Here is a 121896-nt window from a genome sequence, read left to right on the forward strand (position 1 = left end):
GTGGGGCTCTTCAGGAGCACAAGATCCACCCAGAGCTCGGAGCAGAGGCTGGCGACAGCAAAGGGGCAAAACAGCTTTTGAATGGTTCCTTCACAAAACTGTCCCTGTGCCCCTGGAGCCGTTCCCTTTCTAGGAAGAGACTCGGCCTCCCCTCGGAGCCGGGAGCTGGCTGGGCAGGGGGGCTGCTGGACTCACACCCTGTGTGCAGCACCAGTTCTGGCCACCTTCCTGGGGTTAAACCCACAGAGCGAGGTCAGTCCTGGGCACGCTCAGCCCAGGCTGATGCACAGCAGCTCTCTGAGCTGCCCTGGTGCTCGTTTGTGGCTCTGGGGGCAGCGCTCGGGTCCTGTGGCGGCAGAGGAGCTCCAGCACCACTCCGGTCCCTCCTTTAAGCCAGTTCTTACCCCGTGGGCCACTGAAAATGACCGGATTCTGGGAAAAGATGATCACCATGCATCTCCACAGGAACATAATCTTTCAGCTCATCCTTGGGGGAATTTTTTGTCCCTGTTTGTATGTAATTAGAAACTGAAAATACAGGCAGAAGGCTTGTTGTACACAAATTGATGTGCTCGGCTGCAGAAACACATTTGAGTAGAACAAAAGGGACTGAAAAGACTGAAAACCATTCACCTTGTATGCAGTAAGAGCAGAATGTTCTCAATGAGAGGGAGAACCAACCAAACCAAACCAGTGGGAAAGAATCCAACTGTTCCAACCTACACTACTGGGCGCTTTGGAATTTAACAATCTGGAAAGTGCCTTCTAGATTTAACCTATGGAACCTGATCTCTGTTGCTCTAATTTTTCCAATTTACTCGATTTTCCTCCTCCTGTAATACCAGGATAATATTTTTTCCCTGTTTTTATTTCTTTGAGTTAATTCTGAGTATTTTTCCATGGTTATTTAATATTTGCTATTCAGACTGTGACAGTTCTGCCTGTAGTTGAAAGAACTCATGTTGTGTTGCCAAAAGCAGCAAGAGAAGCCAGGCTGCTTGTGTTAATATTTGCATTTGAAAGTGCAAAACTGAATTTTCTCTACTACCAGACACTTATCTCCTGGTAAAAGTGCTGGAGAAAAACATTTGCTGGGTAGAGGGGAAGATGCAAAAAATACTTATGGAAAATACCACTTATTGAATGATACTTTCAAAATACAGAGTCCTTGGAAATGTCAGCGATCTGTGGAGCAGCAGCAGAAGTTATGTTATGGTTCTATCCCCTAGAACAGTTTCCTATTTGCCTTTAATGCCACATTCAGCTCTTAGGAAGGAAAACCCCAACTCCATAATGGCTTTGGAGACTCTGGGCCACTTCAGGTCTGTTGGGTTTGGCTTTTGTTTCCAACCTTTCCAAGGGATGATGAGATTTGATGTTTTCGCCGCCTGTCTTTGGTCTGAGTGTGGCAGAAGAGGTCCTTCAACACAAATATTGTCTGTCAGTCCCTCGCTGGCACTCCGGGATGTGACCGCAGCAACCATTTGCTCCGAGTGCAGAATTCCCACTCAGTTCCTGACCAGAGGATAGAGCTGCAGAGAGCGAGGGTGGTTTGTGCACGGCCAGTCCCCCGGGCTGCGTCGTACCGCTGCTGTGGAAGCCTGTGCAGATCAGGCCTGGGGCACTGGACAGTGTGGCGATGTCTTTCTAAGCTGCTCCAGGGAACCTTTTCCCTTCCCCTCGCTGCGTGCAGAGGATGAGCCCACCCTGGGGCCAGCACGGCCCGTCCCACGCAGGGCAGCGGGGCCGCGGGCAGCGGGAGCAGCACCGCTGGGGCTTTGGGGCACGTTGTCCCTGCTGGTGTAATAAATGAATTGGTTTCAGGGTGTTGGTTATTTCTGTTTAAATGAGATATAAAAGAGGGGAGTTGAGGGTGAAATAGATGGACATTTTAGTTGAAGGGAAGCTGTGAGACAGGTGTATTGCTGGAATGCAACCACTGGATAGGGATATAACAAGGACCCAACGGGTTTAATAGAAGGAACTTTCTAGTCCATTGCTTTGTAGGGTACAAGGGATGAGGACGATGCCCTGGACTGGGATTGGAGAACGAGCCAAGCAATGAAGCGGAATTGTTTGGAAATGATTGGTGAGGAATGCACGGAGGTACAGACCGACCAGCGAACAGGGAAGGCACCGATCAGCACGAGGATTGAGAAATGCACCAGTCCGGTGGCACCAGAGACTCTAAAAGCCACCAGGTGCTCTGCACCGCGTCCTCCTGCGGGCCTTGGGCTCCAAGGGAGCGCCCAGTGGGTCTCACTGTCTTGTTGGTGGATTGTTTTATTCTGGCTTGTCGCGCGGAGCCTGGGCTTATCCTGGGTTCCCGCTCTCAGCAGTTAATAAACAAACGAGTTGACTTTTCCTTTCAAAAGTCTCAGCGTCGCTGTGTAACGCGGGGTTAAAGCTCCAGGGAGCCGGGCGGGCCGGGGCGGGCCGGGGCCGGGGCCGGCAGATGGCGCTCCGGAACGCGCGGCCGCGGCCCAGGGCCCGAGCTGCCCGGGCTCTGCCCGGCACGGCCTCTGAGGAGCCCTGGGGAGCGCGGGCTGTGCGTGGATCCCACCATCCCTGAAAGCACTGCACAGGGGCTCTGCGGAGCCCTGGGTGCTTTGGAGCGGGGGAGGGGATGTGAGGGGAGTTGGCTGGTCCAGCCACTGCGCTGAGGGACTCCGGCACTGTGTCCCCCTGCCCTGGCACCCACAGGGCTGGGGCTGGAGTGGCTTTTCCAGCAATGGGAAAGAAGCCCAGAATGTGTTTGTGCCAGGGTCTGCAGTGACTGAAGGGCAGCGTGCAGTGGAGGCCTGGGCAGGGGCTGGGTTAGTGCTGCTGTGTCCGTGCTTGGCATCGCCGCCCGCGGGCTCAGCTCCCGCAGCTCTCAGGGTGCCTGGCTCACCCCGGCTGTGCCTGTGGCACTGCAGCGTTCCCTCGCCCACCTCCAGCCCTTCAGCTCCTCAGCGGCCTCTCTACCTCGTCTCACCATTGGCAAAGGGGTTCTCTTGGCCTGCTCAGGGCCAAGATGTCCTTCTGAGGCTGGCCAGTGTCACCTGCTGCTGTGGATGCTCCTCATGCTCTGGGCCGGTTTCTGGGGATCTCTCCGCAGGGAGGGATCTGCCATAAACAAGAGCCCAGGGAACTGGGCAGTGTCTGGTATAGAGAACACCAGATCCTTCCCCATCTATCTCCAAATCCATCATAATTTGCCCCAAGTGTTTCTAATTGGGACTGGTAACATAATTATTGTTGCATGATTTGCTGAAATCCATGCTCTTTTTTTAAAATGTCATTTATTTGACAAATGCTTCTTTGCACACTGTCACAATAACGAGAAGAAGAGACTTGCAGGGTGAAACTGTGCTCTGAGCAGCATTGATTTAGTGATTAGTGTCATGTTCATCTTGGATTTTGTAATTCAGACTCATTAACCTGAAAATGTTCTTGCAATTTTCTTCTCCTAGACTGGTTTGAAAGTACAAAAGCAGCCTCTATTCATTTCAAGGAATCCAAGAGCATCTGTCTCTTGTGAGGCACTGAACAAGGAGGGGGCAGGCTGAGAGTCACAAAATGGTACTTAAAGCATTAATTTTATCATTTGTTCCGAATCTTGATTAAAATAGTATTTACCTGCTTTGCTTCAGCAGTTTGAACAATCAGACTAAATCACTGTGTTAGAAGAACCCCAAACCCTTTAGCTCTCTCCGCACTGCCTGCTTGTTGCAGTTGGTGACTGGTGGGGTCCCCACTGGGATCTTGCTGCACTTAGCGGCTGTCCCAGTCCCACTGACTGGAAGGAAACTGGTTTGTGTTTTACAGGACTGTGGAGAAGTAATTGCAGCTCATCTTGCTCTCCTATCCCAAACCCCCCTTTTGGGGCCAGGTTATAAGGCTGTCTGTCCAAGCAGTAACCCAGAATATTCCAGAATGTGAAATGTGTTCCTTTCATGTGTCAGTTGTAAGCAAAGCAGCAATTTGGCTCCCTGAACCCTCTCGTTCCCTAGATGAGCCCTGGCATCGGTCGTGCAGCTCCTTGGTTTTGCATTGAGCAGCTGTGAACGTTTTTCCTGATGGAACAGTTTCCTACAAATGAAATCTTTAATTTGTGTATGCAGATCCCTTTTAATATAATCAGGCTCTTTATTCAAGAGAGCAGATCTGATGAAACATCCCATTTCAGCAAGGGCAGTTTAGGCCAGACATCAGGAAAACCTTGCTAATGATTAAAATGGTGAGGCATGGCCTGGGCTGCCAGGAGAGCTTAAGGAAACTCCATCATGGGAAGTCTTTAAGAATAATTTTGGCAGCTATTATCAGGAATGATTTAACTATAATTGATCTTGACTTGGAGCAAGAGAATGGACTGGATGACTTCTTCTTTCTTGTTTTGCATGATTTCCAAGAAATTCTAAGAAAAAAAAGAATTGAATTTAGATGGTTCAGTATTACCAAATGTTCCTTCCCCTCTTTCTAGAGGAATTTTTTACTAAATTTCAACTGAGCATGCAAATAGTTGAACACAATTTGTAATTTCTCACATGTCAAGGTCTGAACCTCTTGGGGATGTAGCTCCACCTCTCTAAATACTTAAATATTTAAATATATTTCCTTCTCCTGTTGCTTGGTGAGTTTGTTGTGTTGCAAAGAGTGGCCTTGAGCTGGTGTTTCCCCAGAGAAGCCAAACCTGGGGATGGGGTTGGAAGGAAGAGCTGCAGCCACTGTGCAGAGCCAGGCTGCGCCAAACCTTTTAGTTCCACAAATAAGAATTAGAACAGAGAGGGCTTTAAGCAAATACTGTTCAAGTTGAGTTAAAGGAAGAGCTGAGCATTCAGAAAATGACTCAGTGAGCAGCGGGGAGGGGGCTCTGCCTTGAGCTGTTGTCTGAGGGCTGGCTTATTAACTCCTCGAGTGAAGTGACTAACAGCAAAACTGATGCACAATGCTGATAATGTGCTTGACTTTAAAAACCTCCATGAAATGTGTAATTTGCTCATTTTCTAATTTAAAAAAGCAATTATATTAGTCACTCTTTACATTTGCTTCTCCAGACTCTATGGAGATATAGAGATGTATATATATATATATGTGTGTGACACTTTATGTGTTCAGAATGAGCATTTCAGCCTTGTGCATAAAGATGCCTCTGACAGAAGATGTTCCACAGTGTTGGGGCTGCTTGCTGTGTGTCTGACTGCAGGATGGGCAGAGGAGAGACAGCAAGCTGAAAATAGCTCCTTCACACCTGAAGTTCACATGCACAGGCACTGTGAGTGTTCAAACCTCAAATCACAACAATTGCTGTGTGCCATCTCTCAAACCGATTTGTAATTCCTTTCAGACATTTTACTTCATTCAAGTTGAAATTTTGCTTTTCAGAGGCAGTGACAGAAATCTGCAGCACTGACAGCAGATACCGCAGTTCATATTCCCTGATAGAGGTGGGCCAAAGCTGGAGTTACTTTCCAAATCCCCCTGACTTTGCAAGTTGGAATTAGAATATTTAGGCAAACCACACAAGTGATTTTGGCTTCAGGATGTGCAAAACTTGCCTGGTGATCTTTAGCCAAATAAAACCACGCTGGGTTTTATTTCATGGCATCTTTTCCAGGCGAGGGTGCTTTTCAGAAAATGAAATCCATTGACCCAGGCCAGGCCAAGCAAAGAGGGAAGAGTGTGTAAACGTTATAAGCATGTAACATTGAAAGCATTTTGCTCCATCCCTCTACAGTTTCACTGAATCCAGCAGGACTGTCACTGGGGGGGAGTTCTGCTCCTGGCTTGGGAAAGGCGATCACTCTGGGTAATTCTGCTCCCTTGCACTACATGGTTTTCAGAATTAAGCTTCAGCCACTCCTTATCTTTTCAGCTGCAAAAAACTTCAACATGTTGGAAAAGTTTTATGTCCCTTTATGGTTTTTTTTCAGACCGAACCGTGACATTCCAGTGTCCCTTTCCCCGTTTCTCAGGGTAGAATGAGCAGGGAGTGACCCCGGAGCTGAGGACGTGTCAGTGCCCTGCCTCTCCTGAGATGGAGCTCTTTGGGCTCTGGCATCCCAGCACAGCTCAGGCACTCAGATATGGGAAGAGAAATTATGAAAGCAGATGTGAGGGGGATTGAAACCACTTCTCCTGATTCACACTGTTAATGGATTTCTCAGTCCTGGTATTTCAGCACTGTGTATTTCCCTCCTGGAATCCATCGTGCTCCATGTGTGTGACATCCCAGCTCCCAGCTGTGGAAATGATTGTGTGATCACTGAACCCTGTGGCTTTGGGTGAGAAATGGGCCACAGGAACAAAGAAACTGTTAATGGACAGGTTTCTGTTCTCATTTACTTATTAGTGGAGAGGGAAAGGAATGAAACCCTACAGAATCATGGACTAACCTCAGTTGAGAGGCACCTCCAGAGGGCCCTGGTCCATCCTGCTCAGTGGGATCCGCTCATGCAGGGTTTTGCCCAAAGCAAGTCCTGCTCTGCAGGGTCTGTGAGCCTCCACCAGCTCCTTGGGACACGGTGGCTGCAGGGGACAGAAGGCAGGCCATGGAGAAGTGCTGAGCTATTCCTCCCCCATCTCCTGGGCTTGGAACTGCCCAGGCAGTCAGTGTCCTGCAGGAATTCTCTCTTATATGGCTTAGCTTGGCTGAAAACTTCACGAGCCTGAGCGGAGTTTGGGTTTGTGATCATATCCAAAATGGGAGATGTTTTGCCGGGGGGTTGCTATGAAAATTGCTCCCAGCTCCATTGACTGGCTGTGCTGCCTCTGCAGCATCAATTCTATCCCTGGCTGACACCTTTGATTTTGGAAGTTGTCTCCATTTTCCAGAGAAAAGTATGTACATCAGCTATTTTAGGATAGCATATATTTAATCTCCTGCAAGAAATGGAGCAAGTCACTTGTTCCTTATTTCCAGAGCCATTACATTTCTCTTAATGACAGCTCCAAGGAACAGAAGTCCTTATCTTGTCTAATGTCTTCATGTGGGTGCTCCAAAGGCACCAAACCCCTTCTGTACCACCATGGGGTCAATCCTGTGCAGCACCGCCCAGGTAAGGCAGCTCCTCCCTCGTCTTGGCAAAAGGGAATGTTCAAAAGGAGCCAGGCTGTGAATGGTTCTTGTATCTGCTTGGGAGCTAATTTAAAATGCTACAGGCTCTTCATCATCTTCTCTGGTCATTCTTTTCTTTTATGCTTAGCTGAGGATAAGCTGTGGTCTTTGCACCATGTAAAGTGTGTTTGGACTCTCTGCTGGAGTGAAAAATGAGCTGTATCTGTGCCAGTACCGAAGAGAGAGGGAGAAATCTGGGACAGCCACAGGGGCTGCCAACGGAAACAACCCGTGGAAGATCTGACTGGTTTAATTGAAAACACAGAAAGCAGAGGCACACACTGAGAGCTGCTCGTGATGGAAAAGTGTCCAAAAGTCAGAGCACCTTCAGAGGGGCTGAAGGACACGGCCTGGGGGATTCTCTGGAATCCAGACTTGCTCCATTCACGCGTAACAGGAGAGCTGGGCTGAGGAAATCATGGAAGGGACCTGTAGTGCCAGGAGTTGGAGGGGATCACACACGCAGCCCCCCAGCTCCCATGGGCTGGTTTGCTTTGCCTTTGCTCCCTCTCCTGCTGTGCCTGGCACCAGAGCGAGGTGAATCCTCAAACATGGGCACGCGGAAAAGTCACCCGACAATGGGACATTGTTGTTTGGGAGTTTTGATAGCAAATCTTTTCTTCTCACTGGCACCAGCAGCTAAAGGATGGGAAAACACCAAGGAATGTTGTGCCATCCCTAAGGAAGTGGCATCACCTCTTTGGAACCATACTCTCATGGCGAGACACAGGAGGGGACACCAACACAGTGGAATGAGAAGGTGTTGGATAAACACCTCTGTGTTGCTAAATCCAGCGCAATTGGCAGAGTGGAAAGTGCTGATAAAATAGATTTCTCTTTCTGATACTTTTATTTCCAAGCTGAAGGGCTGCTAGAAAGGTCAGCACATTTCTGTGCCTTCAAAATCTGGATGTGTAGGACAAAGACGAAATTTGGGGGTGTGAGGGAGCCACATCACTGGGCACCATTTGTGGTGTGGGCAGGGAACCCCCTGGCTGGACCTGAGGAAAAGCAAGCAGAATAACCATGGCTCCAAACTCTCACAGAGAAAGAGGGGGAGGTTTCTTTTTTCTCTGACTCCTTTTCTTTCTCTCTCCATGCCTCACACACACACACACGGGGACAGGTGGTCCTGCAAGGAACGTGAAGTTGGACTCAGTGATCCTTATGGGTCCCTTTCAACACAAGATATTCCATTATTGTACTTTCTGCCTGATTTCTAGTTTACTCTAAGCACATCTGATTGAGTAGAAGCACCCAAAATACAGAAAGCTGCCATTTCCCTGCCTGGTGTTTGCCAGCCCCAGGCGGGACAGGCTCCCTGGGCCTGGGCTGTCCCACGTTGTCTCTGCTGTGAGAAGCAGCTGCCAGGGGAAACGCCTGCAGAGTGTTCTCTCTGGTTACCCACAACACAGAGCTGGAGGATGAAACACTTGAGGAACAATTCATGACATCAGAGTCACAGGAAACATGCACCAGGGCTTTTCATACCAGCAAATATTCACACTGAGCATTCACCTGCCTTTGCCCTTTCGGTTGTGTCACCCCCTGCTCCTCCCACTGCCTCCTGAGCATCAGTTTGTCCCTCTCCTGCCTCAGCCTTCCCTCCAGGGCTTCCCCCATTTCCTCCCTTCCCCGCAGAGCCAGGGCTGTTGGCTCCTTCAGGATCCTGCTTGGGATCCAATGCAATGGATTGCCAAACATTCGTGACACCTGAGGCTCAAATGACTTTGCCCTTATGGACAGAGCAAATTGCAGAATTGGAGGAAATCCATGATTATTCAGTTGGTGCACTTAGAATCCATCAGAGCCAGGTGCTGCTGTGCCCCTGCCTTGAGTCTGTCACAGGTGGGAGGTGCCAGATCCATGTCTGAAGGTGCTGCAGGGAGCAGCTCCCCCTCACCTCCCTGGGCAGCTCAGTGTTGACCTGTGCAATCTCTGAGTTACAGATGATCCCTGTTCCCGTTCCCAAATCCCAGGTACCACACCAGCACTATTAATCAGCATTTTTCTGTGCGCTCTGAGGGGAGAAGTTGAATGCTTTGATCAAAACAGTTTTGTAAACTGTGCTGCTGAAGTTGTTCACCTCTCACCTGCCAAATACTTTTAATGTTGGGCCAGGAGCCCTGCCAGGCCCTAGGATGTTGCAGTGGGGATCCTGCAACACGCATATATCAAACCAGGAGTCCCGTGGAAAGGAAATATATATATACGGACAGATTCTTGATAGCTGTTTCAGAGAGATGTTTATTTCTCCAGCCGCATGGCCGGAGCTCTGCCCAGGAACTGTTCCAGTCACGGGACCAAGGGTCCTTCTCCCGCGCAGGGAACACAAACCAACCAATGGGAACGAGGCTGAGCAGGGACAGGGAACCCCGTGTCTGTGCCCTCAGGGCCCCTCTCCCAGGGCTACACGGCAGGGGAGGGACCCCAACACTAGGACATCGTGTGAGATTTATGCCCAAATATCAGCCCTTGTTTGCAGTGGCTGGACACCGTTCTCTGGGATTTCTGTCACTGAAATGTAATGCAAGGCACAAAAAAAATTCTTTCTTGCCAAGAAATGATTCTGAAATTTCAGAGGAACAAAAGCTAATGGTCTGTCTTGTAATTTCCTCCCCTCTAAAAAGCTACAACTTATATGAACAATTTACATCAAAAGGAGTAAAGCATCACACACAAACTCTTACAAAAGACCCAGAACACACAGATTTCGGACCTGAGTAAATTTTTGCTAATTTTGTTCACGTAACTTCTCCTGTTGCTGCCCTGCAGCTGTACCAAAGTGGTGGTGTTGAGGCTGGAGCAGGTGTCCTGCTCAGAGAATCAATTAGATCTCAGACTTTATTAAAGTATCAGACTTTAATTGTTGCTTTGTTGAGAGCCATGGGAGGGTTTCAAGGTTGGTCTGATCTTCAAGTGAAGAATTTTGGCCCAGTAATGAAAGTTAAGTAGGAGAAAAGGCTGGCTGTGAAATAGGGATAATCTACACAGGAAGTGGGGTCTGACCCTGTTTGGCTCCTGCCTCAGACAATTATTTCTAGAGACAGATGAGTGCAGTGCCCAGCCCTCAGCACAGGAGTGAAATCACTTCATGGAAAAGTGCTGAAAGTCAGCCTTGGAGCAAGAATTGCCTGGATTATTCTGCTCTGGCCTCCAGCAGGATTCAGGACAGTGATGTGGCTGCTCATTCCCGATCGCTGCCCGTGCACAAAAGGTGTTTGTCCAAGAAAGCACATGGAACAGTCGTGGCCACTGTTCCATCCTCAGGGAACTGCTGGAATTTACACAGAAAGGTCAAATTAATAACATCAACATCTCCCAGTCTCTACTTTTACTCAATTAAAAGAAATCAGATACTAATTAGCGTTCTTAATTGGGTTTATCAATCTCAAATGAGCCCAATGGAAACCAATAAAATCCAAGCTCAGGCCTTCATTATCAGAATGAGAATCTGTTTATTTTTCCTACAAAATAAAGCAGCTCCTCAGAATTTCCATCTGCCTTTGCTGGAAGGAAGAGCTGTCTGTGAATCCCCTGTGATGGTTTTGGGCACCTTTAGGTGTTGCTTCCTCCAGAATCTGAACTGCACTTTTGGCCCCTTTTGGGGTTTGCTTTCCCATCCTATTTTATTAACAAATACATTTTTCATATCTTTGCTGAAAATGACTTCACAAGTTACTTCCTTGTCATTTTTAACATTGTACAATATTTGTTTTTCAGGAAAAGCTGCTCTGCGTGTCCAGACAGTGTTCAGGATTCTTAAATAGATGTTTTACTCCCAAATAAATGCTTCTGTCTGTTCTTGTGTGGCATAGCATGATCTGTGCAATTACAGTGCTTCCATGACAGAGCTTTCGTTGTGTAACTATTGATCTTTAGTCATTGCAAATGTCTTTTTTGACAGCAAAGCCAAACACTGAGCCAGCTGTGTGCAGTGTCCTAAACGCCTCTGGCCACTCGTGCTCAGGTGTGTTTTGGGGCAGCTGGAAAAACACCTCAGTGGTTCCTTTAGGAGACAAAGGTCTGATTAAGCCATTTGTTACTGGGTTTTGCAATTCTACAATGAGAGAAACTATAATTGCAAATGGGTTTGGAATGATGTGCAGCTGCATGGCTTGGTTTGGTTCAAAAAGTGCCATAAAAACTGCTGAGCAAAGGAAAGCTGTGCTCTGTGCATGGGAAATTTGCTCTCTGTGAGCACTGAGCTGTCACCTCTGCAGCATTTTGGGCCAGGCAGTCCATGGATCACATTCCCCTCCATGGCAGCAGCTCTCTGTGCCCCTTCCCAAGCCCCCAGACTGAGGGTGGGAGGGCAGAGATCCCCCCAGTCTCCGTGGCGGCTCAGGGGTGGTGTGGGCTGAAGAGTTGGGAAGAACACACAGATGTCCAGAGGAGGAAAACAACTGAACCCTGAGCACCCTCTCAGTGAACATCAGATGCCAGAGCTCTGGGGGCTCAGCATGGCCAGAAGGTAAAGCCGAGGTCCTCACTGCTCTCCGTGGAAAACCTGGAGCTGCTGGAAGCGAGCCCTGCGGACTCAGCGGTGTGCCATGGGCACCCCACCCAGGCAAACACACAGAAAAGCCCTGGGCCAGGGCTCTGTGACAGCCTGTGTCCAGGACAGCCGGGCGGGCACAGATCACAGGGGTGATGGCCTGGGCTCTCTCACCAGCAGAGCTGTGCTAGCAGGAGCAGGACTTTTTGGAAATATGGAAGGAGAAATTCACTTGTATTTTCATTGGAATCCTCTAAGTGTCTTTGACAACCATGGCCATAATGTTGTTTGCACAAGCAGAGGTACCAATATACGAGGTATGGAAACATTGCCACAGAATAAACACAGAGCTGGGCTGAGCTGGGATCCTCTCGAGTATCGATGGGATGTTGCCATTCTCCTGACATATGGTAATGTTTTCTCCCAATAATCTCCTGCAGAAGGAGTTCTGGGCCAACCACTCATACATTCAAATTCCATAAAATATATAGCAGAGTTTATAAAGTTATTAGAACAGAAATGGGTTTGGAGCTCTCATTTCATTGTACAATATGCGGCTTCAGCAAAAGAAATCTGTAAACAGATATTTTAGCTGAATACAAAACTCTCTTTAATATTTACTCTGACAATCTTAATGGTGGACCTCAGCCAACGTGTTTATGCAGCTTCATGCCTGAAGGTTTCTCCTTCAGCTTTACAGCTGAATGTTTTCCTGTGTGATGGACGATTATTTCAAACTGTTGCTCGCCCCAGTCCTCAAATCCAAGACAGTTTTTGTTGCAAGCTGTAATTTCGGTAGAGGCAGATTCCACATGGATTTCATGTCAGTGTTTGTACATGAGGAGCAGAGCTCGGAGGTTCCCTCTGCAAAAGTAACAGAAGAACAGAATCAGGTCCTTCAGGGTTCAGTTACAGAGTAATAAATAACATGGATGTGCATCCTCTAAATAATTATGTTTGCTAAAATAACCAAACTGAAACACTATACCAGAAACTTTATGGCAGTTAAAATTCAACATTAAATTGCTTTTTACAGTTGTTGCCTGGACACCCAGCACTGGGATCAAGCCTGGGTAAAAGTCAAATGAAAACAGCTTTGTTTGGCTCTGAGTACTTGTTACTGTCTCCCAAATCCAAGGGATGCTTCAGGAGAGAGACACAAACAATTCACCAGTAACTGGCTCGTCAATGCAGAGCTAATCAATGCAATTAGCTGAGCTTGATTGAGTGATTAGTCTCGGCTTTGAGCAGACCACTGTCACACGCTGTGTTTGCAACCCTCTGCCATCAGCAAAGTCGTAACACCCACAGCTCTTGCCCATCCTTTGATGCCAGTATTGAATTACCTCCTCTTCCATCTGCACAAGCCAGGTGGATATAAAAAGATGTGATAAGTGTGCAAAGAAATAAGTTTTTAAAGGTAATTTAAACAGAGTACCCTGTGAAAGGCCTAAGGAAATGCTACTGAGCAGTGGGGAGCAGTGGTGTGATAATGGAATAGAGGCAAAATTATGGAAATTGCTGTTCATTGAGCATTTATTCTGAATATAACCCAGCACTCTCCCCATCTGCAGGAGGTGTAAAGCAGAGTTCAGAGTGGCTGGGGCACCTGCACTGCTCCAGTTGCTTTAGTGACTGATGGTGAATTTATACTGAGGCTGGAATTTCAGAAGGGGCTCTCTTCCATTTGCTTGTTTACATTTAGTGTAAGTCTAAATAGAGAAGCAATCAAATGATGAGACTAACACAAATTTTGGTGCACTTTTACTCATTGCCACTGTATGACCTTTTAATTTTTCTGTGCCTCCAGCACCTGAAAAATCCGGTGATTGTATTAATGGGGTTTCTTCTCCTTTCAGAACATCATTCTCTGAACTCCTTCTTCTCAGCTTCCTCCCAGTTCTCCAGCCTTTGGTGCTTGGGAGCCTTTGACTGCTTGTGCTCAGTGATAAGAAAGGTGACATGAGTGCCAGGAAGGGCATGGCCTGTGAAGGATGACCCTCAGGGAAGTCACACATCCCTCTGTGCAGAGCCTGCAGAAATCAGAAGGAAATAAAGAACCCCAATTATATCACATATTCTCAGCTCAGCAGCTAAAATGCCAGTAGCTGCAATTTGACTGTAAACATCAAACTGCTCTACATGGAGGTTTTGCCTCCGTCCCATTGTAGATCAGCTGTAATTCTGAGCATTTGGACTTGACAAATGAGCGGCTCAGTTGAGCCGAGGCATGGGGCAGAGGTGGTCCTGGTGCCTGGGCTGGCTGAGGGTGGAGGCACAGAGCTGAGGACTTGGGAAAAGTGTCAGGAAAATGGGACTCCAGGGGTTTCTTCCCTGGCAGGACTGAATACAGTTTATGTTCAGTAAATATCTTCATGTGTTTTATTCCAACCTCTCTAACCAAACCTAAACTAAATCAATATGACCTTGCCCAAGAACATGTATTTTGGTTTGGTTCCTAATTTTAACTTCTAGATAAAACTGAAGAGATTTGGCTTTTACCATCACTCCTCATTCTGAGCTGGCATCTGACCTCCATGAATGAGAGCAGCCTGGCTGCTCTCCAGGAGATCACGGATCTGGGCCAAGCTGAAACATCTGATTATTATTATGTGGCCTTATTGACATACTGGTTAGAGAGTCCATGAACTGAATTGGAAGAGACAGTTTTAATATCCTCTGCAAGAGAATTTTCCAGGAACAGAGGTGTGTGTTTAGGTCCAGTGTGGGCTCTGTACATCATCCTACAGGAGGATCCCAGAGCCCTCCTGCCAGGCGAAGCTGAGGGCGGCAGGGTGGGAAGCCCTTGCTGAGGAGAGGTGCTCCATTACACAGGGCATAACCTTGGAGGAGATGTGGGCTCCTCCCAGGGCTGACAAGGGCAGAACAGCTCCCCTGACCACCACCCCACAGCTCCTACCTGCTTGCCCGCCTGTGTCCCACCTCTGTTCCTCGGGACGGGGCTGGAGGCACCAGCAGCCTGTGTGCAATATGAAACACAGCTCATGGTTCCAGACATCTGAGCTGGAAATGTATTAACTTACGATATTCTGGCTTTCATAAGTCCAAGGGTTTCTGATGTTTTGGGACTGTTGTCATCGTGATTTATTTTCTGGGCTTGAAAGGCTTGAACTTGGATATCCATCTTTAGGTTTGTGCCTGTCTGCTCAGTACTTCCCTGAGTTGCTCTGGTATTTTATCTTCCTAGAAGATTACTCTGCTGGAGTAAATGTAAGGATGGCAAAAGCCTCTGGAGGCAGTTTGGGCTGGTTTATTTAGAAAGAAAAATGTGGTAGATTTTCAAAAATGCTGCCGTGGGACAGAAGGGAACAGTCTCTCTTTTGGAAATCTCTTGCTCAAGTGATCTGAAGGATGTGATCAATACCCTGTTCCCATGGCGTCCTGCTCCCACTGGAATCTGCACTGCTGACAGTCTGGGATGTGGGAAATCCGGCACTCAAACTGAACTGGTTTTTAAGAGTGTGAAGAGATCCATGCACTCCCATCTGATTTAATCTGGAAACAAGGCCAGCACTGCCGGGAGCGGTGACGCAGCGAGGTGGGCACGGCCCCGCTGTCCCTGCGTGGTTCTGCTCCCCTCGCCCCCTGCCCCACACTGGGGGACGGTCTGCAGCTGGACAGGTCCCTCTCCAGCCTCACTGAGCCCCAGCTCAGCCTGCTTGTGGCAGAGAGAAGGTTCTGGAAGCGCTGGGCCATGGGGGCTGACCCAGCACGGATGGGCTGCGGCTGCCGTCACTCGCAGGGCAAGTTTTAAATACCGAGCTTAGGGCCTGGTTTGAATTTTCTGCAACTGTCAGATTTGTTTTAATCCCCATCTTCTTTGACCAATGAAGACTGCAGAAAAAAATTTATTTCCTTGTCTTTTTTTCTCCCATCTGTTTGATGCTGCTCCAGTACCAAGTGATTCAGACAGCTCAGGCTGAGAAAGGGAAAGAGCCAGATCTCCCTTGTCTTTGCAAAAGCATTTCGGGGTCAGTTCTTCAGCTTTGCAAAAATGCAGCTCAGGAACATTCCTGGGTTTCTCGTGCCAGGAGAGCTTTGTGGCAGTCACTTCAGAGAGCTGAGGGAACTTTGCTCTGAGATAAATCACCACCACCACTTTGACAGCAAATATCCATCTTCAGCCCAGAGCACTTAATGGCCATGAGCTAATCTTCATCATAAATACCCGTTCCAATTTTGCTTCAAACAGGTGGAATGTCAAATGGTGAGTGTTGGCCAGCTGAAATTAGTTTGATCTTGATCAGAACTACAGTGGGAGCTCTGGCTCTGAGGGCAAACACAAAGATTAAGTGTCACTTGCAGAAAAATGATGGATTTGCTGTGGGGGAAGAAAGAAACTGAACTCCTCATTTCCAAGACCCCTCATTGGAATTACTCCAAGTAGACTTTGCCTGCTCTGTGCTCAAAGCACACAGGTTTCCTGAGCATTTGAGGCAGAGATGTGAATTCTAGACAGATGATTCTTCTCCTGACAGAGAGGGACTTGCAGCTCCAGGGAGGGAGATTGGGTGCCCCAGCTCCTCATCCCCAGCCCTTGGTGTCGGCGTTGGCTCTGTGGGCACAGGCCTGGCAGGGACTGTCCGGCACTGCCAGGGTGGTCAGTCCCCACCAACACCCACCTCTGCTCACCACCCCAACAGAAGGGAGACAGAATTCCTGCCCGCCTGCCCCTCAGCCAGTCCCTTGGCTCCTGCCTCCGTTTCCCAGCAGCAGGAGGAGGTTGGGGCAGTTTCGTACAGGTCCGATTCCAGCGCTGCAGGGAGCAGAGGATTCCCCTGCCCACGGTGCTCACGGTGGATCACTGGAGTCTCCAGGGCTCTGCTGGGCACAGGCAGCTCTGCCATGGGCTGTGGGAGCCAGGACGTGGGGACAGCACTGCTGCTGCTCCGGAGACACAAATTCCCAGTGCCCAGCCCTCCATTTCCCTGCCTGCCTGAGTCACGAGTGTGTCACGCAGCTGGTGAGGTGCTGCGACTCCTCCAGCTCAGCCTCAGCTTTTTGCCATTAGATTTTTTTTATATCCTTTCCTCCAGTTTCCCTGTGAACTCCTCCAGAATTAACCGTCTCTGTGTTTCCTAGCCTTTTACCAACTATTAGAATGGCTTTTTTTGATTACTAAAAAAGACTTCCGAGCTTCCCAAACAGCATCACGCACTAAAAGCATAAAGGAAGGTGCAGGCTGTGCTAGGGGGACTTCACAGGCTGATTTTTTTGTACCAATGAATGGCTTTGAATCGAGCTGTAATTGAGCAGTGACTAATACTGAGTGCAAAGATTTCTTCTCTTATTTAGATCTTGTGCATCACTTTTATAATAATGCTGAATAATATCACCAGTACTGTATTGTGGCTTCTCCAAGGATTTCAATTTGTTTATTAAAATTGCTGCACCAATCCGTACGGGCTCTTAGGAAGGCAGAATGGTTTGGGAGATACAGGATTCAAATCAGGATTAAGTAATGTACGGGAGAGCCGGCGGGACAGAGGGACAGCGGGACAGAGGGACAGCGAGACAGCGGGACAGCGGGATGCTGCCCGAACAGGCAGCTGTGCCCGTCCCGTGCCTGCTGTGCCCAGGAGTGCACCCCCAGCACCCCGGGCGAGTCCCCCGGGCCCCCGAGAACGGAAGGGGAGCAGGGAAGGGGACAAAGCCATTCCCCAGGCACGGGCCACTGGCACCCGCTCCGTGCATCACAGCGAGGGTGGGAGGGCAGGGAGGGCAGTGGGCGCTGCTGCTCAGGCTCAGACCTTCGGAGACCTCCCCCAGCAGAGCGAGGGGGCTCTCGGTTCTTGCAGATGTGTTGTTTATAAATACGTGCTGTACTTAGGAGAGTGCCGTTCAATTTACCAATAACGCTGGATTTATTTTTCGCAGTTGTCTCCAGTCGCTAAGTCAGAACGCTGCAGCCGATTGGCTGCCTGCGATGGTTTCTCAGGAAACTGGCAATTAAGGAGCAGGAAAAACGTCTGTGAGTCACAGATACTTACAAACAAGCTGAGGGGATTGATTGGGCTGCAGCAGGAGCCACCGACAGTGCCAGGTCCCCGTCCCCAGCGCTGGCAGCGCCAGGGCAGGGCTCAGGGAATGGCAGCACCGCTGGCTCCACGGCGTGGCTGCTCCACCGGTGCCATTTTGGGGTTAATCAGCTGCATTTGGGTCCGTCCGCAGCCCCGGGGCAGTGACTGTCACCAGCAGCAGCGCTCCCTGTGCCCTGCGGGGCCCGCCTGTGTCCTGCCCCGGCGGCTGCAGGCTGGGAGCAGCTGGCTCCTGCTGCTCCGCACTCGAGCGAGGGAAGAGACGGCCGTGTGCGGTGCCTTGGCCGCTGTGCTGTGTTTCTGTGAGCAGACAGGGCTCCCTTCGCCCCAGCCCCTGCCGTGGGCTCGGGCAGCCTGCGGGATGAGCGGCGCTGGCCGGAGCTGGGCCGGGCCCTCGGTGCTCCCCGGCCACTGGCACACCGGGTGCAGGAACCCTGGGGAAGGGAGGTGTCCTGAGGAAACCTCGTCTCAACCTCGTCTCCCTCCTCTCCCCCAAGCCCTTGGAGCCCTCGTGGCTCCGCAGTCAGAACTTTGTTTCTCGGGGATGGTCTGAGATCGCTCGGTGCTCGCGCAGCCCCAGCTCTGAAAGCCGTGCCCGTGGTGCCACCCCAGCACAGGGCTGGCCACGAGAGCCCTCCTCTCAGCCATCGCAGAGACCAGCCCTTGCTCCAGCCACGCTTTCTCCTCCTCCCACCCGTGCTCCTGCTCTAGTGAGCCCGAGCAAAGCCAGGGGCCTTGCAGAGTCACCCAAACTCACAAGCAAACCAGAAAGGAGAGAGAAAAGATAAATGCAAGACCTGTGCAGAGCCTGCAAGGGGCAGGGGTCCATCCTGGGCAGCCCCACCCATGGGGGTGGCCATCAGCACCTGTCGGAGGTGGCCATTGGCACCCACTGGCTGGGTAGGACCTTTGGCACACATTGGGGGTGGCCACCAGGCCCATCAGGGTGGCCACCGGCACCTCCTGGTGCTGTGCTGGGCCGGTGGGACCCTGCGTGCAGTGAGGCACTGGGGAGGGTGAGACAGGAAACAGCAACGGCTTCTCAACAGCTCTTCTTCTATTTATTCCGTATCCATTGGAAAAGCAATTCTGTCTTGAAATAATTCCCCTGCTGTCATATGGGGAGTTGATGATAGAACCAGAAATAGCTTCCCCCACTGGTAATGCCTCGTGGTGTGCTGCTCTGAGCGGTGCTACAGACACGGACCTGCTCTCTTTTCTCGTCTTTTATCCCCCAGTTCAACAGAAATATTAATAAATTTCAGAAAATTTCTTCTTTTTATTCTGAACTTGTCTCTCGGTGCCGCACAAAACTTAACTCCTGTCAGCGCTCCCATTATCGGGTTCGTACATTCTGCCATGCATTAGTCTGGAATATAAAAATCTTATTTCATATTAAAGCTAACCTAGAATTTTGATTTAATAAATTGGATCATGCTCAAGGAAATCAGAGTGAAATATCAGCTTGTTAAGTTTCATATCACCAGCTCTCTGATAGGTATAATACGGTAATTTCTGGTGAATAAATTATAAAAAGTTTTATGTGCTGTGTCTAATCTCAATTTCCATCAGATAGAAATTACCACCTACCTCCCAAAGGATGGAATTTTTCTTATTATTCTTCTGTACAACAGCAAAATTAATTATGCTGTTTGGGGTGGGAGTTTATGAAAAAGACACAGAGGGTGGTTCTTAGGGAATTATCTTATTAATGTTACTTCAGCCGTCCAAATAAACACGGGGGACTCACTTGAGGGGGAGGCAGAGTCATCAAATGCTTTGATTCAGTGGATCAGCTCTGTCCCACTTCAAAGTCTCATCTTCGTTATTGGCACCAGCTCTCAGCTTGATCAGTTTTTTAAATGCCCTCCTCTGCTCAGCACTTTGGCGATATTTTCCTGAGTGGGTTGTTTTTTCCACTGGCCCTTGTTGATCTGCATCATTATTCCACATCTTAATGGCACTCTAATCTTCCTCCTAATTACATGTAATGAGTATTTTGGAGTTGACAGAAGTACATCAAGACATAATAATAAAGAAAATTACTAAATTGAGTCTTCCAATTACATTCTATTAGCTCAGATGGTTGGCATCTAGAAGAAATAAAAATAGGCATTATTAAAATCCTTCAATTTTCCCTTGGTATTTTATCCCGACCCCACATGGTGCTTCCACAGTCACATCAACAACAAGTTCTCTGTCCGAGCCAAAGCTTTGCAGAGTCGGAGCAGAGCAGTGCAAGGTCTTGGCTGTGCTGGAGAGGCCAGAACACAACTGGCTGCCCTGGGAGCAGCTTCATCCCTCAGTGGGAAGCCCCGGATCCATTAAATACCCCATAATGTGTGAAGGTGCTGTAAATGGTGACCCTCGGCACAGGAGGAGTGAGGGCACTCAGTCCTTCTTAGGATAAGCACCAATTTTTTTCCTGTTGGTTATTGAAGGAAGCAAATTTTGTTCATTCTCTGAAGGGTGGAGGCTTTGCTCTTGTTTTGTTACCACATATTGTATTATTTATGGCCTCTTTCCATAGTGCTGATTTTAGTATAAATATAGGAAAGGTCTTAATTATCACAGCTCTTCCATCCACTAAGTCCTTCCAAGTTTTCCCACCTGGAGAAGCAGCCATGAGTCAGTGCAGGGTGAGCACTCCAGTATTGACCACTGGGAACTAGACAAACTCTGCAGGATCTTCATCCCATATCCTTGATCTGATGTCAAGCCCAAGCCACACCATTTGCACCCAGACTCTCTCAGGGCCAGCAGTGTGTGTTGAAGCTCCTCTGGCTTTGGAATCTAAAGGCAAACATGGTTCCTAGGGTTCGTATCACCCACAGGGTTACCTTGTCCTCACCTCTTTCACAGCCTTTTGCTTCTCTTCATGTGCCTCCCACTACAGAGGGGTTGAAATGTTGGAAAAGCCCCTCCCAACAGAGAGAGAACAGCTAGAGAAGAAGATTTAAATATTTGATCATGTCCATAGGTCTCTTTGTGTCTTCAAGACAGTCTGAGAGGCTCGTTCCTTCCTTGCCAGGGGAAAGTCCTGCAGCACTGCTTCTCCTGCTCCCCCCCTCAGACTGGCCTCAGCTACGGTTTGGAATGGATTTGTTAAACTCAGAATTAAACACAAGCCAGGATGCAGCTCTCTCCTGTACAGAAAACCACACAGACATGATGAGCTCTGACCCCCTCAGCTGCCTCCACTGCTCCCACCAGGAGCTGGCAGATGAGCAGCTGAGCCCACATTGTTTTCCAGCTGTTTGCTTGCTCTTCCCCACAAAGAGCCATATACTGTGCCTCCATCACTCAGGAGTACCATCCGTGACATTAAGACTCATCCCAGCAACCTTCAGATGTCTGGAAAGTCATTTCCCACACACAAGGCTGAAGGAACATGTTGGATTGGAGGTGCTCCCTCGTGGAGTGCCATTTGGAAGCAGGAGTGTGATCAGACTGAGGGATTGCCCATTAACTGCTTGAGTGGTGGAAATGAAACCTGTGAATAGCTCGGCTGTTCCTGCTGGAGAAACGGCCCCGCTGCACCTCAACCCAGCTGATCTTTCCTAAAGACAATTATAGGATGCAAATATTTATAAATCACCCTTTTGTTTTATGCCCGTTAATGTGTTAAACACAACCTCTGTGTTTCCAGTAAGGCCTGAACAAACTCTGCCCCTTCTCCATCGTTCCTGAGCAGGACACGGAGAAAGGATGGTGCTGCCAGGGCCTTGGCTGTGTCCTGGGCTGGCTGGGGCAGCACATCCCCACATCCCCACATCCCCACATCCCCACGTCCCCATCCTGCTCAGGCCCTGGGATAGGGGCTGCAGTCCCCTGCCTTTCAGAGGAGAAGAATGACATCCTCCTAAAAGTTTCTGTGATGCACACTGGGAATATAGAACTGACAAAAAAAGAAAAAAGGTCCCTTCAAAGCTGCAGGTGTTTAAATGCAATGAAATCAAAGTATATTGACAGTTTCCAGTGTCACCAGTGCCATCCTCCCCCTCCCTCTGCCCACCCAGCACTAACACAGCCCCCCAGCCCCTTTTTGCTGCAGTTTCAGGCACCTCTCACCCTGGACTGTGGTGCAGCCTTACGGGATGAGGTGGCTTTGCCTCTCCCACCTCTGCAGGGCAGAAACAGTGAAATGTCACCATTTGTAGTGATTGTCAGGGAAATGGGAGTTGGGTGTGGAACCCAGACCTGCACTGGGAGTGTGTGAATCTTCTGCTGCTGCAGAAACCCACGGCCCCAGCTGAGAGACCCCAAACCCATCTCGTGGCCTTTGGCAATGACTGTCCCCTTCCTTTTCCTCCCCCAGCCCAGGGAATCGCCAGCTCCCAGCGCCTTGGGGCAGGCAGCCAGGCCAGGGCTGGGGCTCAGCACTGCCTCAGACTTGGAGCTGGCCACATCAGACATGCTGTGATTTACACATCCTGTCCGAAGTAATGGTTCCAGCAGAAGAAAAGCACCGATTGAAATTGCTGCTGTCACTTCTGCTTCCTGTTTATGAGGCAGGATTGGGTTACACAGATGTCAGCGGTGGCACCGCGAACGCCGCATCTGCACTGGCTCCAGGTACGGAGAAAATAAGGGAACATGAGCTCTCAAATCACATTTTGGTGCCAATATCTTCCTTAGCAATAAGGGAAAGAAGAAAAACAATTTCAGGAAAAGGCAGTATATAAGGCACGGTCGCTCCTGAAGCAGAACAATTATTGCTGCTATAAAGGAACCTGTGGTGCATCATCTGCTCCTTAACAACTCCTGTGAGAGAGGAGGGTTATCGAGGGACTCGGGGGGCGAATCTCTAACCCCAATCTTTAATAAAGAGCTGGAAAGAAATCAGGAAATTATACACTTGTAGGGCTGATCTCAATGGTAAATGCAAGTCTACAGAAATTAATAAAGGATGAGGTCACCCAACAGCTGGAGGAGTTTGCATTGGTTTGAAAAAAATACTCCAGATGGCTTTTCTAATTTATTTTTTAAAGGAATAAGGCCTTACCTGACAAATCTGTAAGAATGTTCTCAGCAGCGGAGAGCGGAAGCAAGGTGAGATGGGCGCTGCCAGCACCTGGATGCAAACACAGCTCAATATTCCTGCAGGCAAAGGGCAAAGGGCTGAGGGGCATCCCCACGGGACGGGCACAGCTCAGAGCCACAGTGTGGGGGTGCCCTCCTCGAGCCCTGCCATGGAGACTTAACCAGCCAGGGGCCAGTTACACAGCCCTGCTATGGTGATCATAAGAAAAAACCTTCAACTGTACTTTTGGGGAGAAAACCCTCATTCCTCTCCCCATCCCTGCCCTGCTCCTTGTGGCAGCCAGCCCAGGCTGTGGTGGGCATGGCAGAGGGGACCCCACATCCCTCTGCAGAGCTGGCTGGTGTGCCAGAGGCTCATTCTGTTGGACACTTGGGGGAGGTTCATGCAAGGCCAGGGAACATGAGAGTGCTGCATATACATTGGTGAGGAATTCCTGGCTGGCTGTCAGCGAGGGCTGCAGTGGAACCCAGCTGCGCTGGGGGTTTCACAGCCTGTCCTGCATCGCTGGATCCCGACCCAGCACGAGCTCGCCTTTGAGGCTGGAGCCAACTGGTCTGTGCTGCTTTCCACCGGGGCTCGGCCTGGAGCGAGCAGCCAGCCCGGATTACAGAGCATGGCCTGGCTCCAGGAGGCACAAACGGAGAGAAAACATTGCTGGAGCTGAGCTCAACGCTCTGGCCGGGTTTGAGTAGCAGTGAGACCCCGAGTGGGTGTGGGCTGCTCCAGGGGCTCCTGATCAGCCCTGAGGTGGTGTTTGGGGCACATTAGAGGGGCACAGGGATGGGCTGGTGTTTGGGATCAGGAATGGAGGGCTTGAGAGAGACAGGAGGCTGCCTGGGACCTGCCTGGAACCCTCAAAGTCACGGCTTGATTCTGAAAATGGAGAGGAGAGAAATTGCTTAAATAGAAGGTGCCTGACCACATGGCTCCATTCCCTGTGATATCCAACGGGATGTTTAACAAGGAAGGAGAACTCTCAGCATGTGCAGGAACTGATCTGCCCCATGGGAGAAGCCACACTGAGAGGAGAACTTTGCCCTGGGGACGTGGGTCTGAACAGGGACATTTCCAGCTGGGAAATGGTTTGTCAGCAAGGTGCACCTCTGTTCTCCAACCTGACACTGACCATGTTGAGCCTGGGGATGGCCAACTTGTGAGATTCTATCAGGAATTTCATGGCAGTGTTTTCCTTAGCCGACAAGACTTTCCTCAGCTCTAGTGCCAAGACTCATACAATACAGGAATTTATTTTGGTTTTACTACAATGTTTCATTTTAACCTATTACTTCAGCCCTTAAATTGCAGTAAAACCCCTGTGACTGGGAAATGCAGCAGAGAAGAACCTGCGGAAAGTTTTCCCAGCTGGGTGGTCTGTCCGTCAGCCCCCGTCAGCCCTGCAGCTCTGGCCTGTAGCTCCCACATTTTCCACAGAGAACTTCTGGTGAACTTTTAGCACTGAGCTAATCCTGAGCTGGTGTGGGCAAGCTCTGGGGATGAGAATGAGGTTTTACAAACCAGGGATTCTCTCACAGCACTCTGCTGACCTTTCCCTGCTGGAGGACTATATGACTGTTCAGGGGACAAAAAGTGGGTCAACCTCAGCCTCCTTCTTGCTCAGCTATTGAACAAGATGTGGTAAATAAATAAACATTTCAGCATTCAGTGAACAAGATGTTTCTGTGCTATCGTACCAGCCCTGTGGTAACTGCAGAGGCTGTAATTAGTCAGCAGGAACCGCTGGAAACCAGCATCTGACCCTCGGTGTGCAGGCCCTGACACGCTTCTGCCCACCCAACTCTGCTGCTTTCTGAAAAAATGTGTTGTTTTTCAGCTGGTTTCTAATGCTTTATTAACTTCTTCATCACTCTGATGTTTGGGGAATGGACTTTATCTTCTGGTTTTGCTCAGCTGTTTGTCTGACTCTCTGGGTTCGTTCTGAGCCACCAGCCCCATGCACTGACAGATTTCCCAGGCCCTGTACACTAACACATTTACTAATCTATTTACTAATTTATTCCTTAACACATTTACTAATCTATTTACTAATTTATTAACTACATATTACTAAATATTCAGACTGATTAGCTGGGAACTCCTTCTGTTGGGCTCTTTCTCAGTTCCAGAGTACTCAAGCTGCACATGGGGAACAACCCGAGCTGGGAACCACCAGCCCAGGACCCACCCAGGCCTGGGACACCTTCGGGTCTCCTTGTCACCCTTCCTGGACAAGATTTCAGACTGTGTCCCTGTTATGTTTTGTAGTCAAAACCATAATTTTGGTCTTTCTTTTGGTCTTTTGCTCCTAATGCCTCATAATCAGGATACATGGGGGGGAAAAAGGAGAAAACCTCAACATTTGACCAGTCCCAGAGATTTCAAATCAGGACAACTTTGAAGCTTGTACAAAGAAACTTATTTAAGATTTTTATCATTTTCCTTTCCATTACAAAGCTGACACACAGGTGCATATCGAAGTCCACCCTCTGTCATCTTTCATGTCTTGGCCCATTTTTGATTTGCCTTTTATTTTTACCCTTGCTGTTACTCTTCCTCTCCTTTATAAAACAGTGACAATTCAAACCACCTTTTTTCTTTAACTCGTTGCCAGGTCACTAAATCACAATACACACTTTTTAAAGTTAGGCTGCAATGTGCACGGCCATAAACGGCCAATAAATAAATTTGTTGGCATCTAAAGGTGTCCTCTCCCAACAGACTTTCTTACAGTCATTTCCTAATTTTACTGCTGACTGACTTAACAAAGTCGTTCTTTCTGTCCTTAAGAGAAAAAAGAAGAAATACTGAAGAATCATTTATTTCCAGTGGCTTCATCTATTTCTGCTAAATCAGTAGCAGGTCACGTTAGCTCAGGAAGAGCTCTCTTCATCCTTCCAGTCAAAATGAACCTGTGCTATGAAAAGCAGCATCGTTACCGTGTGATTTGGGAATGCTGTTAAAAATAAACAGGGATGGGGAGAGGCTGGGCCGGAGATGTGGCTCATCCCCCTTCGTGTGGCTGCAAATGCCTTTTTATCCACCATTCTCGAGGAGATGGAACAAGTCAGGAATTATTGCAGTAATGTCCCTGTCACTCTGAATAAAACATGAACAAAATTAGTTACTCTTCCCTCAGATTGAAGCAATTATTTCATGTCTCCTTGCACGAGGCCATGTGTAACCGATTGCCAGGCGCTGCAGACAGGGCCGTAAAGGATGGAGAAACAACAGCTCGGACTAATTGGAATTATGGTCGACTTCATTCGTTCCATTTATTTATTTATTTGTGTGTGTGCAGGGAGGGGAGGGAAGTTTCCCCCAGTATGCAGAATACTTAAAGGGAAAAGAGCCGTGGCAAGTCTGCCGGTGAGCTTGGCTGGTTTAATTAAGCTTTCCACACGAAGCCGTTCCATTCCCCAGCTTATCACCTCATTAACACCTCCTCAGTGCCGTATCTGTCCTCCCCACCCTGTAACACCACGCTGGCACCGCCACGCTTGTCCCCACACCCGCTGAGGTGGGGCACACGGGTCAGCACTGATGCTTCCAGCCTGGCACCCGCTGGGCTGTTCACAGGGAAAACCTGTTCCTGGGGAAATTGAAGCTCCTGCACTCTTTATCCATCTGCATCTAATTATTCCTAGGCATAAGGAGGCAGCTCTGAGAATATTTAGGTAGCTCAGGCTGAAAATCCTGGGTGCCTTGGTGCAGACCAATGCCCAAACAGGGTTTGGCAGAGTCTGGTGGGATCCAGTTCCCAGGGGAGCTCAGGAGAGAGGGCAAATGGCTGAGGAGCTTGTGGGAAACGTCTCTAACCCAGCAGGTTCCTCCAGCCTGTTTGGGTTCTGACCAAGTGGTGTTTTCAGCCCAAACTCTGTCTGTAGCCCCCAGCCCGTGGCATGTGGGATCCACGAGGGCCACTCTGGGCTCTGCCCGTGCTTTTGCCTTGGGGCCCATCACGGTGGGATCTGGGATGTCTGGGAATCAATCCCCATAGTCTGAAAACACAAAAGTGGTACTTGGCAGCACTGGGGGTGTGCAGAGGTTGAATGTTTGCAGGGTGTTTTGGAAATGCTGTAGCCTTCTCACTATAGATAGGTACCAAACCCACCAAGGCCGTTGGGAGTGGAGCACAGGCTCATTTCAGGACACTGTGGGTTAATGTTGTGGTTTTTCTGCCCTACTTTTTTTTTTTCTTAAGATGTGTGCTGAAAATGTGTAACTCAGGGCGCTGGAAAGAATCCTGTGAGTTGCAGTGAATAAATGCAGAGCAGGGAGTATAAAATATATGTGTTTTTTAATATTTATTCGTAGATTAAAAAGTCAATATGGTGGCTGAGATGAATGCTAAAAACTTTAATTAAAACCAAAACAACAATGCTCTCTTTCAGTTGCCGTAGCAGCAGAGAAAATGTAGGTAAACATCCTTCTTCTGAAAAATGATCTTGTTCCTAGCAAAGCCCACCACCTCCCTTTCCCAACAGGAATGTGTCATCCTGCTGAAGTGAACCATGAAATGACACCGTGCAAAGTCCTCGGAAGTCAACGTGAGTCTTTTTGCTGATCTTGCTGGATGCTGGAGCAGGAGGTGGAAAATTATCTCATTTCTTTAATTAGTTGGGAGAAAATTAATCATCTTCTGATGCATGAAATGTTTAATGCTGATTTCCCCTCTCCTGGGCAGTCTGTGCCAGGGTCTGGGGAGCCGTGGCTCCTGTAAGGCCACGCTGGGCTCAGCCTTTGCTGGGGGCCGAGGGTTGGGACCCGACCTCTGCCTGCAAAGACCAGAATTTTAATCCTCACCATGTTCCACGAGCCAGGGGAACCAGAGAACACTGAATCCTTCTTACAAAAAACACATTTCACCAAATCCTAACACCATTAATATTAATAACGTTGCAAAATGAGAAGCACTGAGCATCGTCTGCTCCTCTGAGTTCCATTGCTGGGGGCTTCTCCCACCCTGGCACTGCCCGTGCCCATCTCACACCACAGCACAGGGATCAGGTGCTGGAGTGAGGGGAGGGAGGGAGGGATGGAGGGATGGAGAGAGGGATGGATGGATGGATGGAGGATGGAGGGATGGGTGGATGGATGGATGGATGGATGGATGGAGGATGGAGGGATGGGTGGATGGATGGATGGATGGAGGATGGAGGGATGGGTGGATGGATGGAGGGAGGGAGAGAGGGATGGATGGAGGGAGGGAGGGATGGATGGATGGATGGATGGAGGGAGGGATGGATGGATGGATGGATGGATGGATGGAGGGAGGGATGGATGGGTGGATGGGTGGATGGAGGGATGGATGGAGGGGTGGGTAGATGGATGGATGGACGGACGGACGGATGAATGGAGGGATGGATGGATGGGTGGGTGGATGGAGGGATGGAGGGATGGATGGATGGATGGATGGAGGGGTGGGTGGGTGGATGGATGGATGGATGGACGGATGGATGGACGGACGGATGGATGGATGGACGGACGGATGGATGGAGGGATGGATGGATGGAGGGATGGATGGATGGATGGACGGATGGATGGATGGGTGGGTGGATGGACGGATGGATGGATGGGTGGGTGGATGGAGGGATGGAGGGATGGATGGAGAGATGGGTGGGTGGATGGATGGATGGACGGATGGATGGATGGACGGACGGATGGATGGACGGACGGATGGATGGATGGACGGACGGAGGGATGGATGGGTGGGTGGATGGATGGATGGATGGATGGATGGACGGATGGATGGACGGACGGATGCATGGATGGATGGAGGGATGGATGGATGGATGGGTGGGTGGGTGGATGGATGGGTGAGTGGATGGATGGAGGGATGGATGCATGGATGGATGGATGCAGGGATGGATGGATGGTGGATGGATGGATGGACGGATGGACGGATGGATGGATGGATGGACGGACGGATGCATGGATGGATGGAGGGATGGATGGATGCATGGGTGGGTGGGTGGATGGATGGGTGAGTGGATGGATGGAGGGATGGATGCAGGGATGGATGGATGCAGGGATGGATGGATGGTGGATGGATGCATGGATGCAGGGATGGATGGATGGAGGGATGGATGCATGGATGCATGGATGCAGAGATGGAGAGATGGAGCTCTCTGCAGAGCTGACACCCAGCCCAGCAGTTGCTTCTGGCTGCCCCTCTCCCAAATGTCCCCACCCTGGACACTTCCAGGGATGGGGATCCACAGCTTCTCTGGGCAGCCTGTGCCAGTATCCAAAACAGGAACTCCACTAAAACTTCTACCAGCCTGTCTGGTGTCTTCAGGCACAGTGAGCCCTCCCCAGCCGTGAGGGTGCAGAGTGTAACTCACACCTGGATTTAAAGATGCTTTATTAGCTGTGGGGGAGACCTGAGCTCCTGGATGTCAGAATTAGAAACCATTACTGCAGAGTTTGACAAAAATCAACTCAACCTTGACTGTTCATAAACATGGCCTGACATTTCCCTCGCTGCCTGTACACAGTGGGCAGGTTTTTAAAGAGTCCAACCCTATATAAAGGCTCACTGTTATGAAAAATAATTTACATTGGTTCCTTTCCCAAATACATCAATTACAACCTCAATAAGAGCACACGGTGTTTGCATTTCCACTTCCCACCACGTGTTCCTGTGAGAGTGCACTGGAATAGCTGGAGCACTTTATTCCATCCATAGCCCTTGGTATTCCCAGGTCCACTGGGCCATCCGTATGGAAAAATCAGAGTTTCAAAATCAGTTTTCCTTTCCAAGAGGAGAAAATACAAATAAAATAGTCACTCTAATGCCAATGTCACCCAGGATGTTGGAAACCAGAATAAAATAACAGAGTCACAGAATGATTTGGGTGGGGAAGGACCTTAAAGCCCATCCAGTGCCACCCCTCCCATGGCAGGGACACCTTCCACTGTCCCAGGCTGCTCCAGCCCCAATGTCCAGCCTGACCTTGGGCACTGCCAGGGATCCAGGGGCAGCCACAGCTGCTCTGGGTAACATAATGTAATGTCATATCATATCATATCATATCATATCATATCATATCATATCATATCAATAAAATAAAATAATTAGGCTGTGTTACATATAAGCAGGTGAAATATCTATTTGCTCATTTTACTTTCAAGTCATGAAGAAACAAGCACTTCATTTACTTTCTTCATTTACTTGTCAGTTCTATTCATTATAGATGCACATTTTCTAAGTTAAGTATCCAGATTTCATGTCTATATTATAATTAGGACTGGAAAAACGTAATGGGTACAGGTATCATTTAGCATTCCTATTCAAATTATTCCTATTTTCAGACAGCTGTTCAGGAGGGGCATTTCCAGGAGGATCCAAGTTGCTGCATTTTCCTGCATCCCTTTTAATAATGATAAAAGATCTTTGGCCTTCTGCCTTCCGTGGGCAACAGAAACCTGGCTGGCTAAAGCAAAAACCCCCTTAGGGCTCAGGTTTGTGTCCTGCTCTGTGAGAAACCCAGAATGGTTTGGGTGGGAAGGGACAGTAAAGGTCATTTAGTCCATCCTCTCCCATGGGCAGGGACACCTTCCACTATCCCAGGCTGCTCCAAGCCCCGTCCAACCTGGCCTCGAGCTCTTCCAGGGATGGGGCAGCCACAGCTGCTCTGGGCACAGTACAGGGCACAGCCCAGCCCAGGCATGGGCAGCTGCGTGGATCCAGCCCCAGATTTCAGGACCTCAGGACTCACAGGGAGCAAGGAGCAGCTTCTCCCTGGGTGGTTCCTTCCTTTAGAAATCACGAGCCGGTGAGGTGATGTTCAGGTGAGTGAGGTGGTGTTCAGGTGAGTGAGGTGGTGTTCAGAGGAGCGAGGTGGTGTTCAGAGGAGTGAGGTGGTGTTCAGGTGAGTGAGGTGATGTTCAGAGGAGTGAGGTGGTGTTCAGAGGAGTGAGGTGGTGTTCAGGTGAGTGAGGTGATGTTCAGAGGAGTGAGGTGGTGTTCAGGTGAGTGAGGTGGTGTTCAGGGGAGTGTTTGGGTGTTCAGGTGAGTGAGGTGGTGTTCAGAGGAGCGAGGTGGTGTTCAGAGGAGTGAGGTGATGTTCAGAGGAGTGAGGTGGTGTTCAGAGGAGTGAGGTGGTGTTCAGGGGAGTGAGGTGGTGTTCAGGGGAGTGAGGTGGTGTTCAGGTGAGTGAGGTGATGTTCAGAGGAGTGAGGTGGTGTTCAGAGGAGTGAGGTGGTGTTCAGAGGAGTGAGGTGGTGTTCAGAGGAGCGAGGTGGTGTTCAGGTGAGTGAGGTGGTGTTCAGAGGAGCGAGGTGGTGTTCAGAGGAGTGAGGTGATGTTCAGAGGAGTGAGGTGGTGTTCAGGTGAGTGAGGTGATGTTCAGAGGAGCGAGGTGGTGTTCAGGTGAGTGAGGTGGTGTTCAGAGGAGTGAGGTGGTGTTCAGAGGAGTGAGGTGGTGTTCAGGTGAGTGAGGTGGTGTTCAGGGGAGTGAGGTGGTGTTCAGGTGAGTGAGGTGGTGTTCAGAGGAGTGAGGTGATGTTCAGAGGAGTGAGGTGGTGTTCAGAGGAGTGAGGTGGTGTTCAGGTGAGTGAGGTGGTGTTCAGAGGAGCGAGGTGGTGTTCAGGTGAGTGAGGTGGTGTTCAGAGGAGTGAGGTGATGTTCAGAGGAGTGAGGTGGTGTTCAGAGGAGTGAGGTGGTGTTCAGGTGAGTGAGGTGATGTTCAGGTGAGTGAGGTGATGTTCAGAGGAGTGAGGTGATGTTCAGGTGAGTGAGGTGGTGTTCAGAGGAGTGAGGTGATGTTCAGAGGAGTGAGGTGGTGTTCAGAGGAGCGAGGTGGTGTTCAGAGGAGTGAGGTGGTGTTCAGGTGAGTGAGGTGGTGTTCAGGTGAGTGAGGTGGTGTTCAGAGGAGTGAGGTGGTGTTCAGGTGAGTGAGGTGATGTTCAGAGGAGTGAGGTGGTGTTCAGGTGAGTGAGGTGGTGTTCAGGTGAGTGAGGTGATGTTCAGAGGAGTGAGGTGGTGTTCAGGTGAGTGAGGTGGTGTTCAGGTGAGTGAGGTGGTGTTCAGAGGAGTGAGGTGGTGTTCAGGTGAGCGAGGTGGTGTTCAGGTGAGTGAGGTGGTGTTCAGAGGAGTGAGGTGGTGTTCAGGTGAGTGTTTGGGTGAAGCAGCTTTGCTGATGTTGTTCCGTGGGCTGTCTGAGGAATTGGTTGTACAGCCAGATGTAATGGTTGTATTTGAAGGGAAATGAAAACATTCCTGATCCAGCTCCTGGCTGAAGGATAACTGTGGGGGAGCTGTGTGTGGCACAATGGCCGAGTTTGCTGTCCCTCCTTGCCGAGCAAGCAGCAGCTTTGCTTTGTACTAAGGTCTTGCATGCAGCTCAATTACCACAAATGGTGCTGATAAGGAAGAAGAAATATCAAAGGAAAAACAGGATAACAGCCCTAAAATTATGTAAATAACTGATTGAGGACTGTGGTAAAGACAAACTCTTTCCATTTGGATATATTGAGTATTTTATTGTATTTGCAGAATCGCAGCCTCTCCTGGGGCTTTTCTAACGCTGTGGTTTGTATGTGCTACTCTCAAGCCTAACCAGCTGTCTGCATGCCAGGGACATTTTTTTTCCCTTTATAAATGACAAGATTTTGATTTCACACCACAGTTATATCAATATTCCAGTCTCCTGAGAGCCTCTCAATGCGATGACAATCGCAATATTAGTTCAGGCTGTTAATCCCAGGGCTCCTGTATTTCAGCATCTCCCCAATCTCATCAGAATGACATTCTTTCAAGAATATATTGTTGTGTTTATCTTCATATGTATCCCATAAATAATGCTGATGAGCATCCAAGCAATAGTCAGGAGAAGCTTCCAGGGGAGTGTGGGGAGCTGTACCTGGTACATTTGGCATCCTGCATCCATTCAGGACAGGCTGTTTCAGGCCACCCCTGCTCTGTTTCTTCATGTAGATTTCTTTTACTTTTTTTTTTTTTCCCCAATTGACATTAGAAGTAAATTCTGATTATAAAAACTTCTTTGCCTAGAAGAAAAAAGTCCCCAGTGCAAGTACAGGTAGCTGCTCCACCGCCAGAGCACATGGGAATTTAATTCCTCTCTGTGAGCAATGCAAGGTAACTGTCCTAGGAAGGGAAAGCAGCTGTAAGGCAGATGTGAAGGTAATCATGGAGTGACCACAGGCCTGGACAGGTCAGCTGATGGAAATTAAGCCTTAAACTTGGGTGGGAAAGGTCTGCAGATGTGGTGGGATGCAGAGGGTGGTGGTGCGCCTCTGTGGAGTGCAGGGTAGGACAGTGGAGAAAAAAGGCTCTGGGATGAATTCAAATACAGGAATGACTTATGGGCAGGGAATTGGAGAGCTGGAGGAAACAGCTGGTTAGGAAAACAAGGTAAAATCTGTGTGTACTTAGCAGGAGAAAGCTCAGCCCCTTGAGTAACTCACGTTTGCTGTAAGAGGGCGTGAGGAGGGGCCCCAGCCCTGCAGGGTCAAACAGCTGTGCAGGGTGGGCACCCAGGCTCTGGGGGAAATCCCCACCCAAAGCCTCCCCGCTCTGCACCCGGGGCTGGGTTAAATGAGAGGAGCAGAGGGGGCGTGGGTGGTCATGGGGACAGGACCCCCCTGCTCTCTCCTCCTGCTGCTAAAACTGGCAAAACCAGGGGCTGAACATGCTGAAACGACAGCAAGAACGTGCCAGGAGGCTGAGAGAAGCCTCTTGTTTAAAATTCTTTGGTTTTGTACACCTGAGACCACTCTGGCACAACCTCCATCGGCTGCACACCTCGGAGAGGGTGGAGAACAAACCTGGGCTTTCACTGACAAATGCCCAAACCCCATTTCCCAGGAGCAAATGCCTTTCTAATGTGTTTTCCCAATGTTTCTCTTTCAGATTTGCAAGATGGGAAGGAAATAAACCTACAGCGAGCACCAGCCCAAGTGTTGTGCTGAGAGCTGCTCCTCTCCAGGTGGAAACCGAGGAGCTGGAACGGGACCCAGCGCAGGTAAGAGACCTTGAAAGGAAAAGTGTTTGTGCGTGAGGGAATCGCTTTGGGGTAATTCCTGTGTAATGCCACTGCTTTGGGCAAGTCTAACACAACACAAAGCTGAGCTGTTGTTGGAGCTCCTGTGGGCTGGAGCAGGCTGCAGGTGCCTGAACATCCCGAGGGAGCCCCAGGCTCGGCTGCAAACAAGAGTCCAGAGGTGACTTTGCCTCCCTTAAGGGCCTCACAGAGAGGAATTGCCTGGTGCTCTTTGCAGTCTCCAAAGGCAGCTTGAGGGGAAAATCCTCACTGTGCTGCAGCCCCTCAGGTGGGAATGGTTTGGATACCTCCCTGAGAATTCCTGGGCAAAGCAAAACCATGCCTCTGGTGTTAGAAAACGTGGGAGTTACTTTGGTGCTGTGCTTGCTGTGGTTTGGGGTTTCTTCCAAAAGAAGTGGTTTCTGTGAATACGTTGTATAAATTTGAGTCTGCTCGAGGTGAATCTGTGCTGGGTGAGGCTGAGCCATGGAGAGGCTGAGCCCAAGGCTTTCCAGCCTGGAGAAGTGTTTGTGTGTTTCTTTCTCACACAAATGGCTGTGATTTTATCATTAGCCAGATAAAGAGGTGTTGCCTGAAGCTCTATGAATAATCTCACCTACCTTGCAGTGTCTCCTCTTCTGTTATTTAATGAGCCTGATTTTTTTTATGCTTCAGGCAGAGTATAGATCTGGCTGTAACTTTTGGAATCCTGTGTGTAACTCCAGGAATAACACTGCTGACTGTTACGAGATGGTGCTGTGCTACGATTCCTCTGTGCTTCTGGGAATTTCACCTCAACCTCATGAATTAGGCAATAATTGAGGGAGAGCAGAGTAGGTATTGCAGCATGCTGGCAAATCAGAACCGACACAATTGTCAGTTCATGCTGTCTTCATTTTCTGGCTTCAAATAACTTACTTGTTGTTATTTAGCAGAAGTGAGGGAATGTCCCCAGGAGGAGCGGGGTGGGCAGGAGCTGCTACGTGCCCTCTGTGCAGCTTGGGGTCCTCCCAACCCCGGTGGTGGTTCTTGGCTGAGTCACTCCAGGTGTGCTCCTTTCTCTTTCCCACTGGTCATTCAGCGGGCTCTGTCCCCTCCCCAGCCCTGCAGCCATGGCTGAAGTCACGCTCTGGCTGCTCCTTTCTCACCCACAGCTCTCTCACACCTTTGCTCATCTCCTCCTGCTCCCCTGCAGTGACCCAGGGAAGCACAAAGCCACTCTCCCGGACAGAACATGCCTCCAAGGACTTCATTATGTCTTTTCCAGAGCAGGAGTGTTCCCTGAAGTGTCTGCTCTTAGTGCTGGTAATGGTCTTGCAGAGCTGAAAACTACTTTATTTTATATATATATATATATTTATGCTTAAAGAAGACAGAATAACTTCTCCCATGCTACTGCCTGGGTCTGGTAACTCAAAATATTAACCATGCTTGGGGCAAGTGGACATGGGGGCCCTGGCAGGCAGGCATTCCCTCTCCTGGGCAGGAATTGCACTGTATTTGGTAAACAGGCTCTGGATGCATGGGCCTGAGCCCATGCGTAGGAAGTGACTCCCATTCCTTGTCTTTGCACAGAATAAAAATTGCAGCCTCCTGCTCAGACTGGAGTCTCCAACACAGAACTTCATCTCCTTCGTTTAGAAAAAGGGATTGTTGTCTCACCAGAATGGTGGTGCCTTTTGTCTGTAGAAAACCCCACAGAAATACTTGCAAAGCTCTTCAGAAATTCTGCAAGTGGTCCAGAGCTTGCTTTGTCAAAGAATTTAAACATGTAGTCTTGACATGTAAATATTTCCAGAAATATTTCCTGAATAAATAAGATTCCCTCCAGGATGACCTCACCCCTTGGCAGCAGGGAGGGTTGTACTGTACATCTTCCAGAAGGATTCATCTGCCGTGCTGCGCCGTGGAGCCCCTGGAGCTCCTGCCAGGAGCTTGGCATCTCTGCTGGGATGGGGCACGGGAGTCTGGAGTGTGTCACCCCTGTCGAGCTCACAGCTCTCGGCTCTAGAGTCTCTTTTTCTCTCCTAATCCCATCCTCCTTGCAGGTCTGCAGCACCTCTGATCCCCACCATGTATAGTCAAATGTGGGGAGGCAGAACCGAGCATCGCTGGGCTTTATGTGCCATAAATCATTGGGGGTTTATGGTTTCTATAACTCCTCTTGCATTCCAGATAACCAAGGCTGGAAGTTGGTTTGCCTCCAGTTTCTGGGGGCTCTGCAGAGTTGCTCCCACTGATCTGACCTTCCAAACCTCATGTGGGCTTTTCTCCATGGTATTTTTTGAGTTTTCCTTCAGGGTGAGCATCTGTCCCTGCAGCCTGTGCCAGCTCCCACCATGTGTGCTCACAGATCCCTGAGGGACAGGGAAAGCGTTTCCCCCTCCAAACCTGAGGGGGACGGGCCCTCAGGGGGGATGTGGGGACGCAGCAGATGCTAAATAAATAAATGTTCCCCACAGGCCTCTCTTGCTGCTTAGAGCTATTTCCCACTTCTGTGTCTGGGAATTTCCCCTGCCCCTTCCTTCTGGCCAGTCCATTTCCTCCCCATACTTTCATTTCCTCACACCCTGGTGCGTCGTTACCTGTGTGGCTCCACCTCACCTCGCTCCCCTATCACGATGTCTGGGACCTGCAGCCAATTTCTTGCTGTGCTGAGCAAAGCACAAACTACTCCTGCCAATTAAATTTTTATCCAATGATCTTCACTTACCCTTCAATTGCCCAGAGAGCTGCAAAGTCTCAGTTCCCCCTCCTGTGAGACGGTTGGTGAGGGAGCTTTGAGGGGAGTGGCTCTGCCTCCATAAAACACTGGTTTTTCTCTCTGCTTGTCTAAAGTAACAAAAGTGATAAAAAACTCAACTCCTTTCTTCAAGTTCATGGAGAACATAAAGAGTTTCCCAAAGGGTATCTCTTCAGAAAGGGGGATTTTAAAAACAGTTTCATTTCTTAGCCAATTTGTTGCTCAGCCCTCACTGTGTTATCAAAATACTGTATTTTCAGAAGTGAGTAGGGCTGGCTGGAGCACAAGAATGTCATTTTCTGGAAAACTCTAAGACTGAAATTTGTTTGCGATGTACTTTCAATACAACCAAGTGCTTTTTTTTTTTTTGGGGGGGAGGAAGGAAAATATGAAAACCGTGACTCCTGGCCGGGTACAGTGATCCCAAATAACAGCAGTTTGTGCTGATCTGCCTCGGCCTCCGAGCTGCTGCTGGTGCTGTGTGAGGGCTGCTCGTTCTTCGCCATGGGAAGCCCCAGCCCATGGCCAGGGTGCCTCTGTCGTGTCACAGGGACTGGGTGCAGTTCCACACAGACCCCCTTGGGCAGCTGCTGGTGGAGCCCCTGCAGGGGGGGTGGCACCGTCCGGGCTGGGAGGGGACCCTACCAAGCTCTGAGCACAGTCTGTTCATCCTCAGTGACTACACACATGGACTTAATCATATTTCAGTCCATCCACACGTGAATATTTACTGGAATATATCTTGCTGATCCCTGAAACACTGCCTGGTGCTCCTGCAGAACACGAGCCCTGCTGTCTCCAGCCCCTCCAAGGACAGGGCTGTGACGTTTGTTTTCCACCTATGGCTCTGTAGTTCTTTCCCCTCTTGGCTAATTATTGCAGTTCTTTTTAAATGATGCATTTGGTAGTGTACCAATTGGTATTGGATTTTAAAAAGTTTTTATGCTTGTCTTAGCTGGAAATATGTTCTGGCCTGGCTTGTAATTCCCTCTGCAGCCTTGTTGGAGTCAGGTAATATACCTCAAATATGAAGTCAATAAAATTGTACTGTAAGTCACTGCAGATTTAAAGATTTTTTTTTTTTTAATGAAAAAGAATCCCAGGCAGCCAGAAATAAATTCAAAAAATTCCAAGCCCTAATTAAGGAAATCATTTAACAATATCTTGGGATTTAAAAATACGCCAAGGGCTTTGCCTGCACAGGGCTGTGATGGGCAGGGACCTGAGCACAGCCCCATGAGGGCTCTGGCCCCTCGTCCCCCTGGAGTGTGAGCGGCAGCGAGGGCAGTGCTGGAGCAGCTCTGGGCAGTGCCCATCGGTGCAGCGGATTTTGCTGCCAGCGGCAGCGCAGCCGGGGAATGTCCAGCGCTGTGCCCGGGGGCTGTCGCGGCTGGAGCCGCGCTCCGGGCTCCCCGCGGCCTCGGGGACCCTGTGCAGGTGTCACAAAATTTGTAGCTAAATCGCAGAAGTGCTGGAGGCAGAACCACGAGTGTGCTCGGATTGCAGCCGGGCTTCCTGCGATGATGAAAGTTCCCGTTTGAGCGCTCCTGTTCTCCCCCCGAGCTGCCAGCAAAGGGCTGCAGCGGACCCGAGCCCCGCGGTGACCTCGGGGAGCTCCTCAGCCCGGACAGGGCAGCGGCTGCGGATGGGCCAGGGCTGGGCTTTAGGGCTGGGATCCTTCCTGCTCCGTGGAAGGATGTTGGGAGAGAAACACAGCGGAGCTTTCTGTGCCCCGGGGCGGGAGAGGGCCCAGGGAGCGCCGGGAGCGAGCTCAGAGCTCGCCCTCGCATCCAAGGGGATTTCTTCATTTCTTTCCCCAAAATACAGCATGATCCTCAGAGGCTCGGGGAGCAGCTGGGACAGGTTCCCGGTGGGGATCCCACCTGAGCACGTCCTGGGTGGGATGTGGGATGACCCCTCGGGCACAAAGTGAGGATTCCAGCCCATCCAGCCAAGGGCAGCTCCCGCTCGTGGCTGGGCTCAGGTGACCGTGGCTCAGTGACATCTCTAGGGCTCCGCTGCTCTCAGGTTTTACCTCCATCCTTGGCTTGTGCCAGTTTTTCCTGTGGCTCCTGGCTGCAGAATCCTCTTGGATGCAGGTACAGAGAGCAAATTCCCCAGCCCAGAGGCTGCAGCTCCTCCGGGAATACCTCAGCCATTGGCCTCTCGGGTTTAGGGGACTGGAAACAAACCCAGCTCGGGGAGTCCGTGCTTCAGCCACCACCTTTGTGCTGGGGAGGAAACCAGGAGTGTTTCGGGGCTCTGACCCTTCCAAGGGCTTTCCCTCTGGGAATGTATGGCAGGTAACGCCACGGGAGGGTTGTTTGCACTCACATCCAAGTGTGGTTATTCACACAGCCAAAAAACAAATACAGATCTAGACCAGTGTGCACAGATTTGTTTTGTTTTGGGGTTTTTTTCCGTGGCCTTTTTTTGGCTGCTTCTCCCAGCTCAGGGGAAGCGTGAGCTGTGCTGGCACCTGGAAACAGCATTCCTCTAGGGATGCACCTTCCTGAAAAGCCATGGTGGGACACTTTAGAAATGATATTTTTGTTTAATGATTAATTCCACCTAATCCAGAGTTCCACTCACCTCAGGCACAGGTAAAGCCTTCCTAAGGAATGTAAGACATGGCTGTGGTTGGAAACATCTGTTGTATTATGTTTAACCTGAAAGTATTTCTTTTTGGATATAATTTGAAATAATGTATTTTGCTTTAGAGATAACTTGGAAAGAATAATTCCAATAGAAGGATCTGTGGTAACCAGTTCATCCTAGCATCAGGCTTGTTTCTTCAGAGCTCATAACACTGATGGAGTCAAAGCTTATTCAGTCTCATAAAGCAAATGAGTGATTCACAGGCTCCATCTCTGCACAGCGACTCTATTTATATGATACCAGAAATTATATAAATACTGTGTTAATCATACATCTGCATTCGCTTTGATGGCAAGGCAATTATTTCTCCCTAGCACAGTCCCATTCAGCTCCAGAGATTAATTATTCCAGAAACAAACGTTAAAATACACTTTAAATGGTCAACACCACATTGCCTGTGCTGTCCCTCTCACCCCCACCCAGGGACAGGGGTGTCCCTGCAGCCGGCACTGCCAGGGGGTGGCAGCTCCACATTCTGGCGCTGCAGCGGGGTCAGGCCATGGGGGATCTCATGAAATAATATTTATTTAGAGCAGGAAGGACCCGGGGTGGATTTATGTCATGGAAGGACGCTGTCACCCTCTGCAGAGCGTTGCTGGGAGCGGGTACCGGCGGGGAGACCTGAGGGCGGGATGGGCTGTGGGGTCCTGGGGCTCTGCTGTCACCCCCTGAGCTGCTCTGGGCACAGCTCAGCAGAGGGACAGAGCTGGTGAGTGCCCTTGGCACAGGGAGGGAGCCAGGGCTCCCCAGCTGGGCTCGGGGCCATCCCCACTAGAGCCTCTCAGTGCTGTGGAGCCACTGCTCCTGTGTGCACGAACATCCAGGGCTGGCACAGAGCAGCCCAGGCTTGGCTCGGGGCCTGGCTGAGCCTGGGGCTGAGCCCCAGAGGTGCTGGGGACACGCACAGACCCGGGGATGGGGGTTGTACCATTCCTTCCAGACCTGTGCCAACTGCTGAGGCACCAGAAGCTGACCCGGGGAGTTCTGCCAGCCTGGGGGAGAGCAGGGTCCAACACTGAGCTCACACAGCCCAGGGCTGGAGCCTGGGCAGGGCAAGGGGCAGCCAGGGCCACACCTGGCTGTATCTGCCCTGGAGGCACCAACCTCTGCGACAGGGGAGGGATGGCATCGGGACAGGGATGGCATCGGGACAGGGATGGCATCCCACAGATGCTCCCCCTCAGGATGCCCAGTGTTGGGAGGACCAGCACAAGGAGCCACCAGCCTGTCTGCAGTCAGTTGTTCTCGGCAACTTTAGAGAGAAGAAAAAAAAAATCATACCCTTTCGTTTGTATTTTTCTGTTCCAAGGCTGATGCACAAAATGTTCTCCAGGTTATTTGTGAGGTATTTTTGTCACCATCGTGTGTGAGAGGCAGCAGGAAATGCGGAGAGCATCGTTCCTGTGGTGCCCCCACCCCGGGCAGAGGCAGGACCTGGTCCCTGGGCAGTGACAGCTCCTGTGCATGGCTCTGGCTGGGGCTGAGGGGACCCCAGGATGTCCTTCCCCCTCAGTTCTCCCTGTCTCAGCCCTTTGGTTTCTGCTCTCTAGGGGTTTTGGGGGTTTATTTTTTGGTTGTTTTTTTTTCTAAAGTAGGATTGCAAAAAGGAAAATGAAACCACGTATTTGTGCAGGCTCAGGCAACAAAGTGAGGATTGGTGAGTGGCCTCCAGCACTGATTTTGTTAAAACATCAAAATTACTCTGAACCGAGCACTAAGTTTGCAACATGGAGTCAGGTTTCATTTTAAAATATCTTTTTCAATATCCAAGAATTGCTGTTAGTCTAGGGCCAGTGGCAGATGTTATTTAAAAACACTTGGGTTTGTTTTCTAAAGACAAATTATAGATGCTCAAGGTTTAAAAGCTGTTTTCTCTGAGACAATGCACAGAAATACTAAAGACACGTTCTGGACCAGTATCCTGATTCCTGTAAGTGCAATTTCATAATTACAAGCTAATCTGTAAGTGCAAAAGAAACAAAACACGAAACAGATTCAGCTGTAGCAGCTGAAGGAGACCACGGGGATGGAAGGAAGCACAGAATGCTGTGACTATTAAAAAGTGGAGTGAGGTCTCCAAGAGCTCATGAGGAACCCTGGGGTGGTGCTGCTGCTCTGAGCCCACGGAGGCTCCTCTTCCCCAGGGCTACACGGGGGCAGGTGGTGTCTCTTTGCAGACGCTGCTCTCCTGCAGCTCCCAGCCCACCCTCGGGGTGGGAATCCCTGGCAGACCCTGGGGAACGCTGGGCACTGAGGGCTGGGCAGCAGCTGGACACAACTGCCCCCGTGGGAATTGAGGGGTGCTGAGGCTCCTCCCCGGGGGCTTCAGCTCACCTCAGGTGGTGCTGCAAGCAAAGCCACCTGGCAGCTGTGGACAACTTCCTTGGCTTAACCCCTATGGATGGACTTCCGAGTTTTTGACTTTTTTCAGTGGTTTCTAGACGTGCCCAAGGGAATATTTATGGAGTGGGGTTCACAGCCTCCCCCAAAAGAGCAGTGATCTTCTGCTGGGAGAGCATCCCTCAGAGCCAGGGCACTGCCTCTCCCATGGATGCCCAGGGCTGTGCAGTCGAGCCCCTCTCCCAACAGCAACTTTCTCCCAGGGGTGGACATATACATGGGCAAAGAGTTAATTCTCCTCTGTTCCGGTTTACATGTCATCTGGAACCCCAAACACTGATTTAATGCCCCATTTTCCATCCAGGCAAGGTTCTCATTGCAGTTTGGTCTGGCAAAGCCCTGTACCCCAAGCACCTGAGCACTGAAGCTCTCACTGTGATGCCACTGCTGTGCTGATGTCCCAGCTGCTGTCACTTCCATCCTGAAGCTGCCTCCTGAGCACTGACACCTGTCCCCACCACGTTTACTCTTCTCACTGCCCAGCAAGGCTGTTTCCAGCCCAGAGCATCCCAGGGTGTGCTCCTGCCTCCCCTCGTGCTGCAGGCAGGTCCCAGTGCTGAGCTGCCTGCACAGCTCCATCACCCCGACACGCAGGCTCTTTTTTCCCTAAAGATGAAAAGAGCAGCTTCTTTAGAAGTTTCTTACTAAATGCATAATCTTGTTGAGCAAAACCATCTTGCTTTTAACTCGTTAGGCCTTTCATCACGCTCTTGTTCATGCTTTATCTACAAAGTGCTTTAACTTCTGCAGAATTCCGTGGGTGTCGAGGGCTTTCTCAGGCTTTTGTCTTGGGGAGATTAGAATGGGAATTATTGCAAAGACAAAGCAAATGTCCCAGTGCCAGGCAGGTTCCTCAGGCGTTTGTGGCCTCAGACTTTGCTGTGTTACCTTCTCATAGTAAATGGGTCGGGGCAGTCCCCAAAACCCAGGGTACAGATGGGGCCCCTCCTGTGCTGGACACTGGGCACAGAGGAGGATTGAGAGTTTCAGGCCTGTGTTTTATTGTAAACTGAAATCTAGGACCTGGAAAATTGTGGATACCAAGCTGTTAGGATTGCTCCTAGCACCCCAATGCCCCATCAGGGAGCACCCCTTCCTCAGGTGAGGGGAAGCTTCATTGTGCTGCTGTCCCTCGGGCTGTCTGCTTTCCAGAACTAATTGCACAGCAATTAAACGTGCCCTGTGGATGAGATGTTTCAGTTGCAGTTCTGTCTCTTCTCGTTCACCGTGCTGGGCTCTCGCCCATTGCCAGACCATCACTGGGATTCATCCCAACTCCATTTCTTGGAAAAGATCTCTGCAGGAGTGGGAGCCGTGCACCAGGCCAGGCTCAGGCTCCCCATCACGGGTGATTTACTGACAACATCCTGGTTTTGCAAAGAGGAATTTCAATTATTGTAGCTCCTTAAAGGAAAAACAGAGCTGACACCTAGATCAAATATCCAGATTCTATCAAATATTAAGGTTGTGCAGGTACTAGTTTAAATTACCTAATCTTTATTTCTTTTTTAGATTTTACCCAGCACTAATTAATATCTCCCTAAACCCTTGGAATTCATATAATTTCATATCTATTTGACCCAAGCAAGAGCCTTTAAAAATATTCTCCTACTCTTAGAGTTCTTAGGGGAAAAAAGAAAAAAAAAAAAAGAAGAAAAACAATCTACCAAAGGAAGACTGCCAGTAGATTACTTCTGCAGCCAGAGACCATCTTGCTCTTAAAATACATCAAAAGCCCCTCTCAGTGAATTGTGTGCATTCTGTCCCCACAGATCAGCAGTGACCTCAGAGGGTCTCTGGAAGAGAAGCCCTTTATGTTTGAATGGGTGTCCTGACATGTGATGAAGAGATTGCCATGGCAAATCTGCATTTTTTGCTGTAATCAGAGAAAATAAGTGAATAAACCACATAAGTCTGAGTCACAGTTACTGCTGCTCAAGGCTGTAGTAACCCCTCGCTCCCAATGTGTGGCCAGAGCTTTTCTGATTTAGAAAAATAATAGATTGTTAAATTCAAATAAAGCCATTTAAATCCAGTTGTGCTCCCTTTGCCTTGCAGGTTTAGAAATGTTCAATTACTGCACAAAAGAGCCCAACCCCAGGAAGCTGCTCCTGCAGCTCGCCAGCACACACGGAGCAGCAGCCCCGACAGGCGCTCGGCGCTGAGCGCTGCTGTCCCAGGGAGGAGCGATCCCCGCTCCGGGTGCGAGCAGCCGCGCAGCGCTTTGCGCTTGGCCCTGCTCTCTGATTATCTACACAGAAACCTGCTCAGAGAACTCCACCTCCGCAGCACAGCGCTGGTTTGCAGCAATTTGCCCTCTCTGGGCTGAGCCCCTGCAGAGCTGCTGAAAATTGGTTAACCCTTGGAACCCTGGGGCACCTGGTGGAGAGAATCCTCATCGTTTTATCTAAAATGTTGGGGTTTTGTTTCGTTCAAATGGTCCAGTCACAGGAAATGTTACATTTTCAATGTGCTCTGTAAATGGAAGTGAATTTCTGATTCTGCCACCAGGCTGTGACTGTTGCTGTGTGACTCTGGGTTAGCAAAGTCCCAAGTCACTGAGGGGAGGAAAATGATTCCATGATTGTCTTACCAGCAGAGGAACCTGAGACCTGCCTCCACAAGGAGATAAAACAGGATCAGGCCTTAAATCAGTAGATTTTTCAGTCTATAACTGGAAAGTGAGGAGAGCTTTGATGAATAAAACACGCCAAGAAAATACTTTTTTTTTTTTTTAATTTTTTTTTTTTTAATTTATTTTGTGGAAATTTTTGACTTCTTCTAAACCCCAACATTTCGGGTGGGGATGCATACCCTTGTGACCAGCCCCTTTCAGGGACATTTTTTGTACCTAACTGGGGGGAAATAGGAACTGCCTGAAGGAGAGGCAGGATGCCTGCGGGGTGGGGAGGCCCCGGTGGGGTCTGGCCCCTCCAGGAAGGTGCTGGGTACCTGCGGCCACCCGAGGGTGCAAAGGTCTGAGTGTGCCGCGGCCTTCCCCGTCCTCCTTCCCCAAGCAGTTTACACATTTTCCCAAAGGTCACTCAGGCAATTAAGTTAATAGCCCCCAGAGCCCTCGGCAGCTGTTTAAACGCCGCGCATGCAGAGCGCAGCCCTGCTCCTCCCATCCCCTTCCCCTGCCCTCCCCTGTTAACTCTTTGCTCTGCTCCGTGAGTTCTCCGCCTGCCAAGAAGGCACACGGTAGGATTTTGGGGTGTTCCTGTGCAGGGCAAGGAGCTGGACTTCGAGGGTTGTTTGGGGCCCTTCCAGCTCAGGATATTCCACGACTCCGTGATTGCAGGTGCTGCACAGCGGGAGAAGGCGCCGCTGTTCACCCCTGAGCTCAGAGCTCTGCAGCCTTGAATTCTGGCTGTCCCGTCCATCCTGGGGCTGCTGGGTGTCCCTGGTTTCCCTTTGCACCGGGATCCTGCAGGATCCAGCTGCGGGATTCCCAGCTTTACCCATCCCCTGTGTGGAAGTGCAGAGTGCTGCCCACAGCCGGGACAGGGACCAAGGGATGGGGGGATGTGGGCAGGGGCCGGGCGAGGTCTGCCTGGTCAGAGGAGGAGTCTGACCCCATTCAGGAGCTCGTCAGGTGGGAACTGGGAATGCCTCAGCTGGTACAAACATTCCCCAGTTAACAGGCAAAATGTCAACCCAGCAGAATTATTGGAAAGACTCTTGGTAGTGGCAGATTGTTTCTGGAAGCGGAGAAGTGGCTGTGTAATGGGAACGGCAGGTTTTCCTGGAATTCTGGATGTTGTACAAAAACAGCTCTTTTCAGACCCAGCAGACAGAAGCAGAATAAAATAGGGGTTTTGAGTGGAAAACTGCCAATTATTCCAGATTGTTGTGATAGTTTAGTGATTCACACAAGACTTTAGTAGACTGTTAGTGAGAACTCCTTCTCCAAATGCTCTTCAGGCTACAGAGCCTGTTTGGGAATAATACACATTTCGAAATAAGTCTTCCAAGCAGGTTTTCTGCTTCCTGAGGACTTCCAGTGTATCAGCAGGCTGGGCAGGGGGTTCCAGCCACCAGGGCCACCAGCTCCTGGGTAAACCCAGGGGACAGGACAACGTCCCTGACAGATGGGTTTGTGGACAACCCAGGTGTGCTACTCACACCCAAGGCAGGGTGGGAGGAGTTTTACCTGCAGCTCTGTCGTTAAATGAAGGTAGTAGGAAAAAAAGAAGCACTACATTGACTCATTTTTACCTTACCTAAACTTCTCACTGAAGTATGCGAGCGATAGAATGTGCATGTGGCATCAATTCTGTTATAAATGCCAAAAAAATTTCTGTGCAGTTTATAGAAACCACGACAGATCTTTAAAACAAATGATTTTGGGGTTTTTTTCTTTACAATTTTGCAGTGTTGGCAGTTTAAGTAGTCTGAAAATTGAATCCATCCATCTGGCACTGGGAAAACAAACAACATATTTGTCTTCTGTTCTCTCTTCACTCAAAGCTTGAAGATGCTAAACACAACCAAGTCAATGTGACATGGGAGGGGAAGGGAGGGCTGAAATCACTTACCCCTCAGGCTATTAGCTTGAACAGGTTCTAAGGAGAAGATTTGACTCATTTACCAAAATCCCTCCTTGAAACCGAGAAATTTCAAAAATCATAGAACACCTGAGAAGTGCAGTGTGTGTAAAATCCCAGGAACTGATCCAACGGTGCAGGGGTCGGACCTGTCCCCTCGAATGCAGGGCTGTGTTCCTTGGCACGGAGCCACGGGCACACACGGACCCACCCTCTGGTTTCATGGAGGCTTTTCCAAGCAAGGCTGAGCAGCAGCAGTGCTGCTCCCAGGTGATTATTTGGGACACAATAACCTGGAACTGCTGGCTGGGGTGTCCGTGGATGCTTCACAGCGATGCTCTCACCCTCAGCACTCACCACTCTCCTCCACCACGGCTCCTCAGCCATTTCAGGGGCTGATGGAGAGGTTTTACCATCACTTTTTTCTCCTTTTGGATGTGGGAGGAATGACAGGAGGAGTGATGGTGTCTCACCAGTGAGTCCAACTGGTCCCTCCATGAGTCGTGCTTACCAGGAAAATGCAACAAGCCACAGATTCTCCTCTTCCATTGCAGAATGAAACAGTTCCAGAAGTTCAGTTCCCCCTGAAGTGACAGCTCCCAGATTCCCTCAGGGCTTTGAGCACTTGGCTGTCCCTGCTCCTACAGGTGATTTCTTTAATTTTTCTGTTCTGGGCCCAACAGTTTAAGTCCATCAGGAAAGCTTTGGCTGTGGAGAGCAGGTCCTGGGGCCGTGTGTGCCCTGAGCCTGTGAGCTGGAAACCTCATGGACTGGGCTGGAGATGTAGCATCCTCTCAGAGTGAAGGATAACCCTGATTCTGCTTCCCTCTAGGACGGTATTCTGGCCTTCCACGGAAAGGATCACGTCATCCAGACACTGATTACATTCTGAGGAAAGCAGGCGGAAACTGAGGTTGTCAATTTTTATACCTGGGTTCAGGTCAGTCAGGAATGGATCACTGGGCACTTGCTAAATAAGAGACTGCAAAGAGTTAATCTTTATCAGAAAAGCATAAGCACACTTAAGCACACATAATAGCCACATTATTTCCATTAAACTCCCTCCTCCCATCTATAACCTTGGTCACATAATCAGGAATGAAAATCATTATCTATTTCATTCACATCTGTTAGTAATTTTTTTGAAACCTCCTTTTAATCTGATTAGAACTTCTCCTCTAAACCAAACAAATTCTAAACTCAAGGCTAAAATATCAGGTTAGCTTAGCAATACACATAATATTTTCATTTTCTCTTCCTAATTGAATTTGTACATTGATCCATGTTACTGTTCTCCTGACCATTGTTATGAGCTGTTTCCCAAATGCCAAGAGTGTGTGGTGCACTGGGAAGACACAGACAGCACTTTGCTCTTCCAGTTAATGTGTCCCTGTCCCTGCCCAGGCCTGTGTCTGCTCCAGCCCTTCCTCCCCGCTCAGCTCTAATGAGGATTTTTCTCTATAACTTACTGGGAATGTTGTGTCAAATGTGAACTCTTGAGGACTGGCCTGGGTGAGTGCCACAAATGGATACCCCTGGATCCCTGGCAGTGCCCAAGGCTGGGTTGGACAGGGCTTGGAGCAGCCTGGGACAGTGGAAGGTGTCCCTGCCATGGCAGGGGTGGCACTGGGTGGGCTTTAAGGTCCCTTCCAACCCAAACCATCCTGGGATTCTGGGATTCTAATTTTGAGGGAACATCCTGCCTGGCAGTGGCAATACAGACAGGAAGATAAGGCAATTTAAAGCATTTCCTTCACCTCCTCCTGAGTGTCCCCATCATTTTCCACGGCCTCCAGCCCAGCAGAGCAGCAGGACACGGTCCAGAAGGAGCAGGCACGGGGGCCGCGCATCCCCTCTGCAGAGCGGAGGTTTCCTGTTTTCTCTGTCAGTTATTTAGAGAGCTCTCTCAATAAAAACAGCCACCAGTCCCTCGGGGAGAGGCTTGGGCGAGCCCGGCAGCCCCGGGAGGGCCGGGTCAGAGCCGGGCCGGAGCCGGGCCGGGCGCTCCCCGTGCCCGGGGCTCAGCGGACGGACAAAAATAACCTGTGGAGTTTCACTTTCGCTCTGCTGAGGAGAGCGGATGCTGTCAGGCAGTTTCGATTTGCAGAAATCCCTCAATAAAGCAGCTCCAAAGTCCCGTGTGAGCTGATGCAGCACTTTAGGAGGGGCTGGCCCGGAGGAGCCCGCAGCCCCCGAGCCCCCCCAGCTCCGGGAGCAGCGATGGAATTGGCTCTCATCCGGCCTCCCGTTCTCCTGCCTCTATCTCAGCCCTTCGGGGGCTATAGGCATAGCAGAGTTTTGGCAAGGAGACCACGCTGTAAAGCTTTTATTTGCCTTTTGCAGTTGTTTCAGGTCCTGTTCCTTGTTAAGGAGTAATGGAAGAAGTCAAACACTGACCCTTCGTGTAAGCACAAAAGAGCCTTTTGGGGCACTATAACAACCTCCGAGGACTCCTGTAGTCTGTATAAAAGTTACTGTTCATAATCTGTTTTTTCCTTCCTCTCCGATGATGACTTATTCTAAATTAGTATTTATTGTTCTATTAGTAAATGTTTCTCAGTCCCATCCGTTCATTGGGAGCATCCTCTTACACTGCTCATTTAAGGTGCAGAGTTGGATCAAAATCATCTTTACTGGCCCTCCCAGCCCAAACCTGGGAATCCCAGTCTGGGATTCTCTAATTCTCCAAACATTTCCTTCAGCCTTCCCAAAAAGAAATGCACACTGTGAGCACTCGGAACACCCTGAGGAGGCTGTGCCTGAGGTTGCAGGTCCATGGCAGGGATGCTAACCCACCACAAACCCCCAGGTGATGTCAGGCCCTCTCTTGCAGACAAATGATGCAGCAAGGCTCAACATTTGACTGCTCACAGCAGCCAGGGAGCTGCAGCACGTGAGAAACTTTTGTAGTAATTCCTAGCGAGTGCTGAGCCTCGAGTTCTCTTCATCTCTGCTAAGTCCTATAAATCATCACACCTGCAGGACTTCTGCCATCACGTAGCCCCTTCAGCTGTGGCAGCAGAGGTGTGGTTGGCTCCTACCTGCAAATTAACGAGGAGTTCCACACCATACCTGAAAAACCAGAGAAGACTTGTTTCACAGGAGAAACATTTTGTTTTTTAGGAAGTTTTGCATTGATACAGGAGAGTCCAAACCTGCAGCTTCATTAGTGCCTCTAAGCCAATTAACCTCGCTCATGTTCTCCTGGGGAGAAGTTTGTAAACTGAGGAGTTTGAATCCTGCAAGCGAGTTTGTGCTTGGGGAAAAGCCCCGATTCCTCCTCACTGCTGCAGCTGAGGGTTCTGCCACTGTCTGCAGGGTGAGTCAGGCTCCTGTTCTTCTCTGCAGGAGTCTGTGATTTTCTTGTACTGACACCCGCAGCAGAACTGGGTCCGTCATCTGTCTTTGCCGGGGTTTTAATGAAAGGTCAGGCTTGTTCTCTGCTTTCTTGTCCCTTCAAGACAGCTTTCATGTCAGACAAATTGAGCTGCCAGAGAAAGTGAGAGGATCCTTTAAAGGGTCAAAAAGTGGTTAAAATGTGGAAGCAAAAGGTAGCAAGAAATAGATCATTTCACAGCTAAGTGGAGTCCCGCAGAGATCTCTGCCATTCCAAATACTCATAAATGACTTGGAAAAGGAGAGGAGGTGGCAGGAAGTGACAAAGTCGGCTGCTGAAAATAAATTATTCAAAGCAATAAACCCAAAATCTGACTGTAAAGAGCTGCAGAAGTACCTGACCAGTGTCTGACCTGGGAGTGAGCAGGTGACCGAATGCCAGGCTGGATTTACTGCCAGAAGATAATAATGCACACAAGGAAAAGCAAGAAAAACGTATGCATGTGTGCCACGACAAGCTGTAAATTAGGTATTACCACTGGACATACGGAGTTCTACTGAAACAAACTCCCTGCTGGCTGTCAGAAAAATCAACTGGAATGTTCAGAATGATGAGGGAAGGGAGAGGGAAGAGCTTTGTGTGACCATGTCTCATGTATTGTGTGTGCTTCTGGTCACCCCTCTCAGCAAGTATATCCTAAATTAAAAGGTGTAGAAAGATCAAGAAATAGGGCAAAACAACAGCTTTGGAGAGCACACATTCCTACTTGATGCCTTGGTGCTGGGACAGGGACGAGGTTCCTGTCGCTGTGCACCTGCCTCTGGGGGCTCTGTGACACGTGCTGTGACATGGGACACGTCCGTGCCACTGCTCCCACACCCTGCGGGGACCCTGGAGCCAGCCCCAGCAGGGCCATCCCGCCTGGGCACAGGCTGCAGGGGAAAACAGGAGCTGCAGGGGAAAACAGGAGCTACAGGGGGCTGGGTCCAGGCTATTTCTGAACAAAAAGTGGGAGAGGCCCTGCTCTTTGAAATATTTAAGTGAGGCTGTTTCTGACAGAGCTGCTGCTTATTTACACTGAAGTGTTTCAGAACCGCTCACAAGTCTGGGTTTCAATGCTCGTGGCAATGCAGAAACTCTCAGGTGGCACAATAACCACCTGTTCTGGAGAGCTTTGTGTTACCAGATTGTTTAGGCTGTCTCTAAACTCATCTTTAAATAAGATGAGACAATATGATTTTCTTTTTATTTGTTTTCTCTTTTCAGCACCAATTTCTGTGATGTCAGTCTGATGCCAAGCACAATCCCACAGAGGAAATACCTTGGTAAGTCTTCTGGTTTTTTATTAGATCTCCCAACTAAATCACAGAAGAAGCCTGTTTAAAACTGCGGTCCTTTAAAAGTTACATCCATGTAAATACTGGTACAACAAAACACAGGGAGTAAATAGGATGGAGCCCAAAGCATAAGGACAATTAAGCACTTTTTCCTTAAGAAATTAAAAGATCAAGACCTTGCATCAAATTAATTCCTACTGTATTCTCTTCTTGTCTCCAGAAAAAGCATTTTAATTTTTATGTCCCAGCTCCTTACCTAACTCCCTTTGAATCCTCCCATTTTGGGTATAGGATATTTAGGAAAAGGTTTAAAAATTCTTTCTTCATATGGAGCTCATACTGCAAGTCCAAGAATTCTTCCCCTTGGCTCCTGGGATTGCCTCAGGCTCTAAATTTAGTATCCATCCAGGGCACTAAACATGGCAGAGTTTGGAATTATGGTTTCAATTGAAGAGGTACCAAAGCTGTTGCTGTAAAGGCAAATGTTTTAAAAGGTATGTGGCATTTCATAAAACATGCTTTTAGTGGTAACATTTTGTTTTGTTCATACCTTTACTTACATATTTTACTCCTGAGTCCGAGCTGAAAACTCTCCCAGTGTCACAGCTGAATTTGTTTCATTAGTGATCCCAGCTGCACATAACTCTGCTTTATTGCTGACAAGCCCTGGATTTATAGAATGTGGTTTGAAATCACCAACATGGGGAAGCAGGACTTGCTTTAGAACAAAATAGGTGTCAGCCTCCTGTGTGGTGCTCCTGCAATGGATCTGCCATGTTGGAGGCACATGGGGATGCAATTGCAGATTCCCTGGGAGCACACAGCTGTGCCCACTCTGGTTCCCAGCACGCTGGTACAGCTGCCTTGGCAGTGAGAGTTAATGTCTCCCTTTGCAGCAGCAGCACCACCACAACATTCCAAAACAAACAAAGGAGCTCCGAACACTGTTCGCCATCCTTTCCCCTTGCCCGGCTCCTTACACACGGCAATCCATGGAGCTCTCCCAGGAACTGGTGAGCCAGGTCAGGCCTTCCCTGATTCCCCTGTCCAGGTAACTTCTGCCTGTCCCAAAGGACAGCTGGGCCAAGATGACCCCAGGAGCTCCCAGGCTGCCATCAGGTCTCTGTGACACAGGGAGCCCCTACAACCCTCCTGCCCATGAAGGGGCTGCATTGGCAATGCCACAGAGTCCAGACTCCACTAAAATCTGTGTGCCACTGGCTACTGGATTTCAGCAGGCATTGTGCTGCAGGAAAAAATACGGCTGCAATCAAAGGTGGTTCTCTTCTTGCAGGCATCCTGTAATTAGCTCAAGTTTTCTTTTTTTCATAGAGAGGTCTTGATGCATAAACCAAAAGTTTCCTCTTCCTTGCATGTTGTTGCCAGATGTTTCAGCAAAGCTTCAAAACAACAAAGCTGTTTGTGTACTGGCACGACTTCAACCCATGACTGTCACAAAGTGCTCCTCCTCCTCATCAATTAACCCAATTAATTCCTCTCCCCTTCCCCCGTCCATTTCTGACCACTGCACTTCACTGTCTGTCTGTCCCAGCACCTTAGAGTTTCAGCCCTTTGCCACAGATCCCACAGGAATGGGATGAGCTTCAAGGTCCCTTCCAACCCAGGCCATTCCATGATCCTTTAGGGGGAAGGAACAAAGGGATTCAAGATGAAGCAGATCAGTACAAGTACAGAGGAAGGAGCTAGGACAGAGAACAGCACAGTGGAAGAACTCCCGAGGGGTTCATGTAGAAGTGAAGGACCTGGTGGGAAATCAAAGCACAAAATAGACCACAACAGACAAGGGCTGCCATGGGAAATACAGGCAAAAACACGGTAAAAACAGAAAAAATACCAGGAATTATTAATGTGAGGAGGAGGTGGGAGGGCATGGCACAGCCCCTCTGTGCCCCTGTCTGTGTCTGACCACAGCTAATGGCAAAAGCATGCTTGGAGTGAGCTCAGACCCAGGAGCCTCCCCTGGCAAACACGTGGAGGATGCTGTGATGTCCTGCTGGTAAAGCAGCAGCTCCTGAGCTGTGGGAGCCACAGCTGGGGAACATCCTTATCCCATTCTGGCTTCCCTGCAAAACTATTGACAGGCTGCAGGCACTGGCTGAGGGACTTTGATGTATATTCAAGAATTAAACAGAATTACTCTCAAGCTGATAGGAAACAAAACTGAGCTCCTTACAAGGCAACCAAGATCTTAAAAGATTTGGCCTTGGGAAGAGCATCAGACACTGGGCATGTCACTGCCCTTTTGGGAGAGACAGCGGATTGCAGAGGGAGGAGCAGTTCTTCCTACAAAACTCTGCTTTACGTGAGCTGGCTGTGGCACAACTACAGACCTGGCATTTCACAGGAAAAGGCAACACAGGCAACACAGCCCTTACTTCTGGAAGTGCTTCCAAGATGGCTTAAGGACTTTATGAGTAGTTATGTGTGGACAGCCTTTATTCCGTAAGTGCACGCTCTGATCTTTCCCCGTGTGACTCCACACCGAGATGCTTCCTGTGCCCCACGTTCTGCACGCTCCCGTCACAGTCAGATGTGACAGGATCTGCTTATCTCCAGGTGCCCCCATTGTCCGTGCTGACCCCAGGCAGATTTATGTCGGCATCTGGCAGCCACAGGAGTTCCCTTCGGTGCTTCAGATGTTCTTTCTGACCTTTGGAATGCTGTGCACAAAGCTCAAAGTGGCTCCTGCTTCCATGAATTTCCCGATCTCCTCTATGAGAGCCATAATTATGTTTTAATGATTTAATAACATTCTCCACTTCTATATTTTAATGTCTAGTGTTTGTTAAGATCAAGGCTCATTATCTCTGCAGTATTATTACATTGTGGCACAGGAATGTGCAGCCATTTATAGATTTTGGAAATCTGTAGTATGACAATTGGCACTACTCTCCCTGTGGCTCCCCAGAGTTCCTGGGGCGCTGGGCTCCCACCAGACCTGCACTTACTTGAAAAAAAAATCACAGTTTTTTTAAAGCCTAACTTATGTCATGCATTTTTATGAACTAGCAAAGATGCATTGCATTTAACTCTGACCATCATGACATAGCTCGTTTTGTTATGGGTACACGTTAATGTTGTAAAACAGCCAGAACACGCAGCTTATCAAGTTGTGCATTACATTTATTTTTACAGTGTAGGAGTGTCCTAGGGAACACTTCTGTGTGAAGGAGAGTGAGGGGAGGTTTGTTGGGTTGTTCAGCCCCAGAGGACAACTGTGTGAGAAAGGTTTGTGTAGCACCAGGGGAGCCTCAGGCACAGGAGCATCCCTCAGTCACTGCCCCACGGGACGCTCTGGGCTCCTCCCGGCTGAGGAGCACCTGGAGAAGTGAGAATCAGTAACATTCTTTTCCCAGTTTTATAGAGAGAAGCAGAAAACATCTGACATTTTTTATAATAATCCAAAATTGGGTCCTTTTGGATTAAAGATGATATTAAGATACAGAATTATTCATTAGAGAAGGAGGGTCCTACCCATTACTGCACAAAAGCAGCTGTAATTAAGCATCTGAACGGGTATTTATAAACAGATGTTCTCATCTAAATGTCTTAGAAATAAACAGCTTTGTTATTCCAGTTTCCCCAAACTACAGAAGGAGCTACAGCTCTCCTCCACAGGCTGATGTTCTCCCACATGTACCCTAATATTTGAGTTCCCCAAACTGCAGGGGTAGGAGGGGTCCCCAAATGCAAGAAAGTTTCTGCAGCAGAACATTCACAGAGCAATAGTGTAAATTTTCCAGATGTAGTCCCAGGAACACTTTAGGATTTCATGCTTTCAGAGACATCGTTGCCTTTATTGAACAACCAGGAACTCTGCAACACCCCTGCACTGGTGACAGAGGTTTCACACTCTGACTTCTGCTATTCCGGTTGCCTCGCATGGGAAGAAGCATTTCCTGAGAGCTGTAAATCCATTGCATCATTCAAAACGCACCACAAGAGAGTTTTGAAGGCTGCTTTAAACACATATTTCAAAAATGGGGAAGTGCTACAATTTTTAGAACCATTTTTCGTAACTTGTGGGGGAAAAATAATGTTAAGCTAACATGGTGTGCATGTGCTTTGCATTTTAAAAGTAAAAGTTTCCAAAAGTCAATGTGGCCTGTAAAAACATGACTTGGGGGGAAAAAAAAAAAGGGGAGAAAAAAAAAAAAAAGAGGGCATATAATTGTGCTGTAAAATCTGATCATCTCATCCAACCCCCTGCCAAGGCAGGGTCACCTGGAGCAGGTGACACAGGAACGTGTCCAGGTGGGTTTGGGATGTCTCCAGAGGCAAACTCCATGCCCTCCTTGGGCAGCTGTTCCACCCTCCATGGAAGGAAGTTCTTCCTCATGTAGAGGTGAAACTCCTTGTGTTTGAGTTTATTGCTCCTCGTCCTGTCACTGGCACCGCTGAACAGAGCTGGCACCGTCCTCTGACAGCCCCTGGAGATGTTTGTATGGATTGGTGGGATCCCCTCTCAGACTTCTCCGGACTAACCCAGCCCAGCTCCCACAGTATCTCCTCCATCAGAAAGATGCTCCAGACCCCTCAACATCTTCGTGGCCTCCGCTGGACCCTCTGCAGTAGCTCCTTGTGTCTCGTGTAGAGCGGAGCCCAGAGCCGGACACGGGCTCCAGCCGTGCCCCGCAGGGCCGAGCGGGAGCATCGCCCCTTGCCCGGCCCTGCCCGCTCGGGGCCGGCTGCACTTTCCCGTCTCGGCCAACAGGTCGCACCGTTCCCCCTCGGCTGGGGCTGCCCCCGGAGCCGGGCGGCGGCGGGGCCAGAGCCGGGCTGGCCACGGCACAGCAGAACCGAGCCGAGCCGGGGCGCGGAGCAGCAGCGGCCGCGGCCACCCCTCGCCGAGCCCGCTGTCTCCACTCCCTCTCCACGTCGGGGAGGCGGAGGGAGGGAGGGAGAGAGGGAGGGGAAGGGGAGGAGGCGGCCGCTGCCGTCCTCCATTTTGTGGTGGGGGCAGAACCGCCGAGCGCGGCGCTGCCCGGCGGAGGGACGGGGCGGGGAGCGCGGGGGGGCGAGGTCCGCGGCGGCAATTAGCGCTAATTAACGGAGGGGGCGCCGCGGTGGCGGGCAGGGACGGGGCAGGGTCTGGGGTCCGCGGGAGGAGCAGCGGCAGCGGCCGGAGCAGCATCAGCGGGGGGAGCGGTGCTGCCGCCGCCGCGGCCCCCGGAGGGGCGGCTGTTGATCCCCCCCAGCCGGCTGCCGCCCCCGCCGCGGGGCGCGATGGCCGTGGGCGGCTGAAGGAGCCCCAGCGCCCTCCCCCGGACGAGGTAAGGGCGGCGAGGGTCCCGCGGGGGGCTGCACTTCCCCCAGGGAACTTGGCGGGGGGGGGTGGGCTGGCGGCGGTGCCCGCAGGAATGCCCGGGGCGGGGGGAGCCGAGCCGAGCCGCCCCCGGAGGAGCCCGGGGCGGGACGGGAGCGGCGGCGGGGCTGCCCCCAGCGGGGCCGCGGGGACCCCCGGCCCGGGCCCCCGGGTGGCCGTGTCCCGGGGGAGCGGGGGGCGCGGGCGGGGAGCGCAGCCGAGCCCCGCGCGGGGCTGGTTTTGCAGAAGTGGGTGTGCCAGGAGACGGCTCAACAGGTCCCGACACATTTCTCTGCAAACTGTACTTTGCGAAGGCGATTTTATTGCAATCCGGCGGTTTTAAGTATTTGTAGCGTTTTCCGCCCTTCGGCAGAGTCTTGCAGCTGATTTTTGACGTTTCCTACGCTGGATGATTCGCTGCCTTGGTTTTTTGGGCGTTGGGGAAATTGTCAAATGAAATAACTACCTTTTCCCTCCCCTTCACGTTAAAAAGGAAAAAGACAGCGCTGGAGGTAGATAGTTGTATTTTTTCCGGTCGCTGTTACGTGTCCACCTTAAGCAGCGCAGCAGCTCGGGGGTGCCCCGCTCCCGTTCGGGGCCGTGGTCCGGGCTGCCCGGGGTGTGCGGGTCCCTGGACGCGGCCCTGGGGCTCCGTTCCCTCGGGCAGCGCAGGCAGGACCCCCCGGGACCCCCGCTCGGCCGCGGAGGGGCCGCTCGAGGAGCGCCGGGGGCTCCTGGCGCTGAGCCGCTCCCGCACGGGACGAGCTCCCCAGGCCGGAGCTCGCCGGGGCCACCTTAAGATTTTACACGTGGGGCCTTTTTGTCGCTCGCAGCCTTAACTTTGCACACAGAAATAGCGGCGGGGCCGGGGCTGCCGAGAGCGGCGGCAGAGCCGCGGTGCGACCGGGGCCGTGGGGCTGGGAGCGGTGCCCCTGTGCCCGGCGGGGAAGGGACCGGCTGGGAGCGCCGGGGCATTGCCCCCCGGCCGGCCCGGACTGCGGCAGTGCGGGCTGGGCGCTGCCGGGGGAGGCCGGACACCGTGTCGGAAGTTTGTCGAAGAATGTACAATGTTTCTCCAAATATTTATGCTCTCCGCTGAAAAAAACACGTAGCAAATTCAAACATCGCAAACTTATGAGGTTTGTTTTCAGTGTTGGGTGTGTTTGGAAGAGCAGCCGTGAGCGGGTAGAGTGTTGGAAGCTAATAAAAATCCTGCTTTATTTTTAGCTAGTTTTTATTTATAAATTTGAGGTATATTTAAAGAATTGTGCGGCGTTTATTGCAAGATGGATGGGTTTCATTTTAAGACTGAACCCGTGTAATAGTGGCAGGCGCTGTGTTTTGTGGTGGGGAGGTCGAGTGGCTCCTGGGGAATGACAAACCACGGAGGTGCCAGCCCTGGGAGCTCCGGACCTGCTCTGGAAGGGGAGAGCTGACTGGCAGATGTGCTCTTCCCCTGTTCAGAGTGTAGTTAAATACCGGGGAAATTTACCTTGCAAAATTTGTAAACCAGGTCCTTTAACAATTCTTACAATTCGTCATTGCGGGGACGGGTGACAAAGCTGGAGAGCGCGTGCAGAGATGTCATGTGCTGTAGCTTGATTCCGAGTTGTGTGCAGGCAGAGTTACCCCTTCATCCACGTTTAGCAAAGCTTTAAAATACGCACTTCCTCCTCACTAGACAGAAAACAAAAACTAAAACCCCCTGAAAACAAGCACAGTGTGTTTGAGAGACGTGGCACGTGTCAGCCCAGAGCGTGGTGTGCCGTGCCTTCGCTCTTAGAGCAGCTGAGCCAGGTTTGCCAGGCGAAGGATTTAGACTCTTTATTTTAACGCTGTTATTAACGTGTCCTTGCTGTGCTGACTTTGACCGCTTCTGATCTTTTTCTAGTTAATGGTAAAGTAATGGATTCCAAAGAATTGCTTAACCCGTCGGATCAAGACGAAACCAGGAAAAATGCGCTCATCAGTACCAAAGGAGGGATCGTGATGGACTTCCATCCACCCTTCAGGGGTGGAGCTACTGTCCAAGCCCCTGTGTCTACTTCTCCTCTCCCTGCATCTTCTCAGTCGGATTCCAGTCAGCAACCTGCTTTGGCTGACTTTCCGAAAGGATTAGGAAACAATGTGCCTCAGCCAGACCTTTCCAAGGCAGTGTCGCTCTCGATGGGACTGTACATGGGTGAAACAGACGCAAAAGTGATGGGAAACGACCTTGGATTTTCGCACCAGGGCCAAATCGGCATCTCTTCTGGAGAAACGGACTTCAGGCTCCTGGAGGAAAGTATTGCGAGCTTGAACAAGTCCTCGAGCCTGGCCGAGGACGCGAAGGGAACCGCGTCTTCTGACGTGCCCCTCGAGCCGGATTTCCCAGGCATGGCTGGGCGCAGCGTCCCTGCGGAGTCAGGAGCTGCAGTCCAAAGCCAGGTGGGCTCGAATGGTGGCAACTTGAAGTTGTTCTCTGAAGACCAAAGCACCCTGGATATCCTCCAGGATTTAGAATTGCCGCCGGTCTCGCCGGGCAAGGAGCCCAACGGGAGCCCATGGCGGCTGGACCCGTTGCTCGATGACGGTGGCTTGCTGTCCCCCATATCCGCAGACGACGCCTTTCTCCTGGAAGGAAGTCTTGGCGAAGACTGCAAGCCTCCTCTTTTATCTGACACTAAACCTAAAATTAATGACCGTGGTGACCTTTTACCCAGTTCCAAAATGCCAATGCCTCAAGTGAAAACAGAAAAGGAAGACTTCATTGAACTCTGTACTCCCGGCATCAAGCAGGAAAGCATGGGCCCACTTTACTGCCAGGCCAACTTTTCCAGGTCGAACCTGCTGGGTACGAAAGTCTCGGCCATCTCCATCCACGGTGTCAGCACCTCTGGGGGACAGGTGTACCACTATGATTTAAATACTGCGTCGCTCTCTCAGCAGCAGGATCAGAAACCAATTTTTAATATCATTCCATCTCTTCCTGCCGGGTCAGAAAATTGGAATAGGTGCCAGGGATCGGGGGACGAGGCATTGGCTCCACTGGGAACGCTCAACCTCTCTGGCAGACCTGCTTTCTCTAATGGCTATTCGAGGTAATTAGTTTTTGTTGCTCTTTATTAAAATGCTACAAGCGTGTTTAGCACAACTCCATGCATGCTGTATGCATGTTGCTTGGTCTTTTTTTGCCTTTTTTTTCCTTTTCCATTTGGTATGTGTGGCTGATCAGACATCACTGGGGAATATTTATCCCACAGTACAAGAGCAGCTTTAAGCAACTACGCAATTACTGGTATTAAAGGGAAGAAAAGTGGAGGGGAGCTGGCATGCTTTAAAAAGTAAATAAATAAAAACAAAACTTCCAAGATACAGCCTAGAGGGAAAATCGAGTATGTGGTAGCAGGATCCATACACAGGCAGTATGGAAGGAAGTATTTAAGTGTATACAAAAGCTCCTTCGTTCCCAGGGGTTAGAGGATCAATCACTGTGGGCTTTTTTTCCTTCCTAGCATTACTTAAATGTTATGCACAAAAATAACTTGGTTGCTGGGTAAATTTCTAGAATTACATTTAAGCTGAACTCGAGTTTTTGCTGTGCTCGGTATCGCATTTACCTTACATGGACAAGAAGGTTCCGAGTGGGAAATACTCAGCAGCTTGTTCAATAACTGCATTTAAAGAGATAAGAATATTTGCAGAGAGATTTAAACATACCTGGAATTTAACTCCTGAGCAGAACGGCAGGAGGGCTGCTGGGAGGGGGCTTTGGGGAGCTCGTTCGTACCTATGGCAGTGCCTTGGCAGTGGTGTTTCCTATGAGTATCCAGGGGTGCAGCTATTCCAGGGAAAGGCTCCTGGAGGAGCAGCGTGGCCGGGGCAGCTGTGCTCGGCTGGGAATGGTTCAGTTCCAGCGGAACACCCAGTTGTGTTTCCCTCAGCTGTTCTGTGTTTAACAACTACTTGCACGAGCAGCGTGGGGCCTCCATGGAGGAGGGGGATTTTGTGGAGTCTGTTAGAAAATGCCTCTGCAAGCCCCTATGCAGAAACACGGTATTTGTAGGCTTTTAATGAAGGATCTGGTTTAGTATTCTGGGTTTTATTGCCCTGCTGACAATTGATCCCCAGGGTGTTCCCTGCCGGTCCTGGGGCTCTCCCTCTACGATATTTGCTCCATTTTCCCATGGTTGGAATGAACTGTGTGAGGATTTCTTTGTTTGAGGAAGACAACTTCTAGCTTGCTTTCATTCTCAATTTCTTTAATAGGTTTTAATTTCTGTTGTGAATGTGATTCTTTTTCTTTGAAGTGTTTAAAGCAATTTGTAATGTAAGAGATCCAGAAAAGAAAATCAAAATCTCTGGATAGATTCCACCTTGATACATGAATATTGAGCGTGTCTTACAATTTATTTTGACAAAGTAGAAATGCTTTGTGCTAATCTTTTGCATAATTAGTCCAATTCCTGTTGTGTTCAGTTTGTTTCATGGGGATTTTTTAGGGAGTTCATTTCCTCTGCTCTCACTGTACCTTTTAAGATAATCATAAACTCTGTGTCAAAGCAAGAAGTGTTTCTGTGTTGGGGAGGAAGGTTTCAGGGGCAGTTTTAATAAGCAGATTCCCCAGACATAATGGAAGTGTCACTTTTGAGGATAATCCTGGGGAGGTGCGGTGCTGCCGTGGCAGTGGTGTTGTGCAGGGCTGTGTAGGCAGAGCCCCACGCACTCACGGGGTTAACACGGAGGTGTCTGCCCGGCTCCGGGGAGTTCCAGGCACCGACGTTGTGTCCTGTGCCTGTGATCCGGAGGGATGGAGAGCTCGTCTGGGGGGTGACCGTGGGCAGAGCTGCTCCTGGAGGGAGCGGGCGAGCAGGGGCAGATGTTGTGGTGCTGTCTGGAGCAGGCTAGGGACGGTGTTGGGGCACGGAGGGCAGGCAGGGCTGGCAGTGCCCGGGACAGCCCAGGGAATGTCCCGGAGCATCCCAGCACCAGCTGCCTCCTCCACTGCCCAGTGTTATCCGCGCTGGGGCTCGAGCGTTGACGTTCTTGTGTCCTGCAAGGTCATCTTACATTTTATTGCTTCCTTTTTGCTGTAACATAATGGATTTTTTTTTTCTTTATGGAATGTGTAAAGAATTTTGAGGTGGCTCCTAGTTGAGCTTTGCATAAAAATACATTATTCACAGCTTTGTGGAAGCTGTTCTTACTTCCCAAGGATTTTTATATACTTAAACTACAAAGTCCAGTTCTAAAAACAGCATTGTTTGGGTTTGCTTTATTATTTTTATTCCATAACATTCAGGCAATTCCATCTTCCTTTTACAGTGTTTGAGATTTTAATGAACCTTGTGTTTTAAGCAGGATTTTTTTTTTCTTCCTGAACATTGCCAGAAATACTTGGTCTAAACTGGGTTAGTTTAAGGTGATGTATTGTGGATTTGTTTGTTTTTCTTGCAGAAGACTTAACAAAATTGGCATTTGTTTTAGAAACAAAGGAAGGACTCACTTGCCAGATTCCCGTGGTCTGGGGTTTTTTTAGGTACTAAATGTGAGAGGTGGAGGCTGAGGTTTTGAGAAGCTTCAGGTTCCAGGAGGAAATACTTTTTTTGTTGGTAGAATTGTCTGCTAATAACATATTAATTGTAGACTGAACGTAGGGGAAGAAAAGCTGCAGTTCAGCCCTGGTGTTCAGGTTGTATTTAATCTGCCTGTTTAATGGCAGGCCTGGAATGTACCTTTGTATCCACTCAGGCTGGAATTGATGTCATGCCATTTTTGAGTGATTTTGCTCCTCCAGCTGCTGGCTTTAATGAGACAAGTGATAATCAGGCCCAAGAAAACCAATCAATTGCAGTGAACTGCGGGAGGGATCCAGAAGTTAACAAGCAGAATGCAAACTTCAGGAATTTGATTAATGGGAATGAATTGGCAATAATCAATAAACTGTTGCCTGTGGAAGAGTCAGTCAGTGCTTGTGCTGAGCTGCAAATCCTCCTGCAGAAACACTGAGCTGCAGCTCCTTGAACTCCAGATCCTGAGCAGCGGGGAGGCTCCGGCCGGCGGGACGGCTTTGTCTGGGATCGCTCCGCGGTCTCCCATCTCAGTGAGTGGAGTGAATGAAGAAGGTGGATAGAATAAAAGGGGGGAAAAAGTAGGCTAACAGGCAGTTTACCTTAGATTGTCTTTAATGGCAGCTGGAAGAGGAGTAAATCGCGCTGCAGTGCTTCACTGAGGAGTTGGAGGGTTTGCTGGCGCCTGTCTCCGATGGGATGTTACTGTGATTTATTACACAAACCCAGGGAAAACTGTTCCATTTCAAGGAAATGGCTTTAGCAACACACACTCGTGGGGCTCTTGCATGGTATATACATTAAATCCTTTGCTCAACTCCTATTGCTCTGACTTCCTGGAGATGTGGCTTGTTGTGGAGGGAGTGAAGGATGCCGAGAAGCAGCCCAGCAATGCAGGGTTTGCTCCTACAGCCAGAAACTGGGCCCCACTGGCAGTGTTACGGCTTCTCTTATTACAGTTGAAATAATTCCTAGTACTTAAGCTTGTGGGGGAAAAGGATTATTAAGGAAGTTTAAGAAAGGGCAAGAGCTGAGAGAAGCCATTAAAGAGGAGGAGAGTCTGGAAGGAGGAAAAGTTTTGCTGGTCAGTTGTGATCCAGAGCCTTGCTTCCAAAAGTTGCCTTTCTATCCTTAACTCTTTAACTGGGATTCTTTTTGGACTCAGGTGCTGTGTGAGAAGGAAGGGGGAAAAAAGGGATTGTTTGCCAGCAGTGGTAAAGGTCAGTTGTCCGTTTGTCTTCCCGCTTTGTTTCCCTCGGCTGCTGGCCAAGGCCGGTGGCTTGGCAGGGCTGGATGCAGTGCTTTAAGTGCTGCCTGACTCAGCAGTGTATAATGTATGGGACATCCGGAATTGGGGCTTTTTTAATAATTCTATTTTGATATAAAACCCAGACGTGTTATTTGGAGTGCTCAGGGTTCCAGTAGTCTGTGTTGTGATTTGTCAGCTTAATGTAATACTGTACTCAGGGGGTTGAGTCTGGAAGTACATGGCAAAAAATCCACTTGTTTTGGCAGAAAGGGATGAATCAGGAATGTCCTGCAGAATGTGCTCTAAGGTGCTCTGGAAAGGTAGCTAGATAAATGAGAGGTCATGTAAGACATAGTCCACTTCTCCCAGTTTTGGCTGATCCTTCCATCGAGCTCACAGCCAAGTAGGTTGTTGTAAGTCCAGCCCAAATTGCTAACTCCTGCAAATTTATTTCTCTCTACAATATTTTCTATTTTAAACCTAATTCTGGCTTATAAAACAATCTTATTTCTGTTGTCCATTCAATTTTTCTTTATTTATCTCCATGGTTAAACCCCTTGTACTCCTCTCCTGCTGGCAGTGAAGGCAAAGCTGTGGTTGAACAAGTCCTATTCATGAATCTTCTCAGAAATGTGAAATACAGGTATTATCCTACTCCTACATTGTATATTTACCATGCTAAAGATTACTTTTACAGTGAGAGCAATTTATCTTGGGGGAAGCAAATTCCCCTTCTTCCTTGGATTATTGCTGCTCCTTCTGGAGATGAACAAGTGGTGCATATTCTGTGTGTATATGTGTAACTGCAAACTGGAATTATTTCTGCACTTTAAAAGGTTCCCAAGTCCTCCTGTCTTCCTGGGTCCAGTTTTATAGCTGCTGCTGGGTGTGGTGGTAGCGTTCCTCCTCCCAAAGCCGTTGCTTTGGGGTAGCATTCATTTTTGGGGTAGTTGAAGCCTGCCCGAGCTGCTGTCCCACCCCGATGTGCCGCTGTAGTGTCGTGTATGCGTTCTGCAAACGGTCCCCACGGCATCAGTCTTGAGGAAGGCAAGATCCCAATAAAATCCTGTTTTCAATCCAAGTTACGAGCAGTGGGAAAAGCTTTGTAGAGCCATAGTTACCATTACTTTGAGTTTATACTAATAAAATAACTGCGAGTGTGTCACCTCTGGTGTAGAGAAGTGAACTTGGAAATGCCTTTGTAAAGCGATCAGCTTGGAACTCAGAAGCACAGAACAAGTGTGTGTGCAACAAGGTGCTTTCTGAGAAGAACACTTCGATGTGCTGAACGCTGTGCACCAGACCCAGGGAGTTTGGGTTAAGCTCTCTTTGATTTCCCAGCCTTTGTCTCCCAGAGTCTCGAGTATACAGATTCTAATCTTATTTACTGAAGAATTAATGTGTGGCACTGTTGCATGTACAGGTTATTGTTCTCATCCCAGGGATTTTCTGGCTGATTTGCTGTAGTATGAGGTCCACTGATAACCATTTGTAACAGCCACTGTAATGTGAGATCCACTGATACCCTTTTATAACACAGCCTTTGCTTAAATAGCCAAGGCCCTCGCAGACCAGGAGTTAATCCTGTTCTCAGTGCTGGGTTCTGGAAATACTGGTCAGATGCTGTCAGTGGAGGGCCTCATCCCCCTGGGACAGGAGTGAACCAGTACAGCTGGAATAGATGACACATGCAAAAAAAGAATAATTTCATCTCATTGTCTTGGCTCTGACTCCAGAGCAGCTCGTTTGGGGTATCTGTGGGGAAAAAACGAAACACAAACTCTACGGTTTTTTTGCCCATATGTGACAAATTGTGACCGTGGCATTGCTGGTCACCTGCAAAGGGATGTCAGCAGAGGGTCACCTGCATGGAGAGAGCTCCATCCATGTGTTGGAGCACTTGGCACCACAGACTGGAGAGGCAGCTGGAAGGCTCTGGACGTGCAGCTCTCGCTGCCTGTGGGCAGGAGAGCCCGCGGGTGCGGGTTGGCCCCGTGTGTCACCAGTCCAGCGCCTGGGTCCGTACTGGGGGGCGAATCGCTGTGTCCCCAGAAGGGCTAGGCTGGGCTGGGCTGGGAGGACAGTTCAGCACAATTACTGTGTCTCTCCTGGGGATTTTCCTCCTTACCTGACCTTCACTCCAGGGAAGGTGTTGTGCCTCTGTCTCCCACGTTCTGGTCTGACTCAGCTCCCACCGACCTCTGCCATGACATTTCCTGAAGGGATTCCATCCCTGGGTGAAGCAGTGTCTCCTTGTGCTCAAGCCATGGCTGTATTGCTTGAAATAGAACTATAAAACACCATGACAAAAGATTTTCCTCCCTCTCCCGTGGCCTGTCCCGCCGGCTGTGTCACCTCCGTGTCCCAGAGGTGTCTGGCAGAAGCAGGAGGAGCAGCTGCAGCTCCTCTGGCTCAGGGAGCCATAAACCTGGAGCTGGGCTTTGGAATGGAGGAGATGGAGATGAGGTCAGGTTTGCTCGCTGCTCGTGTGTGAGGCGAGTTTAGATTCCAGGACATGCTGTTACTTACCCAGGATATCATGTAGAGTTCTATAACCCTGGCGCCTTAAATCGATAATCACCACAATTGTGTGGATTTCTGGAGGAAATTGTGCTCTTCAGAAATCACCTTGACATCGTGTGTGGAGAATGTTTCTGCACCAGCCCACTGCCTTTTTAATATAGCCAGTGCCAACAGGTCACCATTAAACCTCCAGATTCCAGCTGTACCTGTGGAGCTCCCAGTCCTTGCTAAATCTTCCTAGAAAATTACAATCCTGATGTATTTTGGAAATTAATATCCCACAAACTGCTGATACTTTGCTGTGGGGATGCAGTATCATACACAACTTCCCCTTTTTGGTCAAATACCTGAGTTTTTGTAAGATCGTAGAGGCAAAAGTACTGTTGGGGAAGGAATTCTAAAATAATGATCGTGTCTTTCTCGAATTCAGTTCACTGCTACTGTAATTTAGTAATGAAAACGAGTTTCATATTGGATTTTACAGTAATACATTCTTCATACTATTTGTAATATGTTTGTACAGTTACTGTGTGTCAGAAAACAGCTGGAGATCATCAAATTTCTGCACCATGGTCACACAAGATTTAATATGAAACTTGTGAGCAGCAGGGCGCCATTTACTCTTGTGTTGCTTTATTCAGATACTTCTTATTTCTGTTGCTTTTATTTGTGTAACTGAGTTTAAAGTTAGCAAGTATTGCTCAGGATGGGAGTTTTAAAAAAGAAATGAGGGCACAAATGAGTAGTTTGCCTCAAGATACTACTTGGGAAACTCAGAAGTATACTGTAGAGTCAAGGAGGGGCAAATAATGAAGTATCAGTGAAGTCTGTTATCTATTCAAGAAGCAAATAGTGGAAGTGATTTCGCAGCTCCCTGGCTTGGCTTTCTTTTTTCCAGTAAACCTGGGAAGGGTCCTGTCATTATCCTTACCCAGAGGATCTCTTGTGGTACACTTCAGGATGCAGCAGGGACTTCAGTCTTTTCTTATTAGAAACTTTGTGGGCAGGGGTGATCTGAGGGTTTCTGTGTGCGTTTCTGTCTGTGAATGTTTGAATCCGTGTTTCTGCTGGCAGTTCTCATGGAGCAGAGGGGCTGGAAGGCAGATGACCTCTTTGCTCACAAGTGGGCAGTAGCTTGGCTGATGAGAGGGATGTGAAAACAGGACGTCTGGGGTTAGAAATTCCATGAAATTTTTAGAAAATGAGGTTTTGGTCTTGGATGAGAATCCTCCAGCCATTACACGGCTCCTTTCCAGCTGTGTGGATTGGGTATGACAGGGGAGGGCTTCCATGGATCTCCTCCTTCCCAGCTGGACATTTGGGAGGGACAGGGCTGCTTATGGTGTGTGTGCACCTGGCTGTGCTTTGAGCTTCAGCCCCTTGAGAGCTCTCCAAAGCCTGTGTGCTGTCTCCTTGCCTTCCCCTGCCCTCACAGCCTGCTTTGAGAACACGACTGTGAAGTTTGGGGGTTCTCGGGGAGTTTTGTTGCTGAGCTCCAGCAGGTCCTCACCGCCCTGAGCAGGGAGTCTGGAATCTGTGACGGAAAAGAGCAGCTGATGTGGTTTATTTTTGCTGTCACGGCTTGGAGAACCTGCTCCAAGGTGTGGTGGTGTGTAGGGATGTAGTAATAGGGTCTGGAAGGGCTCGGCGTGGCCGGGGAGCTGTGCCAGGGCCGCGCTGCTGGAGCGCGTCCGACGCCGCGGTGCCGCCGGGCTCGTGGGGAGCTGCTCGGGGTGCTGGGGTGGGCAGTGGCACCTGGGGGTGCTGGGGTGGGCAGTGGCACCTGGGGGTGCTGGGCTGAGCTTGCTGCTGTGCCAGCTGCCTCTGCCTCCTCCCCGACACCTCGGCCAGAGGAGAACTGGCGGTGTGGCCGAGGAGGAGGGCGGTGTTCCGATGGATGCGGTGCCAGGAAAGGGTTGGGGGGTCTCCCCCATCACTTAAAAATGAGGGGGGGTGTGAATACAGCTGTAATGTATTAAACTCTACATTTTATTTATGATTTCAGTAGCTTCTCAGTTGGTCAGTTGGTGTAAATTCACAGTAATGTATTTTATGCCAGCACACCTGTCCACAGGCACGCTGTCCATTGCTGTGCACCCATATATTTTTTTCCTCTTGCTTATTTTGTTTTTTTTTTCCCCTAAGCATTTGTTACCTTTCTGAAGCAGTAACTTCCTAAAGCCATCAGCAAAGGTTTTGAATAAACCTCTGCTGAAAACGTGCATGTTCTGCATGCACATGTGTGGATTTGTTGTGCAAGAATGCAGTCCTGGCTGGTTAACTTCAAAAACAAAAACCAAAACTAAATAAAGGACAGAACTTGCAGATTTGATAGTTTCATGTTGATTTCAGTTTGCATGTCGATTGCAGTTTCCTATTACCCGGCTGTTGTTTTCTCTCTTGTATTTTTTTTGTGGTTTACTTTTGCTACTAAGGCCTTCGATGGTTTGTTTTGCTTGTTGAATTTCTGTTAATCTTGTGTTCCGTATGAATTGCTCCCAAATTAATTGTGCTGTCCCCATATGAGGGTTACGTAGATATAATTAGACTTTTTTTTATAAAGGACTCTGCATCTTGGTTCTCCTAAAACATGGAGTAGATTAGAATATAAGCCAATATGAGAAAAAGTCTTATCTGAAAACAGACTTCTAAAACAGCTTTAAAAATCAGAAATCTTAAACTTCGTATCCAGAATAGTTTTTGGATGCTGAAGATCTGTGGAGTTTAATTTCACTTCACACCTTGATTTTCGTAAGATGATACATGTTTATGATGTTTGTTGAAACAATAGCGTACTGGGGGATGTATTGGCTGTTGGTGAGGATTGGCAGTGGTCCAAATGATGGCACTGGAGTTGCCTTTGGGGTTCCCCAGACCTGGCTTTTGTTAAAATGTCACTTCCGAACAGAATCATTTAGGTTGGAAAAGATCTCCCAGCCCATTGAGTCCAAGCTGTGCCCGATCCCCACCTTGTCACCAGCCCAAAGTGCTGAGTGCCATGTCCAAGTTGTTTTCAGTACCTTGCTGGGATTGCCAAACATGAATTAAAATTAGTTTGTAGAGAATGATCTTACATCTTTGCCTTTTGATTAATAAATGATGTAATCCTTTTTGGGGCAAAGGGGAGACTTACAGTGCTTTTGAGGTTATTTGCTTTGACCAAACAATCCTTTAAAAGAAAACTGAAGATTAAATTTATGCTGTTATTTGAAGCAGCACGAAGTGTAGAAGTGATCCTGGATTACAGATAGGCTCTCCCAGCTGGAATAGCACTACTGCTTTAATCCATATTTCAGCAGAGGCTTTTTCTCTGACCTGCTTTGTCCCAGCCCAGCCCAGGCTTTTGAGCGGTCCCTTGGCCACCCTGACTGTGGGGGAAGTTCTCTGGTGTAGGGTGTGAGTCCTGCTCTGGTGTGAGGTCCATTGGTTTCATTTTTGTGCTGCTTTATGAATTCTGTCCTTCCTGGACACGTGTTTCTGCTAAGCCCCACACATCTGCCATTTTCTGAACTGAAAAGGAAGCTTCTCTGACACCTTCTTTTTTTAACAAAACCCATCTAACAAGTTCTGTGTTGAATTAGTTTCCATAGCTGGAGAAGACAAGTCTGTTCTCATGCAGTGCCAGGTGATTTGCAAGTTCTGTGCATGATTTGATAAAAAATTTAGTTCTGAAACTCCCTCATCTAAAATGTAAGTGTTGTAAGAACCTGAGTGCTTGGAATTCTGTATTATGAGTAGCAGAGCATTCCTTTTTCAGCTCTTGTTGAAGGGAGCAGTTAATATTAGGATGCCTGCACTGACAACATCCTGAGTCATCAAGATACTTGACAGCTACTTTCCAACCAGAGCAACTGGTTTGACAAATGAGCTTGGACTTATTTTATCACTTTAAAGATAAATCTTTAAAGATAAATCTTTAAAGACTCTTTTAACGCGTTAAAGGTTGGGACATCTGATATTTTATTAAATAACAATCTGGAGGTTTCTAAGTCCACTTATTTTTGTGCCTCAGCTTGTTCCGTGTTGCAGATCAAAGCCCCAGCTGAGTTGCACGGCATACCAGTGGGGAGGAGGAAGTGACTGGGTTTCTATTCCTGGCTGACCCCAGCCTCGGAACCAAGGAAGAGCTTTAAAGGAAATGCAGCATTCAGCTCTCTGAATCTTTCCAGGTATTCATAAGTGCTACCAGCACTGGCTTCCTGCGTGCAGTGTTTCAAGGTGTGGACATCTTAAAACTGTCCTAATTTCAAAATGAAACAGGGGTAACAAGGGAAACCCTAAACTTTGTGGAAATAGCAAAACTTGAAATTCCAGATTTTATCAAAAACATCCAAAACATCCTGTTTTTACCTGGCAGGCAGCTCTGCAAGCCCAGCCAGGGTGGGAGGTGGTGGGAGGAGGTGGGTGGGAAGGGGTGGCTGGAGCCCAGTGGGGCTGCTGGCACATGGTCTGGGCCCCTTCAGCGTGGGCAGGGAGAGCTCCATGGGATCAGTGCAGAGCCTGTGGTCCCCTGGGTGAGGATAGCTTCGCCCAGCAGACCTGGAGGAGCTGCCAGCCCTCAAAGATGTTGTCTTCAATGAACCAGCCACCGTGACGGGGCACAGGACATCGGGCACTGTGGCTTGGGAGCCCAGCTCTGGCCCTTGGCAGAGGAGTAGGCTGTAAACCTGTAAGGTCACTGAGCACGTGGAGGCTCTTGCGAAAGAGCTTGTCCTTGCTCCTGGAAGGAAAACATCCCTTCATCTTGTGTCCTGGATTTCTCTGAGGTTGTCAGTGAGCTGTGAATCCCATCGACCTGAATAGATTGGAATAGTTTTTTTCTCTTTCTTTTAAGACTTTGACAAGCTTCCTTGCCAGAGGCCTTTTCGAAAGAAAGAACCCACCGACCCCCCCCCCCCCCCCCAGGCTGGAACTGGCAGAGCAGTTCTTTCGTGGGCTGGAGAGCTGGGCAGCCTGGGCAGGATTTGGTGGTGGCTGTCGAGGCCGAGGAGTCGCCTGCTGGTCCCTGCGGGTCAGCGCCGGGGTAGAGAGGGAGTGTGCACACAGGTTTCTGGGTTAGCTGCTACTGAGCTATTTCGGGTGCTGAGTGCCAGGCTGGAAAGCTCTGCGAGCACAGAGCTGTGTGGAGAGGGAGCTCCAGCTGGAAAATGTAAGGCTGTGAGCCTCGGGAATATTATCCATGCATCGCTTGCGCAGGATGGAACTCGGAGCTGGCAGCTGGGACTCGGGAAGGGGTTCTGGGTTGTCACTGATCATCTTGGGACACCCTTAGCTCAGTGTGAGCAGCCCAAAAGGTGGATGGGAGCGTTTGTCACCTGGAAGGATGGAGGAGGACCTGTAGCTGTGCTCGGTGAGCCTTGGCATGCTCCCATCCCAGCACTGCCCCTTCCATACTGCTTGCTCCTGAGTGGGGTTGATGAGCTCCTAACTGGCTACCAGAACACTTCTGTGCATGGGTTTGTCTCCAGTGCTTGAGAAATTGTCCCCAAATGCCACCGAGATAAACAGCCAGAATGGAGGGGGGAGAACGACAAATTCAGGCTGGTTGTGGTGATGTCTTCCTGCATAACATTTTTTCCTTTCCTCATTTTCGTTACTGGGATATTCACGTGTGTGTGAGTTCCCCCCACCCCATGTGGTAAATTCCATCCTTCATTTTGTCTTCAAAATTTCAAGTAAGTCAAGGTGATTATAGGAAACAGGCTCTTCCAGCTGCTGCCTGGGGAAATTCCTAGGGGCTTGAAAGCCATCCTTCACTTCTTTTGTGCTGCAGTCATCATTCCAGAGACACCTAAGAAATTAAAATCTTCTATTATGAAGATGGGTTGCTCTGTCACACATGTTATCATCAGTAATTTGCCTGGCTGTCCCTGTCGTCCCCACACGCTTTGGATTGCTGTACCAGCACTGAGGAATGTTCTTTTCCCTCCTATGCTGCTGCCCCAGATGTGCCACCAAAAGCAGCCAGACCTTAGTTCGGCAAAAATCAGAATTTTTCTCCAGTTTAACTGCAAGGAATTTGTAGTAAATAGAATAAATATCAATTTAATAGAATTAATACAAATTTTTAACTGAACTATAATCTTTCAAAGTATTTTCTACAAACACAGCATATATTGTTCAAGAAAAATGAGAACTTGATCGTGTTCTAGCCATTCCAGTAGTTTATTTTTCTTTTCCAGCTGCCAAGGATAGAACTTGGTACTCTCCTCTCTCTAATCATTCTTTCCCAGGGAAGGTGATTATGTTTGTTGTTCCTGTGTTAACAATGTGCTGTGGTACTTCAGACTCCTTGTTTTGAAAGTGCATTAAATCCGAGTGGTTTCCAAGGTGAGAAATTGGGCTGCTTGGAAGGAGCTGGCTCTGGTTTTGGGTGTTTGGAACAGGTTGTGGTTGGGGTGCGGAGGGGCAGAGCTGCGGGGCAGGTCCGTGGGCTCCCAGGGCCGATCCGAGGGAGCAGATCCCTCCTCAGACGTTCTCGTGTGTGCAGTACATTGTGTTACTGCTGTACATTTCCTAGGATGGTGGTGAATCTCTAACAGTTTTCCCAGAATTGTAGTTTTAGTGAATAAAGCTGTTCTCGATGCTGAAGTGGGGAATGGAGTTGGGAATCCTTTGCGTATTTGTGCCCGGAGGGAGTTTCTAATTCTTTCCAATAGAAAGTCATCGTGCAGATACTGCGGAGCATTAATTGCTTGGTCTTAGCCTCGCACAACATGTGAAAATTAACAGTAATACAAACAAGCTGATGATGAGACACTGCACTGGGAGACATTGTGTTAAAATGAGAATTATTGGCTTCTCCAGCCTGCATTTTGAAGACCTTTTTGTGCCCATAAGTGAGACCAGGCTGGGAGCAGCTGATGGCTCCATCCTCCCTGGCTGCTGCTCTGCTCCAGGGCATGTTGCTTTGCTCTTATTTCTGCAGCTCAGTCAGGCAGGGCTTTCAGATAACGTCAAAAGCAGTATTTTTCCGGTTTAAGTCAGTCTTCGGGCAGTGATGTCCTTGCTGTAAGATGCCACAGTTTGTTCACAGCAGTGGAAGAGCAGAGCTGTGTGACCGCAGAGCAGTTTCTGTGGCTGGAGCAGGTTCTCAAGGAAGTGCTGTTCCCCTGTTCTCACTGCCCTGGACTACCCGAGATGCTCCTTCTCACAGCCCTGTCGCTTGGCCTGAGCACTTGAATTTCTTTGGACTCTTCAGAAGTAGCTGTTCAAACCAAACCTGTTTGTTGCTTTTACTTTCTGTTCATGGAAGAACTGCAGAACATTATTACTTTCCTCTTTCTGCAGGTGCCTCAGTTGTCACCTGCCTTTATTAATGCCTTTGCAGCATCACGCTCACCAAGCTGCTGCTGTTTGGGGAGGGGCTGTGTCTGTTACCATCCTTCATCTCAAAAAGTGTAATCAAATGTTCCATTATAATTTTGTAGCACTCCAGCAGTGACACATTCACCTTTTATTTTGGATCTCTGAGTAGGTGAAGTCTCTACTTTCTTTTTTTATTATCACTGGTACAGTGAAGACGGGATCATAGAATGTCTTGGGTTGGAAAGGACCTCAAAGCTCATCCAGTGCCACCCCCTGCCATGGGCAGGGACACCTCCCACTGTCCCAGGCTGCTCCGAGCCCCATCCAGCCTGGCCTTGGACACTGCCAGGCATGGGGCAGCCACAGCTGCTCTGTGCCATGGCCTCACCCAAAATCCCATCTAACCTTTCCCTCTGTCAGTTTAAAGCTTTCCCCAGGCCCATGCAAAAAAGGAAAGTGCCTTTTCTCTCTTTCTAAGTAACCTTTTGCCAGTCCAAGTTTCAGTTTTCAGGCCAGTCTGGATTGTGCAATTGCCTTTGATAAATAAGCAGTGTCTGGGTTTGCATTTGACAGGACAGGCATGTTGGAATTCACTTGGTGAAGCCTTTTGGCTTCTTCATCCCAGTGATGCTTTTTTCTGTTAAATCACCAGCTGTGATTATATCACTTACTGTATGCAAGTCCATTTTAAGTTTTCTGTTATGAAGCTTGGATTAGAAGGCACAAATAGAATGTCCATATTTGATGTTTAATACTTTCAGAGAAGTAACATGCCAGTTTTATCTCAGGGTAGACATGCAAATGTGAGACAAACATTTTGAGTCACAGATTTGAAGGCTGTTGGTCAGTCCCAGCCTGTGGGACAAGATTAGAGTGTCTGGTTATGAGAGATGGTTGAGGATCGAGTCTTTTTCTTGACAAACCACGGGTGTTGTAACTGTCCATGGAAATGCGGAGGAGATCTCGGCTGCTATCACCTGCCAGCTCCTTATCAGCTCTCCTGCAGCCTGTGCCGCTGTAATCACGGAGCAGGATTAGCACGGGCTGGTGGGCATCATGTGCAGCTGCAAATCCAGCCCAGCAGCACCTGCTGCTCCGGGCGTGAGGGATCAAACACCTTCTCGCTGTCTCCGCACACCCACGGTGCCTTTCAGGCTGCCTAGCACAGGATCCGTGTGCTGGCAGGGGTTCCTGGAACCTGGGGTGGGTTTATGCAGTAAGTTTATGTTTGGCTCAGGCTGCTGGGATGGGAGTGCTGGTGACAGAGCCCGTGCTGTCTATGGAGCTCCCAGGGCTGCTCCTCCCGGAGCAGCCCTCCGGGTGTGCTTGGCAGCAGCCGCTCCCGCAGTGCTCGGGGTCAGCGAGGGGCTCAGGCCCAAAGCTTCATCCTTTATATGACTACAGGGGAGGAGAAGCTGCTTGGAAAAGCCGCTGCTCCCTGTTTGTGAGGGTCAGAGACACTTCCCAAAGCCATGCCGAGGCTTCGGCTCCTACTGGCACATGGCTGGTGAAGCCAGGACCTGGACACCAGGATTGTGACTCCCAAATGTCGTGTGCGGTGAAGGTGCCGTGACAATGTTCTGTGTGCAGTACAGGACTTGGCTTTCAGCTTTTGGAATATTTGCCAGCCCCCATCAGCAGGGCTTTTTCTCTTGAATCACAAGGTTAAGCTTAGTCTTAAATAACTGAGAGCTCTTGGAAGGAAGCAAACATCTATGCTGTGCGTCTGCTTCAGCTTTGCATGAGCTCGGTACTTGTGCTTGCTTGAGGAGCACAGAATCCCGAGAGCTGGACTTTTACATGAGGGGCATGTACATAGCAGCATTATTTCTCTATAATAATACAATTCCTGCTTCTGTCTAAATGCTCTTGGCTGTTTGATAGGTAAGAGTTTTAATTTGATGCTGGATTCTTTAATCATGGTATCTGCTCAGAAGTGAGTGTAGTAGCCATCAGCGGTGAATATTTTTATCGTTGTCTGCTTTGTTCTTCCTTCCTCTCTGAACAGAAAACTTGGTTCTTTTTTGGATTCATGGATGCACTCCGGAGTTATCAGTGGTTAGACAACAAGTAAACACGTACTGTACATGGGCTGCTGGCCAGCTGGCCCTGGCAGCCGGCAGCTCGGGACTTGCTTTCAGCCCCAGAAGAATGCCTGTTTGCTTGGTCATTTCCTTTCCTTTCAAATACAAAAAATAAAACTTTCTTCCCTCCGATTAAATTGCTTTCCTGGCCTAAATATTAAAATCAGGGAAAGAGCTCCTCAGATACTGGGACTCAGGCAATTTGGGAGGATGCTTTTAAGTCTCTGTAGAAGCCCTCAAGAAGCAGTCATGCAGATGCCGGGCTGGGAAGTGACCAGGCTTGGAATTCATCTTTTATTTTTTGCCTTTTCGTTTTGTGGGAGTTTAACACTGATTTTTCTCTCCCTGGCTGAGGCCTGCATTGTTTGTGGCAGCTGTGCCTGTGCTGAGGGAGGTGTTGGGGCACACAGAGCCCTCAAGGCCAGTGTCCTGACCACAGGCTGTGTCTCTGAGGCTGAGTTTCCTCTGCTTGGAAAATCCCCTTTCACAAGGGTGTTTTGTGCATGTTTTGAACTCAGAGATGGGGAAGGTGACTCAGAACATCACCTGAAGCACCCTGGGAAGCACCTGGCCGCAGTACCCCTGGCGTTTTGCGCCACTGTGACCAGTTTTGTTCCAATATTTGAGTGATCAAATTTCTGTACTGTGGAGTTAAAAATGTCTATGCTGTAGGCTGGAGAATAATTAGACTGAATGCGTGCCTGTAATTGATCTTTTTCTGGTTATTATACTAAAGATCTGCCAGGAAACTTGCTTCCTTTCCTGCATCCCTTTCCTTCTCCCATCAAAGCATGCTCACAAACTCCAAAACAAAATCCTTCTGCTGGGACAGCCTCAGCAGATGAACCGAGGCTCGTGGTTGTGGCTCCCTTCTTTGACCAGAGGAGGGTTTTTCCGGGGGCACCAACACAATGTGTGTATTATTCCTGCCAGCTCATGGGTTCTTCAGCCTGGGCTCTGATGGATGGGCAGGTTTGGCAGGGGCTGCCCAGGGAGGTTTGGAGTGCCCATCCCTGGAGGTGTCCAAGGAATTCCTGGACGTGGCACTCAGAGCTCTGGGCTGGGGACAAGGTGGGCATTGGCCACAGCTTGGACTTGATGACCTTGGAGATCTCCAGTTTAAATGATTCAGCGATTTTGATGGCATCCTTTCACCCAGTGTTCCATATACCAAGGAATTATCACTGGATGTTAGAGTAAATCTGCTTTTGCAGTGAGCTTTACAGTAATCGTTTCTTACACAGCAGTCTTAGATATCATCTCTCTTCTTGGCCTCTAGTCTGAGGTCAAAAAGAAATCAGAGGATACCTTGGCAATGGGATTGAAACAGCAGCACAGGTGATCTTGGGGTTAATTTACTTAATCTACAGAACCCTATTTCCAACTTAATTTTATCTCTTCCTCTGATCTGTTGGCTCTGTCCACATAATGCTGTTTTGCAATAGCAGTTGCATTTCTGGCAACTTCTGGGCTGGTTTTCCCTCCTTGGGGTGACAGAGCTGCCTCCGCACACCCGCAGTCGCCCCCGCTCGTGGTACAGTGGTGAGGGGGAAAGTCTGGGTTGGAACATATGGATGTGTCTTGTGAGCTTCTTGAGAGGCTGGAGCAAGTCTAAGGAGAGATCCAACATTCTCTATCTTGGGAAATCAGAATAGCGGAGGTTTTCAGAAGAGTGAAGACTGATGATAGGAGCCACCTTCTTTTCCAGCTGCCTCCAGTAAGTGTCAAGTAAAATGCTTATTTTTATTTCCCACAGCAAGGGTGTGAGGGAGCTTGCCTTTAAAAAGTGTGTGAAAACTTTCTTTTCATATTGTAATTCAGGATTGAATTTAAAGGCTGGTTTTGAAAGCAGTAATACTTAGTGGAAACTGGTTTTGAGTGTTTTGAATGGTTGACTTCATTATTAATTTTCCATTTGAACACTTTAAAGCCTATCAAGTCCGTTTCCCATCTCCACAATCACATTGAGATTACTTGGTGGTTTCTCTGATCTTCTCAAGGCCTTGCTTTCTGTAAATGACAGTCCCTGTGATATTTATAAAACTGTTTTTTACTTGGTGGTGTTATTAAAAAATGTCAAGCAGAAAAAGTCAGTCTGGGAGGAACGAATTTGGTTATTTCTGACTTTGCAGCACTCTCGGGTGGCTCTGACTGGGATAAGGAAGAGGCTGGTACTGCAGCAAGAGAGCAGTAACCATGGGTTTATGCCATGTCTTGGGAGTTTTGGGGGGAAGAAAGTGTATTACTGGCTGCAGTTAAGGCTGTAATGAGTCCTCTGCCAGGCTGCCATGTGCAATCCCTGCAGGGCTGCAGGCATCTGAATACATTACATTCCCATAATACACTGAATATGTGGAAAAGACCTGGCCGTACGTGCGGGGCGTGTGCAGGTGAACACAGCCACAGGTGCTCCCTCAGGGCTGCTCCTTAGATCCCTGCAGCCCAGGAACAGTGGGCTCCATCGTGGAGCTGGGATTTATCACCTGGTGTTAGCATTGAGCCGTGGAATTTGTCCCTTCATCAAAGTCCATGAAATATTTCAAGTTTTTCTTACAAAAAACCACTACCAGATCATGGTTTGAGGCTCAGTCTAATAATGAGATTTAGTTGGTAGTTTCCTTCCAAATACTAAAAATAAAACTCTTTTCCTCCAATTAAATTGCTTTCTTGGCCTAAATATTAAAATTAGGGAAAGAGCTCCTCAGATATTGGAGCTTGGGCAATTTGGAAAGCAGCTTTTGAAGTCTTTGAGAAAAAGTCGTGCAGATCACAGAATCCCAGAATCACTGAGGTTAGAAAAGATTTCCCAAACCAGGGAGTCCAAGCTGTGCCTGATCCCCACCCTGCCCAGAGCCCTGAGTGCCACGTCCAGCCCTTCCTTGGGTGCCTCCAGGGTCGGGCACTCCAAACCTCCCTGGGCAGCCCCTTCCAAACCTGCCCATCCATTATCCCAGGGTGAAGAACCCATGAGCTGGCAGGAATATTGTTTTCTTTTTCTTTTCTTTGTGGAGCAGTTAAGGCCCATTTTCTCTCCATAGCTGAAATCAGAAGTGCTGCTTTGTTCTTTAGCTCTTCTGCACATAGATTTCTCAGCCCAGAACAGATTTTCTGAGAAAAGACAGAGTCTCTCAATTGTCAGCCCTTAAGTGAAGCTGAAGGAGAAGTGCCAGATGCTGCAGGATTCGTGATTAAAGTTGCAAGAATAAGCAATCCAGGGAAACACTTAATCATTGTCTCCTTGGAAAGGCCGACCTGCTTATCTCCAGCACCGGCTCCAACTGAGGTGAGGAGCTGCAGCCCTTTGCCTTGTTCTGGTATTTCCTTATGGATTGATGCAGGGGGAAAAGGGGTTAAGTTGTGATTTTCCCAAGCTTTTTGAAGCACCACAGCTTCCAAAGTACCGAGCAATAGCAGCAATAATGAAGTTGGTGGGTCTGTTCTTGTCATGTTATCAGTTACTGTATTTCTCTCGTGGTGCTTCCTGGGTTTTTCTTCCAGAATCAGGTACAGGTTCCACATACAGAATAGGGGTGAGAGGAAGATCTGTATTACAGGTAGGAGAAGCTGTAGATAATGATGATGTGTTCAGCATCACGAATAAGAAAATACAAAACTTAAGACATTCTTTCCTGTCAATTTGATGATAATTTATATTCAGGCGTTGGTTAATCTCATCTAAATTCAGGTGTGCTGAGGACTCAAATTTAAGAGCATAATTATCCATAGTTCAGTTTTCTCCATGAGGCAGTGGGGAGGAGAAACAGGCTTGGATTATTCTTTGCTGTTCAGTGATTCTCTGTATTGCCAGGTAAGGGTTCATTATCATGATACTTCTAAAATTAGTACTTCTTTTGGTTCCTGAAGTGAGATGAAATTAATTTGGGGGGCAAAACTGACCCTAAATATTTTTTTCAGTATATTATTCTTAGGATGTGTTAGTTATTTTTCATTTTCTGTGGTGGTAATTTATTTGTTGATAGTCTCAGTTATACTTTACAGATTGGTCGTTTGAGACACTGAAACATTACGATTGTGTCCATCTTGCATGATCCATATATTGTCTTAACTTTTAACCTGGTTTGTCTCTCAGACAAATCCTTTATTTAGTTGCCACGAGTAGGTTGGATGGTGGAAACTTGCCCAGGCAAGGTGAAAGGGAAAAGCCCTGTGTGTGGTGGGATGACTCCATAAAAACGGAGGGCTCCTATTCTCCTGGGAAAGCAGTGGGATGACTCCATAAAAACGGAGGGCTCCTATTCTCCTGGGAAAGCAGTGGGATGACTCCATAAAAACGGAGAGCTCCTTCTCTCCCAGGAAGGGCCAGCGCAGCAGATTCCTGTCTGACACCCCGCTGGGTACCGCTGGCAGCCCTTGCATGCAGCCACAAACCTGTGCCAGGTGAATCCCTTTCCAAACATGGCTTTATCTGCAGGTTTAAGCAGGGCCCTCCCCACACAAAAGAGTTAAGTGTGCAGTCAGAGCTGGGTTTGTTCCTGTTGCAAATGTGTTTGTCAGCGTGACCTTTGTTTGATGTTTCTCAGGCAGAACATGTAAGTGACATAAGAGCAGTGAAGACATTGTCAGACAGATTTTAATGTAGCCTGGAAATACAGCGAGGCTTTGGTCATACGTGTATTTATTGCACCTTAAAAATACTCCTGGGGTAGCTGCACCTTGTGGGGGCTGTTCAGAACCTGGGTGGGAGCGCTGTGCTGGGGGAGCCAGGCTGCTCCCAGCCCTGTGCTTTCGGAGCCCTAGTTGAGTTGATGTGTCTGGAGTCTCCCGTGCTGCTTTGCTCTGAACCACTGTTAAAGAGAAGGAAAGATTAACCTCTTTCCTGTGTCCTAAAGATATTTTGTTTTGGTGTTAATTTCTCTAAAGCCCCACGAATCTGAGAGAAGCTTTCCAAGGGTAGCAAAGCTTTTGTCTGAGGGAGCCTCATCCCAGCGTTGGGGTTTGCTGAGCCATTGGATCAGTGTCTCTCAAAGACACAGTAGCAGCTGAAGTTATTGCACTGTTAAAGCAATGCAGAAATGCTTGTTTAAACCAGGATATTGTGTTTTAGATAAAAGCACCTCCATGTGCTTTTCGTTTGAAAACTGAAGGCTTTCTGAATGTCAGCATCTCCAGTTATTTGGAGTTAAAAGCTTGTTCAGCGTGTGTGATTGCAGCTGTATGGGGTCTGCACCCTGGGAGTTTCAGTGCTGCCTTGGTTTGTTTCTCTGGTACTTGCTGCTGAAAAAGCTGATTATAAAGCTGAGACTGAGGTTAAATGAAGGTGTACCCCAGTGAGGTCTTCTCAGTAATGTCTGATTGAAATGGATCTTTTTTTTCTCCTTTGCTTTATGTTAATATTTTTAAAAGGTAGGATTGTTGGATTGACTGATCATCTGATGGGTTGAAGGAACTGCCTGATAAACTTCCATTTTTTTCCCACCCTGTCCTGCATCTAGCTTTGTCAGATTTTTGTCTGATACTCTCTTTTCAGGTTCCCGCAGCTTTGAAACCCTTCCTAGCTGCAGCTCAAAAAGCATTTTTTGGTATTTTTATATTGTTTGATTTCATCAATAATAGGGGAAACTGATGCCATACCTGTTCTCCTGTGTAATTATGCTTATGTAAGGAGATAAGGACTCAATACATAGTCTTAAAAACTGAATTAAACACCTGTTTTCTTCAGGTGCTGAGTAGAGTGAGCTCACCTTCCAACCCCAGCATGCAGTGCGTTCTACCTTTCCCATATTTCAGTAGTAAACATCCAGTAATTTTTCCATAAGGAATACTGCATTCAGCTCTCTTACTGGAACAGTCTTTAGATGACTTCAATATATTATTCTTAGCATGTGTTAGTTACTTTTCATTTTACATCATGCAGCTGTGAATGCAATATATACTCCATTGAGTTAATCTTGAGTAATGACCATAGTTAAAATGTTTGATCTGAGTGACATGTTCTAATTCAGGAAAAGAAAAGAGTTTCCCAGCAAGAAAGTTTTTAATACTTCTCTGAAAGAATGTTGGGATTCCCACTGCTGGACACTTGAATAAGTTCAGCCCCGAAGACAGGGGAGAAGAGGGATCGTGTGGAGGACTCGGGGTCTGTCTGTCCCTGTCGTGGTGGTTGTGTGAGAGAGTAAACAGCCCATTAATGAAGTTTACAGATGGAGTTTTAATTGGGAGGGGTTCCCAGTGCTGCTCAGGAAGAGAAAATACACAAAGAGGCAGAGATGAACAATGTGGCCAGGAAACAGTGCGAGGTTCAGCAAGGAAGGAATAGAGCTTCCTTCAGCTGACAGGGAGGGGAGAGGACAGAGGGAAGTGGGCAAAATAATACGAGAAACCCAGTAGAGAGAAAGAAGGCAGGAGCTAAAAGTATTATGGGGGGGAAAAAAGCAACCCACAAAGAAGCCCAAACCCCCAGGGTGAGAATTGCCTGTAAAGGCTGGGTGTGGGCATCAGGAGGGATGTGGTAAAACATCTTTATAGCCTTGAATATGTGACATGGTTGCCAAGTGGAAATAAAAGCAGGTAATAACCTACTGTATGTGCATGTTATAGCAGAAATTGTATCTGTAATTGCTTAACAGTGTTGACAGAAGTAATTATAGCACTCTACTGGATAATTCAATAAAGTTGACTTAAAAGTGCCATGGAAATTACATACAATATACACATCATACAGGTCTGGGGTGCTACTCCTTGCTTGGCCTTCTGAGAATATGACACAAGTTTCTGTGGCTGATTTTGTGTCAACAAACAAACTTACAATGTGCTTTTCTTCCTGTTCATGCAGGGAAGAGTGGTTTCTTATTTGTTCTTTGTATTCACTGTGTCAGAGGCCAGTTAAAATGAAGTGAAACCATGTTCCAAAGGGTGGTAAAAGTGCTTGTAAGAGTTTGGGAAATGCTTTTTAAACAGGTTTGCTCAGTTTTAAGCTCTGTTATATAGACACCCAGATCTGGATATGAAAGATAAAATGCACCAAAAACTAAATGCAAAACAGAAAAGAAAAGCTTTTGGTAGGGTTTGGGGGGAGGCCTCAGCCTCTCCCTCAGGCCCCTAAACCATCACTGTGCTCGTCCGTAAGCAACTCTCTGATTTTTAAGTCACCAGGAATTTTGAGTTTGCTCCTTATCTTTCCTGCAAGAATTCCTGTTCCCTCTGCAAGATGGTAAAAAAGAATCTTTACCCTTTCAAGTGACGTTAGTGCTCATGACTAAATGGGGAACACAATCCACACGAGCTGGCGCCGCACCTCAGCTCGGGCCCGTGGCGCTGACAACAGCTTGCAGTCGTCATTCTTGTGACTAAGATCTCAAAATCATCACAAGTATTTTTGTCTTCCAGCAAGGTACCCAGGATATGATGTTTTTATTGGGTTTTGTTTGTTTTTCATGCTCTTGGAAGCCGTCACAAAAGCCGATTCCATCCTGGCATGTTTATTGTAGCAGAGCCCAGGCTCCCTTCCCACTGCACTTCTCATTAAAGCCAGCTCAGGCTCCTCCTCGGCTCATTTCTTTAGCTGCTGATGGAAATAAGTGGATGTAACAATGAATTTCCCTTTCAGGGGATCAAAACGTACTGAATACATACCTGGAACTGGAGTGGAAACACAGTGAGTTGAGTAAACAGTTTGAAAACAACAGGAATGAACCTTCAGTACGAATTCCTGTTGGTAAATGCAGATTGTCTGTGTAGCGAGTTCATTTCATATCACATCCCTGTGGAGACAAACCAGTACAGTTTATGGGCATCTCTTCTGCCAAATACAAGTGTGTCTTCAGTACTGAAGCAGTAACTTCTGGGGGTTAAATATTTTGTTTTTTAGCTGTAGGTTGAGCATTGGCAGAAGCAAATGACTAGTGTGCCCATTGACCATCTAAAATTTCAGGAATATGTTAGTTACTGTTAGAAATACAGTTCTCATTCACCAGTTTATTTATTTTGGGGAAAAAGGTTTGCTTCTCCTTCCTACAGATCTTGGGAATATAACAGACATGTTTTAAACCATGAGGTAGATTTTGATTTTTTAGCAGGTTCTGCTGAAAGCAAATGTCACTGAAGGAGAGTATTTTTCTTGCTTACGTGCCTTGTTTAAACTCTGGGCTGCTTTCTTTTTGGTCCACTGGTGTTTTTTGAGCTTCTGGACTCCTGTTCAAAGTTTAAAGAACAATAACCAGTCAAATGTAAAATAATGTCAATTGAACCGACCGATGACTCAACAGTCAACCAAGTCATCCTGGCCCTGCACCAAATGGACCGAGGCCAAAACCTAAAGTTGGCACCAGTCCCCATCCCTCTTCTCCATAGATTTGCACTGAAGCGGAGCCCAGAGTGCAACATGTTGGTTAATATTCCGTAATAAAGTGCTTCACGTGTAAATGCGTGCTTCCCATTGACACAGCCCGTGCTGGGGGAGGACATGTCATGCAGGGCTGCCTCCAGAAGGACGGGGAAACAGGGAATCAGGGTTTGTGCACTGAGGAATTCAGCAGCCTCAGGTGCTCCAGTGTCAGCTCCCCTCTGAACAGAGCTTCCTGGAAGGACTGGAGAAGGAATGAACAAACTGCTTCTCTTGCCCTCTCTTCATCTTTCCCTTCTCCTCTTCTTCTTCCTGCTCAGAGTTAAGGTTTTATTTCTACTCTTTTATTTATGTTTGAGTTACATTACTTTTAGTTTCTTTCTTTATATTTCTTCTGATTTTTGTTGTTGCTGTAAAGCAGGAATTAGCTCTGCAGTGCTGCTAAAAGCACGAACTGGTGAATGAATCCCTGTGTCCACATTGATACAACCCCAGGTCCAGATCACTGTTAGATGTTCCACTGGCAGCAGGAGAGTCTTGATTTTGTTGTGTTTTTTCAGAATAGAAGAAATGAGCTTCCTAATTACAAGTCTAAATTTATTTATAGCTTGATGATGATTTGACTACGGAAGGACTATACTGTAGCTTTGGGGCTTTTCAGCCTGGAGAAGGGAAGGCTCCAAGGGACCTTGAAACCCCTTCCAGTGCCTAAAGGGGCTCCAAAAGAGCTGGAGAGGGACTTTGGACAAGCAGTGACAGGACAAGGGGAATGGCTTCCCACTGCCAGAGGGCCGGGTTAGCTGGGATATTGAGAGTGGGGAGACCCTGGCACAGGTGCCCAGAGAAGCTGTGGCTGCCCCATCCCTGGCAGTGTCCAAGGCCAGGCTGAACAGGGCTTGGAGTGCTCTGGGATGGTGGAAGGCAGGGGGTCTTCAAGATTCCTTCCAATCCAGACCATTGTGGCATTCTATGATTCTACTGCAGTTTAATCTTTTACTGCCTTCCTTTCTGTACCATTAATATTTTTCCATGTATGTTAGAATCAGCTTTCCAGATGTCTCTCTCCTTTCCTAGCAGCATCATTTTGGCAGCCTGCACACCGTCCTGTGATTGACACGAGCACTGGACACAGCTCACGCTGAGGTCATTAATGGTACAAGTCCTGTTTAATATTTTAAGTTCAGTTCCTCTGGTACAACATTAATGTGTGCTGGAATAAGGGGTCAGATCTGATATATGCTGACTGTGTAGGAAGAGCCAAAATGCTGTGGCTGCTCTGAGCTCATAGATCTCTTGTGATCACCGCAGAATGTCTCAGCACAGTTCTACTGCTGTTGAATTCTGAGTGCTGGCCCATGGAACTGGTGTGTTAAAGGGTCAGTGTTAAGACAATGCATTTTTGGGCGGTATCTTGGCTCGTGGTTAGTTTGCAAGGTTCAGAAAACTAAAAAACTGCCTCCAAGACAGTTAAAGCACCTCTGAGGTTCCTGAGATCTGAAACAGAACCCCAGAATCACTGAGGTTGGAAAAGACTTTTAATGTTATCTAGTCCAAGCTGTGCCCCATCCCCACCTTGTCCCCAGCCCAGAGCACTGAGTGCCACATCCAGCCCTTCCTTGGACACCTCCAGGGATGGGCACTCCAAACCTCCCTGGGCAGCCCCTGCCAAGGCCTGAGCACCCTTTCCGTGGGGAAATTCCTGCTGCTGTCCACCCTGAGCCTGCCCTGGCCCAGCCTGAGGCCGTTCCCTCTCCTCCTGTCCCTGTTCCCTGCCAGCAGAGCCCGACCGCCCCGGCTGCCCCCTCCTGTCAGGGACTTGTGCAGAGCCACAAGGTCCCCCCTGAGCCTCCTTTGCTCCAGGCTGAGACATTTCTTGGGATGAACTGAAAATAAAAATAAAAAATCTAATTCTGCTCAGACTTTTGCACTTTATTGTGCAGTGCATTGTTCTTGCAGCTGTCCTGGTCCTGCACCTCCGTCTTTGAGCACCAAGTATGTCCCTGTGCCAGCAGAGTGCGATGTGTCCGTGAGACAGAGTCTGTGAAAGGCAGGTTTGAGATGAACCACAGTCTGTGAATCGTGTAGATCAAATGGCTATTTTGTCATCCAGAAAGGTGTAAACAATTTGTATGGCCCAGGATAATTTGATTCCATGTTTTCATGTAAAGTTTGTATTTAAGTCTAAAGGTACTGGCCTTTGTCTGGCTCTCTTTTTTTGCTGCCTCTTTATTTAAGGAAGCAAGGGTGCACAATGAAATTAAAAAAGCAACACAAAGCTTTGGAAAAATACACTTAAATTGATTCATATAGAAATGAATTCTAACTTTGAAGGTAGGACTATCTGGCTACTTTAATGGAGCACTGTAATAAATACAAAAGTTTAGAACATATAATTTAATTATCGTATTCTGGCCATAAATGCTTTAGGTCTGTAGTACATTTAAAATCCCAAGAACTCTGGCTGAGGTTGCAGCTGCAACATCAATTACCATTTATCCATTCCAAGAAAGCTTTGCCTGTGCCCTTGAAACCTTTGTGTCCTGGAGAGGCTCCAGCGGGAGCGCGCGGCCGCTCCGCTCCGTGCGCGGCTGCTCCGGCGTCGCTCCGAGGGGTGCCAAGATGGGAGCAGGCGCCATCTCACCACAGGACGAGGGCCGGCCTTGGGGCCAGTGCCTCAGGAGCTGCCAGCAGCTCCTCAGTGCTTCCAGAGAGCTCGGAGTCACCTTGGCAGGATGCTCCTCCAAGATTGGGGAAGAGACGTCGTGCAGGCTTGCAGAGGGATGGAAGCGCTGCTGGCCGTGGGGAGCCGGCGCTGTCACACAGTGGGTTTGCTCCGTGTGTCGTGCTGGGAACCTGCACATTCCTGTTCTGTTCCCGTGCTGTTGGTATTTGCCAGCAGTATTTGTTTGACTGTACAAACCCACAAATCCTGCAGCCGGCTTCGGTTGTATGAAAGGATGGTAAAAGGTGTGTTCTGCAGGCGGAGGGCGATTCCAAGGCTTTGCTACTTTGGGTATGTCTCATATTTTAAATTTTTCTCTGAGTTAGAACCCTAGTAGTCCCCTGACAATAGCATTTATGGGGTCAGGAGGAGGGACAGTTCCTGCCCCCCTGACTGCACACCAGAGTTTCTCTGCCATGAGTTTCTGGCTCCGGCAGTGAAGGAAATTTGGCTGTGGCCTTCCGGAGTGACAAGTCCCTCATGGTGGCATTATCTTGGCCGTGTCATAGACATGTTGCACGAAATGAGACCGTTAGTTCAAAATCTGATTTCCTGGCTTATCAGCGGTTTTTTAATACAGTGTTTATCTGGGTGTGTGATAAAGGAAACCGTGTTAATCGTCCTGGTTCTCAGAGCAGCTGGAAACCAGAAATGCTGGGGGCTTTTATTCACAGGCTTTGCTTAAATACTCATAAATATTTTTCATTTGTTACGGCACCGCTGAGGACATGCTTGTCGTCAAGACCAGCACTCCTACCAAAACCATCCAGGTCTCCATTTTAAACAGAAAATAGGAAAGAGGACTGAAAAATAGGTGGGTCTGTAAGAAAGTTATGTGGAGGGAGGATTTGTGGCTTTGTGAGCAGTCAACACCCAGGACACCTTGGCTTGGGGTCTGTCACCGTGTGGTTTGTGCCTCTGGCAGTCGCTCCGTGCCCCCTCTGTGGCACCCAGCCAGCCCAGGGCTGGCTCTATGTCTGCAGAGTTCAGGCAGCCTGGGAGGAAAACCTGGGTTCTTACCAATTTTCAGTCTGTTCAAAATGAAGTGAAAACGTTTCAAGAGACAGAGGAAACCAGTGGTTCAGGTTCTCAGCAAAATGCCTTTCTGGAATTACTTCCAATTGGCAAACATGCTTCTGTGACAAGTCTAGTGTCAACAGCCTTGGATTAAAATTTGTTCCTGCTTGAATTGAAAACTACTTCCCTGCCTAAGAGGATATAAAAATAATTAATAGTTTCTCTAGTTAATGAAGAAATAATTAAACAATTCAAAAAATGTAGTCAGTCGGTATCCACAGCCTAATGTTTACATTGTTCTCATTGCTGGAAGATAAGGAGGAGGCCCAGATGGCAATGACATTGAAAATGGTTTCTTTACTCTTAGTTCGGTGATACCACTTACACCAGTACGTAACTTGCTTTTAGGAGTACGTTCCCAGTAGTTGGTTCAGTTGTGCTGCAGAGCCAGGATGTGTGGTTGGCCGTGTTTTGGTGTCTGGGTGGGTCAGGAGTGAACTCCTGTTCGGACAGAATGTGATGCAGGCTGACCATCCCTTTCGTGCACCGGTGGTAAAAAGAGGTGCGGGCTGTAGGCTGGAAATGATTAGTAATTTTGGTTTCTGAAAGTGTTCCCCTTGTCATTGTCTCACTAGAGTTGTTTTTCATAGGATCAGAGAATCATGCAATGGTTTGGGTTTGAAGCGACCTTAAAGCCCACTCAGTGCCACCCCTGCCATGGGCAGGGATACCTCCCACTGTCCCAGGCTGCTCCAAGCCCCAATGTCCAGCCTGGCCTTGGACACTGCCAGGGATCCAGGGGCAGCCATGGCTGCTCTGGGCACCCTGGGCCAGGGCCTGCCCACCCTCACGGGGAAGAATTTCTCTACAGTATCTAATCTAAACCTACACTTGAAAGTTCAATAGTTTTGTGATTTTCATTTAATAATGAAAAGTAACAGGAGGGTGGTATATTTTTTAAATTATATTTCAGTGTTAGTAGCTTCAGCACATGGCGCTGTGCCCATTCTGTGTGTTGGGGAGGTTTTATGTTCTTCACAGTAAAAAGAAGAGAGACAAGCAAATGTTCTCCTCAGCAGTGCCCACCTGCACTGGGAGGTTATTTCTTCACAGAGTGAATCCCTCCTCCACTGCATCTGCTCCGTGTCCATGGCTGGTGGCAGGGTTAGAGCCCGGTGGTCCCTGTCTGTGTGTCCCTGCTGTCCAGGGCTGTGGCTGTGACTGTGACCATCCCCTGGCAGGACCTCAGACAGGAACCCTCCCCAGAGCCATTACCACACCCGGCTGTGGTGCAGGTGACCCTTGAGCCGGGGTTGAAGTCTCTGGTGAATGATTAACCCCAAAATGGCTTCAGTTAAACAGCTTGATTTCTGCAGAGCTCGTTACCAGGCGGCATCTTCCTTAAGCCTTCCCATTTCACCCCCTTCATTAAAGCTTCCCATTTTGCCCCCATGTGTCCCCTTGACTGGAAACCATAAACACATCTATACAAATAAATAAAATCATATTGTATTTGAATAGTTTCTGAAAAATACTTGGGAATGTACTAAGTTTAGTACCCCATACCAATACCTTGCCTCCCAAAATTAAATTGAATCAAAGTTTTTACAGATTTGGAACCCTGAAAATTGGGAGGTTTTTTCCTCTCTCATCTATGCTGCTTGACTTCTTCTTTTATCTAGATAAGATTCATAGTTTATTAGGGTTCTGCTGAGTTGAAAACAATTTCTGTAAATACTGAAAGATATTCTATTATTATATTATCTCAGAGTGTAATTTCCCTGCCTTACCTCTTCCTTAGGAAGTGGTCATTTGCCTTTTACTGTGTATAACTTTATAGGTGAGAGATTTATATTAAATGTCAGCCTGGTTAGCTGTGGCTCCTGCAGGAGCCCTGCTGCCCTGCAATCCCTCCTGGTGGTGTTTTACAAGCGGGGCTGTCTGGCAGCTCTCCACACGGTTAGTAAATATTGCCCTTATCTGATACAGCCAGGCTGGGAAGATATGCCAGGAGCCCGGATTAGATTGCTGGCTACTGCTTTATTAATCAATGTAATCATTTATTTTTAGTTTTCTAAGTCATATCATCTGTTTTCTTTCTCATATTACATTTTCTAGGGTGCTGGTACAGAAAATGAGCCCTGTTTAAAAATTAACGGTGATTGAAAAGTTTTAGTGGAATATGTTTGGCACTGTCACGGTTTCCCTGACAGCTGATGAATGTTTCCTTAAAAATGCTTTTGTCAGAAATTTGAGAGGTATAAAGAGCTTTATTTTTGTATCTAAATTAGCTGTCTTCAAAACTATACATAGAAAGATGTTTCCATCTTTTTCTGGTTTTAATAATTTTATAGAAGCGAAGTTCTCAAGTTATATATTCCTTATTTAAACTCATAGCTCCCAGCCTGTACTTCAATGTTTAATCTGAGATATTTAGTCTTAGAAAAGGAGCTACTGGGCCTAAACCTTTAGAGAAAATAAGGCATCTTAGAGTAGCTGTTGACCAGACAGTGATTGCTGCTTGTAGAAGGGGTATTGCTTGGTTTTAAGGCAAGTGTTGGGTTTTTTAATTGGTTTTTTTAGCCTATGACACTAAAAGTAGAGAAACAATTTCATTTCTTTTTCCAAATGTATCAGTAATCTGGGGAGAGAAGAAAAAAAAAAAAAACCAAACAAGAAAGTAATATGTGTATCACATGAAAGGAAGCAAAGCTTTGAGGTCAAAATTATTTGTCTGATTAAACAGGAAAGCTGTGAGAGAGCAAAGAACCAAGGATGGCTCTCAAGCCTGAGGTTCTCCTCTCGGCTCTGAGTTCCTTCTGATATCTCCATGGACCAGCAGACCTGCCCAGAGCCAGCACAGCAGAAATAGGTGTGAATCCTCAGCTTCCTTACCCGTGAGGTCTCTGTTCCTGCAGCCCCACAGCTCCAGGCAGTTCCCTGCTCAGAGGGGCCATGCAAAGCCGCTCCATGCTTGCAGTGCTGTTCCTAGAGGTCCGTGCACTTGAGGAAGGCAGGCACGCTGTCAGTTTGTATGGGCATCAGATAGATGGAACTGGCTTGAATTACATTCTACCACAGCTTGGATGCTGAGGGCTGGGTTGTGCAACCAGAGGGGTTTATTAAAGCTCACTGCTCTTTAGAAGAAGGCAAATTAATTGGAAAACCCAGAAAAGCCATGCCATGGCTCATGAGCAGGGCACAGTCCGCCGGTGAGCCCCGCTCCAGCTGACAGACACGCTCGTGGGGCTTGGCAGCCTCGTGGCAGAGTCGTGCAGGAGACGTGCTGCAGCATTCCACAGATATTTTCTGAATGTAGAGGAGCGATGTGACAGATTTGAGTTCTTTTCCAAGTTCTGGAAAGAAGCGTTCTTCCCTTTGGGAAAAAAGGGGCCTTTTTCTTCCCTTTTTCCTCAGATTTGACGCATTCTCCTCCATTCTTGCTGCCAGCCTTTCCTACTGAGGGCTTTGCACCACCCTTGTTCTGGTCTTACTCTCCTCTCTTCTTCCCACTGCCCTTCCAGCATGTTGGAGCTGTTGCTGTGTTCCTGTCTGGTGTTTTCTCTTCTGCTCAGCCCTCTCTGCTCTGAGACACAGCTCAGCTCCTCTCCAGCTCAGACACTGGTTTTATGGGATCTACACATCCCTTAGGTCTTCGCTTGCCTGTGCTGTCTCATTTTTCCCCCCCTAATGCAAGTAATTTTCATTTCTCTCTGCCTTCTGGTTCCATTTTTGTCAAAGTGAGAACTTCATTGACACATTTATTCTGGTTTGACTTTGATCCCTCTGTATTTGAGTGGGAGGATCCTGCTCCTTGTCTTTTGATTGCCTCAATCCCTATAGGAAAGATCAAACACAAAGGCAAAGTCCTTTGAATCACTGGATGGGCCATTTCTCAGGTGCTCTCTGGGGATGGGACATACGGATCTGTGCAAAAGCAGAGCTCCCAGGTGTTGGAATGTTTTAATTTGGGATGGAATTTTAAGGTTTGTGTGAGCGTGTTAGAACTGTGGGTTTTTTTAAATGTGTGACCAAATCTGGTCAGACTTCCTTGAGGAGAGGAAAAGGAATTTTCCATGCAAAAGCCATCCCACATACAAATGTTAAGCCCACATCAGGGAACGTGGATGGTCTGGAGAGTTTCCAAGGAAAGGCACCAAAGTCTTAAATAAAAGTGTCATTTTTCTAGCTTCATCTGGAGAGTGGCTGGAACCCTGGTGAACAGGATTTTCTGTGAAAATCAGTTTCAAGTAAAGCAGACTATACAGAAATCATATTTTAGGAGTTCCAAACTTAGTTGGAAATCACAGAATGGTTGGGTTTGGAAGGGACCTCTGGAGATCATCCAGTTCAACCCCCTGCCAAGGCAGGGTCACCTGGAGCAGGTGACACAGGAACGTGTCCAGGTGGGTTTGGGATGTCTCCAGAGAGGGAGATTCCAGCCCTCCCTGGGCAGCTGTTCCAGTCTCTGACCCTCCATGGAAGGAAGTTCTTCCTCATGTGGAGGTGGATGAACTCCACAAGCCGGGCCTTCCCAGCGGTGTGGGGCAGTGCCATGGTTGGGACTGCAGCTCTGTAAGATCAGCCCCTGAGCTCTGGCCCAGTGCTGCTGGGTCACCCCTGAGGATTAGGAGCAGCTCCAAGGTGATTATGATGGATTGTTTGTTGTTCTAAGAGGGATTTATTTCTTTTCTTAACAAACCAACCATTTGTTTGTGGCTAGGCTGGGTGTTTACGTCCAGATCCTGAAATGAGGAGTATTCCTCTCTTCCCCTAAACTGCTGGGGTGAAATGATCACTTGTTACTGTGAATATTTGTTAGTATATGGCCCAGTTTGCACAGCTTCTTGCATAACAGTATCCCAGTAGAAAACCCAGTGGTGGTGCTGGAAAGGGAGCCCTTGTGCAGACTGCAGGGAATGCGGCAGTAATGGAAACAATATGGAGTAAGAACATGTTTTAAGAGTCAATTTTAAAGGCTGGGATAATTGTGCAAGAAACTTGGCTTCAGAAATGTGTAAGGGAAGGAATCTTGATCCAGCCAAATAGGCCGTGAAGAATCCATGCAGCTTAACTTGGGTTTTACAGAAGTCCCTGTTTAACTGTTTCTGTGCGCTCTGTGTGCAGGTCTGTCCCACAGAGGGTGGGGACAAGCCATTCCTGGCAGGTACCAACCCTGGATTTGCCTCTATTCCACGGATCTCAATTAAAGGCATTTTTCTGCTTTGTTTCAGCCCTGGAATGAGGTCAGATGTAAGCTCTTCTCCATCCACAACCTCAACAAGTACAGGACCACCTCCCAAGCTCTGCCTGGTGTGCTCCGACGAGGCCTCCGGGTGCCACTACGGTGTCCTGACGTGTGGCAGCTGCAAAGTGTTCTTCAAAAGGGCAGTGGAAGGTAGGAGCTGCTTGGATGAGTTTGCTGCTTAAAAATATCAAGTCCCCACACATATCATCCATTTTCAAACCCAGCATCCATGGTTTTGCTAGAATCCTACTGAACATCCCATCCATTAGATCACTGATCTTGCCATGGTAAATCACATTGATAATGGTGCATTATCCAAAGCATGGATTCCATTCACATTGATAAAATGCTCCCATTCACTCTGTGTAAAAGAATTTATTGTTGTCTTGGCTTTTGTCTCTTTCATTTTCTTTCACTGTTGTTTCTGTTTATTTGTCCCATTTTTATACAGATATTTGTCTGCGTGCAATAGATTTGTAAAGTTTGTGATTTTTCAATTTAAGGGTGGTTGGTTTATGTAGAAAACTTACATGAAACTTGGTAAATCTGTTGTGTGTGAGGTTATTGTAGTTTTACAGTTTTTCCTGTAAACAGTGTTGGTTGAATTGCATCCATGTCCCTGGGTGTTATTTGCAGGGACACTGGGTACCAGGGACGTGGGATTGGATCACTGAGATTTCTCTCTGGTTGTGATTAGAGAAAATCATTCTTTAAATCAGAGATGATGGAAAACTAAATGTGAATAAGGACTGTGTGATTTTGGGGTGCATCAGAAGCCATTTTGTAAGGGACTAGGCTGCACCTCAAGATCTGACTCTGCTTCAGGATCAGATGCAGAAAAGCTGGAGCATATTCCCAGTGTTTCTGGGAAGGTGGTGATTCCTCAGGTCTGAAGAACATTGTTCTTAACTCTGGCCCGTGGGGTTTCCTGTCGCGTGCCTTCCTCGTGCAGCCCTCACTGAACCAGGCTCTTTCTGCTGACGTTTGTGCAAGCTGGGGTCACTGCAGGAGAGGGAGGGCTGTTTGACAAAGACAAGCCACCATTCAGTCCTCACAAGCAGCACTTCCCCCATTCCTGGCTCACCGGGTGCCACGGGGAGCTCCGTGGAAGTGCAGAGCCTCTTGGAGGGATTGGGAAAGCCAAGTTCATGTCGTGGTTTCTGCTTGTCATGCAGGGGTGTTGGCTTTGTGGGAGCTGAGGTGTAACAAGGCAGTATGAGCTCAAGTGCAAAGCAAATAATCATCTATACCTTTGGTTAAAACATGGTCACCAGAGATCCCTCAGAAGACAGTTTACATGGCAGCTGGACATGTGCCATAGCCATGGGTTTGCCTGTTCTCAAGCTTAAATAAATCACAAAAGTATTGATACAGGAAGGAATCAGCCCAGTGAGTCCTTTTGGTCAGTGATATGATTTGACGCATCATAAATCAACTGTCGTGATACTGAAAATGTCAGCAGGCTTATGGCAATCAGTTCCTCAATGCTCACCTCTGCTTCCATTTTGATTGTTCCAAAAATAATCCCACTTTTCACAGAATCCCAGAATCATTTAGGTTGGAAAAGACCTCCAAGATCATCAAGTCCAGCCATTGTCCGATGACCACCATGTCAGCTGGGCCATGGCACCATGGATTGAGCACCCTTAATCCTCCTGTTAGATGTCACGGATGTTTTCAGGACTGCTTCCAGGATCTGTTAGTCCCAGTCTTCACTTTAAGGAACAAATAATTTGGTTTTGTCTTTTATAGGCATTTTTCTTATTAGGAACACATGTAAAAAGAACTTATTTCTGCAATATCCTTTTTATTAGTGGCTGCCAGGCACCTGTTAGTGTTCAGATGAAGCTGACTCTGCACACTCGTTATCCAGCCTTTAGCCAAAGCCTTTTTTTCCACCTTTGTCTCCAGGCCTGTGTACTGTGGCAGAAACAGTCACAGAAACTGGAAGTGTCAGTGTCTAGGAAGTCAATATAAAGTGCATTTCTTTCAGCAAAGAGCAGAAGCAGAGGAGAGGAGGAAGGGCAAAGGGGGGACAGCAGCTGTAGGTTTATGTGCAGTTTTTCATGCAGCCAGGCCTTTCTTGAGCAGCCCAGGCTGGCCAGAAATACCTTTTCCTGGTTCTGACTTCATGGTGTTTCAGAGCCCTCGTGATTGCGTTTCTCCAGCCTCAGAGCCAGCCCTGTTCACCTCCCAGCACTTCACCCAATGTACCAGCCTGGGTCTTCACCGCTCCTCCCCACCTCCGCTGCCGCGCCCCGCAGCAGCTCCTCACACCTCCCTCCCCTGCAGATTCCCCAACACCTCTCTCTCCTGCTCGGCTCCAAATTGGCCTTGTTCGTCAGCAGTTTTAATTCCATCCTCCAAAGTCTTTTGTCTGCAGTTCCCAACCTTTTTCTAGGCTGGTGTGCTCAGATGGGCACAGAGATGTCGGTGCCACAGGGCACAGAGCCCCGGCGCCAGCGGGGGCTGCGGGCAGCATGGCGATGGGGATTGGCCAGCCTCTGAAAAATGCCCCTGTGTGCCCCAGATCCCCCTGGAAACACCTCCATTGGCTCCCTCCTGGTTTTTACCAGAGTATTTGTGGAGTATCTTTGGGTTTGAGCGGCAGAGAGAACAGAAGCGCGTTCCTTTGGCTGCGGGCACATCCCTGGGCAGCAGTCGGACATGGAGCACCAACTTCCCTTCATTTTCCCCCAAAATGGTCATGTGACAAGAGGGCTTTGATATAATGTAGTACAAAGAGGTAGTGTAGCTTGGTCCTAGAAGAGACAAGAATAGGTGAGCAGTAAATACAAGAAACCAGACATCCGTGGAGAGGAATCTCGTTTTTAGGAATGAAATGGAGCAGCTCAGGAGAATCCTCAGCTGAAGTGTCTGTACCGATGTGTGAAGCTGTGGTCTCATCAAACAGCTTGGAGGGACATGGAACTGTTGTCTCTGCTCCACTGCAGGGCTGGCAAATGGGCATCAGTTCATGTTTCATGTGTGTTTCCATGTACTAGGATGCTAATGGCAGCCAGAATGGTGAGTCGAGGATCTGCTGTGGGAATTAATTAAACACAAAGCTGGCACAAGAGTCAGGAAGGCTCCTCTTTCCCAAATGGAAGAGGTGGGGGTGTCATTCAGAAAAACATTCCTTGGAATATCAACTTGAGACACTTCACAGGAGAAGTTTGGCCAAAGCCATAGGAATGGACTCTGCATGCCCATAATTTTCACAGCTGACTTGTAAAAAATTCCTTCCCCAAGCTGTTTTCCTGTGAGAAGACTCTTGGACTCGGTTGTTAAAAACTCAGTCTTTAGAAAATATGTTTGTTTCTCACAATATTGTACTGTCAGGACTTTGCAATACAGTGTAAAAGCCGAGGCTGCAGCTTTCTGCCCTCTGGAAAAACATGCTCCTTGATCCTTATCTGGGAGAAGGATCTATTCTTTGGTAATATCTTTCCCTAAATAAGTTACGTTCAGACATTCATTCATATAATTCAGATAATTAAGAATAGATCCTTCTGTTGCCCTGCTCTAAACAGCTAAGAAATACAGTTATTTTAGTTTATGTACTTCAACTTGTCTTGTTTTTAGGGTCAGTTTTGCTCAGAATCTGCAAATCCATAAAAATGTCAGAGAGCGTGGTTTGTCCAAGTCAGGCTGTAAGTCGCATGAAGGTTCCATGGCTTTCCAGCTGATGAAGCTGTGTCTGTGCTCTGTAGAGATGTTTACAAGTGTTTTCTCAGAATGTGTTTGTGCACGTTATTTATGTCCCTTGGCAAACTCTTCAGAAAAATGGGAAACCTGCTGTAGAAGGCAGCTTTGGTAAATGCAGGGGGAAATAGTTTTAAAAATAGAAGTTGCCTGGTGTTAACAGATAGAAAATAGGATTTCTACCTAAATGTATTGGCCTTGAGGTCTGAACATGAGAATTGGGTTTGGATATGTGAAATCAGGTGGATACTGATGTTCTTGCAAGACAGGCAGTGCAGCAGGTAAAGGTTTTATATGGTCCTTGATGTCACTGAAGGAGTGGCTGGCTGGAGTCTCTGCCGTGCTGGGAGCTGACGTTTGTTTGTGTTTGTTTGTGCCCAGGGCAGCACAATTACCTGTGTGCCGGGAGGAACGACTGCATCATCGACAAGATCCGCAGGAAGAACTGCCCCGCGTGCCGCTACCGCAAGTGTCTGCAGGCGGGCATGAACCTGGAAGGTAACACAGGCAGCCCTCAGCTCGTGCCCCAGCCAGGGGAGGCCCTGCTGCTGGGGGCAGCGCTTCGGGCACCACTGGGATCTGTTCAAAGCAAGTGCTGCGTTTTATGAGCGTTGTAGTGAGAGACAGGAGGGTTTGTGCTGCAATTTCTCCTGTCTGTGCTCAGTTGGTGTCTCTGTACGTTCAGTAGAAGTGAGTCACGCACACAAACCAGGGCTGTTTTCCGTTCCTGTCAGCACATACATCTCATGGCTTTTTCATGGAATGTGAGACAGCAGAGCTCTCGGAGAACACCTGGAGGGAGGTGTAACACCTGCGGGAGGGTGTGCTGTCTGAGTGACCTGACACTGAGACCACGGAGGACAGGGATGGGAGTTGGGATTACATCTTCCAGCTGAAGAAAATGGAAGTATTTTTGTTCGTGCTGTGGATACTTCTTAAATAGCTGTCAAAATTTCTCCAGAACTAAAGGTTGGTTAAATTTAACATACCAGCACATAGTTGTTCTCTGCTGAGTCCTGAATGGCTTGTGAGAATCTGAAGGCCACATCAACCAGAGATTTAGCAGCAGTTGTAAAGTGGCATAAAACACTTTTATTAGTGTCAGCTTCATTTTATGTTTGCTGGTTTTCCCTGAGCAGCAGAGATTAACGCAGCACTTGCTAGTGCAGTTATCCTGGTGGTATCTGTATAATCAAAATTGTCAGATAAAATAAAAACTTCAAAGATGTATTTGTCAGCTCCAAGGATGAATGGAATTTCATTTCAGTCGGTGATACTATCCTTGGTGAGATGCAAGTGATGAGTTAAGTTTAAGAGATCAGTGAAGCACAGGCTGGAGGCTGTGTTAGCACATCCTTCCTTCCTCTTCTGCTCCCAGCTCCCTCAGGAGGTCACAGCACCACTTTCCTGGGCTGCAGGGGACTGTACCTGCCCTTCCAGGCACATCCCCTCCTTCAGAGCGGACATTTGCCAGAGGATGGGATGGTGCTGCTCCATTTGTTGAGCTGTTGTCATGATCTGTGCACAGGAGAGAAGGGTACAGCCAGAATCTATAGTAGTGGGTTCTGAAATAAATCCCTAAAGGACATCAGGTGCTCTGTGAGTGTCTCCCAGGAGCTGGATTCAGGTTTTGGACACTCCCAGTGGGCTAGACCTCATCCTTCAGAGGTTAGAGCAGGACAGGCAACTTGCCTGCTTCTGGTGTCCATTGGAGGCAGGTCACTGCCCTGCCAGTGTGGATGGGAGCAAGGACAGGTAACACCAGAGCCTCAAGGCAGCTTAAAGAATGCCAAACCCCACAGGTTTGGTTTTGAGGTGGAAAAGAATGCATTTTGGTTAAGGTTTATTTCTATTTTTTTCTCTTCATAGTTGTTTTCAAAATACACTTGTGATATTCATATATTTATCTGTGTGAAAAATTACTCTCACAGTAAGGAATAGTTCTCTAACAGTAAGGTTTAGCCACTCCCATTGTAAGCTTTTCCCTTCTTGCATCACTTTCAGTAGACACCAGTATTGCAGTGTCAGGCTGTAGGACATGGAATCAGAGAATCATGGAGTGCTTTGGGCTGGGAAGGTCCTCAGAGCTCACCCAGTTCCACCCTCCACTAGCCCAGGTTGCTCCACGCCCTGTCCAGCCTGGCCCTGACACGCTGAGCTGCCTTTCTGCAGCACAGAAATGCAGTGGGATGACGTCAGGTTCTTGTCACTTCTCCACGTGCAGGTTGGAGCCCTTCCCAGGGCAGTTTGTCTGAATTTTGGCACAGAGGATCCTAGAGAACAGTGAGGTTTTGGAGGATGGATTTTGTTATATAAGTAGTTGGAGAAGGTGGGAAGAGGGAAGCTTTTATGGCTGAGAGGGAAAAGGAATCTAGAAACTCAGCAGCACAAAATGGAAGAACCCAGAGTAGTGTGAAAGGGTGAAAAACACCCTGAAAACAAGAGAAAACGGGGTAGATCTGAACAGCTGGAGAATTGGTGTGCAGAAAAGCAAACTGGGAGGCAGCATAAAGTGCAGAAGAGACTAAAATCCAGTTTCTTTTATCTTGTCTATTTTAGGGTCACAGTTCAGGAATGACTGTTGTTTAAAAGATAATGAAATTTGCATGTTTTTTAGACAGTAATTTCTTTTTGAAAAGTCCCCAGCTGCATCCTCAGTGCAAAAACAATGGTTATAGCAAACCAGTGAACGATCAAAAGAGATCCCAGTGTTCAGCCCATCAGTCCTTGGGCCCCTTGCACTCACCTGACTTCCTGCTGGACTTTTTCCAGCAACCTGCCCTGTTTTGGGTATCTCTCAGTTTCTCATAACCTACAGTGGATTTCACTGTTAGATATTGGGTAGAAAACCAACTTATTTTTAAATTAATGAATTCATTCATTCATTCATTCTATTGTGCAATATTTTAATTGGCCTGTTCTTGTCCTGAGTTAAAAGTGGCCCTTTCCAGTCACTTGATAATTTTCTATTAGGTTTTTTTTTTGCCATAAAATTATTAACGTTGGAAAAGACCTCAAGTCCATCAGTCAAACCTTTGGTCCTGCTTATCATCCTTTTCTGGAACTTTCTTTTTTCTACTGCATGTTTTTTTGGGCATAGGGGACTGGAAAAACATCAAACTATCAAGCTTGCAGGTACCAGAGATTTATGCAGCCCAATAATGATATTTTGTACTCCAGCCTTTATTTCCTTGAGTTCTCATTTCCGCTCCCACCGTTAATTGGTGTTCCTTGGCACCCTTTCTCTTTGTGATGTGCTGGAAGAAAAGATTTATTGTTAGGTTTTATGCCTGAAAAAAAATGGTCTCATAATTTTTTTGGCTTTTCATGCCACATTTTACAGTTAAACTTGGCAATTAAGGAGTTTTTTTCTGCAGTCTTCACTTGGAATTTATTTCAGTTTTTTGAGGAATCTTTTGTTCTTTCAAATTCCTCGCCCTGCTTTGCCTGCAGTGGGCTGGTTCTGGTTCCCAGTTTAGAAGGACGGTGCCTGGTGCCCGTGGCTGCCAGGGGGTGGTGGCAGGTGCCTCGCCCACCTGGCTCAGGTGCTTGGGCCATCTGCCACCAGGCAGGGAGGAGGAAGCCTCTGCAGCCTGGTGGATGCCAGACTGCAGGAGGTTGGGGCTTGGGGGGGTTTTGTTTGTTTTGAACAGAAAATCTTGGATGCTTTTCTCTCCGTGCTGAGTTTATCTGTGGGGGTTATCTCCTGTAACGTGCCCTAAGGAGCTGGCTTTAAATTAGTGGTCTTTTTATTATTTGAAAATTAATTGCAAAGAAATGCATTATTTCAACCTTCTTTGTTTTTTTGGTGAGGTACAACTATACATCTAAGTCAGGACTGGTAACAGCCTAATAAAAATTCTTGCATAATAATTTGTCTTATCAGATCTGTTTATTTTGATTATCATTTTATCAGGCTTTCTGGGCTGGAAATACTCCATCCAGGTGTCTGCAGGAAGCTGAAGGCATGTGCTTCTAAATTTAAGTCAAAGCAGTTCATTCGCTCTTCAGAACACGGATAATGGGGCAAAAAATGCCAGAATATGAAAGGATTTTGAAGCAGCTGTTTCAAAATTGAGACAAGAATAAAAAGAAGCTCTTTGCTCCAAGGGAACAACTGTTGGTATTCCCTCATTGCAGGCTTGGCACATGTGGCCAGTCTACAAAACTTTGGGAAAACACAATTTATACAAGGTCTGTAGAGGATTCCTTGTCTTTGGCAGTTGTTTTCCGAAGGCTCTGTGATAGCCAGAGGGAGGAGCGGGTCCAGGAAGGGGTTCTGTGTGCTGGCACTGCGGTGTTGGTGCATTTTGGGTGCTCAGGGATTCTGAACAGGTCAGAAGGAGCTTGGAATGCACAACCACATTACGTGATGCTTTTATGGGCTACGGATTTATCTTGGAAGTTCCAGAGCAGAAATCAATTAATTAACAGAGGCACCCAGGGAAGGAGCTGGGCTCGTTTGGACTCCGTTAAACAGCGAGTTCCGTGTGGCCGCCTGCATCCAGGAGAGCCAGAGCCAAGCAGGAGACTCCATTAGGGGCAAGATGCTAATAAAATTGTTGCTCCAGCTTTTTGTAGTTTACAGTTAACATCTCTGTGTGATGTTTTATTTATTTGGCGAATGAGTTTTATGGTTTAATTACGCAGCAGTGATTTATATGCAAGAGAGCTGGCAAGAGAAAAAGCTCCTCCTGCCCAGCATTTAAAAAAAAAAAAAACCCTGTTTTCCCTGGCTCGAGAGATCCAGTAACTTCTTACCCATTAAATATCTTTTTTTTCCTTTCTTTTGCCTAGTTTCTATGCTTAGTATTTAAAGGAACTTTTAAAGCATGCAGTCCTGCAGATATTTCTAATGGTGGGATTGGGCCTTGTATTTTAGAGTCAGCCTTGTAAAGGACCTGCAGACATTACTGAACATTTTGAAGCACTGGCGTAAATGTGACTTTTATTAAAATATGAAGTATTATTTTCACTGGAAGTTGACTTGGAATGAGTGCGAAGTTGCTGACTTCACAAACAAATGCCGCAGGTTTCACTGCCCCATCCCAGCTGTGGGGAGAGGAAAGCGGCGTTTCCTCTGCTGTGTTTATCTCTGTGTGGTCATTTCCATGCCCTCACCTGCGGTTTCCCCACCCTTTCCAGCTCGGAAGACAAAGAAGAAGATCAAGGGGCTGCAGCAGGGCGGCGCGGCGGGGGCGCGGGAGGCTCCGGAGGCGGCGGGGAGCAAGAGCATCGTCCCCGCGTCGCTGCCGCAGCTGACGCCCACCCTGGTGTCCCTGCTCGAGGTCATCGAGCCCGAGGTGCTGTACTCGGGCTACGACAGCTCCCTGCCCGACTCCAGCTGGAGGATCCTCTCCACACTCAACATGCTGGGGGGCCGCCAGGTGGTCGCTGCAGTCAAGTGGGCAAAGGCAATCCCAGGTAATGCACAAACACGGGGAAGGCTGCCTGCAGGCTTCCTATTGAACCTGAATCCCTCTTTGTTTTCCCTCAAAGCTGTACAGATGAAGTGTTGGTAATATCGGGGCTTGTTTATGTCTCAGGTACTTCCAAAGCAGAAAAGCAGAAAAAATTGCAGATGTGAACATTTATTTGCTTCAAATTAGGTCATTTTACTTGAACACTTTGACCATTGACTACTAAAATTCCTATTAAAATGGATATTTGTTGTAAAAGTATTACTGAGAGCTATTTGTATTAGCTCTGTCTCCACCTCAGATTCACGGGCTCCCAGGATGGTTTTGGTTGGAAGGGATCCTAAAACCCATCCAGTGCCACCCCTGCCATGGGCAGGGACACCTTCCACTACCCCAGGGTGCTCCCAGTCCTGTCTGGCCTGGCCTTGGGCACTGCCAGGGGTCCAGGGGCAGCCACAGCTGCTCTGGGCAGTAAAGAATTATTTCTTGACTGTTTTTAGCAGTGAGGTTCTCTTGACTTCTGCAGACCAACATCACTGTGCTGGCTCATCTGGGCCTGCGTTCGTGGATGGTTCTTTTCTGACTCCCCCTCACTGTCCAGCTCCAGGGTGGAAGTCAAGGCGTTATTTTCTCTCCAGCTCTGTTCAAACTGACTCTGACCTGGGCAAAGAGGGAGGTTTGCTGCTATTTTGGCTCCCATCTAAAAACACAGTGAGACACGGAAGAAGTGATGTCAGATCTCAGCCTTGGACACAACACATGGCATCTGTGTTGGAGAGGCCAAGGCTAAGGGGAGCTGAAGATGTTTGTTCCTACAAAACAAAGCCCAGCGTTTATCTCCCTCTCACCCCTGTCAGTGCTGTTCACTACCTGTTCTCAAAAACCCTGGCAAAAACACCTCCATGACGCATAGGTTGCCCAAAAATAACATCACAGAACAGGTCTGCCAAAAAAAAAAAAAAAAAGAAAAAAGCCTGATAATGAGATTTATGAGTCATAACTGTGTCTCTTTGAGCAGGGGAAATAAATTAACAGTGGGAAAGAAAGGCTGGAAAACTCCAATGCATCTATGTCCAGCAGAGATGTGACTGGAGAGATTTGTGTGGGGTCTGGTTGACAAGGGTGGGGCAGGTTGGACAGGCTGGACTCTGGTCTTGGGGACTTTCCCAACCTCGGTGATTCTGGGATTCTGTGTCAGGGCTATGTGCACTGGGCAGTTGTGCTGAATTAGCTCAGTCTGCTCTAGGAGAGGTTCACACGCTTCCTTCTGGGACAGGTTTTTGGGAGACCATCTGGTATTCCCAGATCCAGATTTAGATTCCATTTTATAAAACACTTCTGTGTTCATCATCTCTGCTGCACAGTTTTTGTAATTAGCCAAACCCTTCAGGTTAGAGCTTATGCTCTCAATGAAAATGCCAATCTTCTCTTTAATAACTACATTAATAGCAACTATTCTTACAATTTTTATCTCCTTTCTTTTGTTTGCTTAGGTGGTTCCTCATGAGTGTTTAATTTGTATATCCTGCTGCTGGTTGTAGCCCATCAGCCATGCTGACAGCATGCCAGCATTCCTTGCCAAACCCTTTAGTTGGGATTTCAAAATAACCTTTTCCTGGGGAGGGTTTGAGCACAGATTTCAAGGTTTGACCCAGCAAGATTGGAATCACTTTGAAACCCTTTCTTTGTATTTTGGAGGTGGTACCTGGTCATTCCTGGTGCCTCCAAAGCCAGGGGCTGTGTTCAGACCCACCAGGTTTGTTAAACGTTCATCCACTGGCTCTGTCTGTTGGCACAGCTTCAGGAAGCAGCTCTTTAGATGTTATGAGCTCTTTAGATGTCAGATGCTTAATAAAAATAGATAAAATCAACTTGTATTCAGGCTCTAATAATGGCTCCGTATGGCATGATAGTTTCTTGGTAAGTGTAGGCTGGATCTGATAGGAACTGATGCAGCAAATCCAAAGCTGGTGGCATTTTCAGACTCTTTGAGGGACCAATTGTCAGGTTTTACTCATTTCCTCCTTGTTCAGCTGGCTCTGTTCATGCTACACAGGAGATGAGAAGCAGTAAATGCTGGTAACTAATGCAGTACTTGTAGGTTCAGTGTGCAATTGTTGTTGAATAGGCACAAAATCTGATATTAGATCATTTATTGTCTAGCAGACTGGTCTCGTGAAAAGTAGCAAAGCCTGTTATTTTTGGAGGGCAGCCCAGTGCATTACAGTGTGTGTGAACTATAATTGTTGCCTGACCATCACTGCCAGATAACCACGCACATATATGCTGTGATTTTTAATATTGCATCCCTTTTACTCCCTGTAGTACCTACACACTGATAACACAGCAGTTGTGCTGCTCATAACCCTGCTCCTTTTCCAAGTCACACAAGTTTTTTGTCCTTTGTTGCTTTTTTGCAGCTGACACCATCCCCCCCCTCAATTTTTATTTCTCCAGGTTTCCGAAATTTGCACCTGGATGACCAAATGACCCTCCTGCAGTACTCCTGGATGTTCCTGATGGCTTTTGCTTTAGGCTGGAGATCCTACAAGCAGTCCAATGGCAACCTGCTGTGCTTTGCTCCAGACCTGATCATTAACGAGTGAGTAGGACCTGCCAGTGCTGGGCTCTGCCTCGGGGGTGAATCACAGGGTGCTGAACCCTCCCAGAGATCCCACACCAGCCTCTCCTTTCCCACTTGTTTTTTAGCAGCAGCTTGCTTGGCATTTTTCGCTAAGTCAAACGGAAGGTAATTGAGATATTAAGTGTATTTATATCCAGAAGTTGTTGTGGGAGGTGTTTGTGCTTTAACATTCCATATTGTGACGGTTCCTGCACCATTCACTAGAATCATTCATTTCATCAGAGCCAACACAGTCAGAGCTAAAAATATGCCTGGGATGGAGAGAAGGGTTTGGCAAATTGCATGATGTTCTGTCTGTTCAGTGTATCAAAGTGGCAGTATGGCCCTACCAGTGCCAGAGTGAAACATTTCTATCTGGTCTGATGAAATTAGGGCTGAAAAGACCAGGTTAAAGATGGAAGAACCTGCCTGATTTATATTTTCTTGTTGAACTTGTTGTCAACTTTCAAGCAAAGTTGAATTTGGTGGAATGTTTGAACATACTTTTTCTTGCACCACACGTTGTTTTCCTTGTATTTTTCCAGATTTGTGCTGTGCAGTAATTCCATGCTGTAGAGGAGGGAAAGAGGGAATTTGGGATTGCTGAGGTGATTGGATCCTATTCATGTCTCTGTTTTCTGGTTTTGATATGGAGGCAATACCATTGGCCTGATTTTGGCACAGTTTAATATCTTTGGTTTTATTTCACTTCAAAATCCTATCTCCCAAATATTTTCTGTTTTAAAAAAATATAATAGTTGTTACATTTTCTGTGGATCAGCCATTTCTATATTTCATGTTTATTTATTCCCTTGCCTTTTTTTTTTTTTTTCCATTGTAAATGTTTATCCAGGCTTTTGTAAACTGTAATCATTGCCTTACAATAATCATTTTTTAAAAAGGCTGAGGAGGAGATGGCAGGTGATGGCCCATTTGTGTACTTGTGTTTATTAAAGTGCTTAGAATGTGTCCCTGGAGCAGAATGGTCTCTGCGTGGTGGAATTGTGGTAATTGATGTTGTCACTAAGCGCAGTAACAGCTGATTTGCTGTAAGTCAGAGGTCTCCTGCTGTTCTATCAGTGGGTCAGAACCACAGAGCTTCACTGCTAGGTGTTGGTACTCTTGAAAACCCCCAGAAATGCAAGGGTAATGCTGTTACAGCAAACAGTAATTCCCAAATTCCTTCCAGCTACGGTTTGGTAAATCGTAGATCAGAGTGACATTTGTTTTCAATGAAACACGGAGCTGACTGAGAGAACTGCAGTTCCTTCTCCAGTGGGCTGCAGGTTCTCTAAAACTCTCTGGTCATAACTTCTTATGTGCCATCCCTCAATAAAACAGAGCCACCTCGGGGTAAAACCTGACAAACACCGAGTGAGCCGTGAGAGCTCTGCACAGGCAGAGCTGGGGGGCAGCTGGGCCAAAAATACACTTGGGTTTGGGTGATGAGATGTGTCCACGTGGGATAGCTGAGGTGAGAGCTGGGGAGTGGTGCTGAGCTGGGGCTGCACAGCTGCTGCCAGTGGGGCAGGGGCAAAACCCACACCCGAGCGCAGAGCCACTGCCTTGGCCACAGAGAAGGGCAGCTGCTTCTGGTTTAATTCTCTTTGGGTTTTATATGGGGTTTAGAAAACTATTGGTTTAGTTTCTGAGCTTTCAAGACTTACCCTCATGTTTGGTACAGTTCAGTGTCTTCAGCTTCAGGAAGGGAGACTCCATCTTTGAGGCGTCTCCAAGACTTGGTGGTTCCATTGGGCATAACTGCAGTTATTGATTGATTTCTTCATGGGATTAACTAGACTTTCTTTAGCTTCATGTATCTGCTCAAGCATCTGAGCAACATCATTTATCCTTGTGCCAGCCCTGTCCAGTGTGTTCCTGTGTAGTTACTGTTACCTACATGGAGTAGCAACATCCAGTAGCTCACAGTGTGTGGTGGAGGAGAAGATTAAATTCTCTTCTTAAATCTGGAACTGGCAGATTAGTAATTTGCTCAGTCTTCTCCTAAAAATTGAATATTTATTGAATATTGCACTTTTATGTCTGTACTCCTGTAATTTATTTATTTTTTATGGAGGTATGTCTATACTAGCTGGCAATTTTATATATATTATACGTGTTTTTATACAGACACACATGAAACTTGAATCAAGCTGTTGAAAAGTTTGGCAGCTGAATAAATCTTAGGCTTTAGGCCATTATTTAGTACTTGGAAAGGGTTTAAACCTGTGATTTTTCAGTATTGTATAACTGTTTCCCCAGTCTGTGATTCAAAACATGCCCTGCTGGAACTGGCACTGGTTCTGTCTCAGCTTTCGTCCTCTGGGTATGTCACAGTGTGCCCGAAATTACAGTGAGCACAGTGACAGTGCACAGTTGTGTTCATCGAGCAGCAGATGCCATTTAATTGCTGTCCAGCTTGAGACAGAAGTTCTTGCAAGTCCTGGGCATCAGGATTTTGACTCTGGTTCCATGCTTGTCACTGTAGCTCCTTGCTGGGGAGATGTGAGGTCACTCATTTGTCCTTCTGATCTCATGTGCCATGCAGGGTAGCTGTACTGGTGGGTTTCAATAGGAAGACAACAAGTGATGTCAGTTTTATAAGCAATGTTTTGTCAATTGCCTTGTTCCTTGAATTTTTTCCCCAACATTCTTTTGTAACTCCTTGTGTGGAGTCGGTGTCATCTGGTTTTCAGAACAGCAGCATCTTGTTTACTGGGGTTTGGTGTTGTACAGCTCTGCAGAAGGAGTGACTCAGAGCAGTGTGAGAGCCCTGCCGTGCTTGCCTCAGCCACGTGCACGTCCCTGTGCTCCGGGCCTGGGCTGAGGCACGGGGGGCGGATTTTGGGGGACAAGGACGAGGTCAGGGAGCCCAGCCTGGTTCTGTGGTGGTTCCAGCTGAGAAGGCAGCTGTGTGGTGTCCTCACCAAGCACTGTGTCTGTTCCAATGAGGTGAGTGTAGCACCCTTGAAGTGTTACGCTGGTTTGCGTGTGGGCAAGTGAATCCGTGGGGTTGGTGAGTGCCCTGTGCAGGGAGGGGAGCTGGGATCCTGAGCAAGCCGAGCCCTGAGCCCTGCCCTTGTCCTGGTCTGTCTCCGTGACCCCGCGGGCATGTCCCCAGGACAGCTCCCTGTGCCAGCTGAGATCATCTGATGTGCCCTGGCCAGGATGGGACTGGCTGGGAGCTCTTGCCAGCGCGTGTGGCAGCGCTGGGACGAGGCGGTGAATCAGCCTCCCGTGCTGTGACACCGGGCACGGGGCAGAGCCGCCCTGTGCCCAGACCTCGCTGAACACAGGGGCTGTGGCTGCTGTAGTTTAGGAACTACAGCTTGTGTAGCCTTGGCACTGCCCAAAATCTCTGTGTCTTCCGCTGGATCCTCAACCTCGTGGATGGAGTTGCATTCCCAGCAGGCAGAAACAAACCACAGGCTGACCCCTTTCATAATGTTTATTTTAACCTTCCGCCCAGAAATGGGCACAGTTTTATGTGAGGAAAACTGCTGAGTCCTGGAAGAGAATGGCTTTAAATTACTCAATTTGAAGTGAGATGCCCTTTGATACGGCCCAGAGGGGCCAGGACAGCATTTGCCACCCGGCCAAGTGGTGCCTTTGTGTCAAGTGCCCTGAGAAACATCCCACAGCCAGCATTGCACTCACTCCTGTTTCACACAGCGCTACTTCCTGTGCACTTTGTGTTCCTGCTGGTGCTCCCTGATGCTGGAATCCCGAGGTAAAGCCAGGGTGTCTGGGTTGCTGTGAGTGCCCACACACTGTGTCCGTAGAATTGGGCTGTGCCACACATGCTCCAGTTCCACATGGAAGGAATTGTCCAACAGCTGTGTTTGCAAATGCTGGGGTTTTACACTTGTGCTTGGTCTGCTTTAATACAGTTTCAATAGTTGGTATTTCTGTCTTCCAAAAGCCATCAGAATTCCCCGTGGTGAAAGGGCTGTTCCTTGTTTCCACTCCGGGTTTCCCAGAATGATCATGAGGGTACCTTGTATAATCCTCCCTGAGGGCTAAGGAAAGGAGAATGTGAAAGTGATCAGCTTTGGAGGGATTGTAGTTTCATAACCAAATCTTACTCGTAACTCCCACAGGGATCCCATTTTGTGTCTGTGTAGATTATAATGCTGCATAGGTGACACCAAGGAAAGGTGCCACATCATTAACAAAAAATGAAGTGCTGGCGTCACTGCAGAGAGATTGTGTACTCATTGCATGGGGTTATTTTGCTTGTCTTTTTCTCTACAAAAGAAAACCCATGGAAAAGCATAAATCTGTCTTACACTCTTCAGAATTAGTCTGTTCTTCATTTCCCACTCAAAACTAATTCACAGTAACCAGCTGTATGAGCACACATAAGCAGGATTGCTGTGTCAGATGAGGTATTAAATAAAAGGAGTTCCTGTCTTGATGCAAGGCTTCACTGAAATAGGAAAAAGAAGAATATGTAAAAACATAATGTTTGTTATTCTGATTCCAAGATTTGCCTTTTGTTGTCAACATGACCTTCCATTTATGGTTAGAAACATGTTTATTACAGTACAAAGATAATGAAGTTTAATTGCAGTGCTGGTCATTGCTTCAGGAAAATAGGCACAAGTATAAAGTCACTTAGAAAACTGAGAAGTTACAGGAAGATACTGGTAAATATATAAATCTGCATTAAATTAGGTGCACTTCTCGAAAGTGTTGAAAGAATGAGAGAAATCCCAGTTTTAATGTGGCACTCCATCAGGTTTCCTTAGGAAGATGAGATACTCTGGGACCGCCAGGCTCAGGGAACTCAGACTGAACTTGATTTCTGTGTCACGTTGGTGCTGACAGCTGCTGATAGCAGAGCTTGCTGCTGAGTCCTTGGTGCAGACAGGCTCCCTTTGTAAAGGCACTGGGACTCAGGACGTCACCGTGCTCGTCCCACGCTCGGGGCCAGTGTTCATCTGTGTCACCGAGGCAGTCACCTCAGGGGCTCACTGGGAAACGAGTGTCCTTTGCTGTGCGGTGGCTCACGTACAGCTCCTCATCTGCAGCGTGGAAAAACAGATCCAGAACATGCAGCTAGCCAGACATTTCACTGATTCCTGTGCTTTTATTCCTCAGGCAGAGGATGAATCTCCCATGTATGTATGAACAATGCAAACACATGCTCATGGTGGCCCGAGAGCTCTCCCGGCTCCAAGTCTCCTACGAGGAGTATCTCTGCATGAAGACGTTGCTTCTCCTCTCTACAAGTAGGTGAACAGCTCAGTACCAAGCTTTTTGCATTTGCGTGTACAGAAGTATGTGGTGGATTTGCAATAGATATTGTGAGATAGATTTATACAATATGCTACGTGCTGGTTCTTATCTTTAGGTAGGATATGCTGCAGTTAAGTCACAGCTTAGTAAATTCTGTCTGTACTGCATGAAAGTTCAAAGTGCAGAGTCAGAAATAGTCCTTTTAGAATATACAGAAATAAACTAACCTGAGACAACATAACTAATATAAGTGATTATGTGTAAGCACCTTTTACAGTGTTATTTTTCCCCTCTGTTGATATCACTGGTATCCAGTGACTTTGTTCTCCCTGTGCTTCGTGGGGCTGGAGCTCCCTGAGGATCAGGGCTCAGCCCAGGCTTGACTGCAATGCAGGGATTCACTCAGCAAAGAGACTGTGAGTGTGAGTGTGTGCTGGGGCGGGTGTGAGCCGGGCATCTCGTGCCGGGACAGCCTCTGTGTCCTGGGAAATCTCATCCCTTCCCATCCCACGGTCACAGGATCCCGAGGGAGCTGCCTCAGGCAGGGACTGACGTGTTCCTACTCCTGCCTGGCACGAGGGGTCTGGTTCAGAGCAGTGACAGAGGTGCCAGCATGTTTGAAAGGTAGCAAGAGCAGCAGAGCAAGTGAAGATTTGTCAGTGTACCTCGATACTTCTGCATCATCCTTGTCAGGTGGTTTGGCTTGGAAGGGACCTGAAATGTGATGAAAAGTAAATATTACTACGTTTATTACACTGAGGGTGTAAACATTCCTTATCTTTAATGTTTCCAGTAATAGCATTGATTCGTATACAGAAATGAGAATTTGTTCACCTTGGGCTTTTTCCGGATAGGAGCAGGAGGAATGGGAGCCCCAGCACTGCTCACGTGTCAGGGCAGGGGGTGATGGCTGTGGGCAGGGCGGTGGGAGGGTGCCATGGCCAGTTCCCCCAGTGCCCGGTGCCCCACCAGCCTGGCCGTGCCCAGCACTGCCTCGCTGCCAAGCCCAGAACTGGGACAAGGGCTCTTTTCAGAGGGAACTTTCCGACTCTCACGGCCGTGGGCTTTGTAGGAACTTAAAACTTCCCTGAAAGTGCAGATTTCAAACAGTTCCTGTTTGATTCTGAAATTTCTCCCAAAAATTCCTCAAGTGTTTCGGGTGTGGTTTAGGGCAACTTTCCTTACAGGAGCTGGAAATTTCCATGGTGAAATTTCCGTGGCAGAAGTGGTGAGGAGGCAGCACTGGCAGAATTCAGCCCCTCCAGCAGCGGGGCTGGGCAGGAGCTGGCAGTGCCCAGAGAGGCCTCTCCGCTCGATTTCCAGTGGGAGACAATTTATCTTCATTTCATTAAGGACATACATTGTGTGAGTGGTACATCATGGAACTTCTGCAATGGAATGGCTGAAATTTCTATAGCTCTTTAATCCACGACTTGACAATTTGAGTTTGTTGATTGTGTTTCTGCGTTAAGTTTTCCAAGAGAAGAGGAGGAGGAGTAAAACAGGAATCCCACACAGGTCTAGACTTGTAGCTCACACACAGACGTAGCTCAGAGACCTTTTCCATGTGAAGTATTGAAACAGTTGACAAGTTTCATCTCCTGTGTAGGCAAAGCAGGCAAGAGACTTCATTCCAGAGCCTCTCAGAGGCTGACAGTGTGGGGAAGGTTGGGTTTCCTAAGGAAGGGAATGTGCTTTAATGGCCTCTGTCCTCTTCTCGTGCTTTCGGTCACCTTTGTCTCAGCTCTTTCTCTTCTCTGTCTTCAGCTCTTTCACTTCCCTGAGGTGATCAGAGGCTTCAAAGGAGGCACCTTACGGACCTCTGGAGTCCCCGTGCTCCATTTGTCCAGGGTGGTCCTTGGCCTTTGGAAGAACCATCCCCATAGGAGGATGTAGGCACAGGGACTGCAGCTGGATTTGAATCCCCAGGCCTCGGGTTCCTGTCCCCAGCTCCTCCTCTGGCCAGCACTGTCTCAGTGTCCCATCCCTGTCCCAGACTGTCCATGCCCAGATTCCCCATGGCTCGGGCAGTCCGTTTGTTGTCCAGCCTATCCCTGCCCTGCCTGGTCCCGTTACGTGATCCATGTCAGGAGGCTCAGAACCAGATGATCTTCCAAGATCCTTTGCAAGCCAAGCCTTCCTGTGATCCTGCCCTTGCTCTTCCCTGGGCACACAGCATTTTTATGGAACCTTCCTAATACCACATTTCCCAGGACCTGGAGAATACAGGAGCCCCTGGTGGTTCTGCATCAAGGTGCTTCCAGGGCTGCGTGTTGTTGCCTCCATGGTCCAGTTCCTTTCCCACTGTTTTTTGGTGGGATACCTTTGGAGGTTTGTTTTTTTTTATTTTGCAGCAGGCCTGAGCTTTGTGTTCAGCTGGTCCCTGTCGCATCCTGCTCTCTCCTTGTCTCTCTGCTGTCATTTCAGTCGATCCAAGTCCTTTTTCTTTTGCTCATTTTCATAGAATGGTTTGGGTTGGAAGTGAATGGTTTGGGTTGGAAGGGACCTTAAAGCTCATCTCATTCCAACCTAAACACTTCCCAGGATGGGGCAGCCACAGCTTCTCTGGACAGCCTGTGCCAGGACTTCCCCACCCTCACACAGAAGAATTCCATATTTTAACCTGCATTTCCCCTCTTGCTCCTTGTCCTGTCACCACAGCTCCTGATGAAGATTCCCTCTCCACGTAAGCAATGTAAGAGAACTGAAATAATGACGTGTTTCAGTTTTAGTGTTTTAAAGGCTGGTGTCCATGTTGCAGTTCCCAAGGAAGGCCTGAAGAGCCAGTCCCTGTTTGAGGAGATCCGCATGACGTACATCAAGGAGCTGGGCAAGGCCATCGTCAAGAGGGAAGGGAACTCCAGCCAGAACTGGCAGCGATTTTATCAACTGACTAAACTGCTGGACTCTATGCATGATGTAAGTCCTGACAGGAATGCTGCAGGCATTCCAGAGAAATACGTTTGGGGCGGGGACAGTGGTCTCCTCCAGCTCTTTTTATTTAAAGGGACAAATATCAGGGAGGAGGAGGAGGAGGTCGTGCTCCTCTGCTGTCTCACTAAAGGCAAATTGACAGCCTTGAACATGCTCGTCTCAGGCTGCCTCTGCAGTGCAATCCACAGCAATTAATTGTATAATTAAGCTCATTTTCAGTCTCTTCAGTTTTTAAAAATTCTATGGCTTTAAAAAGGAGGGACTCAGGAACTGTAACTGATTTTGCAGTAGAAGCAGAGATGTGACTTTTAAAAGCAGTGTTATCTCAGAGCCCAGTGAGTACAGAATTTATGGAATAGTTTGAAATTCCATTAAAACAATGCCTCAGCACTATGTGTAGTGTTAGCAGTGATCTAATTTTGAAGGAATTTCCAATTCAGACTGTCTCCTTTGGCAGTTTAATTACTCATGTAGCACAAAGCAGTGTTTAAGACAAGGGTAACTTTGAGACCTCAGAATTACTGGGTTTTTTCTTGTTACTGTACCAAGCACCTGGAAGGATCTCATTTAGCTTATCCATGTGTGTGTTATTTATCTGCTGGAGTGGGAATTGGTACCAAATCTCCTCAGTGTTTGTAAAGCCTTGCACAATCTTTGTTTGGTTTATACCAGAGTGCCATGGACAATAATTATTAATGAACTAAATGAGGATTCCTGTGCACGTCTTGCCTGAGCCCCATCCTGTGGGCAGGAGTTGGGGAGGAGGAAGGTGAATGTTCTCTGAACGTCTTCGTGTGCAAGTAATTCTTTGTCTTGTCACTCGTAGGTGGTTGAAAATCTTCTGAGCTTTTGCTTCCAGACATTTTTGGATAAATCCATGAGTATTGAGTTCCCAGAAATGCTGGCAGAAATCATCAGCAATCAGATACCAAAATATTCCAATGGAAATATCAAGAAGCTCTTGTTTCATCAGAAGTGACTGCCTTAACACAAAGGGTTGCCTTAAGAAACCATCACACGATAGCTTTGTTTTGTAAAGAGAAAACCTACAGACCTTGTTCCTTTTGTCCTCGCAGGTGTTTCTTTTGTAATTATGCACTACATGTGGTTTACAGAGGGCCAAGAGTTAGGCTGGAGAAGCAGTGGAGATTTCTCACGTTTGGGAAAGAACTGGGGAGAAAGGAAAGGAAAAGAAATCGGTTTTGGCAGAAATTTTCTCTCTCCCCTCGTGCACCATCCCTGGATGTATCGAACCACCAGTGACAAGCTCTGAGGCTGTTACGAACATTCTGCTAATTAATTAATTAATTGCTGCAGTTGGCCGGAGACAATTTTTTAGGCTTTTTTTTTTTTTTAATTTAGTAAAGTGTTTTGGATTTTTTTTTTTTTAAAGTTAAGGTAGTATTTTGGTTTATGCATGTAACCTGAAGAAAGTTTACAAGTGTATATCAGAAAAGGGAAGTTGTGCCTTTTATAGCTATTACTGTCTGGTTTTAGCAATTTCCTTTAACTTTATATACCGTGAACTCGGCTTGTTCATTTTTTCTTACATAATTTTTTTGTAATACTTCAAGATGCCTATTGTACAGCTGGTTTTTTAAGGTGGGGCAGCTCGTAGCTTTCCTAAACAACCTCTAGACAGTAAATACTCGAGTAGATTCACGTGAAACTGGGTTGGGCTTTTCTAACCTAACGCTTTCAACTGGCAAAGCAGCCATGAAAATTGGGCTTTTTCTAAGGGCCAGGGTGGGTGGGAGAGCACTCTCAAATCTCATTTCAGTAGACCCAGATGAAACAAATCCTTTTGGTACATTGCAAAAGTGTTGGATATGCAGATTCATAGAAAATTAACCCAGTCCTAACTGGATGTAAATGAGCAGGTTATTTTATATATTGAAAAAAAACAAAGAAGCCTGATTTTTGCATATGATGCAACAGCCATAACGCAAAGAGTCACGGGCTGCATTGATGCCAAGAAGATCAGTCCTGACTGCCCATCAGGAAATTTTCAGGAAAATATGCATAGCTTCAGAAAAGTTTACTTCTGTGTGGAGATACTCAGTTTTCTATACACTTAAAGCTGTCATCACACAAGTATTTCTGGAGACCCCACGGACAGGGGAGGACGTGTGAGCGCACCCAGCAGGTGGGTTTGTTCTCCTGTAGGATTCTGGAATCCTCCTCTCTGGGGACTTGTTCACGCAGCTGGGACTGGATCTCCCAGCTCCAAACTCGCCTGGTTAGAGACCCAATTCCACATCTCCACCCTTCACTGACTGCTCCATCCTCTTTCCTGGAGAGCAGGAGAGCTCCGCTACTGAGTTCGTGGTCTTAGAGTTGTCTGTCAAACTTTCTGTCTTTGTAAGGCTGCAGCCCTTCACATTGAATTCCTGGCGTGCCATAAATTCCCATAGGCCTTGTGGATTTCTCCTTGTTGCCATTGATGAGGATATTTTCGACATTTAGAAGCTGTAGTAGCCTTTTCTACGTGCACCTTAACAATTTTCTGTATTTCAAAACTGAAATATTTACTAAGCCACTCTAAAATTTGATTTTTACTCAAAGTGGCCAGATTGTTTGTGTAATAGAAATGAGAAAGATCATCTGAGAAAATACAAAACCTAATATATTTTTATATTTAGTTATAGTTTCAAATATGTATAATCAGTATATTTGCTGATCCAAGAAAAGAAGGGAAGGGCTACTGCAGCTTTAAAAGCAATTTATTAAATGATTGTAAAATAGCTTGTATAGTGTATAATAAGGATGATTTTTAGATGACAGATTGCTTTATCATGATACATGTAATTATATTTTTTGTAGGGGTCACAAATATGCTGAGTGGAACCGTTCCATGTGGTTTGGCCGGAGGCAGCACCGGGGCTGTCGGTGTTGGTATCCAAAGAAGTGCTCTGTTCAGAGGGGAAAACCTGTGCTCCAAGGGTGCTTGTAGGGTTTGCTGGGCTTGTGTTTATCGAATCACTGTGTACAAATTCCCGTTGGCTTTGGGTGGGATACTCCTATCTGTATGGTCGGGAGCCACTCCCGAGGCACGGCTGAGCCAGACCCCACTGCAAAAACTGTCACGGCTCTGACCCAGGGGCTCAGACACAGCCTCACTCCCCCAGCAAAAACAGCTTTGAAATTGGGCAATAATCCACATCCAGGTGCCAGCAATATGTAAATACAGAGTGTGGGGTGTTCACAGCACATTTCTACAGTGAGCAGACCTTGGTTTCCAGCTGAAATAGGAAACTCAATTCTCATCCTTTCTTAAAGCTCTTTTTGAATGTTATAGCTATTAAAAAAGATCCTATATTCAGTACTTTGGAGTAAAATAGCATCTTTAATAAAAGAAAATAATCACTCTCTTCTTTGATCTGTAAGGAATTACATTTTGTAATGGGTAAAGGTCAGGATTTTAATTACAACTTGCAGCCCAAGTCATTGGGAATCCTCCCACGCCCGTTTGCGATACAGATAGGAGTGTGTACTGGTGGGGTTTGGGGTCAGGGGAAACCTGCTCTTACTTTGGAGAATGTTTTATAAACTTGCATCCCCAGAGCCCTTGGTCGGAGCCTGGGGACAGCGTGTGTGGGTCGGGGTGCCGGGATCCCAAATTGTCACTTTTGCCAGCAAAAGCAACTGCAGTGAACTCCAACAGCTGATGGAGTCAGGGGTTGGAACTGGATGAGCTTTAAGATCCCTTCCAACCCAAATTCTGGGGTTGTGTGATCCCCTCGTGAGAGAACCGGTCACATAGGAGGAGAGGCTCTCTGCCCCTTGTGTCTGTTTGCCTGTATATTCATTTTTAGTCTCTGGATTTAAGGAAAAACAAAGGAAACTGTGATGTTAGAGGAAAAATCGTCCTGTACGTGCTGTTCAGTTTAAACTTCACCAGTGAGACTCCGTAGTGCTGTAGCCAGCAGTGAGAAGTCCGTGTCCTGTTATCCGTAGTCCGTGTAGCAGTGGGGAGTCCCTGCACTCTGGATAAAGCAGGGAGAATTCCGGCCTTGGCCCTTCAGTGCCTTATCACAAAGTGCACGGATCCGCCCGGGACGGCGGGGGCAGCTCAGGACTCGCAATGGCCTTAGGGGGACACCGGGACAGGGGGCGCGGGGGCACGAGGGGAGGGCAGGGGAGGGGGGCTGGGGACTGGTGCCAATCGATGCCGAAAAATGACCTCGCCGTTTCCATAGGAAAAGGTAGGAAAGGAGGAAGTGCCTGGATGAACGTGGGCTGTGGGAAACACCCCGCAGCCGAACTTTAGAGAGGGAGGACTTCAGGGACATGACTTAGAGTGAGATTTTATAAAGATTGTATTATTATATCCCTGGAAGAGTTCAAGGCCAGGTTGGATGGGGCTTGGAGCAGCGTGGGATAGTGGAAGGTGTCCCTGCCCGTAGCAGGGGGGAACAGATGAGCTTTAGGGTCCCTTCCAACCCAGTCCAGTCTGGGATTCCATGGTCACAGACCAGTCACGCTCTACCCTTATCCCAGTCTGCAGCCAGGGCTTGCTGAGCCATCGACGTCTCATAGGAACCAAATTTCCCGTGACGGTCGAGGGCCTCTCCATGCGGAGGCCTCGTGTCTGAGGGAAGGCTGTGAGTGTGTGGGAACACCCCACCTCCAACCCCCTGCCCAACAGCAGAGGCAGCGATGGGTCATTATTCTATTTTGTATATTAAACAAAAAGATATATACTGGGGACAAATCCTATATCATAACAGTGTATGGCATTATTAAAAAATCATTATTTTTATCACAGCAATTTTAAACAGCATTAAAAAAAAAAAAAAAAGAAGAAATTAAACCAGTGACTCCTGTTTAAAAATAAAAGTTGTAGTTTTTTATTCATGCTGAATAATTCTGTAGTAACAAGTCTGTAGTTTTCACCTCAGTGAAATGTTGGACTGTAAAAGCTTGTGTGGAATTGTTGAACATTTATTTTTTCATTTAAATTTGCTGTTCTGGTAATACAAAGCCACACATCTGTACAGAAGTTGCAGTAAATGTGAGCCATTTACAGCAATGCCGAATAATGGACAGAAACCATATAATAAAATTCTGCTTTTTTCATTAAATGGCTCCAAAATGCTTTTGTGGAGTTTTTACTGTGGTCCTGGAGAGGGTTGGGTCCGACATGGTAGGGGAAGGACTGGATGAGTTTAAGGGTCGCTGGGTCCCTTCCAACCCAAATCCCTCTTTGATTCCATGATCTTGAATGTGTTTTGTCACTGCAGTGGTTCCCAAGTGTCTGATACTCACCCAAATGTGATAAAAGCTCCCTCCCAAGGTGGTGCCAGCTGCCAAACATGAGTGATAGAGGGAAGTGTACTGAAAAACCTTGGGGCTCCCCAGGTGGGGGCTGGGACAGGAGTCCCAGGCAGGGGACCGGTGGTGGGAACCCAGCCCAGCCCTGTGCAGAGACAGAATTTAACCCAGGAAAAAGGGTCAAGGACTTGGTAAATCAGCAGTGCTGAAGGAGCCTCTCTCTGGCTGTGAAGATGCTGCACTTGGGTTCAGAAAGTCTCAGCTCTGGAACAGAAGATGCTGCCATGAAGCTCCTTCCCTGCCATGTGGCCGTTGGAGTTTTCGACGTTTCCAACCCCTCAGTCCCTGAACAGCACAGCTCAGCCTTCCCCCCGAGCCACAGAGCGAGTCGTGCTGTAATAAAATCTCATTTAACTGCAGCAGAAAAGGCCGAGTTCCCAGCAGGGAATGATTTCTTTGAATTGTTTGCAATTAAAACAAAGCTTACATAAATTTCCCTTCGGTAATTCCCAGGCTGGATGACTGCAGATGGGGGTCAGGGGCAAGACAAGAACGGGATTTACGATAACCGCGTTTATCTGTGCAACAATTATGGAAAGATGCTTTAAGGAGAGCCATCAGACACTGAGATAAATAACTGCTCAGTGGCTCATGGGCTCTGGCCCCATGGTAAGTGCAGCAAGTCCTCAGTGTGGTCACATTCCACCCGAAATCCCCCTTGTCCTATCCCATTTACAGAAGCATTGATAGCAGAAGCATCTGCGGCCCACAAGGCGATTCCTTGCAGGATTTCTGCCACTTCCCTCTGCACCCTCCTGTGCTCCACAGCCCTGGGCATGGGCTGGGACACGGGCTGTAGCTCTCCCTCACCTGCCACCTTGTTTTGCTGCTATTTGCTTTCTTGGGCTCTACCCTCAGCTTCCAAGAAATTTGGAGGAAGCCCAGCATGTGATTGCAATTCGTGGTTTCTGCTGTGTTCACATTATCCCAGTAAAATGATGGCCTTTCAGACTGGTTTGGAAAAGAGGCCATTTTTACAGTTTTGACATTTAAGATTTGAGCTTTTGAGTTCGTGTTTGCCCCTGGGATGGTCCCCAGTGGGCTGGTTTGTCCCTGGCTGCATCCCCTCTGCAGCATGAGCTCATGTCGAGCTCTGGGCACACGGCGCTGTGCTGTGTCAGACACAAATTCTGGGGTTTTACAGACTAAAAGACTCTTTGGCTGTACATTACTGGTTATCCCAAAGGGGCTCCCAGATTTTCTCAGTGCTCTTGCCAGGCTCCTGCCAGGGACCAGCAAGTTTGGTGCATTTCCTTACCAGGGTTACTGATAATTTTAATTATTGGTAAACCTGAAGATACATTATGTAAATATTTTATATATAGAACATGAACATTTCAAAATAAAAAAGTGTAAATATTGAACTTATCACAGTCTGGCTGGAGGAGCAGCACGGAGAGGAACCATCAGAAAGGAGTTCATTGATGTCCAGTGCCTGAGCCCATGGATCAGCTGATAAAATCCAACCTAGAGTAGGGGTGGTGGCAGTAAATACCCTTATCCAATCCATCACAGGCCTGGCACAGCTCCAGAGCATAATTAAGAATATTCTCTGAGGTCACAACAGGGAACCTTAGGTTAAAAAAAATAACAAGTAAGTGGAATCGTTCTAATTATGGGATCTCTTGATATGAGATCAAACCACATAAAAAGGTTGGGGCAAAACTGCCGAGGCAGCACCAAATGTGGGCACTAATTGTGCTGCTAATGAAGGAGGACGGGGTGACACTTCCTGCTGAGAAAAGTGACCTGGTGTGCCCAGGGCCGGGCAGGGGGCACAGGGGTTGTGTCCCCAGGGAGCAGAGCATGGAGGGGAAATCACCTCCAGGGTCTGGACATGGGGAGCTGCATCCCTGAGGAGCTGAGAGGGGAAATGGGGGGACAGGCAGTGACCCAGGTCCCTCCGGGCTCCTGCCTTGGCCCCAGCACTCCCCTATCTGGGCTCCTGCAAGAACAAATCCAAAATTAAAACCCAGCGGTTTTAATTCCTCATTTCTCTCCTACCCTTTCTTTTTTTACCCTTTTTGGCTGGCAGGCAGAATTTCTCCAGCTGGGCTGCAGCCGAGCTGCACGTGTTCCTACCCCAAACAAACACAGGACCGGCCTGCAAGCCTCGAACAGAGCAATTACTAAAAATAATTTTTAAAAATCCACTCAGCCCAACCCAACCCTTGGCAAGTCAAAGGGAACCCGAGGGATGTGGCTCTCACACCCTCCCGTCCCGCAGCCCCTGCCCGGGGCAAGGACAGCTCGGGGGTCCCCCCTGGGGTCCCAGGGGGCTCCTGCTGCCCCTCGGCCACCGCTCGCTGCCCCGGGCTGCTGGATTTGCTGAGCATAATGGGGCTGAAAGAGCTCAAAGCTGTCGGGCTAAATATATCCCCGTTGCTGGGGAAATAAATAATAAACAGCAGCGCGATGGGGACGGCGGGGAGTCATTGGTTCTGCTCGGGGCCGGAGCTGCAGCGCTCCCGGTACCACCCAGGGCAACAAAAACTGAACCAAAACCCAACAGCGGGGACTGAACAAAAACCCAGCCAAACCCAAACTTAGCGAAAAATAAGCAGCAGTAAAACAGAGGCAGAAGCAGCACGTGCAGCTCCCAGACTCGGCAATATTTATGATAGGTAATGGCTGCAGCAAAATTAATGAGCTTTGAAAAGGAACAAACCGTCTCCAGGATCCCTGGGAGTGGGAGAGGGAGGGCAGCTCCATCCCTGTCCTCGGCGTGGGCCCATCCATGGCTCCCCACGGAGGTGGCGGTGGCACCGAGGTGGCACCGTGCTGTCCCCGTGCTGTCCCCGTGCTGTCCCCGTGCTCTCACCGAGGTGTCACCGTGCTGCCAGGCCCGGCTGCAGCTGGCTGAGGTAACTGGCTCAGAACGAGAGCTGGTTTTCCCAAGCTGGCAGCCTTGGGAAAAGCCCCTTGCTGGCTGCCAGGACAGCGGGGACACGGTGCCATCAGCTGGAAATGAGCACTGAACTTTGTGTGATAGTGGAGAGGGGCTTTGGACAAGGGCAAGGACAGGACACAGGGAATGGCTTCCCACTGACCGAGGGCAGGGTTAGATATTGGGAAGGAATTCTTGGCTATGGAGGTGGTAGAGGCCCTGGCACAGGGTGCCCAGAGCAGCTGGGGCTGCCCCTGGATCCCTGGCAGTGTCCGAGGCCAGGCTGGATGGAGCTTGGAGCAGCCTGGGACAGTGGAAGGTGTCCCTGCCCATGCCTGGGGTGGGATGAGATGAGCTTTAAGCCCTTTCCAGCCCCCTGTGCCAGGGAAATGCTCACCCCGGTGGTACCTTCACTGCCAGCCACACTCCAGCCTTTCTGGGGCTCATCCCTGGAGCCTCTCCCATCACCCATCTCTCCTGCTCTGCTCCTCACTCCCAGGTGGCTGTGAATTAAAGCTCTGAGCAATCTGCAGGTATTTAATGAGCTGATTGTCCGGGGTAACAGCTCAGTCCTGGGGCAGGGCAGGCCTGGGGGAGCAGCCAATGGAAGCGACAGGGGTTGTGGGGGGCTCCCAAAGAGATGGGGACACAGCAGGGACACAGAAATCTCCCTGGGGAGATGGGTTTGCTCAAACTCCCCCACACTCCAGCTCCAGACCCCGCTCTGCCATCCCCGCCTAATCCGAGCCAGGCTGGTCTCCGGGGCACCCGGCTGCTGCAGACTTTTTCCCCTTCCTGCCTGCGTCAGTGAGTTTAGAGCCCAGGTGTGATTTTCTAGACCCTTTTGTCTGAGGTTTAGAAGCAGAACAAGGTTCATTAGCAGAAGGGAGGATTTACAATAAGTAATAAGTAGGTGCTACCTCGTGAGCCGTCAGCGTCGTGCTAAATTACCAGCTGAGCCCATCTGCAAACAATCAGCTCCTCACCCAGAGAATAGAGCTTAAAACGGCTATTTCTTTAAAAACCTTTGCTTTTAATCTTTATTTCCCAAAAGCTAAAAATCTGAATTAGCCCAAATGTACAAACTATAATTGCTTTGAGGTTTCTGGTTCGTTAGAATAATTAAGCCACCATGCACTTGCTAACACATCCCTGCATCCTCGGGCTCTGTGCAGGTGACTTCTGCCCTGGGCTACCCCTGACCCATCCCTGTGCTCAGCTGGTGTCCATGAACCAGGGCTGTGCCTCTTCTCCAAGCAGCTGGTGACAGGACAGGAAGAAATGGCCTCAAGCATCCAAGCCAACCCCAATCCAACTGCAAACCAAATCCAACCCAATCCAACCCAACTAATCCAACCACAACCCAGCCCAATCCCAAATCCAGCCACAACCCAACACCAAACCCAGCCCAACCCAACACCAAACCCAGCCCAACCCAACTAATCCAACCGCCACCAAACCCAACCCAGACTCACGGCGCACTTGTGGAGCATCAGCCATCGATGTGAAACAGCAGCGCTGCCCGAGGAGGCTCCTCTGATGTCGGTTCCAACAGACAGCACTGCACCATCTCTTTTTTTTGGTTTAATGCCCACAGTGACCAGCCAGGGCCTGTGGGAGAGGCTCTGCCCATAAGCAGCGTCACCACCCAGCTTTCCTTTCATTTTGATGATGATTTAATATTAAGCATCAAATGCTG

At 48.2% G+C, this 121896-nt stretch overlaps 1 protein-coding gene and 1 long non-coding RNA gene across 3 annotated transcripts; one reads left to right on the forward strand and one right to left on the reverse strand.

Annotated features, from left to right (window-relative positions):
* The first annotated feature begins 55801 nt into the window (after positions 1-55801).
* On the forward strand, positions 55802-117060 carry NR3C1 (nuclear receptor subfamily 3 group C member 1). Of its 2 annotated transcripts, none has more exons than XM_048319638.1 (9): positions 55802-56019; positions 57943-59131; positions 92040-92203; positions 96140-96256; positions 100904-101182; positions 103636-103780; positions 108905-109035; positions 111804-111961; positions 112803-117060. In XM_048319638.1, the coding sequence occupies exons 2-9, from the start codon at positions 57957-57959 to the stop codon at positions 112953-112955; spliced, it is 2322 nt and encodes a 773-aa protein (XP_048175595.1). In that variant the 5' UTR covers positions 55802-56019; positions 57943-57956; the 3' UTR covers positions 112956-117060. The 2 variants fall into 2 exon arrangements, with proteins under 2 accessions (XP_048175595.1, XP_048175596.1); XM_048319639.1 differs by lacking the exon at positions 55802-56019 and adding an exon at positions 57053-57190.
* Positions 116803-120403, reverse strand: LOC125333614. Its single transcript, XR_007206919.1, has 2 exons — positions 119979-120403; positions 116803-118777 (listed from the first exon to the last, which is right to left on the reverse strand). It is a non-coding gene; the product is annotated as an uncharacterized LOC125333614 (long non-coding RNA).
* Positions 120404-121896: the final 1493 nt, after the last annotated feature.

The sequence above is a fragment of the Corvus hawaiiensis genome, chromosome 15, assembly GCF_020740725.1.
Source record: "Corvus hawaiiensis isolate bCorHaw1 chromosome 15, bCorHaw1.pri.cur, whole genome shotgun sequence".
In the NCBI taxonomy this organism is placed as follows: Eukaryota; Metazoa; Chordata; class Aves; order Passeriformes; family Corvidae; genus Corvus; species Corvus hawaiiensis.

What these genes read in the sequence shown, in the direction of transcription:
- NR3C1 (XM_048319638.1), top strand. Translation starts at nt 57,957, where the DNA reads ATGGATTCCAAAGAATTGCTTAACCCGTCGGATCAAGACGAAACCAGG. An exon ending in TTCTCTAATGGCTATTCGAG is followed by an intron (nt 59,132 to 92,039) that starts GTAATTAGTTTT and finishes GCTTTGTTTCAG; the next exon opens with CCCTGGAATGAGGTCAGATG. An exon ending in GGCGGGCATGAACCTGGAAG is followed by an intron (nt 96,257 to 100,903) that starts GTAACACAGGCA and finishes CACCCTTTCCAG; the next exon opens with CTCGGAAGACAAAGAAGAAG.